The 134,328-nt window shown below is 45.9% G+C and overlaps 1 protein-coding gene and 1 long non-coding RNA gene across 11 annotated transcripts; one reads left to right on the forward strand and one right to left on the reverse strand.

The window, feature by feature from the left end:
- Window positions 1-46,039: 46,039 nt before the first annotated feature.
- Window positions 46,040-95,774, reverse strand: AQP9 (aquaporin 9). Of its 10 annotated transcripts, none has more exons than XM_084782751.1 (11): window positions 95,656-95,774; window positions 94,550-94,683; window positions 92,068-92,210; window positions 91,487-91,562; window positions 90,576-90,736; window positions 90,181-90,349; window positions 63,941-64,067; window positions 58,113-58,250; window positions 55,842-55,960; window positions 51,371-51,588; window positions 46,040-47,806 (listed from the first exon to the last, which is right to left on the reverse strand). In XM_084782751.1, exons 6-11 carry the CDS (start codon window positions 90,289-90,291, stop codon window positions 47,632-47,634), a joined length of 888 nt encoding a protein of 295 aa, XP_084638877.1. In that variant the 5' UTR covers window positions 90,292-90,349; window positions 90,576-90,736; window positions 91,487-91,562; window positions 92,068-92,210; window positions 94,550-94,683; window positions 95,656-95,774; the 3' UTR covers window positions 46,040-47,631. The 10 variants fall into 10 exon arrangements, with proteins under 10 accessions (XP_084638877.1, XP_084638876.1, XP_084638873.1 ...); XM_084782750.1 differs by having other exon boundaries at window positions 90,576-90,831; XM_084782747.1 differs by having other exon boundaries at window positions 91,487-91,567.
- LOC311598006 lies at window positions 47,750-117,661 on the forward strand. The gene is made up of 5 exons (XR_014779433.1): window positions 47,750-47,827; window positions 65,076-65,148; window positions 114,237-114,341; window positions 115,660-115,785; window positions 117,631-117,661. It is a non-coding gene; the product is annotated as an uncharacterized lncRNA (long non-coding RNA).
- Window positions 117,662-134,328: the final 16,667 nt, after the last annotated feature.

A 134,328-nucleotide genomic window follows, 5' to 3' on the forward strand; every position in this document is an offset into this window, starting at 1 on the left:
TAAATTATTTCTCATTCGATTTTTTTAAAAATTTATTTATTGTATTTATTGTATATGAGTGCTTTATCTGCAGAAGAGGGCATCACATCCCATTATAGATCATTGTGAGCCACCGTGTGGTTCCTGGGAATTGAACTCAGGACCTCTGGAAGAGCAGGCGGTGCCCTTAACCACTGAGCCATTTCTCCAGCCCGCTCAAGTTATATTTTTGGTCAGGGCATTTAAATCATAGCAACAGAAATGAAGCTAGGACACTAACCATTATGTCATTGATAAATAGTTAGTCGAGTCTTATCTCATTGATTTGTAAGGATTCTTTTATGTTTTGGATATAAGCCATTATCATATTAATGCTGAAACAGTTTGGCAGACTTTGGCTTGTATTTGCATTTCTTAATAGCATCTGTTGAGAAAGAGTCATCTCATTTTTGATAAAGTACTATTTTTTTTTTCCCCTTTGTGACTCAGGTTTTGATGTTATATTTTTTAAATCTTCGTCTAATTCAAGGTCACAATTTTTTTCCTTTGTGAGTTTCAGATTTAGCTCTTACATGTAGTTAAGCTTGAGTAGATCCATCTTCAAAAAAAAGATTTGTTCTTTATTTTTAATTAGGTGATCCTCCCCCCTCCCCCCCGTGTCTGTGTGTGTGTGTGTGTGTGTGTGTGTGTGTGTGTGTGTGTGTGTGTATGTCTGTGCGTCTGTGTATGTGAATGTGGGTGCCCTTGGAAGTCAGGAGAGGGTGTCAGATTCTGTGGAACTGGAATTTCAGGTGGCTGTGAGCTGCCCAACACGTGCCATAGGAACTGAATTCCAGTTCTCTGCAAGTCCTCTTAACCACAGCCCATCTCTCCAGCCCCTGGGTAGTTACACCGTTTTAACCTTTTTGCCGACCAATGAAGTGGGTCAAGTGAAAGCTCGGTCCTCAAATAGGGAGAAAGACTGAAGTAGATGGTGGCTGGAGTCTGCTGGGGAAAGCTGCTGGATCTTAATCCACTCTACTTTCCTCATTTCCAAGGCCGTGAAAGAATTGCCTCTCCCTCTCTTGTTAAAACAACAAAACAAAACACTCAAGCCTGAGTCCACTGGGTCTGTCCCTTGACCATGCAGGAGTGCAGTTGGCCTCATGGCCCGTCTTCCCATGCCAGCATCTAGACCAGCCCAGCACATCAACATTTCTTCAAGCTAAGCATCTTTGGCTCCTTTTCCTTCCAGGGGCTGCCTCTGCCCTCTCCATCCTTACCCTGCTTTTTGACACTAATGCTCTGGACATGGCATGTGTCACTTGGTGTTTGTACATTGAGGCTTTGAAAACAAGGGCAGACCAAGAACAGAGAGTTTGATGGATTTCCCAGAGGATGCTGGAGGGTAAACAGTTGCTGACTCCTGCTCCCATCTGTCACGTTAGACAGCGGACACTGTTAGGCCTTTGGTTCCCTGGGATCACTTGGGAGACAGGAGAAGACAGGGTGGAGAAAGACTTGTGAAGAAAGATGGGCCGGGAGCTACGAAGCATCCCTGTCATTCACTAATGCACTCCCGAGGGTGATGGATTACTCTCTAACTGTATTTGGACCCAGCTGTCTTATCTGTTTTCCCTTGATCCTAAAAGGATCACATTAGCACATTAGACATTATCTACTTCTTGGTGAAACAAAATTTTGAATTTGATTCAAATCTAGTGTTTTGGCAACAGGGAGTTGGGAGCAACCCACACGTTCATTTTTATGGGAATAAACAAGAGACATCTGACAGAAGCATAGTACAGAACGTTCCGTGGCAGATGGACATCAGACCGGGTTTGTGTCCATATGACAGCGTGGACACACCTAACATACCAAAATAGGCTAAGAGCTACAGCATAACACAAATAATATAGATTAAAAACCACAGCATGTTTTGCAAAACACCAGTATACATGCTGGTGTACAGATACCATATCAGCCATGTAACTGGCAGTGTCTTATATGGGATAAGAAGCTATTGGACCGGGCGTGGTGGCGCACACCTTTAATCCCAGCACTCAGGAGGCAGAGGCAGGTGGATCGCTGTGAGTTCAAGGCCAGCCTGGTCTACAGAGTGAGTCTAGGACAGCCAAGGCTACACAGAGAAACCCTGTCTCGAAAAACCAAAAAGAAAAAAACTAGCATGGGAAGATATGTGAATTAATTTCTTATGGCTACCTAACAAACTCCCACAGCCCAGGCAGATAAAGCCAGATTTGTCTTCTCATCATTCTGGAGACCAGGGTTTTGGAATAAATAACACTGAGGTAAAATTGAGGTGTTAGCAGAACTGTGCCTTCGCTGGGTTGCGGGGAGGTGTCCAGGGGAAAACTCTGTTCTCGCTTCATTCAGCTTTGGTTAGCTGCTCACATTCCTTGGCTTGTGGCTGTATGACCCTGTCTTCCGGGCTGGCATCTTCAGTTCTCACTGTTGCATTGGGATTGAGATCTTATTAAGTTAGAGTGGGTTATATTTAGAATCCACTTAGATAACTGATGTTTACCTCTCTGTCCTTACCGAGGGGCTGAGAGACAGTTAGTGGTTAAGAGCACTTGCTGCTCTTGCAAAGAGCCTGGCTTCAGTTCCCAGCACATACACCTCTCACCAGTGTCTTAGTAAATTATATTGGTTCAACCTTTAAAGCATCAAGAATTGAACAGCTGTCACCTCCTGCATGACCAACAGCCAAGAACCACCTCCTTGCAGGAAATGTTGCTGCTCTCTTTGTTTCTGCCTTAAACCATTGTTTCCCAGCATGCTTTGCCGACACAGCAACGGTAGGGTTTCCTTTGACACCTCAAATCATATCACTTTTATCTTCCCAATTCTCTCTTTAAAAACAAAAACAAAAACAAAAACAAAAACAAAACTTTGGGACTGGAGAGATGGCTCTATGCTGAAGAGCACAGACTGCTCTTGCAGTGGGCCTGAGTTTCTTGGCCTCCATCTTGGGCAGCTCTTAATTGCCTGTAATCTTAGCTGCAGGGGTTCCAGTGCCCTTTTATGGCATCTGCAGGTGTTGCGCGCACACACACACACACACACACACACACACACACACACACACACACCATTTATTTTAAACATTTAAGTGTCTTTATTTTTTCATTACTGCATTTATTTACCAGCTGGCACGCTAGTCTCTCCCTTGCTCATTGTCTTTCGTAATTCAGCATAAGTTCTGCAGAAGCACACAGATTCATTTCCAGAAGCACAGTGCCTGGGTGATACTCTAAATCACTGCGGGATGAATAAATCAAGGAGGAGAACAATGCAAGCAGATGGACTTTGCATAGACCTACCCCGAAGATGTGCCATAAACCAAGGTGTTTCATATATTCACTCAACGTTTCTCTATACTAAGAAAATACAAATAGATTGTAAGCCATGCATTTGCACAACAAAAAGGCTGCCTTTACCTTCGGGCTACATGAGTCCTGTTGGCAGTTAGTGGGGACCTGGCTGTCTAGGGCATTACGGCTGTCTTAGAGTTGAAGTCCAGTCAGATACTTCTTGAATATACTACCTTGGATAAATTATGTAAGATCTCTGGGCCCCTGAAGCTGGAGTTACTAGTTGGTTATAAGCTGCCTGACATGGCTGCTGGGAACTGAATTCAAGTCCTCTACAAGAGCAGCAATTGCTCACAACTACAGAGCCATCCCTCCAGTGCTCTTGAAAATTCTTCCTGTAGAGCCTCTCTCTCCAAGGCAGGATCTTATTTCTTTGAGGCTACTGTGGTACATTTTGTGGTTGACATTTCCCTTTTCACAATACTGCCTTTCCCTCCAAGCTGCTTTCACGCGAACAAGTATGCAGGCAGAACTTTAGTGCCGCAGCTGCCCCTGTGACACCTAAAATGTCACAGTGCTGTTTCTACAGAGGAGACATGGAAGTTTGAGGTAACTCTTTGGTTTCTATAGATCACAAAACAAACAGACAACAAACAAAAAGCCAACGTACTTCCAAGAGGCGCTGCAATAAATATTTTGTGCTCACTATTCTGTATAATACTTGCATCGCCCTTATAAGGAAGGTCCCACATAATCTCTATTTTATAAGCTTGGAGACTGCAGCAGAGAGTAGCTAGGAGGCAGAGCAAAGATTCTGCCTTAGAATCTTTGATATCTTACATTTTTATGCCCGAAGATCCAATTTGGAAGTTGAAATGGACCAAACCTTCTAATTATTAAAATTCTTTCTTTCTGTTGTCTATGTGGAAAGGCAACATACTCAGGAGTTTCAAAGCCAACTCTTAAAATTAAATGAAAAAAAAAAAAAAAGGAGCTGAATAAACCCAGAACATTCCTTCATATTCATAGCACACCCGGAGGCTTTCTCCTCTGAGAAACTACCGAAGAATCAAGCCATTAAAAATGTGTCAGAAGCTGCTGCATGGGGCTCACTGATGCTCATTTGATTAAGGAAATATTATCTCTCCCTGCAGCTATGCTTTTGTCAGAGACGGGTAAAGATAGCTGAACTGGCAGGCCAAGGGCTCGGAGAGTCGTCATGGAGATAAATAGGAAAGGGGGTGGGGCTCACAGCGGCTTTCTGGACTTTCCGGGCTGGCAGGGCAATTGTTCTTCCTCGGTGCCCAAGCTGATTCTGGCTCCTTTCTGGAAAAACGACCCGTGACTTAGTGGGCAGCCCAGTGAGCTGTTTCATGGATGCTACATGTCTTGCAGACCAACGTTCCCTGGGACCAAGTCGGTGATTGAAAGTAAGACTGAACTGGCAGAGAGTCAAAGGGCGGGGGGGGGGGGGTGGGGTGGGGGGGGCGGCTGACAGCTGGGACCTTCGGATGGTTGGAATTCAGCATCACCATGGAAACAAACCTGTGGGCAGCTAGGGAAACTCTAGGGAGTTTCCAGATTCAGTTAATCGAGGTGGCAGGACTACCATGAACTGTGAGCAGCACCAATCCACACATTGAGGACCCATTTAAAAAAAAAAAGAGTGAGCTGAGCCCCCCCTTTCACGTCTCTTTGCTTCCTGACTGCAGATGCAACGTGACCAGCTGCCTCAGGTTCCTGTTGCCTTGACTTTCCCGTCATGGTGGTCTGTGTCCCCAGAGTATGAGCCAAAATAAAGCCTTCTTTCCTTTTTTCCTTCCTTCCTTCCTTCCTTCTTTCCTCCCTCTGTCCCTCCATCCCTCCCTCCCTCCCTTCCTTCTATTCATCCTTACGTTGTTTTTGTCAGGTATTTTTATTACAGCAATACAAAAGGTAACCAATATAGTCTTCAATCTCAATGTTACGGATACATCACCTGATAGCATAGAAAACCCTCTCACGATTAAAATAAGGTATTTTTTTACTGACGCAGTCTCCCTTCCCAGTGATAACTCTTCAGGCTCATTACTATTCCATGATATAATCCTTCCACCTCGCTCTCTGCTGCCACATTTTTCTCTTGTCAAGTGCTGGCTAAAGGATGCTCCAGGTTCAGCCTTAATTTACCTACCTGGTCACTGGAGGACCACTGTAGAGGCTGGGATTGAACCATGTGTGCAGGGAGCGTGCTGATGGAGGGAGCTGGAGAAAGTGCAGGGGCCCAGAAGGACCCTACCTCATGCTGTGTCCACAGTGTGGTCACCTTCCCTCTTCAGCCTCAGAATTAATGCTGCTACAACACACTGCCCATCCTAAGCCATTGGCTGCTCAGATTCATCTCTTTAAGACAGATCCCAATGTGCCCTGTGGTCCAGTCAATGGTTGAACATGAAGCTGAATGGGCAGACCCCACCACAGCTGACGTGCATGCCTGGCCAAGAGCTCCAAGGAGGGTGTGGAGCTGGGAGCAAATCAACCACCTGCCCTGCAAATCCCAACTGGGGTCTCGAAGGCCTTAATTGTCTAGTGGCACCTCCCTGGGTCGCTTGCTGGGGTTTTCTCTCGAGCCTTTTCTCCCCATCCGCTATCTTTTCTTGTTCAATGCCTCCAGGTAAGATGAAGAAATGAGAACTATCAATTCTCCAGTTAATGTTTTAGACTCTCTCCCACCTGCTGGATCCGTTAATGAACAGACCTGCCCAATTCTCCTCCGTTCTTTCTGCAGCCAAGGCTGAGATGGGTTAAGGAAGACTGCAATGGAAGACTGCACCAACAGCCTCATTTCAGTGTGGCAGGACAGAAAGTCTGAACTGCCCTTTGCCTTCTGACCTTGCCACTTACCTTATAAGACTCCACTTTCAATGTCTGTCATATAAAGGAAGCCATCAAGATAACCCTAACGGCTACATGTCAACTCTAATATCATCGACTGCTTTACAACCCTCTGTTGCAAGCTCTCTGTTCCTATATTCCTGTTTTCTCTCTCACTCTGTGTGTGTGTGTGTGTGTGTGTGTGTGTGTGTGTGTGTCCATGCACATGTCATGGCACATGTGTGGAAGTCAAAGGGTAACCCTTGGGAGTTGGTTCTCTCTTGCCACTTCGAGGGATCTGGGGGCGGGGGGGGGGGGGGTCAAACTCAGAACCTCAGGCCATTGTGCAAGTGTCTCCATCGCTGAGCAGTCTTTCTCTAGTCCTAGAAGGTGTTTGTTTGCTAGGGTTTTCATCGTTATTGCTGTTATTGTTTTGAGGAGGGGGTCTCATAATGTAGCTGGTTTAGAACTCATTATATCAAAAAGGCCTCCCACTCACAGTGATGCTCCTGTCCCAGCCACCCTTCCTGGATCTAGTTTGGGAATGCAGCCTCGTGTGAGGGATGTGGTGTGTGGTCAGCTTACACAGTGCTTGATCTGTGTGAACTCTTAAAAGTCACTCTAGGGCTAGAGAGATGGCTCAGTGGTGAAGAGTGCTCCCTGCTCTCCCAGAGCACCCACACTGCCTGGCTCACAACTCCATGCAACTCCAGTTCCAGGGGATCCGACATCTTCTTCCAGCCTCTGTGGGAATCTGCTCACACGCGCGCACACACACACACACACACACACACACACACACACGTAAAAATAATAAATCTTCAAACAAACATCCTCAACACCAAAATCATTATATGATACCAGGAGGAGACAGGACCACCTCCTCCCTTCCTTTTCTACCCAAGAGCTGTTTCCCAAGAGTTAAGTGTAGCATCCAAGGCCACACAGTGTCCCTGACTATCAGCATTCTGTGCCATTCCCTCTTTGAACTGGGCATTCTCTCTGGGAAGGCTATGGACCTTCGCCCATGCCAGGACTGGCTTGACTTCTCAGCCTTCTTTCCGTGCGGTGGGCATGCTTCCTTGCCGCCTGGCAGATAGCCATCATCTCCCTTTATAAATGCTTTCATCCACCACCGCTTTTATCTTATCAGACTGGCAGTATGTCCTTGTCTTTCTGCTCCTAAAGATAATTCCCGCTTTGCTATGTGTCATAAGTGTCATCTCAGGCACTGCTCAAAATAACAAATAGATCTGTCTCCAGTGTGGAAGGCAAGCTGGCTGCACCGGCTTAGACAGTGAGAATGCTGGGTGCGGTCTGTCTGTTGGTATTTGGTGGAAGAGGAGGATGGGGCTCTGATTTTCCAGCACTGGGAACTGAGTAAGTAAGAATAAACTCGAAATGGGGGGCTGCAATCTGAATAGATTGGGAGCAATTTCTTGCGGGTACAGGTGTTCACACTTAGTGTTGAAAGGTAGGACTATGCCAAGTCAGAATGCGGTGACAGTGACCTGTTCGTAAACCAAGTAGTCAGAAAGTGAAAGGACCCTTTTTTGTTTGTTTGTTTGTTTTGTTTTTTGAGACAGGGTTTCTCTGTGTAGCCTTGGTCTTGGACTTGCTTTGTCGACTAGGCTGGCCTCGAACTCACAGAGATCCTCTTGCCTCTGCCTCCCAAGTGCTGGGGTTAAAGCCTCCACCACTATGCCCAGCAAAAGGGCTGTCTTTAAAAATGTGTTTCTGCCTCGTGCTCATTTCATTATTTTTGAATGCGTATATACAGTGGGTCTGTGCGCATGCGCACAATCATGCATGTGAATCCAGGCCTGAGGGTGAGGTCAGACGTGAACAGAGGTCAGGAAACAGCCTTGGGTGTCAGTTCTTGCCTTCCGGTGTGTTGGAGTCTGGGTCTCCTTGGTTGTATCCGCACTGTGTATACCAGAACAGGCGGGGGGGGGGGGGGGGTGCTGCGAGCTTCCAGAACGTCCGTTCCTGCCTCTCATCTCCCCCTAGGAGTGCTGGAATAACAGATGCTCACGCTATGTCTCCACCTTTTACACGATTTCTGGGAATTTGGTCTCCGACACTCACACTTGTGTGGTGAGCACTCTGAACCACCGAGCCATCTCCGCAGCCTCACGAGTGGACCGCAATGAAGAGAACTTTGCGTGTTGCTTTTGCCGTTGCAAGGCAGGTACCAGGCCACGGAGAGCTACTGTCAGGGTTTCAAGGCAGCCGCTAGAATCCTTCATCCTAACCAGCCCAAGGGCTGGCTCTGCCTTGCTTTTCCTCCAAGAACTCCAACACAAGTGATGGCCCAAGTAAACCCCTCTTCCTCCTTGGGATTTTTTTCATGCAACCCTGTATGGCATGTTGTGCCTTCTCTCTCTAGGACCCTTTTTGTTTGTTTTGTTTTGGAGACAGGGTTTCTCTGTGTAGCCTTGGCTATCCTGGACTTGCTTTGTAGACCAGGCTGGCCTTGAACTCACGGCGATCTGCCTGTTTCTGCCTCCCAAGTGCTGAGATTAAAGGTGTGTGCCACCATCACCTGGCTCATTAGTGCCCTTGAGGATGATGTACTTTAATTTTTTTTTCCTGAGACTCTCTTTTGTATGCTGTGGTGCCTATACCTGACAAGCCATGTCAGAATGGCTAGCTTCAGGAAAGAAGCAACAAATGCTGGTGAGGATGTAGGGTTGAGGGGTGTTGTCTAGACTTACTGTTGCCACAACGACAATCAGTATTTCCTTAACAAAAACAAACAAAATGCTAAGAACAGAGTTATCAGACAGCCCAGCTATCCTCTCCTGGGTATGTACCTGAAATAATCCAAGGCTGCACACCACAGAGTCCCCCACACACCTACAGCTGTTGTGACATTATTTGTGACAGCCAAGATAAGCAACTGATCTCAGTGCCTATCCACAGGCGGATGGGTAAAGAAAATGAGGTCTGTAGACATGATGGGGTATTGTTCAGCTATTTTAAAAAAAGCGAAATTATGTAAAATGGATGTAACAGGAGGTCATGTTAGGCCAAATAAGCCAGACTCACACTGACAAATTTTTGCATATCTGAAGTGAAAGGAAGCTTATTTGGGAAGATAAAAGGCATAAGTGGGAGAAGAAGATAAGAAAGGGAAGTGGAGGGGGTTATGATTTGCTTTTTGTTGCTGTGGTAAAACCATGACCAGAATCAACTTGGGAAGAAAAGGGCTCGTTTCATCTTTAGCTTTACAGTATACTGTCTGGAGAAGCCAAGATAGGATCTCCGAGCGAGCAGAGGAGGAGTGCTCCTTAGTGGCTTGCTCTCGGGCTTATGGTCAGTTCCCTTTCTTACATAGCACGGGTCCTCTTACTAAGAGGTGGCGCCTCCCACAGTGGCTGGGCCTTTTTACATCAATTAAGACTCAAGAAATTGCCCTGCAGACATGCCCACAGGCACCCTGATGGAGGCAGTTCTTCAGTTGGTAAGAAAAATGTCATTTGTGCAATTAATATATTCTAATTAATTTAAAAAAAAACAGTGATCCAGAAATGGGTCCATAAGCTTGGTGGTTTGCAAGAGAAATCAGAATTCCGTGTTGGGAGCCACGTAAAGAGAATCCAGGAGTCTTGCATTGGGGATGCAAAGATTCCTCCGTGCTGTGCAACTACAAAATGGTGCCCCAGCGACAGTAAGAGGTGCTGGATGGAGCAGCAGCAGGTGTGAGCACACTTCGCTATTATTAGCCTGTTACACAACGGGATGATGAGCACTGCTTTTCCTTTGCCTGGACTGGGTTAGGATGCAGCGTGCAGCTCCCAGGCCTGAGGTCCTCCAGGCTGTGATGGCTGCAATGTGTGTTGCTGTCTTTTGTCGCGTGCATCCTGGGCGTGTCTCACCAAGGACAGTGAGCAGGCTCGGTAATGACTTCAGTGTAGACTGAGCTTCTCCTCTGGGGCCCTAGTGACATTTGGGGGCTGGCTAGCTCATTGTAGTGGTGTGACGTTTAGTGGTTTCCTTGGCCTGTTGGGAGCTCATAGCACCCACCTACCTATTGCTTGTGGTGACAGCCAGACCATCTGCATATGTTGTCAACCACCCTTGGGGCCCAAAATTGACCCTGGTTGGGAACCACTTTCATATATGAGCAAAGGTAGTGTACATTGAGATTTAAATATTCCGGAAATTGAACTGTGCTGTACCCAGAGACCCCCCAAGTCACTATAGCTTCCCTTTTGTTCTTTGAGACCCTTGTCCCCAGGGCAATGAGTTGGACACTTTCTTCAGTAGCCTCATTGCCTGAACTTTGACTTCCTTGTGTCTCAGGCTACAGAGCACCCCTCTCTTGGGACTTCTCTTGGCCAGCTCATGCCAAGTACTGTTCATTGTGCAGACAAATGTCCTGCCTCATTTTCAATGTGTGTGTGTGCTTAAGCACACGTGAGAGATCTTTACCTCTGAGCCATCTCTCCACCCTGGCCCTGTCTTTTCTAGCTGTTTGTAGAAATGGATTATGTCCTGGGTCCCCTCGGCAGCCGTTACTTAGTGGTGTCTTCCACAGCCAGGAAGTTGCCCTTTCTAGTGGAAAGATATGAGTCACCACCCGGCCTGCGGGCTGCCTTATTACATCCCTTCAGCATGGCCTTCAGACAGTGGGAGCAACAAGGGCCAACATCTACCACATGTCAAACATTCTTGGCCCAATGAATATGGTCACTCTGTGGGCCCAAACTTATCCCGGCAACTAACTCACAAAGGCCCTGTTATAAACATTCAGAGTCTGGGTTGCATCCTAAGGTGACATGGGCACTGAAAATCCATTTTTGTTTGTTTGTTTGTTTTGTTGTTGTTGTTGTTGTTGTTGTTGTTTGTTTGTGGTTTTTTTCATAGACTTCCCTGGAGATCTGGCACTGCACAGGTCAGGAGAGGCTCATAGGTTGAGCTTGTCCCAAACAGTGAGACCTTCCCTGCCTCACAGGTCTTCCCTCTCCAGCCTCTGTTTACTGATGGTTTCGTTTTTCCTATCCTTCCATTGATTTTCCCCCCAAATCTGAAACGGACTAGTTCCTCAGAAATTTGATTAATGACACAAAGGTTCCCTAGATGGGAGGTCAAGGTTGCTATGGAGAAGACTTGAGGATCCCAGTTGGAACTGTGGCTCTAGCTTCTCCGCACTGCTGGACGCCTAGTCTCCTTTGTTCCTCAATTGAGTGGCTGAGGTTAGGCAGAAAGCGAGCTTCTAGATCTTTCAATGAAGCAGAAAGTGGCAGCTAAGCTGGGACTCTCATAGGAAAGCAGAGAACCTCTCACTGCACAAGGGTCAGCCCCCTGCCCCAGTCCCACACCTAGAGCTTTCTGTGACCCTCTTGTCCCTGAGGCTCCACAAGAGAATGAGGTCCACAGGGCCTGGACTCCTTGCTATGATGTTTGTATGTGACTGGCCTAGCCTGTGGGAAGGCCGGCCTGTGAGTTTATTCTCCTCCCCAACTTCAAGTATAATAGGTGGAAATGTGCTCCCCACCCCAGGTAAAAAAAACGCCAGCATCTCCATAAGGCACCAGCTGGCTGTTGGTTGCTGTGGCTGCTTTGACTCACAAACCACATTCTCGGTTCAATTTTGTCCACTTTAAGAAATTCGTGGCAGATCTATACCTCTTTTCTCACCCGGCATTCCCAGCCTAAGAAGGAATGGTAAAGGTGGCCAGGATTCAGAGGTGTCCTTGTGTTTTTCAGGTCAGTATATAATTGAAAGCTGTTTGCTTTGTGAGGCATTTTCTTGGCATCTCCATGATGTTCCCAGTTGGGAGCTTTCTCCCAGAGCACATGTCTTAATGGAAATGTCTGCCCCCTAGTGGTTGCTTGTGACCTCTCTCCCTGCACTCCCAGGAGGCTGGAGCTCAAGGTCAGCTTCCTCTTCGTGGGCTTGCGGTGTCCCAAAGATATCCTACCTATTGCTCAAGGCCTGTGGCAGTTCCTGTTGCGTTTTGGGGAGCGGGTATCTGTTCTTCACTATCTTCGAGTGCAGCCACCTAGCCTCTGCTTTCTGAGGCACGAGTCTCAGCTGAAGGAAGTGTATAAAGCTCGGGGAGGGGGGCGAGGTATGGTGGGTCCTTCATGGAACTTGAAAGAAAGGAAGAGTTACTGACACAAGGCACAGACATCTGACACACTTAAACACACCCCTCAGAAAAGCAAACAGCACAAGCCAGTGCCACACTGTTCTTAGAGCGCTCTTGAAGGAAGCAGCGACCCGCTGCTCACCAGCCTCGAGCTACTTCTGAAAATGTCTTTGTGCTATAGGAAGGCCAGCCACCGACTGCAGCTTCGGCTTTGGCTTCGGCTTCAGCTTCAGTCGTCAGCCTCAGACGCTAGAGAGGACGAACCACTAAAACTGCTCTTATTCGCACTGGCTATTGTTTTTATCTTCTAAGTCACAGAACTTACGGCTAAGCCTTAAGTTGGTCAGGAGCCCTCCATAGGGACGGGGAGCAGATGTTGGAGATGCCACAGCCAATTAATCTTTAAGCCTTCCCGACGCCGGGTGGAAGTCAGCAAAGGGGAAAAGTGCTAGAAATTGCTTTTAAAAATGAGCAGACCAGCAAAATGCATCCCTTTGGGCCTCCTCGGGCACTTCATGTGAGGGTGGCACACCTCATCACCAAGCCACTGGTGTGGCTTTTAGCCATGGCTCCGGGCACTCGGCGTTTAATGGATTTTTGACTCAGGGGAGAAAGGGCTATGGGAGGTGCTGAGCAACCTCTGTGGAGGCCTGTCAGAAGCAAGAATGGAAGGAAAAGAGAACAAGAGGCTCCGAAATCCAGAGTGTGGAGTGTACAAGCTGGTGTGGGCCAAGGCAGGAAAAATAACTAGCCCTCTCAGGGACGTCCTGCCTTTTGACGTTGCAACCCAACATTGGTATTTTCAAAGTTCATTGTCAAGAACCATGTAATTGGGTCTCTCTCTCTCTCTCTCCTCTCTCAACCTTATAATGTTTTACGTAAATTTTATGATTTTTGCTTGGACAGTATCCATAGCTATCTTTGGCTCCATCTGGCCTGTAGGCTGCAGGCTGAACCTGCCTGTTTCAAGTCATTTTAAATGAGAAAATTAGTTCTAGTAGCACTGGGCCCCCAAGAACACTCATACTCTCTAATGTGCCTATAAAAATACGCATTATCTATACCCCATTCAGCTAAAGAAGGTAATACTGGGACCAGTGAGGTAGAGCACCAGGTAGGGTGCTTGCTGCCGAGCCTGGAGACCCGAGCTTGACCTCTGAGCCCCACAGGGTGGAAGGGGAGGAACCCAGTTTCAAAGGTTACCCTTCGACTTCCAGATGAGTGGCGTGCTAAACCATTGTATGCACACACAATGAACAGACTAATGTCAAAAAGAGAAACCTATTAAAAAGATAATATTGTAAAAATGAAAACTAGCAGCAGCAACAACAACAATAATAGCCAGTATAGGGCCTGTAGAGATGGCTCCGTGGCTGTTCTACCAGGAGACCCAGGTTCAATTCCAAGCACCCACATGGTGGGTCATAACCATCTGAAACTCCAGTTCCAGGGGATCTGATGCCCTCTTATGTAATACAGTGTACATACTTGGTGGACTGATATACTTGCAGGTATGATACCTGTGCACACAAAATAAATACAGTAGCCAAAATAAAATAAACAGTAGCCAGCACATTCTGGAAACTTACCCTAAGTGCATTATGCACTAGCTCATGATCTTAATATTCACAGCTCTGTAAGCTTGGGTGCCACAATTAATCCATCTCTGTGACACCAAAGTGGAGTCATGAAGAAGTGAAGAAAAGTCTCAGGTGGCAGTGACAGGTGACCTGGTAGCCTCTCTAGGGGTTAAACACATTAACTTTTAAATCAGACCATGAATTGCTAGTGTTTGATCCTGGATAAGTGGGTTAACACACTAAGTTTAGTTATTCATCTCAAAGAGCTACTTATTTTTGGTTTACGTGTATGGCTCTTGCCTGCATGTCTGTGCACCATGTATGTGCCTGGAGGCCAGAAGACTGTGCAAACCCCCTGGAACTGGAGTTACAGATGTTTTTGAGACACCATGTTGGTGCTGTGAACCAAATCCTGGTCCTCTGCAAGATCAACGAATGCTTATAATCACCGAACCATCTCTCCAGCCCTCAGTTTTCAACTTAAAAGAGGAACTAGTAGTAGTTACTATTTTTCCAGCATCGTGGTAAGGATTGAACCTTATCATGACATTCATAGTCCTGGAGAGCAGTTAAGCTCAGTAAGTGGCTTACCTCTATGACTGTTCCCTAGACTCTGCAACGTCTCTTCACCCCACCTGCCTGCAACTCCTTCCCCCATAATTACCAGCAGCATTGACCTACGTATTAGTTATTTTTCTCATTCCTATGATCAAATGCCTGACAAGAAACAATGGTGGACAGGATTATTATGGCCTGTGGTTTGAGAGGATATAATCCGTCATGGTGGGGAAGGCATAATAGCAGGAGAGTGCTGGTCATGTTGCAAGTGACGTCAGGAAGCACAGGTAGAGAGATGGGCACTCAAGTTGGCAGTCATCATTAACCATTATGTGTGTGTGTGTGCATGTGTGTGTATTCACACGTGTGTGTCTGTGTGTGCATGTGTGTGTGTGTATTCACATGTGTGTTCATGTGTGTTCATGTGTGTGTAATCACACATGAGTGTGCATGTGTGTATTCACACGGGTGTTTGTGTGTTCACACATGTGTGTGCATGTGTGTTCACACGTGTGTGTATTCACATGTATGTGTGCATTTGTGCGTGTGTGTATTCATACATGTGTGTGTGTGTGTGTGTGTGTATGCAATGGCGCCTGGTCACCTGAGGAAAAAGAAAGAAGTGCAGTAACTCAAACTTAGTCTAGTGAGCTGGAACATAGCCCCACTAGTAAAGTGTTTATGTCTTACGTGTAAAGCCCTAGATTTGATCCCCTAGCTCTGCATGAACTGAGTGTAGTGGTGATTGCTTGCAGTCCAAGCATTTGAGGAGGCAAGAGTGTCAGAAATTCAGGATTTCCCTTGGCTATACAGCCACTTCAAAGCCAAGCTGGCCTACGTGAGACCCTGTCTCAAAACAGCAGCAACAACAAAAATTAAGTCAGTCTAGCACTGGCTGCAATATCCCTGAGGTAGCAGCTGCCTGCCACTTTTTGTTTGTTGATTTATTTTGATCTGACACACCAGGGCAGATGGCTGGGAGGAGGGGGTGATAATAGTCAATAACTGGTGACATGTGAAGATTGCACCTGTGGAATCACTCAGCCATGCGTGGCTGGTTGCCATGCCGTGGAGAGATGGATGTGTGGTATGCAGATCGAAGGGACCATAGCCTGCCTCTGCTCCTGGTTTTCCTCAGTCTCCTAAAGACATCCTGTCCTTCCTCCTCCAGCCATGGCCTCAGGCATTCTGGGTACTACAAGGGATGAGAGGGCTTGCCTGCAGCTCTTTTGTCTCCCTCAGAAACCACATGCATTTTAGCCAAGAGGCACAAAGATCAGAACTGGGTTTGGAGGCTGCTGTTAGTTCTTTCTCCTATGACCAAACACCCAACAGAAGCGATTCAAGGGAGGAGAGGCTTCTTTTGGCTCACAGTTCAGAGGGGACAGTCTGCCATGGTGGCGAAGGCATGGCAGCATGGATCTGTCTGTGATGGAAAAACTTGTACGCGGCTTGATCTTCACATAGATTAGGAGAGAGAGAAAGAGAGAGAGGGGGGAGGAGGGAGGGAGGGAGGGAGAGGTTTGGCCGGATATTGCCTCAGTAAATAAGGTGGAGAATGAAAAAGAAGAAAACTGATGTTAACTTCAGGCTTCCACATATACATACACACACACACACACACACACACACACACACACACACACATATAGATATAGATATAGATATAGATACAGATAGATAGATAGAGAGAGAGAGGGAGGGAGGGAGGGAGGGAGGGAGGAAGGGAGGGAGGGAGAGAGAAAGAGGTCTGCTTCTCTACAAAACCCTTCTTCAGGGAGAGAAGGGCTTTGTGCACAAGTCGCATGACTTTGGTCAGACCATGAGCCAGAAGCAGGCTATCCTATAACCCTTGTGCACCTGCCCTCAGTGAGCCGCCTCTGCCAGCCATGCCTCCTATTGCAAAGCGCCACAGCTTTCCTTCTATAGGCACCAAGCCGTTCCCTCCCTTCACACGGGTTTTGTAGGAAGCCCGCTGGCTATGGCTTGTTGGCCTCTAGGCCTGCTTTGACCAGGAGTCTCATCACATGCGGGAAGGTGCAATACCCTGTGTGCACTGACACTGAGGGCACTGAGTGTCCCAAGCAGGATCAAGTTGAAGCTCCAGGGGCCACTTTCCTCTGAGCAGCAATGGACACTATTGATGAGCCTCAAAGTCCATGATGAAAGTTGATATTAGAGACAAAGCAAATTCTATCAGCCTCTGCGCTGGCCTGGACTCATGATGCCTAGGGCCAAGGGCTTTACCCCTGCAAAACCGCCAAATACTAGACATCCATGTGATAAGGCTTTAAGCCACATTATTCCTCGGTGCTCTCAAATGCTGGGGAACCTGTCAGAAATTAGGTCTCAGGAGCTGAGGTGTCAGATAGGACACTTGGACATTTTCCCTTTCAAACGCTCCAAGTCTCGCAGCTCCAACCTGTCACTCCAGCTGCCACCCCAGCAGCTCACACTGTTCCCTGTTTCTGGGGGGAAAAAAATCCCAGATGCTGGATCTGGAAGGAGGTCAGATGCCTGATGCCCTGGTTCTGTAGTCTCCAACTCTTTTGCCAGCAAAAGCCTTATAATGTGTTACTCTTTGGCCCCATCTTAATCAATTGTCTGCCAAATGGCCAGTATTTACAAAGTAATAACAAATTAATTGCCAAAGTCTTCTCCAACTACCAAACCCAGACTCAACTTCCAGTTGGCAAATGACCTTGTTCCATGTTAGTTAATTCTGGTCCTAAGGTAGGAAACACCAGGCTTCCAGGAGGCTGGATCTGCAAAAACTGAGGCTTTGGGGTGGGGGTGCGGTGGGGTGGGGGTGGGGGAGCTTCTGAAGGAAATAGGAACCCAGGCAAATTCGTTCTAGGCCCTGTGGACCTCTGTGGCCTCTCTATTGGGAACCATTATCCTAAACTAAATTGACTCACTATTAAAATGTATTCGCTGGGTTATGCTGTGGCAAATGAGCAGAGAGCAAGCCAACAGTGACTTCATTTCTACCAAGTATGAGACACAGATGAAGCCGGACCCTCTTCCATGTGTCATCTCCCCAAGAAGACTCTGTAGGAGACATCTGAATGTTACAGATGAGGAAACTGAGGTAAGAGAAGGTTACTTGCCAGGAGTGGAGGTGTTTGCCTTTAATTCCAACACTTAGGAGGCAGGGACAAACAGATCTCTGTGAATTAGAGGCTAGCCTGGTCTACATATCAAGTTCTAGGCCAGCCAGAGTGTCTCTCTCTCTCTCTCTCTCTCTCTCTCTCTCTCTCTCTCTCTCTCTCTCTCTCTCTCTCTCTCTTCTCTCCTCTCTCTTTTCTTCTTCTTCTTCTTCTTCTTCTTTTTTTCTCTCTCTCTGTCTCTGACACACACACACACACACACACACACACACACACACACACACAGAACACTTTTTTGGGTGTATAGCTAGTGCATTTAGAGGTAAGACATGGACCCACACTTTCTGTTTGTGTTGACAGCTTTATTGAGACATCACTCACATACCATAGAATATAACCAGTTAACACTTGGAGGGTTTTATTGTAGTAGATTCATTTATGCAATCATCATCACCTCATCTGTCTTGGGTAATTTTCATCATCTGTTAGGGAAACTCTACCCCTATTCACAGCCACCTCCATTTCCGCCCCCTTCCTCTCGCCCTGGGGAAGCACACATGTGCTTTCCATCCCTGTCTGTGGCTCTGCCTCTATCCGGCCCAGACTGCTAGACTCTTTAGCAGCCATGTACACAGACTTGCTCCGGAATCACACATCTTTCTCATCATTTTATAGCTATTTCCTGTGTTATACTGACAGTACACAGAATGCATAAGTGCTGTGTTTGCTGTTTGAAACATTCTAAGGGGCAAGGATTGTGCCCACTGGTGTAAAAATGACACACACTAGCTGTCACATATGTGAAGTGGAATTCTCATGTTTCCCAGCTCCTCTACCATTTCCCCAGGTTATGTAACTAAGATCAGAAACTTCCCCTGCCCTCTCTGAAGCCTTTCTATTTACTGATGTTTTCTTTCTTTTGTGAGTGAGTGCTCTTTCTGCAGGCCAGCAGATGGCATCAGATTCCAGTAAAGATGATTGTGAGCCACCATGTAGTTGCTGGGAATTGAACTCAGGACCTCTGGAAGAGCAGACAGTGCTCATATCCACTGAGCCATCTCCCCAGCCCACCTCCACCCCCACCCCCACCCCCACACTTACTGTTTTGCTTTTAAACTGGTTCCTATGCTGCCTTTCGGGGGCACCTAGTGTAGTTCTTTCTCTATGTTCCCTGAGTCCTGAATGGCGTGAGGTCCCTTCCTACCTGAGCCTGCCTGGGTGTCCTGCTCGTCCTCCCTCGTCCTCCCTCGTCCTCCCTGGCCTTCCCTTGACTACAAATCACTGTCATCAACCCGATTCATTCTCTTGTCTCAGAGGGGAGGGATGTCTAACACCACACCAGATAGTTTACCATGCTCACTCCCATCTGGTCAGCTGCTCTGTGAGTCCTGCGTGAATACTCTCAGCATGTACCACTGGCTATCAGTGGGAATGGCCCACCCTCTTCAGCTGTGACAGGTGGGTCATGGTGGACATGGCTAACCTCCCATGTACTGTCCATTCTGGAGTCACCAACATCTTTGTTCTTTTTTTTTTCCTGCCTGCGTTCATATTCTCTACTGACACGTGCTGAGTGTCCCGTTTTCCAGCACTGTAGACACACAGGGCACAGGAGTGTTCTTCCCACCCAGGGGACAAGTGCACCTGTGGGACCCAATTTGGCCTTGAGCTGGGGTTTTCTAAGCTTTGAGCAATCAGAAGACCTCTCTGCAGAGTGTAACTTTTCCTGAGTGTTTTAGAACAGAAATTTTATATTAAAACAAGTATCAGTTGATTTCAGGGAAGACTCAACAATTAAACTTATCTTTTAGATAGAAAAATCAAGAACCCAAAGTCACTTGGGGTCTTTGATTTCTACTTTTGTGTCCACCCACACCCACATCCGGCTGCAATAGTCTTTTATCTGTGCCTGGAAAATGTGCAGACCTTCAGGTTTTCAATTCACTATTGCATCATTGAGCCTATCTTTTTAAAAAAAGCACATTTATTATATTTATTTATATAGTGTGTGTGGGTACACATGTCAGAGCATGCATGTGGAGGTCTGTTCTCTCTTTCCACCATGTGGACCCTGGTACCTTTACTTGCTGAGACATCTGCCAGCCTGGAACCTGTCTTTCCTAATGGAAACATTTGCCTCTGTTTGTTGGCAGCTACTTTGTATTTCTTCCAGAGAGTAGGAGATTTAAACCAAACTCCATCCTTTGAGTTATGACATCGCCTCCAAGATTGTTACCTAGCCTCCAACCTCTCACTCATAAAGCACATTTGATCAAGACTTATCACTGGGTGCAGTGGCACATGCCTTTAATCCCAGCACTTAGGAGGCAGAGGCAGAGGCAGAGGCAGAGGCAGGAGGATCACTGTGAGTTTGAGGCCAGCCTGGTCTACAAAGACTTCAGAGCCCTCAGCTACCCTCTAAACTCTTCTGTCACCTCAGTTCAGCTCTGACCCATTGATTTTTTTGGTTTCAGGTATGGGGTTTCAAATGTCTTCTTTCAATGAATGGAGCCCAGTACAAATCTTCCGTAAATTATTTTCTATGACCGTAGGGTAAGTGGCATTACTTCCTGTATGATTATCTCTATTCACCTCTGCCATTTCGGCCTTAGGATCAAAGTACAAACAGAAAATTAGCAGTGGGAGAAGATTAAAGGACATCTACTTCAATGTCTGGCTTTGCAAATCAGAAAACTATGAATGGTGAGGAAGTTTGGACTAGTGGTTGTGAATGATTCTATTTTCTTTAATTATTGGTTTAAAGCCACATATCTGGGTCCACTTGAATTATATATTGGAGAAAAGTTCAGAGGGAAAGAGAGCATTTGAGACATCAAGGTCAATGACATAAAGTAAACGGAGACATTGCACAGAAACCCATGTCAAATAAAGACAAAGAGGAAGCAGAAATGGAGGGTATAGATGTGGGGCCAAAGACTGGGGATACTTGGGGACCTGTGGAGTGCTGCCTTAGCCTCACAAGTTCCTCTCACAGTCTTACTCACAGTTCATATTTTTACAAAGTTCTAAGTATACAGTGAGGAAAGCAAACGTGCTAAGAAGCTCACAACAGCAGCAGGAGTTCATTGAACTGCCCTGCACCAGCTGCCTGATCCTGGTGGGAGAGCAGCAGGCTGAACTTGCAGCTGCTCTTCCTCACACTCATCTTCACGTGAGTGAGCAATGCGCACCGGTTTTAAATACACACGTCTTATTAGAGGTGAAGATTTGATATCTCTACCTCTTCTTCCTTACCCTGTCTTTGAAACTCTTACCACACTTCTGTTGTACCATATGTACATGCTGCGTGTGTGCACACATGTGTGCCTGCCACAGTGCCGGTGTGCTGGTCAGAGGACAAGTGGCAGGGACAGGTTCTCTCCGTCCACAACGTGGGCTCAGGTATTGACTTCGGGTCTCCAGGCTTGGTGGCAAGTGCCTTTATCTGCTGAGCCATCTCGCCTGCCCCATACTTTAAACCACAACATCAATAAGAATTTATATATCACTGTGAGAAAGTAACTGTTGTCTTCTTGGAATCTACTTGATGTGACTGATTATTCCCTATTGATCAGACATTCCTTGTCTATAATTGGCAGATTGCATCTTCTTTCTAGGTCTTTCTGGGTGGTCCACCATACCACTTACCTGCCATTATCAATCTTTCTGTTGGGCCCACTTTTCCCTGGATATCCCTTAAGGAAATCCCATCTCTTCCTGCATCGTTGTGGGCTGGCGGCTCTCCCGTCCTGTCACACAGTTATTAACCCGGGCTCTTCTCTAACAGCTTTCCTTATTCCTTCAGTTCTTCTGTTTTTGTTTACGTCATTGTCTCACAGATGCATACTATGCAGTCACTTTCTGAGGGGAGAAAAAAAGGCCACTTTTCAGGACCCAAACATATCCGTTAATATATTTACTCTGCTTCTCTCCTAGATTCACAGTTTGACCAAATTGTAAAAATATAAGTTGGAAACTTTTTCTTTAAAAATTTCAAAGCATTGCTCCACTCTCTCCTGGCCTTTAGCATGGCTCTTCAGAAGACTAACATTACAGGTGTTCAACAGCAGAGGGCTGGGTAAAGAAAACAGCATATATACAACAGAGTTGTGTTTTTTTTTTTCAGCTACAAAGAGAAACAAAATAATTTCATATGAAGGAAAATAGATGTGACTGGGCATGATCATACTAAGTAAATTAAGCCAGCCTCAGGAAGATAAATATCATTTTTGGTCCTAGATTCTTATATTGAGTCATAAGATTAGATATAAATAGATGACATGAGAATACACATAACAGTGTTTAGTAGGATGAGGAGGGCTGCTGAGGGGAGGGAGGGTTGGGACAGGAGAGTAGGCAAGTACGAGGGGGGCTGTGCTCCAGTTACAACACATGCATGTACAACGTACTTAAGACATTAAAAGAGAGAAAGAAAGAAAGAAAGAAAGAAAGAAAGAAAGAAAGAAAGAAAGAAAGGACCAGTGGCAGTGACAACAAGATGGCTCAGTGTGTAACGGTGCCTCCTGCCATGCCTGACAGCCTGAGTTCAATCCCATCAGGACCCACTTGATAGAAGGAGAGGACCAACTCCCTCACGTTGTCCTCTGACTCTGTCTCTCTGTCTCTGCCTTTGTCATCTTCTCTTCCTCCTCCTTCTTCCTTAGTCTCTCTTTTGATTTTCCCCTTACCTTGAAAGCTTTGACTGATCTAAGAGTCTGATCATCCGTCAGAACTTCCGTAGCTAAGTGTGCCAATACTAGGTTCAGGCGCCCATAACCCAAACCCAATTCTACTCTTAGCCAATGTTGACACTGGTTGAGTTTCCTAATCTTCTCTGTGCTTATACCTTTGTAAATTCATGAGGAACCTCATGACACTTCTGTGGAGTGTTAAAATAAATGCTCTAAATATAGAGTTTCGAAGTGTGCCTGACTGACGGGGGCAACTGGGGACAAGTTCTCGTGGCATTCGCACAGCCATCTCAGCTCTCGGTTCTGTGGACTTGGAGGACAGCGCTCCATTTCTCACTGTGTGTCCACCCTGATTAGCCTGTCCCCTTCTGTCAGAAGACCACTGTGCACCAAGCACATTCTCGAAGGCTGCAGGGGAAACTTTCCTCCTTGCTAGGTCCTGAGCTCTGCCAGGCTATCCCATCAGCCAGGTGCGCTGTGACAGTGGCTCTCATGACCTCAGCCATCTGTCCTTCACCTCCAGGGGTTTCCCAGATCCTACAGAGGCAAAAGACTCTGTGGGCAGACCCAGAATCCACACATGACTACTGACTCCTCCGAGGCGTGGCTGGAGACACTGTGAACTGTCGCCCACGAATACAGGGGTGTCGTATCCATCCCCACTTGCTTGAGCCCTGTTGGGAAGGGATCCAGTTTCCTACAAGTCTTGTGGAACAGCCAAGAAACACCAGTGGCAGTGGGAGGAAGTCTAATGCTGTAGAACTGCTAGAACAAACGGAAGTGAGGGGCCAGCAGATAAAGGCCTCCACTCCCTTCTGCTCACTAGGGATGCATAACCAGGCTGTGCGCATTCTCTCACATGGCCCTCTCCTCCTTCTCTGCCTCACTCTCTCTCCCCTCACTCCTGTTTGCACAGATTACATCTCCAGGTAGAGGTTAACCAGTAAACATTTGCCTTTGAGGCCACTGGTTCACCGCTGTGCTCTCCCGAGCCCCGAGTTTCTCCAGAGCAAAGCCCCACCTCTCTTTCTCCACAGAGGAACCACTCTAGTCTCCGCGCCATAGGTCACCAGCCGGGTGCTGGAGCTTCAAGACCCGGCCTTTGAGCCATTTCACGCAGGTGGTCTTTGCTTTATGGTCTGCCAACCGAGGTAGGTCTGAGCCAGACACTCTGTAAGTGGCACGGAATGGCCCTGGCTTCCTAAGGCTCCTGTTCCTAAGGAGACTCACAGCCATCCACTTAATGCATGCCTCCGCACACCATACAATTGTAAGTCAGAACCTGCTCGTGCCAGGTCAACCGTAAGTCTCAGCCGTCCTGACTTCCCCGCCTCTGCTGCAGTGAACACAGATGCCTTTTCTAGTCTGTGTTACCTGTGATAATTGTCTGTACTCTCCCCTGGCTTCAGTGCTGCCCTTCCCCTGCCCCAGTCTCCTTGAAGCACACAGAACAGCTCCACCAGGCAGGTGTCTCACGCCTCCCTGGCCAGCATCTGCTGTGCTCTGGGGAGTTTGGAGGTGACTTAAAACTGATCTTGGCTGTTGAGGACATCACACACCCACCGTCCTGTTCTCTCTGCCATAGGCAGGTGGCAGGCAGGTGTGCACCGACTGCACCGTTTGTGAGCATCGGTGTGCCTGACAGCAGAGACTTGAGAAAGAATACTTGTCCCGAAGAGAAACCTAATTATGACTGAGCCCAACTACAGGAAAGGACGCAGGAAATAGATATAATGAATATCGGCTGCTCAGGGGGAGCCGTTCTGAAAACTGCCAACGTTCTCATCTTCCCGCAGGGGCTGTCTCTTTTTAAAGCTGTCTTAATTCTCCGCATTGGGGGCCTGCGTGGCTGTTCTGCTCCAGGTTCGAAGTCACAGACTCTATCTGTGCCTTCCTGAGGAGAGGGGAGCTATTTCTTCAGCTGAGCTAATAGATCCTTCCAGAAGCTTCAGCTGCTGCCTTTGCTCACAGGTCAAACCTCTGTCACCTGGGTAGAGCTGATTCTCTCTCATTTCATTGTCACTGGGAAGCCTCACTTGGGAGGTGGCCAGGACCCAGCGGCCAGTTGCAGCTTCTAAGGTGTTGACAGGATGAACCAAAGACTTCTGAGTGGTCTTGTCTGTTTTCTGGTGTGATGAGCACCAGTCTGTGCTTCTGCTACCACCATGCTCCCTGCCTCCTGCTGAGCAACAAAAAATCACACTGGGGGGAGGGGTGGGAACGGGGTGGGGTGGAGTGGGAGGACTTCTGTGTGTGGAGGACTTCTTGGTGGAGTGGCCCTTGCATTTCTTCTCCTAATGGGAACAAATGAGGGTCTTGAGAGAGGGTCTAAAACAGTCACTGTTTTCTCTGCCCAGATGTGGAACAGCGTTGGGCATCCTGGGATAGACGACCCCCCCCCCCCCCGCATCCCATAACCTTCCTACCACCAGGGACGACCTTGACTTTCTGATCTGTATGTTTCGTTTACACGGAGCTGGCATGGACCCCAGAGCTTTGCGCTCGGGGCAAGCACCGCACCAGTAGTAACACGCCCTTAGCTTTCACCACAGGAAACGGGTATAATGACTATAGACTGCTCGGAGAAGCAATTCCGAAAATTACATTAACATTCTCTTCACCCCAGGGGATGCCCTTTCTGATGCTATGCGGGTGAAGAGAAGATCCGGAGAGGGTCCTAGCATGAAAGTGGGGTTCGGAACTCTTCATTAAACACAATTGAGAGATTTTGAGGGTTTCACACTTAAGCAGCCTACCAAGTGAGTGGCTTTTGGTTTGGGGGGAGAGTTGTTTTGTTTTTGTTTTTTGCCAAAGGTATTTGTGGGGAAAAGGAGCATCAGGAGACCAAAGGGAAAGATTCTTTAGCGCTCCTTATTTATAAAACCCTGCAAAAAATCTCTTTTTAATGTTTGCTCATAAAGCTTGTTTGCATCACGCTATTCCAGTAAACGCTCCTTCCACACAAGAAGCAAGAATCTGCGATTACAATTTTATGGTGTTTGTATCCAGATTCCTCACAGTCCACAGCACTGCATCTCCACCTGGTGGCAGCGTGGCTCCTCCTATAGAGTGTGCCCTTTGTGTGTGTGTTATGTACAGTTGGAGCTTGCGACTTCCAATCCGGAGCAGAATAACCACACAGGTTCATGACATGCGTGGGCATGAAAAGAATGGAATCTTAGAAACTAAATTATTAAGATATAATAAATTTGTCTCCTAGGAGACTATTGCCCACACTTGGAATATATGATCAGTCTTGGGAGGTGGGGCAAAACCCTCTATTTTATATTATATTACACCCCATCTTATGGAAAACTTCAAACCTATGAAGTGATTCTCAAAAAAATTATTGGCTATTTTACGAAGATATGAATGTTATAAGCAGAGACCAGAAAAAAAACACGATTTGTTAAAAAAAAAATCCATGTATAGATACTATCATATTGTACTAATCAAATACAACGTGTAAGAAACGTCTTCACTGGACACGATCCATTATATTTATTATAATATTGAGTTCCAGCTAGGACATGATGGTTAGCCCTCTCATGGGATTTTTTTTGAAGATTTATTTTTATGTGTGTGTATATGTGCTTGCATGCTTATATGTATACTTCTTGAAGATGTACAAGGAGGCCGGAGGACAGCATCAGGCTCTCCTGGAGCTGGAGTTACAGGTGGTTGCAAACCACCTGATGTGGATGCTGGGAACGGAACTCGGGGCCTCTTCCGGAGCAGCAAGTGCTCTTAATCACTGAGCCGAAGTTCAAGCTCTTCCCATGTTTTTTAGGCAGACTCCCTATGTAGCCCAGCCTGGTCTCAAACTTATGGTGACCTCCCTGCCCAGCTTCCTGGACACTGGGAATTTCATGAGTGCATCACCACACCCTGCTTTCTCATGTTTATTTTCTTACTTCTTAAGCAGATGAAGCAATTGACGTTCCTGGGTTGCTTTGAACGTCAGCGTGCTTTATGGGAGAAGAATGGTCCAGTCTGTTTGAGCAATTTGCTTTTCTCTCCCCCCCCCTCGTGTGTGTGTGTGTGTCTGTGTGTGTGTCTGTGTGTGTGTGTGTCTGTGTGTGTGTGTGTGTGTGTGTGTGTGTGTGTGTGTGTGTGTGTGTGTGTGATTTTACTTTTCCAAGTCTCAGCTTCCCGAGCTGGGTCTGTGAATATCAGTAGCTCTATGTTGCTGGGTTGTGGTGAACATCAGCTGAGGTGCTGGGAGTGCATGTGAATATGCTGTGTGCCTGAGGCAGCATTAATGCCTGGGAACCGAAAGCGAAGGTTCCAAGTCTGCCTTTCCAGCCCCAGCTACGCAGGGCCAGCACCTTCCTTTCGTGAGGAGCCCAAGTCAGAGTTTCTGGCAAATTCCTAGATACTTTAAATCTCTGATTCTTAACCTTTTCCAGAATGCCCCCCAAGCACCACAACCCTCCCCCCATTTCCTGCACCCCTAGCCTCAACTTTCTCTGTGCCTGGGCACCAGGCTAACCTGAGGATGGGTTTTCTACAACCGGGATGGGATGCAGATCCCCAGGAGCTCCTTGGAAAAACAGGTCCTTAAGGGATATCAGAGAAATAGGAGGAAGAAGAGATGTGGCCCCACCTCCATCTTAAGTCTTCTGAGCAAAACACTTATATCCTCAGGCCCAACTTAACAGGATCCAAGTCTTGCCTCTGTGGTGCTACACACACTTACCGTCTCTCCACCACACTGACTGGTGCTCCCTCAAGAAGAGCCAGGCCCTTCGGGCAGCTGAGCTAAAAGTGTGGTCAAGCTGCCTTGACCTTTGGGGAGGGTGGTAGTGGCAGAGCTGGGCAAGGAGCCTGTCCCAGAAGCTGAGTCCTGAGAAGATAGTTAGGTGAGCAGAGAAGGGAGTCTGGGAAGATATGGTCCTGCCTGAGAGAAAGGGTGAAGATGCCAGGGACGTGTCCGTTCCTTCACCTGCACTGAGCCAGGCCTCTCTGCATGGAGGCCAACAACTGGGCTCGCTCATTTGGAAAAAAAATGGAGCACATACATTCCTAGGATTCTTACTCTGATGCAACACTGCACCTTCCAAACTGGCTTTATTTTGGTCTTTATTAGGATTTCTTGCTGAATGAGAAACATATGCACAGTCTTTTACACACACACACACACACACACACACACACACACACACACACACAAATTCAAAACTTTTAGAAGGAAGTTGAGGGCTTTCAGATCGATGCTTTAATTACCTCTGTTAACTTTCTTCTGCTCTTTAGGAGGCCCTGTGCTGCTGGGAAATGGAGGCTCCATCTGAGTCGCTTTCTTCTGCACATACTCCAGCTGCTGCGGCTCCAGGCTACTGCCTACCAAAACCCACACTGGCTTTGAACCTTCCAGAACAAAATGGCAGTTCATGCCCCCCTATTCTGGAGTGGAACCCCTCAGTGCACTTGCCTTCAGGACTTATGGCACCACCGCAGGAACATGGCAGGAACCTCCATCCTTTATTTTCCAAGGTGTAGCCCTTGCCTAACCTGGCCTTTCACACAGTTGGCTTTGCAAAGTCGCCAGCGGCAAGCATCTTCCCGGGCAAAGCCCAAACTGCAGGGGAAGCTTTGACGCACGTGGCTCCAACTCCCAGAGCCCTAATAGGAGTCTTGTCCTGAAATACAGAAAATTAAGTCTGTGCAAGTGTTTTGGGCAAGGGCTTCCCTGCCCTCCCTCCCTGCCCCCCACCATCACACACACAGTAGGGCTAAGAAACCATCTCTGCTGATCCCACAGCCTCCTGCAGCACCTTGCGTGCAAACCTCGCTAAGCTTTCCCTGTGCAACCATTGCCAAGAAACATGTTGTCTCTATAGATAAAATTCTGGCATGAAGAGGAAACTTTAAACTACCCAATCTATCACATTTTCCTCCAGGCTTGGGTGCTAGACAGCTTAAGATTGACTCTTTGTTCAAATGCAGTCATCTTTAGCCTTATAGTCTCCCCTTCCTTCTCTGCCACTCCTTCCACTTTTCCCTCCCCCTCCCTCCCTCCCCCTCCCTCCCTCCCTCCCTCCCTCCCTCTCTCTTCTTCCTCTCTCTCTCCCCTCCCTTCCCCTCCTTCCTCCCTTCCATCCTCCTCTCCCTTCTTACCTTCTCTCCCGTTCTCCTCCTTTTTCTCCTTTCTCTGTTCTTTTTCAGTTGGGCTGTTTGTCCCCCCCCCCCCAATCCACCCATTTCTTCACCTCTTGGGGGATGTATATTAGGGTTCAAGTCCTTGGTAGACACAGTTACTGAGCTGAGAATTGATTGCTCGGGTTGTGGAGGAAGTGGCTGGTTCAGAGCCGCAAGCAGGTTCTTCACATTGCTGGGGGCATGAACTGCTCAAACCAGGAGTCGGGGGTGGGGGACAGGAAGGGGGCATGAAGAGCCCTGGAGAGCAGGTGTGTCTGGCAGAGTAGAGCCACTGTGTCATAACCCTCTCTTCCAGACCTTGATGTGTGCTGGGACTTTAGCCACCTGCCGGGACCTGCTCTCTGGCCTCCGGTCCATGCTCACAGCTCCTTGGCCGGCACTCTCTCTCTCCGCCCCCAGCTCAGCACATTATCTCCAAGTTTCCAGCACCTAGCAACTCTGACTCATCTACCCAGCAAATTAATTAACTCGATGATTCACTCACTCGACCAACGTTTCCTGAGCAAAACACCCTGCGAGGTAGGCGTTATTTTGTCTTTATTTTATGGATGCAGAGAAGGAAGCTTGGGGAACATAAGTCAGGGAAGTAAACATTAGAATCCGGCATCTGCTATTTAGGATGGCGCTCTCTGCTTCTCTGTGAGCCTGGTACCGGCAGCAGGGCCAAGGGTCCATCCCAAGTTCTAAAGAGTTTCAAGCGTTGGCCCAACATCCACATGTGTGCCTCAGCAGTCGGCTCGCCGGCCAGAAGCAGGACCCTTGCCCTGGTGCAAGCCTGGAGGAGATTCCCACAGACCCTTCAACGACAGGATGGCTGAAGCCCAAACACAAGGGAGCTATGTGTTAAGGGTTTATTGATTTATTTTCATGTGTATGGGTGTTTTGCTCGAGGTATGTCACTGCGCCACACTCGTGTCTGGTGCCCTCGGAGGTTAGAGCATGGGGTGCCCTGGGACTGGAGTTGTAATAGACGGCTGTGCACCACCATGTGGGTGCCGGGAACTGAGCAGGCGGCCTCTGCAAGAGAAGTAAGTGCTCTTAGCTACTGTGTCATCACTCCCGCCCTGTTTAATGTTTTTAAATAGTAAAGCCCAAGGGAATTTCGAAGGCTAATTTTTTTATTTTGCTTTTGAGAATATGATTTAATTACAAAGATTTTTCCCTTCCTTTCCTCCCTCTCAGCCTCCCATATACCCCTCTTTGCTTTCCTGCTATTCCCAGGCCTTTTTTCTTACTAATTGTTACTATATGCATATATGAACATGAATATACATATACATTCCTAAATATAACTTGCTCAGTCCATATAACGTTCCCCGTGTGGATGTTTTCAGGACTGGCCACTTGGCGTGCTCCTCCCTGGGGAGGGCCACCTCCTCCTTCCCCAGCTTCCCTCAGATAGCTATAGGCCAAAATTTTAAACAAGTGAAAAAACATGGCACAGCAGTAGAGATATGACTGCAGGAAGAACTTAGACCTTAGCCAGGCGTGGTGGCGCACGCCTTTAATCCCAGCATTCAGGAGGCAGAGGCAGACGGATTGCTGTGAGTTCGAGGCCAGCCTGGTCTACAAAGCAAGTCCAGAACAGCCAAGGCTACACAGAGAAGCCCTGTCTCAGAAAACAAAACAAACAAAGAACTTAGACCTTAAGTTGTGACTGTTGGGATGAGGCTATTGTGCTGTGGCAAGGGTAAAAGTGTGTTCATCTGACGAGGTATGTGGTGTGATCGTTAGGGATGAGATGTCATGAATGCCTGTGATCTAACGAAGTGTAAGTATATACACGTGTGTTTCCTCTTCTCTTTCATCCGCTGATGGCTAAAGAGTCAGAAAGACAAAGTGGACATGATGAAATGTTAGTCCCTGGTGAGTCAGGTGGGTCTGTTGTTAGCATCATGGCTCTGTCTTTTCTATAGACTTAACTCCTTTCCCCCTCCCCCTCCAAACAAAAGGTTGGGGGATAAACACCTGGCTACATAACATAAGATATGGAAGACTTTAGATTTTTGTCTTTGAAATTTCCACTCGGCAAGTTGGAGGAGAGCGAACTAAAACCCAGAGTTAAGGTGCTTGCTGAGGCCATGGAGCCTAACAAGCTACCCCTCCGGTCCTCACCGCCTCTGTGCTAAGCTGCTCTCATGAGAGCCAACCTCTCTTTTTTGACATGCAAAATTGTTTCTAATATTTTTCTAGCATTGCATTGGCTTTTCCATGTCAAGAAGGACTGGTCCTGGCTGTGCCATGTCTCCTCTCTTGCCTCAGGATCACCGGCTCCCTTTGGTGCTCATTAGGCCTCCGTGCCTGGGCTTCTGGAGCCACTGCGCTCCTCAGCTCCAGGCCTTTTACTCCATCCTTGCGTTGTTAGCACTGTCCCTCCTCACACACCTGTGGATCTTTCATATTCACGGGCTGCTTTTTCAAAAGGTCCTTGGCAGGATTGAAATAAAATGAAACCAAATAAGGTCACTATGATGGCATGTTGGCTACCCTAATTAGGGTCATTAGTTTTAACCAAACTGCTATCCTTGAGGAAGGGACAGCCCCAGTCTCCAAAAGGACAAGCTCTCCTGCAGATGCCTTAAAAACACAGATCTATAAATTAATCACCATGCTGAGTTTGCACAAGAATGTTCTACAAAGTAGGTAAACAATTAAAAAAAAGAATGTTTCCTCCTCTGTGTTTCTTCCCCTGGAGGAGAGGAGATGCTCAATGGAAACCAAGCAGGAAGAAAGAGGCTTTTGCCTCCCAGGCTAGAGAAATGGAGAGACTCAAGGTTTTTAACAGAGTTTGGGTGGGGGCTGGGGCGATGGCTTCCTTAGTAAAGCGCTGACCACACAAGCATGAAGATCTGAGTTAGATGCCCCAGACTCTGCATTTTAAGAAAGCCTGGACATGGTGGCACATGCTTGTAACCCCTTGTTGGGCAGGCTGAGACCCCTGGGTCCACTGGTCAGCCATCCTGGCCTGCTTGACCAGAGGATGGAGGCACTGGAGCAATGTACCAAGGTTGTCCTCCTGCCTTCACATGCTCCTGTACGTGTCCACACATGTCCACATACATATACGCACATGCACACATACACGCATGCGCACGCACATACACACACAGGTGCACACATAGTACACACATGCACATCGGCATATATGCACAATGCACAACTATACTTCCTACAAGAGCAGAACTCTCTGTTTCCCCCACCTCTCCCTACCCACCCCTTCCTAGTCATTAAACAGAAATATTTGTTTATGTATTTTATGTACGTGGGTGTAATGTCTGTGTGTACATCTGCACACCAAAAGAGGGCATCGGATCCACGAGACATCAGGTCCTGCTGTGTTTGTGCAACACTGTGTGGGTGCTGGGAATTGAACTCGAGATCTCTGGGAGAGCAGGCTGTCCTCTTAACCACTGAGCCATCTCTCCACCCCCTTCATTTTTCATTTTTTGTTTTTGTTTTTTCCAGTCAGGGTTTCTCTATGTAGCCTTGACTGTCCTGGACTCACTTTGTAGACCAGGCTGGCCTTGAACTCACACAGATCTGCCTGCCTCTGCCTCCCGAGTGCTGGGATTAAAGGTGTATGCCACCAAGCCCGGCTTCATTTTTAACTTACTGTTGTGTTTTTTTCTCTCTTAGTCTGACATGCTGAGAGTGTCTTTTCCCCCATTGTCTATAACAAAAAAAATTTTTCTTTTAATTCATCATATATATTGGGATTTGGGTGTAAAAAGTTTTCTATCCTATTGCTGTTGCCCTACCTGTTACAATGAACCTCTTTTCAATGGATATTTAATGGACATAGCTATTAAATAAAAATTAATGTCAGATATAAATTTGTGAAATCTTATTTTTCTCCTCTGTAAAGAAAAAAATATGTCAGTGGAATGTATAATTCATAGACTAGCCAGATGATCACAGTAACTCAAATGACATGTGAGGCATGGTGTGGGCAGAAAGTCTGGAGAAGAGCCGGAGGGTTTTCTACAGATTGACAATAGCTCCCCCAGGCTCACTGTGTGTCCTGAGTCAGACCCTTAGAACAACCTGCTGCAGCGCTATGTATTGTTGGCACAGTCCCTCCAAGTGAGAGGCATAATTTCTGCTCTTGAATTTATTATCAAGTTTCTATTTGTTCATTCATTCATTTGTTTATTCATTTATTTATCTTGGTGCAAGTATCTGTGAGTGTGTGTGTGTGTGTGTGTGTGTGTGTGTGTGTGTGTGTGTGAGTGCGCGTGCACCTGGGTGGATGGATGGGTGCATGTGTGTGTGTCCATTGCAAGCATCTTCCTGTGCACATGACTATAGAGGCCAGAGGTCAACTCCAAGTGTCATTCCTCAGGAACTGTCCATTTTACTTACGGAAACAGGGTCTTTCCTTGGCTTGGAATCCCCTCAGCAGGCTGGGCTGGCCTGGGGATCTGCCAGTCTCTGCCTCCTCGGCACTAGGGTTCAAAGTGCACACTACCATGCCCTAATTCTGGTGCATTGCTGTGGGTCCCTCGGATTGAACTCTGGTCCTTGTGCTTAGAAGGCAGGCACTTTACAGACTGAGACATCTCCCCAGCCCCAAACTGAGTCTCTTAATCCTGGTCTGGGTGTTTGTGTGCACATAAAATTCTAACCAGCCTTCCAGGCCAGACTCACAAGCTGCTGGCAGAGGTATCGTTTGCTCCTATAGTGCTTTTTTCAGGTAAGACTTTCCCCATAACAACCTTGAAAGACTTGATAGCTTGAGTTCTCCCCAGTGCGGGCTGACACTCTCCCTTGGCTGTGAACTGTGATTTCGCCACTGTCCCTCAAGGTTCATGATAGTGTGTGTCCAGCTTATTGAAATATCTGGCTTTGGGCACATCTCAGTGTGAGGCCTGTAACCCAACTTCAATTCTTTTAGGTGAAATGGTTTTTTCTTTCTTTCTTTCTTTCTTTCTTTCTTTCTTTCTTTCTTTCTTTCTGCTTGTTGTTGTTGTTGTTGTTATTTTCTGAAACAGGGTTTCTCTGTGTAGTCTTGACTGTCTTGGAGTCACTTTGTAGACTAGGCTGGCCTGGAACTCACAGTGATCCGCCTGCCTCTGCTGGGATTAAAGGCGTTTGCGCCACCATGCCCAGCTGGAAATGGTTTCTCTTTGTGTTAAGGACGACACCTCTGGCATCCCGGGTGCCATGCATCCTACTCTGTGACTGTGTTTATTCCACTGAAAACTCTTTAAGAGAAATCCTAAGATTTCGGGATCCACTTCCCAGTCTTGAGAGGTTGTCCGAGCTTACACAGTTTGCAAGCAGCGGAGGCAAGATTCAAACACAAGCTCCACACCACGCAATAACTAAAGCAAAGGGGTTGGGTGCCGTCGTGACAGCCATCCATCTACAGTTTGTTTTCTTCAAGAGCAGCCAAGTACATTAGGATTATTAGAAGGACCAAGGGTCAAAGATCCTGGCTCTGGGAATTATGAGAGCTCACTACGTGTTCGTAGGTAGCCTCGGGAACCCTCTTTCTCCTCTTATCCACGGTTTTGCTATCCATAGTGAAGCAAAAGAGGGCGGGAGTCAGGAAAGGCCTCTATTGGTCTTTCTGAACATAGGCATCTTCCTTTCCTTTTGTGCCCTCTGCTGGCCATGGAGGAGATAACACCTTTGCCACCATCCTGCTCAGTCTGTACATTACAACTTGTATGTATGTGATCTCAGGGCTTTACCGTTTGGTATTGGATAAGCAATTAGGGGGCTCATTCCTGGGGGAGACTATTTCTCCCGCTCTCGGCATTCCTTAGTTGCCTGTAGTTCTTTGTGTAGGACTGAGGCATCATTCGTTGTCCGCTTCCATGTTAGCGCATTTTTCCCCATCTTGTTTATATTGCCATGGTGATAATTAGCTTTTATAGTTTCAGAGAGCACCATGGAGGGAGGCGAGGCGGCAGGCAGGCACGGCACTGGAGCAGTAGCTGAGATCTTACTTCTGATCCACAAGTTGGAGCCAGGGAGCTGTGTGTCTTCTTTTGTTTGTTGTTGTTGTTTGTTTGGGTTTTGGTTTTCAGAGACAATGTCTCTTTGTATAGCCCTGGCTATCCTGGAACTTATTCTGTAGACCAGGCTGGCCTCCAAGTCACGGAGATCTCCCTGCCTCTGCCTCCCTGGGTGCTGGGATTTCGGGTGTTGCGCCTCCATCCCTGGTTGTGTCTTCTTTTGTATACAGTCCTCCTTCTAAGAATTTGAAAAGAAATAAATATTGCAAATAAATATTGTACTCAGACTAAAATCCAAAAGTTTTCTCATCTTTCATGTTTCACATGGTTTTGAACAAGATTCTTTAGGGTCCTGGCTGTCCCTGTGCATAGAGGCCCTCTGCTATTGGTGCCCTTCTGGGTCTGTCAGCTCTGAACTTATTAAGAAGGTCTTACAGCCGGGCGGTGGTGGCACACATCTTTAATCCCAGCATGCGGGAGGCAGAGGCAGGTGAATCGCTGTGAGTTTGAGGCCAGCCTGGTCTACAAAGAGAGTCCAGGACAGCTAAGGCTACACAGAGAAACCTTGTCTTGAAAATCCAAAGAAAAGGAGAAGAAGAAGAAGAAGAAGAAGAAGAAGAGGAGGAGGAGGAGGAGGAAAAAGAGGAAGAAGAAGAAGAAGAAGAAGAAGAAGAAGAAGAAGAAGAAGAAGAAGAAGAAGAAGAAGAAGATACACTGTGTATCTTTGTGCTGATAAAAGCTAACTGCCATGTAAGATGTCTGGCCATGCCCCAAGATATGAGAGTCACACAGAGAGGCATCGTGTGTGTGTGTGTGTGTGTGTGTGTGTGTGTGTGTGTGTGTGTGTAAGCCATCTTGGATGCTCGGGTCTAGCAGTTCTGATAGTCCTGCCTTACCCATCATCTCCTCGAACAGAAAGGGAAACTGAGAGCCAGGCAGACTGGAGCGCCACCAGATCAGCTCCTAGGATCATGAGTGCAGACATCGTATGGAGGATTTTAAAGCCACTGCATTTGGGGAAATTGGTTGTACAACAATAAATGACCAAAACAATCCTCTTAAAAATATCCCCAGAGCTAAAATTAGTGTGTGTGATGCTGAAGACGGGAGGGTGCTGCCTCTGTTTATCTCCGTCCTTCAGCCAGGCTTGGATCTTACTTACACTTGGCAGTCAGATCAGCTGTGTAGCCAGTGGCTAGTTCCTGGTGTCAATCACAGGAGGGCTGTTGGGCCAATTTTCTCCAGTCTTTTCCTAAATGGTGTCATGGACTGTCATTCTGCAGGCCTGTTTCCACTTCTTCCCTTCAGAGCATCCAGGCACTGATGCATACAGGTGCTGGACTCAAAGGAATGAAGCTTAGCCAGGCAAGTGGGTCGTCAGGGTCCCGGGTCAGCATTGAGTGCAGGAGGGAGGGGACCCTGAGATCACCACTACAGCTCTTTCTGTGATAACAACCCTTTTAGGGGTACAGCTCTTCCAGTGAGACAGCTCTCTTTGAGGGGGGTGCTGTATAAATTTTGGGGAAGTTGGTAGGGGTTTTCAGGTGAGTGTACATCATTGGCTGGGGCTGAGGTGCTGGGAATGTTTCATTTACATGGAGAGGAAATCCAGATGCTGTCTGGACATGTCCTGGTCACCAGGCCGTGTGACTACCTCAGAAATGGTGGAGGGGGGCAGTTGCAAGACTACACGCACTAGGACATGCAGGCACAGAACAGGGAGGGTGTAGTCCTTACTCTTGTCAGGCTCAAAGCTGAGATTTTTGGAGTTTGGACACATCTCAACCTCCCTCTTGCTCAGTGCCGGTTCCCCTGGTCCTACGGTTCTCATGACCCACAATGGACTTATGAAAGATTTTATAATTTTCCATTATTGTCTTTTGTGACATATTACCTAGTATAACAGAATAACGTATCATCTAATAATCATCCTCTGTGCCATCTACAATTTGATATGTATATTTTATGTTCTGTATAAAATTTGATAAAATTATGAGTAGGACCTGGCACATTTAGTCTCTTTTATAAAGATTTTGGGGCTGGAGAGATGGCTCAGAGGTTCAGAGCACTGGTTGCTCTTCCAGAGGTCCTGAGTTCAAATCTCAGAAACCACATGATGGCTCACAACCATCTTTAATGAGATCTGGTGCCCTCTTCTGGCAGGCAGGCACATATGCAAGCAGGATGTTGTATACGTAATAAATAAATTTTAAAAAAGATTTTATTTTTAAATATGTGTTTGTGTGTTTGTTTCTGGGGTGGGGATGAGGTTGTACATTTCCACAGGTCCAAAAAAGGCCAAGAGAGGGCATCCAATCTTCTGGATCTAGAGTTAATCCACTTGACGTGGGTGCTGGAAACCAAAGACTGGTCCTCTACAAGAGCAGTGCCCGCTCTCAACTGTGGAGGCATCTCTCCAGCTCCGTACAGCCAATCTTCTTTCTAGCTCGTGCTTTAAGCATCTTTTTTGTTTTGTTTTGTTTTTTTGTTTATCGAGACAAGGTTTCTCTCTGTAACAGCCCTGGCTATCCTGGACTTGCTTTATAGACCAGGCTGGCCCCGAACTCAGAGATCTGCCTGCCTCTGCCTCTCCAGTGCTGGGATTTAAGGTGTGCACTACCATGCCTGGCTGCTTTAAGCATCTTTCTGGGTAGGTTTTTGCTAAATTACTGGAACAACATTTAGTGAATGGTCATTCTAGCTAAGAAAAAAAAAAAGCAACTCCATCCAAATCTGCTATCCGTATAATAAGTGCTCTTTTATCCTCTGCAGTTTTACAACCATGTCAGACATGTTTTATTCCAGACATTGATTAAATTTTTGAATGGGACCTGGCAAATTCAGAGTCCCATGGGAGGACACTCAAGCCAACGGAGTAGGTTTTGCTCTATCCTTTGAGTGACACTTAAATGTTCTAGCTACAAATCTGGCTAAGCAGTAGCTTTTATTTTCCCTTTGGTTCATGGTGACATTGTGGGGAGTTTGGAGTTGAGATATATTTATCCTTTCCTTGTATTTTCAGGAAAGAACTCTCTAACGAAGTGATTTAAATTGAGTCTGGCATGGCTGGCTGTTATGTTATCAACTCGAGTAGTTTCCTAACGAGCACTAATTTGCTCTCTACATGATCATGAATAATTCATCCTGGGAGCTGGGGAAGCTCAGGTTTGGTAATCCAACACACCTGGGTTGAAATCCTGGGTCTTGTCAGTGTGAACGGAGGCTTCCCTGAGCCTCCGTTTCCTCGGTGGCACAACGAGAATGATCCTCCCTTTCCTTCCAAGTTTGACGAGATGTCCCGAGCAGGCAGATGTGTGGGACACGCTAAGGAGTAAGGGTGACGGGTAGAAAACACAGACCCCCTGGGTTTTGTCACTGTTACTGCAGCGACAGTGTATTGTGATGACAAGTTGTCCTTGTCAGCGTTAACTGCCAGCTTGATACAGCTTAGGACTGGCTTACAGAGAGTCCCAGTTCAGTAACTGCCTTTATCAGGTTAGACTATGGGCCTGACAGTGGGCATTGTTTTGAGTGTCCTAATTGATGTAGGGGGACCCCGCACACTGTGGGTGGAGCCATTTTCTGTTGGTCCTGGCCTATATAAGGAGTTAGGTGAGCAAAACCAGCAAACAGGCTCCTCCATGGGTCCTGGCTCCAGGTTCACACCTGCCCTGACTTACCTCAGTGTTAGATGTGACCAGGAGTATGAGCCAAATTAACCCTTCCTCCCCCAAGTTGCTTTTGGTCAGAGTGTTTTATCCCAGTAGCAGAATGAAACCAGGGCAGGTGTTAACCTGTCACCTCTAGGACTTGCTTTCTTACTTTCATGTCTTTGGACATTTGAATGGCATGTGGCTAGCCTCCAGCTAAGTGCACCATGCTGGTGACCACAAAAAGAAGGAAGGCCACCTGTGCACACTAACCTTCTGCCCGGAACTGTGCCTCTTCCTGTCTTTGTTCTTATTCTTCGAAATATTGATTAGGGGTTATAGATCTGAGCATTCATAGCGCCAAACTACCCTTAAGTATCAACCAAACTCATTTAAGAAGACTGAGGAGGTGGCTCACTGGTTAAGAGCACTGGCTGCTCTTGCAGAGTGTCCGGGTTCAGGTCCCAACATCTACCTGGAGGCTCACAACCATCTATAACTCCATTTCCAGGTAACCAGATGCCCCCTGCTGGCCTCCGTGGGCACTGCATGCATGTGATGCACAGACATACATGAATACCCATATACATAAGCTGAAAATAAATAAATCTTAAAAGCATGCACAAGATTTTGCCATTTCTGAGCTGGGTATGGTGGCTCACACCTGTAATCCCAGCACTTGGGAGGCAGAGGCAGGTGGATTGCTGTGAGTTTGAGGCCAGCCTAGTCTACAAAGTGAATCCAGGACAGCCAAGGCTACACAGAGAAACACTGTCTTGAAAAACAAAAAACAAAAATCAAAAAAGGAAAAAAAGAAAAAAGAAAGACTTTGCCATTTCTAAGCCCCATTAAACTAAAGAATGTATATGCATATGTATTCATATGTAAATTCTAAGAGACATAAAGCCAACCCCATCTCACTTCCTGGAGATGTCTCTCTGTATTTGTGGGAGGATTTTGAGCTACCATCTCTTACATCTTTCCTTCCTTCCTTTACCCTTCTCTTCCTTCTCATTCCCACTCTCGACCCTCTCAAGGGTAGAGAGAGGGTAATTTCTTCTTCCCAAGCTTGGCGTGGTATCGGCAAGTGCACACGCTTAGTTTGCTACCATCTTCACCATGAGCCTTTGCTTTCTGCCTCCTCTCCCACAACTAGCAGACACCCTCAGATGCTGCATTTGCGTGTGTCATTGGAGAATATGTTGTACCTAAGTATTTTTAGCTTAGATGAACAATATTTGCTATATGTTTTATTCTCTCTGCCCCCCCTTACACACACACACACACACACACCTCACACCTCACACTTCACCTGGAGAGTCTCGGTGGGGGGATTATTTTATGCGCATGTCTGTGGGGATTATCCTGATTGCCTTAGCATATATGGAAAGACTCATCCTGAAACCAGGTGGCACCATCTCTGAGTTTGAGTCCTGGATGGTAGAAAAGTAGAAAAAGCTGGGTGAGCACAGTGTATGCATGCATTTATTTTTATCATCCTTTGACCTTAGTTGTGACGTTATCGTGTGATCACTTGCTACAAGCTCAAACAGCTGTAACTTTCTTGTGATAGACTGTCCTCTGAAATTGTGATCCCAAATAAACCCATTCTCCCTGTTCATTTTTGTCAGAGTATTTTATCATACAATAGAAAAAAAAATATAGGGTGTATACATTCATATACATATGTACAGTCATATATATGAATATATATATACATGCATATGTACACACACATCCATTCATTTTTGTAGCTAGTTCATCTGACTGAGTTTGGCTAGTTGTCACACTGTCTTGGAGAATGTTCATTGCCCACAGCATAATTATCTGGACTCTAAGTGGCTTCTTGCCTCCCCCTGCCAAGAACAACACTGTAGCTCTCCCTGTGGACATGCCCATGTGGGTCTGATTTTCAGAAGTATACAGAGAGAAATGAGATTTCTGACTCACAAGAAAAAACAATCTTTAGTGTCACTAAGTGCTTCCAGATTGTTCTTCAGATTGACAGAATTCTTTTCCTTTTAATTCAGAGAAGATCCCAAACCATAACCCCCCCCCCTTAAAAAAGATGTAGTTTGTGTCTTTACAGAAGAGTCAAAGCAGCTGTCCCTGATGCCACAGCTTTCTGTCACTCTCAGCGTGGCTCCCCGTTTTTCCCCTGTCCCCGGCCTCTGCGACCACTCACCTGCTTTTCGTCTCTGTCAATGGCCTATTGTGGACATTTTGTGTCAGCTAATCATACTACATGTGACCTTGTGTGTCTGCCTCGTGGTCCCACTTAGCATAGAGCTGGGGCTAGCAAGATGGTTCAGTGGGTAGAGGCACTTGCTGCCAAACCTAGGGACCTGAGTTCAATTCCCAGAATTCATACAATAGAAGAAGAAAACTGACTTCCATGAGTTGTACTCTGACCTCTATACATGCCCTATGGCACACATGTACACACTCATACAAACAATAGATAAATGTCATAAAAATTTAAAATACACAGGTCACAGTGGCACACACCTTTAATCCCAGCACTCAGGGAGGCAGAGGCAGGCCGATCACTGTGAGTTCAAGGCCAGCCTGGTCTACAAAGCAAGTACAGGACAGCCAAGGCTACACAGGGAAACCTGTGTAGAAACCTGTCTCAGAAAAAAAAATTTTTTTTAAAAATACAACCATGTTTCCGAAGGTTATCCTCTTTGTGTGTGTGCCTGTGCTTCATTCATTTTAAAGTTGAGTAACATTCCATTGCGTGGAGACGTTAAATGTACGAGTCTATCAGTGGGTGGGTGTTAGAACTGCTCTTGGGTTTTTTGTGACTATGGCTGGTGTTGTTTTTCAACTGTCATACTATGATGACAGGCATTTGAATACAGCATGTGATTTGGGTTCCTTTGGTGTAAACATAGGAATAGAATTGGAAGGTGCTATGCTGTGTTGAATTGTTCAGCTGTGGTCAGTCTCACCACTCCAGGCTGATTTGCCTTGCTCTGTGCTGGTATGTGGTCTCTCCTACAGTTGTGTTCCTTTGAAGAGAATGTGTATCTTGCTGTTGTTGGCTTTGGAGTTCTATAAACGTGTGTTACTGTGGTCTATTCACCGAGTTCTCCAAGTCTTGTATTTCCTTGTTAATGTTTTGTGCAATTGTTCTAGCTTTACCATAAATGAAGCATCTTTTTTTTAGAGGCATGGTCCCTGGTAGGTCAGCCATGCCCCAGTGGATGGCCCCACATCCATGCACAAATGGGTAGAACAAATTTAACTCAGTAGGTTATAAAAAACAAAACAGAGGGTATGAAGTTGGGAATCCAGAGGAGTGTAGAGTGAAATGTGATCAAAATACTCTGTGCCTTGAAAACCCAACCACCCCCCAAAAAACCCAAACCAACCAACCAAACAAACAAAAAACAAAAAACCCAAACATTCTTGTCCAAAAAAACCCAGCAACAAACCAAAGTACACTGCATGTGTGGAATTCTTTTTTTTTTTTTTAAGATTTATTTTTTATTTATACAGTATTCTGCCCACATGTGCACCTGCCTGCCACAAGAAGGCACTGATCTCATTACAGATGGTCATGAGCCACCATGTGGTTGCTGGGAATTGAACTCAGGACCTTTGGAAGAGCAGACAGTACTTTTAACCTCTATGCCATCTCTCCAGCCCCATGTGTGGAATTCTTAAAGAAAAAAAATATGTTATAAATGAAATATTTAACTCTTCAACTACTATTACTGAGGATTTTGTTGGTTGGTTAGTTGGTTGGTTGGTTTTTCAAGGCAGGGTTTCTCTGTGTAGCCTTAGCCATTCTGGACTTGCTTTGGAGACCAGGCTGGCCTCAAACTCATAGAGATCCACCTGCCTCTGCCTCCCAAGTGCTGGGATTGCAGGCATGCGCCACCAAGCCCAGTTCTATTAATTAATTTTTAAAATCTGCCCTGCAATTCTGTCATGTTTTTCTTCATATATTTTGAGTCTCTCTCTCTCTCTCTCTCTCTCTCTCTCTCTCTCTCTCTCTCTCCCTCTCCTCTGTGTGTGTGTGTGTGTGTTCTTCCTCATCTCATTATAGTTTTTAAAGCCTGTTTTATCTGACAAAACACAAACATGTCAGTTTTCTTTTGACAGTGTTTGCATGCCACCCATCCTTATACCCTCAGCCTATCTGTGGCTTCCAATAGGCAACATGTACCCTATAGAAATCACAGTGTTGGCTGCATCTATCTATTGCTCTCTAGATAGGTCTATTTTTTGAGACAGGAGTCCAGGGAAGTCTAGAATTGTCTTGAACTTTGGATCGTCTTGTTTCTGCCTTCCAGTTGCTGAGATTGTAGGTGTGGGTCACTATACCCTGCAAGTGTGTATAGCAAGTGTGTATAGCAAGTCCTATAATGAGAACTCAGCCATAATTATTTTGAAGATATTTTATATAATCTACTTCAAGTCTACTTGGTCATCCATACAACCTCCAACCTAATCAAAATATATAACATCTCCATTTTTCCCAAACCCCAATGATAAACAATGTAAACAATTGCTATGATTTCTATTACTATGGGGCACGCTATTTTTCTTCAATCCTGTAAATGTTGAGTCATGATGCACTTCTTCTAGCCAACACATTTTTCTCAGCATGTCTTAATACTTTTCATGCTGAAAAGCCGGGCGTGGTGGCACACACCTTTAATCCCAGCACTCAGGAGGCAGAGGCAGGTGGATCACTGTGAGTTCGAGCCTAGCCTGGTCTACACAGTGAATCTAGGACAGCAAAGGGTACACAGAGAAACCCTGTCTTGAAAAACAAAAAACAAAAAAAATTATATTTTTCATGCTGTGCTATTAATAGCATGTTATTTCTATGGCTAAGTCTTCTCTTGTCATGATACACTAAAAATTGTGTGTCCTTGCCCTGTTCATGGACATTGGGACTCCAGGAGAACTGGCATGCACACATGCGTGCATGCATGTGCGTGTGTGTGTGTGTGTGTGTGTGTGTGTGTGTGTGTGTGTGCCTGCATGCGTGTGTGTGTGTGTGTGTGTGTGTGTGTGTGTGTGTGTGTGTGTGAACTGGATGGGGCCTAGAGTTGCCTAGGAGACAAATCTCTAGACACAGGTGTGAGGCAGTCTCTGTCTGAGGTTGAGGTAGGAAGAGCCGCCTTCAGGGTGAGTGGCATCATTACGTGAGCAGGAGGCTCAGACTGAAGAAAGCAAGTAAGCATGAACAGTCTTCGTTTTCAGCTTCCTAATTGTAGAGGCAGCGTGAGCAGCTACCTCATGCCCCACAGCTATGCCTTCTTTACCATGATGGACTGGACCCATCAAACTGTGAACAAAAATGCACCCTTGAGTTGCTTTTGTCAGGTGTTTCATCATAGCAACACAAAGTGACCAATGCAAATGCATCAGGCTCCCTGGAGGTGATGGCGTTAGGACTTCCCTGCTGTCCTTGCACGAGTGTTTCCTGCTGGGCCAGGAGTATATCACCATGGCTGAGGCTCTGGACTCAGACGTGTCCTTCTCAATCTCCAGAAATCCAAAGACGCAACCACCCACTCCCAGCAAGCACAATTTTGGGCCTTAAGAGGGTCTGCAGTATGAGTAGGTGAGGAACACCACGGGGTGGTGCGCTGGGGAGGAAGCAAGACGTCACACCACCAACTTAGTCTTCACCAGGCTCAATGCTTAGTCCTCATGACTCTTTAGAGGTGTGTGTATGTGTGTATGTGTGTTTGAGTGTATGTGTGTATGTGTGTGTGTATGTGTACGTGTGTACGTGTATATGTGTGTATGTTTGTGTGTGTGTATGTTTAAGTAGGTGTGTATATATGTGTATGTGTATGTTTGTGTGTGTATGTTTAGGTGTGTGTGTATATATGTGTATGTGTGTGTTTGTGTGTGTATGTGTATGTAGGTGTGTGTGTGTGTGTATATGTGTTTGTGTATATGTGTTTGTGTGTGTGTGTGTGTTTGCTTGCCCATGCAGATGCCCATGGACTCCAGAATAGAGCTTTGAGTTAAAGGCAGTTATGAGCTGCTTGCCATGACGGAGACAGAACTTCTGGCCTGCGCAAGAACAGGAGGCACTCCTAACCCTGAGCTGTCTCTCCAGCGCCTCCCTGCCTCACCCACAAGTTTTGTTTTGTTTTTTGTTTTTAAAAATACAACAAAATGCTTTAATCTTCCCTAAAACTGTATGTAAAGAATATGATCCATCGTGTCACCAACAATCTTACTTATTTTCATTCTGGTCTGTGTGTGTGTGTGTGTGTGTGTGTGTGTGTGTGTGTGTGTGTGTGTGACTAAGGCAAAAGGGCCTACTGTCTAGTCAAAACAACATGTGGCCCTTGAGGGAGCCAGACTGTGCATCCACTCCTAGCTCGGTGGCTTCTCCAGACACCTGCTCACTTGGCCTGAGCCTTTACTCTATCACACCAGAGAACATATGAACTACTCCACTCATGATACCAGCAGTCAGACCCTGGTTGCTTGGTTGTCTGTCTATCTGCCACAATCTGTCATTAGCTAATGCAGACACAGAGGGTCCACACAGTAATCCTGATTAGAGGTAACATGATTTATGTCTATTGGCTGTAATTAGTAAGCCCATTACCTCAGAGAATTTGAACTCCCAGTTTGAGAATTAATGTACATCTCATTATGATGTTTTGGGGGGCGTTGTCCTTCTGTTTATGCAAATTCATTTTTTAACAAGTCCATGGGAAGTGGTCTGAGACTGAACTAACACAGCGAGTTTTTGTTCTTGAAACCTTCATTATCAGTTACACAAACCATCTCCCCATAGAGCTTTCCTTGGGGGCAAAGCTCCCTCTCCCCTTTGTATTTATTGCAGCCCCATTTCACTTGTGTATACCACACAATATCTGAACATTTGTTTTTATGGCTAAACAAAACTTATACACGGTTCTCTGTAATCAGAAGTTACAATTCTTTTCCCGTGATGATATTGCTGAATGCTGGTACACCTTATATAACAAGAGGTGTGCGTGAGCAACTTATAATTTATGTCTTAAGGATTAAATTTTAAGATTTTTATCTCCACTTATCCTATTCAACAGCCAAATATTGGCTGAGGCATTTGCTGGATAGAGCCATGTTCTGAGACCTCAATTGGTAGGGGGGGAATCACATAAAATTCTATTTTTGACATTAAATTCCTTTGGGGACTTTTTCAACTGACAACAGGGAAAGGAAGGAATGTTGCAACTATAATTCCTAAAGGATTTATTTTCAAAGGAGGGTCTTGGCTCTGCTCCTGACTTCTGACATAGACAGAGCAGCTTTGCAGACATCTCTTGGTGGAAAACCCGACAAGCGCAAAGCTGCTCAGTGTAGACCAGGGACTGGAATAGACCTGAGTGTAGAACAAAGGGGCTTTTTTCCACCTCTCTCCTGGGGTGGACTTCCAACACTGCACACCTCCTCTTCATAATCCTGACCCTTAGTCATTCCGTGGTATTTAATGAGCACCCGTTTGGATCATACTGTGCCACGATCTACCCAGAAAGCTTTACTTTTGGATTGCCTCCTGCTCTGAGAATTAAAGCACCCATCTGGCTTGTTTGACATCTCTATTCCCTGCCCAGCTTCAATCCAGGGCCCAGGGCCTTGAAGTCCCCTGATTCTTTTCTCACCTTTCTGAAACTCTGGCGTCTCTCTTGTTGTGTCTGGCAGTGCCTCGAGACAGTAGCACCTTTCCCCATTCCTAGTTGTGACAACTATCAATGTCTCCAGATGTTTGAGTAGGAGGAGAAGAAAGCAAATCTGCCACTACTGAGAACCATGCTGCGATCCAGGAGGACCCTCAGGGGCTGAGAACACCAACAAGCCCATGGTGACATCTATGGCTTTCAAGGAGAACTCAGGTTCACCAGGTCCAATCCAGTCCATCTCTCCAGTCCTTGATGCATGTGTCAACCACCTGAGCTACTTACAAAGGACTAAGTGGGCAGTAATATTTCCTAATGTTCCCGTGGGATAATCAATTCCTAGACAGTGCCAACAAACTCTGAGCTAAGCATGTTTGGTAGCCATTAAATGGAAGGGGGAAAAAAAAACCAACCATAAACACAATGACATCTCCCTCGAATTTATTTAAACTAGAAAATATCCAGGTAATTTCAGACTCAGAAAATGAATCCATATGGCCACAGGTTACACAGCACAGGGTGTCAGAGACATTTCTCATTCATTTCCCCTTCTGCCTGTTCTCGCAAAGCACCTGGGAAACTTGCTGACTCTAGGAATGCTGGTCTTTAAACAGTTGGGGTGAAGGTATGTCCCCTGATGTGGAGTAAGTCTCACTCTGGTTGGAAGCAACATTAGTTAGAAACTATCTCCGGGAGGGGCTGAGGAGGGCTGGCAGGGAAGGAGGCAAGAATGGCTAAGGAAGAAAGGCCTCTGACAGCTGCCTTTTTCCTTCATTTGTGACTCAGTGGGAATAAAATCAGACAACATGGCATCTGGAGATCATACACCCTAAGACCCGAGAGTGGCCTTTCTACAAAGCTCATACGTTCTGTAAACTGCTGATGCCCCTGCTTTCACATAAGCCCGAGAGGGGTGTCATACAACACCATCAGTCAGCTAGCAAGCTCCAGGAAGGCAGACAGCAATGTTCAGTGCACCCTGCAGAATAAAGGACAACTTGCTTGATTCACATGATATTCTCCTTTGAAAAATGGCTGCTGTGGTTATTTACCTATGACAATTGCTGTTGGGATCAAACTTGATAATGTGTAAGTATTCTGTGAGTGATAAAGCCTGATCAGCCCATGCTGCTGTCCCAGGGACTATTTCTACCTTCTATTTCAGTCAGCGAGGCCAGGTTCCACTCGCTTTTAGTTTGGGCTTCTGGGAACATGGATGAGGGTGGGCACAGGCTACTCAAAAGGCCTGTCCTCGAGTGAGCGAGCTGTTAGGAAAGCACATCTGTGCTGAAAAGAAAGAGCCATGTGTTTTTCACGGCCAAGGTTACAATCATATTTTAGGTTATTATATACTTAAAGACCTGGAAATTAATTGATAGTATCTGAAATGCAGAAGAACAAGAGATTAATCTGACAATTGGTTTCCATTTTTTAAAAAAGCCATTAAGTTTCCCAGATTTATCTTTTGTCTCGAGGTTTCTAAATGCCACAGTAGCATTTGTTCTCTTTCCTGCTGGCCCTTAGGTTGGGAGAACGAGTATTTATGCAGAGACAGTGCTCAGCTTGGTAGAGTTAACCCCTTGCTCCCCATTGCATATGTGTTAAGCACAGCCACTGCTTGGCCTTTCTGTTTCAGAACGCTGTATTTATAGATTGTGAAAACAGGGCCTTTGATGACACTATTTCATATGGGGTAATGAAGGTCTCTGAGGCTTTCCAGCCAAGTCCATGGTCAAGTTTCCAAATTCTTAGAAATCACCTAGGAGTAAGGACTTCCGTCAAAGACAGGATAAATGGGTAAAAAGAAAAAGCTGGCTCAGGGGACAGTCGGTGCTGTCCTGGGGAGGGGTGACTGGTGGAGTTTTTCATGGGTGCCTTTGTGATGGTTTGTCTCAATTGGCTAGAGAAAACTGGGTAGATGCTCCCTGCCCCAGGTCTCACCAAAGCACAGGCACACGGCTGCCATCTTTTCTGAAGAGGGAACCAAATGAACAGTAAACTTAGACCCCGTCACATGCCTACATGATGACGCTGAGCTCATGTTTCTCAAACTTGTCCTCAGATGGCTTGGTCTTCACTTCAGAGTTGGGGTTCGAGTGATGCATTTCAATAAAAGCAACGTAAATGAGGCCGCCGAGCAAAGCACCAATCATAGGACCCACAACAGGAATCCACCAGAAGCTATTTCCAACTCTGAAAGCAAACAAGAAATCAGTGAGGAGTCTCTTGGCCACCCTTGTATCTCTGCCTTGCTATTCACTACTGAATCCTCCTTGTGTCCAGACCTCTCTTGAACATGACAAGTGTTGAGTATAAGCACACTTACTGCAGGACAGACATTGCCATGCTGGACTTTCCAGTGTCTGTAGCTGTCTGTACCTGATATAGGGACCATTAGCAGTGTCCCAATGACACCAGTGAATGAGTGTACCCTATTTGTTTCCTTTTTAGAAAGCATGGCTCTTGGGCGAGTGAGATCGTTCAGTGGGTAAGGGTGCTTGCTGCCAAGCCTCATGACCTGAGTTCGAGCCCCAAGACCCACATGTTGGACAGAGAGAACCAACTCTTGCAAGCTGTCTTCTGGCCTCCACATGTGCATAGTGGTGTGTGTGGGGGTGTGTGTGCATGTGCATCCACCATCCATCCTATACATTCCCCTCCAGTAAAATGTAATACATTAAAAGGTATATGGCTCCCTGAATCCATGGTCAAGATTGAGGGCCTTTAGAGAGGATATTCGGTAACTGTCTTTTCTACGTCATGAAATAATGAAGCTTGGGAGTTATGAATTGAGAGGGGGGAGGGAGAGGAGAGAGAGAGAGAGAGGGAGAGACAGAGAGAGAGGAGGGAGAGGGGGAGAGAGAGAGAAAGAGACAGAGAGAGAGAGAGAAACAGAGAGAGAGAGGAGAGAGAGAGAGAGGGAGAGAGAGAGACAGAGAGAGAGAGAGAGAGAGAGAGAGAGAGAGAGAGGGAGAGACAGAGAGAGAGGAGGGAGAGGGGGAGAGAGAGAGAAAGAGACACAGAGAGAGAGAGAAACAGAGAGAGAGAGGAGAGAGAGAGAGGGAGAGAGAGAGACAGAGAGAGGGAGAGGGAGGGAGAGAGAGAGAGAGAGAGAGAGGAGAGAGAGAGAGAGAGAGAGAGAGAGAGAGAGGAGGAGAGAGAGAAGAGGGAGAGAGAGAGGGAGAGAGAGAGAGAGAGAGAGAGAGAGAGAGAGAGAGAGAGAGGGAGAGAGAGAGAGGGAGAGAGAGGGGAGGGAGAGAGGGGGAAGAGAGAGAGAGGAGGGAGAGAGAGAGAGAGAGAGAGGGAGAGAGAGGGAGAGAGAGGGGAGGGGGAGAGAGAGAGAGGGAGAGAGAGAGAGAGGGAGAGAGAGGGAGAGAGAGAGAGGGAGAGAGAGGGGGAGGGAGAGGGAGAGAGGGAGAGAGAGAGGGAAAGAGAGAAGGGAGGGAGAGAGAGAGAGAGAGAGAGAGAGAGAGAGAGAGAGAGAGAGAGAGAAGGGAGGGAGAGAGAGAGAGGAGGGAGGGAGGGAGGGAGGGAGGGAGGAGAGAGAGAGAGAGAGAGAGAGAGAGAGAGAGAGATGCTCACTACAATGGGATCAGGTTCCCCGAGACTTACCAGTTAATACCAACAACCAAATAGTGAACAAAGAAAATCTACAGTGGTATGTGAACTGCCTACTTAATTATCCACTGATATTGCTAGAGCCAGTGCTTGTCTTTGGTGACGCAGCCCACAGGCTCACCCTGCAAGGATTGTGTGCCACGAGTCCCTTTCTTCCTGCAGAAACCCCTCAGGGTCTGTACACTCTAGTGAAGGTGTGGATATGAAAGACAGCCTGCTGCTTGTTTGTTGCAAAGAAAATCTATTTAAGCAACTCCTTAGGAATGACTTCTACAATCACTTAGGGAAAACAAAGCACAAAATACATTATTTAAGGGTGTATAGAGTCGGGGAAAACTACTAAAAATCAGTAGGGCAATAACCACCCAGAATGGCTCAGAGAAAGCAGGCAACCAGGAGTAGTACAGGGGTGCCTGTGAGAACTTCACAGGGCTCTGAGGAGACTCTGGCATCCTCCTGTGAACTAACGGGAAAAGCCTTGGAGAGCATCTCAGCGGGAAAGCCCTTGTTCAGCTTAAGGTTTGGTGCCTAGAGCCACAAGAAAGGAAAAACCTTCCTGCCTGCTGTGGTGGAGACCATGCTGATTCTAGAAGAACCTGTGCCTGTGCTTTGCAGGCTGTGTTTGATAGCCACAGACTGTTCCTTGAGGCCTGTTTGTTTAGAGCAGACTTTGTCCCCTTGAGGTAGGGTCTGATTCTGCAGTCCAGGGCGGCGTGGATTCCCTCAGGCTTCCCTGGACTCTCCAGCCTTCGCCTCCTACATGCTGGGATTTCAGCCTTCACACCTGGCCGACTTTGATCAGGGAGAAGGCTAAGAAGACATAAGCAGAAAGCAAGAGAGCTGCCCTGGTCTCCAGAAGACCTGGTGCCAACCCAGGGGCCATCTAGAAGGTCTCTGAGGAAGCAACCCTCCCTGAGCTTGTGCAGGGAGGGACAGTCCCATCGATGGTTACCAACATGGGTGGGGTGGCAGAACCCTGAGACTGCACAGCAACCACCAGATGTCACTCTTACTTTGTGCAAGATGTCCCTGGACCTGCTGTCTTAGTCCCTTCCCCACCCCAAATCCCAAATCCAGAGCACCCTGCTGTGAGAGGCAGGCTTGCTGGCAAAGGGTGGCTGCTTTCTCCTCAGGGTTTAAAGACCTTTCTGGAAGCCTTGTCTGGAGGTAAAAACACTGTCCCTGTAGCAGCCTTTTTAGTTGTTCATCAGTGGCTCCCTCTTTGGAACATCTCCTGCCTCCACTGAGTAAGTCTTCCTGTCACGGGCTGGACCCTGTCTGCATTATCTCAAGCTGGACACATGTGCCCGAAACTGAAGTTGTAAGTGGAGGTGCTCAGATGTCATAGCCAGCAGGGCCCTGTCTCAGCACACACACAGGGTGGCCATCATTTACATATGTTCCTAGGACTGCCAGGAGTGTGTGTGTGTGTGTGTGTGTGTGTGTGTGTGTGTGTGTGGCGCATGTGTGCACTTGCACGCATGCACAAATGTGAAGGTGTGAAGGCTTGTGCATGTATGTCTAGGGCCCATATTAGTTACTGCTGTGTAGACACTCTCCAACTACTACTCTCTGCTTTATTACTCTGAGGCAGGGTCTCTCACCGAAGTAGAAGCTCCCCTCTCAGCTGGGCTGGCCAGCCAGCGAGCTCGGGCTCGCAGCTCTGGCACACGCAGCCATGCCTTCCCGCATGGATTTTATCGTTCTATTCCGTCCTTGTTCAACTCATCCCGGGTGGTACGCCAGGTTAATTTTAGTCAGTTGGCCTTGTAAACACACCAAGCCTCCACCTCAAATTTTAGTGTGCAGGCTGACTCGGAAATGTCCTTCTCTATCATGGTGACCTCTGCATAGCTAGTGCCCAATAAGCTCTGCTGAGAGAATGAAGGGCCCAGGAGCCCCTTGGCAGTATCAGAAGATGTCAGTCCTAGCCTTGAGTTGGTCACAAAGTCAATCTGTAGACAAATATATAATAATAATAATAGTAGTAGTAGTAATAATAAGCTCATGTTTAACCAGAATCTCCACAGCCTCCGCTCTCTGGCCCCCATGCTCCTGTGTCTCCAGGTGAGGCCTCAGTCCCCTCTGCTGAAGCGCAGCGTCCATCCTAGTCTCTACTCCCCTACCATTGGTACTTACGTGAAGACCTCAGACCCCCATCCTGCCAGAGCAGTGAAGAGCCTGGGGCTCAGGTCTCGAGCCGGGTTCATGGCACAGCCACTGTTGAGTCCCAGAGAAGAAGCAAGGACAATGATCAAGAAGCCAATGACAACAGGCTCTAGGCCCCTGGGCACCCCCAGGTTTCTGGAGTCAAAAATGGCAAAGACAACTAGAAGGAGGAACATGGTAGACACCACCTGGAGAGGGAGAAAATAGTCCAGAGTTCAGGCTGTGCTCTCTTGCTTGCTCTCTCAGACTCACCCCTTCTGCTAAGAGATGAAAAAATAGGGCTGAAACCCGGAGCCTGCACAGCAGTTAAGAGCACCTGCTGCTCTCGCAGAGGACCAGGGTTCAGTTCTCAGGACCTACATGGCAGCTCACAACCATCTGTAACTTCAGTTTCAGGAGATCTGACACCCTCTTCTGACCTACACAGGCACTGCAAACATGTGGTGCACAGACATAGAGGCAGAACTCATCCACCTAAAATAAATAAATCTAAAAAAGGAAAAAAATAAAAGAAACTGGTGACAATCGACCTAATGGACAGGAGTGTGACTCTTCTTTCCATAGACATGCTAGAAGCAGGTGCTGATGGAGTCGTCTGTGGCAGGGTGGGTACCTGTCAAAGGTCACACGGTTGGTCTTCAACCACCGCACTGCATGCTCAGCTGCTAGTCAGCAGGGCTGAAGGGACGAGTGACAGGATGGGAGAGTGAAGGAGGGCTGGCTCGGACAGGCTGTAAGAACAGCAAGCAGGAAAGCAGCAGATGACTGTGCAGAGGGAATGGACAGGAATTCATTAGTGGGAAAATCAGACCCATGAAATGAGTGGGAAAATCTGCTTTGTAACAAAAGAAACGCAAGCCAGGCATGGTGGTGCATACCTTCAATCCCAGCACTTGGGAGGGAGAGGCAGGCTGATTTCTATGAGTTCGAGGCCAGCCTGGTCTACAAAGTGAGTCCAGGACAGCCAAGGCTACACAGAGAAACACTGTCTTTAAAAACAAAAACAAGGGGGCTAGAGATATGGCTCAGCGGCTAAGAACACTGACTGCTCTTCCAGAGGTCCTGAGTTCAAGTCCCAGCAACCACATGGTGGCTCATAACCATCTATAATGTGATCTGATGCCCTCTTCTGGCCTTCAGGTGCATCTACAGACAGAGCACTGTGTACATAATAATAAATAAATAAACCTTTAAAAAATAAATAAAAACAAAAACAAACAAATAAACAAAAAAACAAAAACAAAAGAAATGCAAACAGTAGCAAAGTTAGAGGAGAAAAACCATTCTCCTGGGAGTTTCTAGTGCAACTTAACACACACCATGCTCTTGGAGGAAATAACTTATCAGTATTGCATTTAAAAACCCAAGTTTGGGCTGGAGAGCTAGCTCAGAGGTTAAGAGCACTGCCTGCTCTTCCAAAGGTCCTGAGTTCAATTCCCAGCAACCACATGGTGGCTCACAACCATCTATAGTGAGATTTGGTGCCCTCTTTCTGTGTGCAGGTGTACATGCAGGCAGAATACTATATAAAGAATGATAAAATAAATAAATCTTTTTTTAAAAATTAAAACAATTAAAACCCAAGTTCATGCATACAAGTCAATAGGTCAGACTCATCATAGAAATAATCTAAGCCATGGAAAATTAGTTTAAAAGATATACATTCCCTTAAGCATGGTTTGCCATACTGGAAACTGGAAGCCATTTACGCAAACATCAATAACAGAAAAGGTAACTGCATTACAGGGTGTCTGTCCCACTTACTGTAGAGACACTAAGATCTGTAAACAGCACTAGTGGCATGGCTCAGTGGATAAAGGTGCTTGCTGCCAAGCCTGACCTCTAAATTCAGTATAGCCAGGATAGCTCTGTGTCTCAAAAAAAAAAAAATCCTGAACCCACATGGTTGCAGGAGAGAGCCAACTCCCAAAAGTTGTTCTCTGGCCTCTGGTGTGTGCTATAGCATGCACACATACACACTACATACATGTAAAACTTTTTTAAGTAGCACTGTCAACATAAAACTATGTGGTGACATTTTTAAAAGCTCATGATATTGGGTGAGAAATTAAGTGTTGCAAATGCACTTGTTTGGTTGGTTGGTTGGTTAGTTTTGGTTTTGGTTTTTCGAGACAGGGTTTCTCTGTCTAGCCTTAGCTGACCTTGACACTTGCTTTGTTAGACCAGGCTGGCCTACTCACAGATCCACCTGATTCTGCCTACCAAGTGCTGGGATTAAAAGTGTGAGCCACCACCACAAAGCAAGAATTTGTGTTTTGGCTGGGTTTGTTGGCACATGCCTTTAATCCCAGAATTCAGGAGGCAGAGGCAGAGGCAGGTGGTTCTCTGTGACTTTGAGGTCAGCTTGATCTACAAAGCCAGTCCATGTCAGCCATGACTATTACACAGAGAAACCCTCCCTGTTTAAAAAAAAAACACACAAAAAACCAGGAATTTGTGTTTTGAAAGACATCTTCTTCAGAGAGTTCCTACACCTGGGAATAAAATGAAAACATCCTTATGATATTTCTGTGGTTTTCTTTTAAGAACCCAAAATTCCAGTATCATCACTACCCAATATCCCCAAACCTTATCTAGACCCAGGCTCCCTGACTTTTTACACCTACTTCGTGGACCTTTGGCTTCCCTTCATAGAGACATGCCCCCAGATGTGTGACACCTGGAAACAAATCTAAAACTCAGTCACTTCATTTGCACGCCGTACATACGTTATGGCACTTGCCGACCAACAGCATTCCTTCTTCAGGCCGCTTCATCGCTCTGGGTCTTCCCCACTGTAACTCTTTCTATAGTCCTAGGACTTGTGGGTTTCCTGTTCCAAGTTACTACTGTGATACTATGGTCTCATTTGTTATTAATTGTGCACATTGTTGTTGTTGTTGTTTGAAAAAACAAGTCAGAAGAGGGAGTGCTGGGATTACAGGATGCCAGCTTGTTCTTTTGTGATCACTCTGTTCAACTACACTCTACATTTCACAGCTGTTGTTCACAGCACACTTTTTGGATTTTTTTTTTTTTTTGAGACACAGAGCTATCCTGGCTATACTGAACTCTCTTTGGAGACCATGCTGGCCTCGAACTCACAGAGATCCACCTGCCTCTGCCTCCTGAGTGCTGGGATTAAAGGTATGCGTCAGCACACCAGGCCACAATACATTTTTCTCATGTTATTTTTTAAAACTCTTACGATGAACCTGGCAAAGGCTGACATTTATCCACGTGATACAAGTGGAAAAGGTAAAGATATATTTATTATATGTGTATGAGTGCCTGCAGGTGTGTACCACATGCATGCAGTGCCTAGGAAGTCCAGAAGGGGGCATCAGATCACCTGAAACTGGAGTCAGATAGTTATAAGCAATCATGCAGGTGTTCTTTGTTAGAGCGATCAGTGCTCTAAATCTGTTGAGCCATCTCTCTAGTCCCAGAGTCAGAGATTTAAAACAAAATTCAGCTGGGCGTGGTGGCGCACGCCTTTAATCCCAGCACTTGGGAGGCAGAGGCAGGTGGATCACTGTGAGTTCGAGGCCAGCCTGGACTACAAAGTGAGTCCAGGACAGTCAAGGCTACACAGAGAAACCCTGTCTTGAAAAACCAAAAAAAAAAAAAAAAAAATCATAAATTTGCCGAAACCACGCAGAGTCAGGGACAGGAATGCTATTTCTGTTTGAGGGCTCAGACTCTGGGTGCTGGGACTTTGCAGCTCACATTCAGTTACAAGTGCTTCGAACTCCAGACAGAGATCAAGGAAGAGATCAACACACGTTTGTCTCCTGCTTTACTTTGTGATCAGAGTGGAAAAGACAACGGTAAGGATATGTGGCCAGTGCAGCTGTAGGTGTCTGTGATAGGGTCTCTCTGTGCAGCCCTGGTTGACCTGGAACTTCCTGTGTAGACCAGGCTGGCCTGGAACTTGTGGCAAGGTTCCTGCCTCTCCAAAAAGCTGGGATTAAAAGTGCGTGTCACCACATCCCACAGGCGAGACAGTTAGCTCCCGTAAGAGTCAGGCAAACGTAGGGCTTATGGGGAGACAGGGCAGGTTCATGAGCCCCCCGGATCACCACCGTATTTCACAGCCCTAAGATATGGAGGTGCCATGTCTTGTAGCTATCACTTTTAGCCACGAGCACAAAAGAGACACTAGAAATATCGTAGGTTTCACCTGCCTCTAGTCCAAGCAGCCACTCTCTTGCTCTGGACCTCAACTAATATGAAGCAACTGTGTGTGTTAAAAAGGAAGCTGAGAACCCTTCACAGGCAAGTCACTGCCAAGAGAGCTCAGTTTATATGAAGAGCCCTGGCTTGGAGACACAAGCTTCCCCTTTTGGCAAGCACTCGGTGCTCCAGCACATCCCGTCCCCTGCCCACTTTCCACCACGTCTTTCCACCTGAATCAGGTCCTTGTTGATGCTTCACTTACTTGGTCCATGAAGGCGTTTGGCAGGGAGAGGAAAGGAGCTGGGTATGTTGCGAAAATAAACGCAGTTGCGTTTTCTCCCACGGTGAGCAGTTGTCCATCAGCAAAGGCCATGAGTCCGTCTGTGGAACACAGAGCTTGGGGACATTAGTGTTTACAGGAAAGGGCTTTAACTGGCAATGTGGCATAGCCTGGGGTAACCCCAAAAGGGAGTCTCAGCTACCGGCCCGTGGGCATGTCTGTGAGGGACTGTCTTGCTAATTCGTTGATGAAGGAAGGTCTATCCCACGGTGAGTGGCACCACTCGTCAAGGAGGTGGTTCTGTGTAGGCTGCAAGACTGTGGGTACACCAGCAAGCACCCTCCTTCCATGATTTCTATTTCAAGTTCTTTCTTGAACTCCTGCTTTGGCTTCCCTCAGTGAGAGACTATGCCTGTAAGCTGACACAAACCCTCTCTTCTATCCCAGCAGCAAAAGTCAAAGGAGAAGAGAGGCCTATGCTCGGTCTTAAGCAAAGCAATAGCGCCAAGCAGTCTTTACGGTAAGATGGTCTTAGAGATGCCCAGGGAACTCCAGGACGGTGAGTCAAAAGTAGAAAGCCCTTAGCGGACCCGGTGATTCGCTCTACGCTTGGACCGAATCCTTAGTCAGCAGGGTCTTGGACACCTGTCTTCTTTGGGGGAGGGGGTGTGGCAAGGGCAAATTCTTGGAATTGTCAAGATTGATCTAAAACGAGAGTGTGACTTTAGTAAGCAGAAGCCAGAGCTGCTAGAGGGCTCTCTACTAACCGTAACCCTGACTTCAGGACATGAAGGTGTACTTGGATAATGACAGTGCTGTGGAAGGCCTGTAGGGACCTCAGAGTCAGGGAACTGGTAGCCACTGATCCAGACAGCATCTACCCCAGGCCTCTCTTTGCTGAGATGCTGGCTCCCTGGGTTTCTGGTCTGACCTCAAATCTCCCTTAGACATCTAATTCTCAGAGAGACACCGTGGGGAGAGGCCCCTTTGCACAGCTGGTTTCCCTAGGATTTGGATTGTCAGAGTCTTCAGGGTGCCACTCCCGATGCGCTGAAGCTTGAGGTGTATGTGAAGAACTATTTTAACAGCTGGTGCCACAGAACCCCAAGAGTGCTTAGCCTTAAGGACTTTGGGAGTCCTTTGTGCTCCAGAGAAGCACAAGTGGGTTCTACATGGTTTGACTTACATATTTACTAATTAGTTCTTTATTCTGAGACAAGACCCAGGCTGGCCTTGAATTTGCTTTGTAGCTGAGAGTGGCCTTGAATTCCTGATCATCCATCCTTCCTCAACCACTCAGGTTCTAGGGTCACAGGCGTGTGGCACCGTGCTTCATTCCTAAGTCACAGAGCTACTAACTGCCATGGCCAGAGCTCAGCCCTGGGTCTGGGATCGCCAAGACCACATTTTCCTGAGGGCTCCTGGGCAGAGGCTGCCACCTAGTGCTTCTTCCATCAAAGGCATGACATCAGATTCCCACTGTAAATATTTATTAGGTCACAGTTTTCATGACCCAGCAGGACCTCTTTTCTTGTCAAGTCAAAGAAAGCAGCAGAGAGGCCACTGGCATATTGCCTATGTTCATATTGTAGTGCAGGGTGAGCCCGAAATTAGCCTCTTAAAAGTTGTGCCCTCAAATTGGGCGCGGTGGTGCACGCCTTTCATCCCAGCACTCAGGAGGCAGAGGCAGGCGGATCACTGTGAGTTCGAGGCCAGCCTGGTCTACAAAGCAAGTCAAGGACAGCCAAGGCTGCACAGAGAGACCCTGTCTAGAAAACCCAAAAAACAAACCAAAATAACAACAACAAAAGTGACTCCTATTGTGGGGTCTAGAGAGGTGGCTCAGCAGTTAAGAACTGTAGCTGCTCTTCCAGAGAGGAGCTGAGTTTGAGTCCCAGCACCCACATAGTGCCTATCTCAAAATGGTCTGACTCTGGTTGCAGGGGAATCTGATGCTTTTTTTTCAGGTCTCTTTGAGCAGCAGACGCACAAGTGGTGCACAGACATGTAAGCAGGTTAAAAACTCTCTCTCCTCCCCCCCCCTTAACCCCCCTCTCTTAAAAAACAAACCCCCAGGTTTTACTTAAGGGCTTCCCAGTTGACAGCAGGGCCTCACTGTCATTGTCACAATGTACCCTGTTCTTTCTCTATCTCACTGATTCCTACCAACAGATTCAAGCTGTCACGGCACGCCCCACTAGCCCTCCAAATCTTTGGACTGGGGGTGTAGGGGGGCGGGGAGTCAGTACTCACCGTAGTAAACACCAAAGACAGTTGCAGCCCCCAAAAAGGCTCCCAAAAACTGGGCTCCCACATAAAATGGAAACTTGAACCACTCCATCCTTCCAAAGACACACATTGCAAAAGACACAGCTGGGTTGATGTGGCCTCCTGCAAGCAGAGGAGACAATGGGGGCGGGGAAGGGTGCAGATTTAGACTACTTACCTGAACTCAGACATTAAAAACTCGGTGTCAGTAAGCAGCTCATCTTTTTAAGGTGGAGTTTTAGCCATCAGTGAAGGAACACCACATGTAGACTCATGTAAACTACCACTGTGAGTATATATTTAAGGCAATGGAGGCTTAAGTCCATATATAACAATTCTTTAGCGCATGCCCAGAGGCTGTAAAGCCATTCTTTGTACTTGGAAGGGATGCTGTCCTGGTGGACCCCAGTTCCTGTCCCTGAGGCAGAGGGGTGTTGTTGCAGGTGACTGCCGTGTCTGAATGAATCCTTCTAGGTCCTTCTGCATAAACAATGTGTTTTCTCACACAGATATGCGGCAACAAATTCTTCAACACAACCAAGCCATACATAGTGAAATCAGCTTCCTGATTCTTAGCTACTCATAAGGTCAGAGAGATGGTTAGCTCTGCGGAATGCCGCAGATGTGCCCACGTGGCTTTGGACTCAGCAGCAGCATTTACTGAGTGATCTGCCAGATATTATGGCTGTGGCATTCTTTAGACTTAAGAACCTAATGAAATGGACTCTGCCCTAGTTAACTGGTGAGCAAACAGAGGAACAGGAGCTTTATCTGAACATAAGAGCCAAGTTCTGGGGCTGAAGAGATGGCTCAGAGGTTAAGAGCACCAACTGCTCTTCCAAAGGTCATGAGTTCAATTCCCAGCAACCACATGGTGGCTCACAACTGTTTATAATGAGATCTGGTGTCCTCTTCTGGCTTGCAGGCAGGATATTGTATACATAATAAAGAAATCTTAAAAAAAAAAAAGCCAAGTTCCATTAATTCACTTCTAGAACTCCTTCAGCACATTTATAAATATTTCTCTGCCTTGGGGCAGAGGCATCTCAGTGGTTAGGAACTCATACTGCTTCTGCAGAGGACTCAAGTTTGGTTCCTAGCACCTGCACTAGGTAGGTATCTCAAAGCCATCTGTAACTCCACTGCCCGCTTCTGGACTCTGCATGTACCTGCACTCACATGCATACACTCTCCTCCTCCCCATACTGTGGGGACCCGTGCCAAATTCTGCCATGTCAGAAATCCTGTGCTTAGGCTGTATGCTGTGACCTTCGAGTTGCTGCCCTTTACCTCACCATGAGGTCCTGTGTTCTAGGCTATCCTTGGACTATTTACCTTTGAAAGAAGTAGAGAAGTCTCAACTTGGAACTGCCCAGAGGATCTAGGAAGCTCTTACAAGGAACTACTCAGAGAACTAGGAAGTTCTACAGGGAGAGATTTAGGCTATTGCATTCTTGCCCAGAGGCTAGGGTGAGTGAGATAAGAATAGATCCTATTGACTTGCCCTATATGTGTTTCTGGTAGTTGGCAATAAAGTGAATCTTGACCAGAAATGTCCTGACGTTATTTCTTACGTCTCTGTATCCTACTTTCAATCCCTACTCCCTCTTTCAGGTGAACCCTGATTCGATTTTTCCTGCGGGTTGGAACCCGACACCATACACACAACAACAACAACAATAATATAATAATAATAACTCTCAAAGCATGATAAATCTGCCTTGAAAGTCAAGTATACGTATACATGGGCACAGCCGAGCTTGTATGGTGGCAAGGAGGGGGTGTGTAAGGTGACCCTGAAGAACATGGATCGCATTTCATATGGAAAGGGGGGATCAAATTCATTTTCAAAGAGAGAACACATTGAAATGTGGACATTCAGGTTGGACGTGAGCAACAGTGATGACAACAATCCTGACAGCCATGGTGATTATGAGGATGGTGGTAACCTGAGCCCTGGCCCTCACTGGTGCCATAGTAAAGCATGAGTCTGGAAGCCCAGCCCCCCTGGTGAGAGCCATGCTTTTCCCCAGTCTCCAGTCTGAGGTTGACAGTGGGTTTTGGCCACTAACCCATGAGCGTGGTCACCTCTGCCATCCAACTCCAGTGAATATGAGCAAGAAAAATCCAAATCATCAAAGCATCAGTGACTTCCCAGATTCTTACAGATGCTTCATCTGCGGGGCCTTGCGTTTATGGGCTCCACACGGCAGCTTAGTAAGAATGTTGGAAACATGAATTTGCACAAACACAGGGGCTGGTGGGAAATTCCTGGAGCCAGGCTGCCATCTGTTCATTTTCTTCCTGTGGGCCATTAGTTAACACAGGCCAGGCCAGGGAAGACGACACAGAGGATCCAACAGCAGCCGACAGAGCAAATGAAATGCCTTCCATTTTCAGACTTTAGAAAGGAGGAGGGTTTGAGCCTAGAGAAGAGGGGTCTCTGAGCTTAGAGAAGTTGAGTCTCTGAGCATAGCAGATGAGCAAAGGTACCAGGTAGGAGAAGCAGCATGGCTGCTCCCCTTTAAAGGGACAGAACCATATGATCTAAGGCAGCCAGCCTGGAGGCACTCACTGTGGAAGGACAAGAGGGCAATAAGTCACCTCTGATCAAAACCATCCCTCAGGAGTGCCTTGCTGAGTGAGGCTTCTAGAATAAGTTCCCTTCCAAGATAAAGTTTCCTGCAGGTAGGTTTACACTTTGCCATCTCTGGCAAGCACCCTTAAAGCCTAATTAGCCTTGGATGCCACATGACGTCAGCCACTTGGTAGGCGTCCTAGAGAAGAAAGCAGATGGGATAGCCGGGGGCTGTGCTTAGAAGCTGCCGGTGACAGAAGTCTGGAGACAGTCGCTCGGGAGTCAAGGAGGGTAGATCTGGAAGGTAGCTTTGCAAACTACTGAGGGGAAGGGACTAAGGAGAGACAGAGAGTTCAGAAGGGGAGGGGAAGCCATGGCTGGAGTCCAGAGGGCTGGAGAACTTCCTCCCTGCAGACCTGAATGGCTTTCTGCACAGCCAAGGCCAGAGCAGTGTGGTGGAAAGAACATGAGGACTAGGGTCAGCGAGTCCTGGCCCTGAGTATCGGCTCGCCAAGGTTGCTTTGATGACCGTGTTATACACATAAAGATTCCCCGAGGGGAAACAGCTAGAGTCTAACAGACCCAAGACGCGGGTCTTGGGCGAGCTAAGCGAACCCTTTTAAGATTCTGCTGTAGGCAAACTCCTTCTTACCACCTGTGCACACTTCTGTGTTGGGTACCTTACAGATAGGGGAGCTCCTTTACAAAATGCTACATCAAAAATGGCTACCAACATGAACCACGGAGAAGCCACAGAGGGAAAGGTAAAGGCACTTGTCACCAATGCTAGCAACCTGAGTTCAACCCCTGGACTCAGAACTCAGAACTTCTGGCATTCACATGCTTCCCATGGCATATGTTCACATGTACATGTACACACACACACACACACACACACACACACACACACACACGCACGCACAACTTTAAAAACTAGTTGCCACTGGGCAGTCTTCATGCTTTGAGTAGCATGTTACATAATTAGGTGTGGTAAGCTCTGATTGGTTGGTTTGCACAGTCACAGTGGAGCAGGATGATAAAACTCCTTTATAGCAAATATACTCCTTATACTGTGGCCAAAAAATGGGATCACATTCATATTCATGTCCTGCATGCACTGGCTGTTCTTGGAGTCCTCGTGGCTACAGACCATGCTAGGTTCAGCTGCCTTGGCAGACATGTCCCACATAATTGTCTTCTCTGGTTCCTGCAGCCACTGACGCCAACACTGCTGCTGCTGTGGTTCTGTGCTGCTGTCTTAGAGGGTGCATGCATTGCCCCTGCACATTCCCGAGTCATCAGTCCTCAGAGCCTGAACTTTGCTAGGTCTAAACAGAGGCATGACAGGTACTCCGGTGCCAACTCCACCAGCCGTCCATCAGCCAGGCCCATCCACCATTTCATTTGTGTTTTGAGGTTCTTACGGTCCTTGCCTGGAAGGACCTCTACATCTCTGCTTCTCACTCACAAGACCTTAGCCTCAGTACACAGGCCGGGCGGGGGTGGGGGTGAGGGGCATCTCTTTGCTCCTTGCTACCCCGTCTCATTCCTCTTTCTGCTCCTTTCAACCCTTTCCCCTACAGTGACTCCTCAGTCCCCACCACAGCAATGAATGCAAAGCTCCGTGACCTGCAGTGGAAGTGAGGAGAGTCAACCACACTGACAGAACCCAAGTCCCATACGGTTACTTGACAGTGTTCAGCTCAGGATATCATGCAAGCAAAACACTCCAAACCAGTGGTTCCAAACCTGTGGGGTGCGACCCTCTCAGAGGGGTTGCATGTCCTATATCCTGCACAGCAGATATTTATGATATGATTCACGACCATAGCAAAATTACTTATGAAGTAGCAACAAAATACCTTTACCATTGGGGTCACCACAACATGAGGAATTGTATTAAGGGGTCACAGCATTAGGAAGGTTGAGAACCACTGCTCTAAACCGGGTCTCCACCTTTAAAAAGTGGTTGAAAATGTTTCTATATTCATAATGGATGTGTTGAGATTATGTGTTGGGAATGTGCTGGGAGGCTTAGGGGACAGTGATGCAGTATCTTGACCACTTGTTTCAAGCCAAGAGTGTGCTTCACGTCTGCTGTCATGGTTCCCCCACGCTAACCTGCCTTCCGCAGGAACAGGGACATTTCCCATTAAGTCTTGGGCTTCCCTTAAGGTCAGTGGTATGATGCTGGATTCACAGCAAAAGCTCCACAACTTAAATGGAGACACTGCTCATGCCAAACAAATCACAAACATGGAACTCTGGCTGCCTGGCTACTGTGTTGTCACCCAGTAAAAGATCCCTTGCAGCATCACACCCCAGAAGGCTGCAGGGATTCTGGGCATCATTCCTCAGCATTCTGGTGACATATTCATCACAAGACCAGCCAGATCACTGCAAGGATCCTCTACCAGAGTAAATTTGCCCCTAATAGACCAATGAGGGTATTATAGCCCATGATGACCTGAGTAAACTTTGCTCTCCTTCCTTGTCAGATGCAGGACTCATAGCAACTTAAGGACCCTCTCTCAGGCCCAGTGCTCTCTGCAGCATAAAGACAAATAGTACGCCCCAGCAGAGTGTTGTTGTAAGGGAGAGAGATGATTAAGGATGCCCCAGAATAATGCCTGACATGTTGAGGTGTCTCAATGCCCAACTCTGACCAACTGTTTTGCCTTAGTGCCCGGTACCCACGTGGGATGCTCCATGACTCAGAACACTTGGTCCCACCGTAGGTTTCTTCCTGTGTTTCAGACTTCATTCAAGGAAGAACTAGGCTAACATTTTTTTTTAAGCTCAGATACACACTATCATGAAGGCCACGTTAACCTTGCACAAGACCTAGCTTCTCTGATTGTGGCTGATAAAGGCCAAGGGACTTGCCTCTGCTGGTGTGACTGACTTTTGCTGAGTTATTCTCAAGCTTAACTGGGAAATGGATTCTAAGACTGAGATTCAGAAAAAAATGCAAAAGATAGTGAGTGCTGGAGGGTACACTGGGATGTCTCAGGTGTGAGTGCTGACCCGACCTGACCCTGCTCAGTGTTGCCTTTGCATAAGCCACTTACCGTTTGATGGAACTTAAATTTTATAAATTTATAAAATTTATAAAAAGAGATCAATACATACTCTTGCAGGGTTTAGACACAATAAATAATGCACGTGAGGCTCCAACCCTGCTAGCACACTGGGATTGTTGTGAAGGGCCATGATAATGACTTCTACTGCTTACCAGAGACACCTCCAGTCACATAAATGGCCATCACGACTGCCATTGCAAATCCAACATTGATGGTGATGATCCCACCAGCGTGTCCTCGACTGAGGACTGCTTGGGCGATAGAGCCACATCCAAGGACCTAGAAGCGAAAAACAAAACAGCTTATTAAGGAAGTGGGGAGGGCACTGGCTAGTGCAGTATGCGTTCATGGTAATAATAAGTGGTGTGTGTGTGTGTGTGTGTGTGTGTGTGTGTGTGTGTGTGTTAAGCAAAGGCATGAGTTAAGCTTCTTTCAGATATCAAACAATTCAATCTATACTGTTCTGCCTATTTCCAAGGCTACATCTAGGTTGCAAATGAATCCTACTAGGTGTTTAGAATGTGAACAGTTGCCTACAACTTATAAGTCAGGCAAGTTGACATCATGGTCCAGATGCCTCAAAGGGATGAAGAATGAGGAGTCCAAATTGGGAGTGTAAAAGCCGTGTACAAGTACTTTCCTGAGAGTGGTGAACTGGCTCTGTCAGACCTCTGTGAGGCTGTCCTGGGAAGCCCGTTGGAGAAATGTAATTTATATATGAGACATTCAATACATACTTGGGTGGAGCAGAAAGGCCTGGTTTCTGGAGGGAAGCCCTTGATGTGCACATCACAGACAAACACTGCCTTTGTTTGCAGCATAGTCCACACTAAATGGCAGCGCAGGCCACAGCAGCAGCACTGCTCCCTTCCCCTTCCAGAGCGCCCTGGCTCCATCCAGAGCCTGCTGATTTTTTTCTTTCTTTCTAGAGTTCCTGTCACCACGACTGCCTAAATTAGGCCTATGTTTGTGTCTTTATTTTTCCTTTGTGATCTGAGGCCAATTAAATGCTGAGTATACTTCTGAGCTAAGTGAGTGGCATTGAGTGTGGTCCTCAGGGAGTAGGGTCGGGTATCGCTGTCATCCAAGATGAGCTAATCAGGGCAGCCAGGGCAGAATCTGTGGCTGCTCTCCAGACAAGAGTAGTTCCCCAGCCACGCTCTGCTGCACACGACCTAGTGTGGGTCCAGAGGGAACAGGAAAGCTTCAAGTGGCTTGACGGTCCCTGAAGAGACCTCTGACCTGTCTTGACTTCACTCTGCTAAGTAGTCGCCCTTTATATCCTAGATGCTGAAATCACCTTGGGAGCAGTGGCGAGAGAGGGGAGTTTGTGGACTGAAAAGGAGAGACAGAAGGAAAGGTAAGCCATTAGGGGCTCCTGTGACCCTTATCAGAATTGCCACCCAGAAGACTGCAGCACATATATGCAGCATTGCAATTTTTTGTTTGTGTGTGCATGTGTGCATGCATGTGCATGTTTGTGTGTCTGGTGTGTATATGTGTGTAATGTGCGTGTATGTGCAGAAGTGTGCAGGTGTACACACCTGTACATGTTTATGAGGACACCAGGAGGGCAGGTGTTGAACACCTTCTCTGTTGCTTTCTACCTGATTTTTTTTTTTTTTTTTGAGACAGTGTCTTCCACACGGAACACAAAGCTCATCATTTCAGACAAACTGGCTAGCAAGCTCCAAGGACCCCCAACAGTGAGGTTCCAGGTGCGTGTGGCCTGGTCTAGCACGTGCTCAATCTAGTTCTTCCTGCAGTAGATCGGGGCAAATTCCCTCAGCTGCTGCAGGAGACACAAGGCGTGACAAAGCTATGGATATGTTGTCCACTATGTCCTTCCTGTGGCCCCAAGTCCCCTTCCCTTCCATCTTTATCTATGTTGCATCTACCAGGCACCCTCTCATCAGCTCAGCCCACTCAATTGCCCTTCTGCAAAAAGCATTTCCGACAGGACTCAGTTCCTGTTAATAGACTGGAAGGTCAGAAGCTCATGTGAGCAGCGAGTTCCACTTCCACAGGACTACGTCAAACCCAAGGTTATATGTAGGTTGTGCATGAACCCTAGATTTGGCCAGGGTTTGGCAAGACATTTCATTTCTGTTTTTTCTTTTCTTTCTTTCTTTCTTTCTTTCTTTCTTTTTTTTTTTTTTTTTTTTTTTTGGTTTTTCCAGACAGGGTTTCTCTGTGTAGCCTTGGCTGTCCTGGACTCACTTTGTAGACCAGGCTGGCCTTGAACTCACATCGATCCGCCTGCCTCTGCCTCCCGAGTACTGGGATTAAAGGCGTGCGCCACCACACCCGGCCTGACATTTCATTTCTGATCCACTGGAATTATCTGAAGGTTGCTGCATTCATATGTCTGCCTTGTGGGTATATCAGCTGCTCACTGAGGCTGTATTGGAAAGCAGGTCAGAGGACCTACAAGTGGCTTCTGCGTGGTGGCTTGGTTTCTTCAGAGCATGCTGGTTGGGTTTTAAATGTGAGCATTAGCCAGGCGTGGTGGCCCACGCCTTTAATCCCAGCACTCGGGAGGCAGAGGCAGGCGGATCGCTGTGAGTTTGAGGCCAGCCTGGTCTACAAAGTGAGTCTAGGACAGCCAAGGCTACACAGAGAAACCCTGTCTCAAAACAAAACAAAACAAAACATGAGTCCTTAATTCCCATACTATGTCCCTTGCAGTCTGTACCATTTCAATTATTCTGAACGTGATAGCAGACAGGAAGGATCTGTTATAGGCAGCCTTCCTACACCACAGACACACACACACACACACACACACACACACACACAGAGAGAGAGAGAGAGAGAGAGAGAGAGAGAACACGTGTTAAATTTCTTGGTCTCTGTAATAGTTTCCAGTACATTCATGTCAAACAACCAGATTGTTGCCTTCTCTGTTGGGCGTGAAAACGCCCCTCATGGTTGTGTAAATGAACACACTGCTTCTCAGTCTCAGCTTGCTCCTCTACTAAATGACAAGAAGCCTCAGGCTTGCTTCCTGGGGCTTTTCAGTATAGGCCCAAATGAGACCACACTAACGCAAGCACCGTTTGAACAGCACAGGGCAGTCATACGAGCAAATGCAGGAACCCTTTTCAACATAAACCCAAAAGGACAGTGGAGAGCGGTGAATTCAGTAACTGAATCCATGAACTCACGTCCTGGCACTAACAAGCAGGGGAGACACACTTATGACAGGCAGTGGAAACAGTTGTTGTGTCACTGCTAATCATAGACTCAAATGTAGGCAATGGGGAAGCTGCAAAATGTCAAGTGGTTTTGCTTGTTTTTGATGACTCTCCAAAGAGAGGTCACTTCGTGCATACGTGCGTACCCACTATTGCTCTGGGTAGGAATGTGACAACAGCAGAATAGTTTCTGGTTTTGTTAGCAGATTTTATGCCTGTGAGGGCAAGAGAAAATTTCAGTAGAAAAGACAAGAAACATTCAAAAGGGCAGGCTGGTGGCTACTGGAATGTGAGGTTACGCCCCTCCATCACTTGCCACCAAGGCCAACATTCTGGACTCATCTCGCCTCCTGTCTTCCCTCCTTGAATGTACATAGCAATATTCCTACACCTTGTTTAACCATAGCTCTGGCCAGAGTCCCCACCTTCAGCCTCTTGCCATCTAGTGATGGAGCCAGATGCCAAGCCACAGGGGTCCCAAAAGTCTCTCTGCTGCCCAAGAAATATCACTGCACAACCAGGCTGCACACTGCCTTGTCCCATGAGGCCCCGACGCTTCTGCCTGACATGGCTCTCCAGCACTGCGAGGCAGCACTTTGAATTGGCACCTGCCACTCCCACCTCCGCATTCCCGCTCACAGTGTGCCTTTCTCCTCACTTGCTCCTCCAAACCCAATCTGGCCTTTATTCTGAACTAGAACTCTGCCTGCTACAATCTCTCCCTGCCCCTCACTGAGCCTCAGTGGCCTTTCAATCACTTCCAAATGCTGAAGCCCTACATGCCACATGTCACAGGGGCTGCCTAAGACCATTGGAAAGCACATATATTTACATTAGGATTTATAATAGTAGCAAAATTACAGTTATGAAGTAGCAATGAAAATAATGTTAGAGGTCATCACAGCATGAGGAACTGTCTTAAAGAGCTGCAGCATTAGCAAGGTTGAGAAACAGTGTTCAAGACTATTGTTCACTTGGATACAGAGCCTGGCTGGCAGAGTGGCTCCAGTCTTTAGCGCCACAGGAATGCATGGCGGTGCGCACCTGTGATCCCAGCGTGTGGGCGGGAGTAGGAAGATCAGAAGTTTGAAGAGGTTTTCTCATCTACCTATCAAGTTCAAGGCCCATCAGTCCTGTGTGAGACAACGTCTCGACACCTCCCCAAAAGGCTGTAATGCCTACCAGCACTGTTTACTCCTCTAATACTCATACTAAAATAATACTCTATGGAAGATTAAGATATTTAAGAAAAGCAAAAGAAAGAATAAAAACTTTTTTTCTTGCAATCGTAAATGCAGAAGTGGAGGGGAGGGGAATAAGCTTGAGGTAAGTTGATTTAAATAATAATAATAAAAAAGTGTGATTTCTAAGAAAGATTATTTGGGAGTTCCAAAAGTTACAAACTGAGTCACAGTCTTGTGACAAACCTTATACTGGACACAACGTGGAACCTAACATGATATAATTTTTAAAAAAGATTTATTTATTATGTATACAGTGTTCTGTCCATATGTACACCTGCACACCAGAAGAGGGCATTAGATCACATTATAGATGGTTGTGAACCACCATGTGGTTGCTGGGAATTGAACTCAGGACCTTTGGAAGAACAGGCGGCACTCTTAACCACCGAGCCATCTCTCCAGCCCCGATGATGTAATTTTTATGAATTGCTGAGGGCAGGAAGAAGGGAGACTTGATTTTCATGGTCTTGTTGTTTTTGACCCTTGTCAGGGGCCCCGTTTATTTATCACTTCCTTCAAAGTGTCAAACAAGCTGTCCCAGGGTTGGGGAGGTGGCTCAGTGTTTAAAGCACTTGCTGCTCAAGCGAAAGGACCTGAGTTCTGATCCTCACAACCCAAGGGAAGCTGGGCTTGGTACCCCGCACCTGTTTCTAGGGCTCCTGTCTCCAGGTGGGAGGTAGAGAGAGGAGACACTCCTGAAGGATCAGCTAGCCTGGCACACACCACAGAGAGTGACCGAGAGACCCTGCCTCAAGCAAAGCAGCGGTGAGGACCGACACCTCAGGTTGTCCTTTGATCTGTACTCGAGTGCTCCACACACCAACACACCACAGCACCAGCTGTGTCAGAGATATGGCACTGGCCAGCATTTGGGGGAGTTAGTCAAGATTAACATATGTATGAGTTATTGCTGTAATAAGATACCATGATCAAAAGCAAGTTGTAGACGGTTACAGAGAAGGACTCCATAGCAACAAGACTTTTTGGGAGTTAAGGACTTTTACATTAGGTCATGGTCCTCCCTGTGGCTGTGAGTTGACCCTTTCACTGTTATCATTTTATAATTGTGGAAACCAGAGCTGAGACAGGCTAGGAGAACTCCTGACGTCCACATGACAGGGAGCAACTGGAACAAGGCTTGACCTCTTACTACTTTGACTATAGGATGGGTGAAATACATTTAGAACAGCATGCTGTGGGCCGTGTACACATGTACCTGTACAAGGTCATGTACACGACTTCCTCCCCATACTTAATTCCCATTTAAAAGGGAACTCACGGTCCAGCTTCGGGAGATGTGGCACCATCTTCTGGCCTCCAAGGAAACCTGCACTAATGTGCACAGGTCTCTCCTCTCTCTCTCTCTCTCTCTCTCTCTCTCTCTCTCTCTCTCTCTCTCTCTCTCTCTCTCTCTCTCTCTCTCTCTCTCTCTCTCTCTCTCTCTCACACACACACACACACACACACACAGAGAGAGAGAGAGAGAGAGAGAGAGAGAGAGAGAGAGAGAGAGAGAGAGAGAGAAATAAAAACTGGTGTCTGAGCCAGAGCCAGAGTCAGGTCCTCTGGTCCCCTGCCTTAGGTGCTTTCTGGGTCAGCACCACTGCTTTTCTGAGGACATGATTACACTCAGCTTTCTAAACAGTAAGTTTTCCAGTTGCAAAAATAAACCTTTTCAGTTGTAACAAAAAACAGTCATAAAGAGCTGAGATTTTGACCTGGACATTCTGGCCAAGAAGGAAGTTTTCTGGTGTCTTGTACCCCGAGAGAGCGGGCCATATTTGAGAAGCACCCACGTAAAGGCAGGCTTGTAAAGGGAGAGGACTCTTCAACTTGGGAGTTTGTGGAGCTGGTAAATGGCCAAGCCCAGTGCTCTCAACGTGGAAAGGGCGTTCGCCAATGAACTCTGGCCCCAGAGACAAGAGGTGATTAAACTCTGTGATCTCTACTGGGCTGAGAAGAAAACTGTGACTCACAGCTGACATGCACATCCCTGTACTCACCCCAGATGCTCAGCTGGGTGAGAACCTGATCCTATTCCAGAGGCAAGAATAAGAAACTAAGTGGGCACAGCCTTGTAAGGGCACGCATATTAGGTTAGGATGAGCCCTGGTCCTTGTGCTGGGTAGGTAAGGACACTGGCTGCTAAGAACAGTTCTCCCTGTGTGTGTAGCATCTTACAACAGCAACAGCAACCTTCAGTCACTCAACCTGGAGGACCCACCCTGACGCCGGAGCCTGGGAACTGATGTGTCTCTTAGGTTCATTCCAGGGTCTGAAATTCTCTACAAGTCACCGGACCCATGAGGTGCTCCCCAAACAACGGACAGTCCGTGGTCCAGCCATCCTGGAAAATATATCCCGTTTTCCCCTGCATAGTCAACCTGAAGGCTCTGACAATTCCTGCTTGAGTTGGCTCAAGCCCCAGTCTCACAGGTGCATGTGGAAAGGCCAGCATGCTCTCCTCTGCACGTGAGCCACGGTTCTTCAGGGCACTTCATGAAAAGCGCATTGGGAAGAGACACATTTCAAGGGGGGCAGATAATGGCAAAGAGAGCACACAGAGAAGTACAAAGAGTTTCAGTGTAAATATAGGAAATTTGCCTCCTTCCTTCCCCACACTTCACATTTTATTCTCCGTGGTAACTAATAATGTTCTGTTTGGAACCAGTGAGATAGCTTAGCAGGTGGAGGTGCTCGATGCAAAACCTCATGATGGCCTGAGGTCAGTCCCAGGAACCCACGTGATAGAAGGAGGGAACCGAGTTACCGTCTCATGCCCCACGAGCTTGCCGTGGCACGCTTGCATGCTAGTGTGCCTGTGTGCGCATGCACGCGCGCGCACACACATACACAGGCACACACACACACCCTAAAATATAACTTTAAAAAATTACGACTCTGTCTTTACACAAGCTGCATCTTCATCACGGGATGCAGAGTGAGCAGGAGTCAGCATCTACGCTCACCCATTAGCAGGCAATGGGAACGTGGCACAGTGAACCATGTCACTAAAGAAAAACCAGCCAAACACACTTCTGGGAAGTAGAACAAAGCAGTAGCTCTCTTTTGGGAGTCAACAAGAATAAGAATTGTTCTGAGTCCAAGAGAGAACACAAGAATCAGAAGCCAGGCCTTGTTGGCTGACTCCCGGTGGCTTCGAAGTCTGTGGCACCCACAGACCTTTCTTTTTCTTTCTTTCTTTCTTTCTTTCTTTCTTTCTTTCTTTCTTTCTTTCTTTTTGTGACAAGGTTTCTCTGTGTAGACTTGGCTTTGTAGACAAGGCTGGCCTCCAATTCACATCTATCCACCTGCCTCTACCTCTGCTGGGATTAAAGGCGTGCACCACTATGCCTAGCCAGACCTTTCTTCCTAAACTTCTGGAAACAAACTTCTCAGGGAAGCTAGTGGCTGACAAGGGAAAACAGTCAAGAGCAGTTGTTGATTCGAGAACTAAGGACTTGCACAGGACCCATTTAGTGGAGCATGAGGTGGGTTCCTATCCATGGTCCCCCACCCCATCCTGAGAGAGCTGGCCCTTAAGGGGACAGTGTTCTGCAGCAAGCACCTTCTTCTGTCCACCTCCTATTTTTTTTTTCCACTTCACAATATTTTATAATGATTTTTTTCTTTTGGTTTTTAGAGACAGGGTTTCTCTATGTAGCCTTGACTGCCATGGACTCACTTTGTAGACCAGGCTGACCTTGATCTCACAGAGATCTGCCTGCCTTTGCCTCCTGAGTACTGGGATTAAAGGTGTGTGCCACCTGACTATGAATTATTTTTTGAGTCTCAGCCAGCCCACCCGGCCTTGAATTTACTGGCAGCCAAGGTTGACCTTGAACTTCTGATCCTCCTGCCTCTGCCTCCATGGCGCTCAAATCACAGGTGTGCACCATCACACCCAGTTTATGTGGGGCTAGGAATGGAATGGACCTGGGAATTCCTCTATGTTAGGCAAGCGCTCTCCTGACTGAGCCCTAGTCCCAGGCCATGATAATCTGTTAGAAGCAAAAGAAAGCCTGCTTCAGAGGGAGCATTCCTCAGGGTGAGCCTTATGGAATCCCTACCCCACCGCAAAAGAATCCCTACGGCATTTACAATGCACATTTATGACCTCCATTCCCCCAAATATGAATAAAATTCCTCTAAGAATAAAGTCAATAGATAAAATAATCAGGATACTATGTATGTACTAGGCTTTAGTAAGACAAAAACAAAGATAAAGATATACATATGGGCATGCACAAGGGAAGAGAAAGGCATTAAGAAAAAGTTAAGGAAAAAAATACAGTAACAAACTTCAGTGAGGGCATTGGCCAGATCCGACACAGTGGAAGAGGTAATTAGTGAATTGCAAGGTTTCTGTGAGATAACCACAGGAGGCTCACCATGGATGAAAGGAATGACAGTGAGAAATACAAAATAATGGCTGGGGAAAAACCATGCATGGTGGTGCCAACCTCTAATACAAGCACTTGGGAGGCAGAGGCAAGTGGATCTTTGGGAGTTTGAAGTCAGGCTGATCTAGAGAAGCCTTGTCTCAAAAGACAGACAAACAAAAAAGAGATGGAGAAAGTCACACAGTCAGTTTCCAAAAACAGACCACAAGAAAGGCAAGATAACAGAGGTACTAATGCTCCACAATTAGGGAAAAGAAAAAAAAAAGGAAATCCTTACATTGAAGACCAACAATGAATATTTCCCCTCAGTCATATAATAGAAAAGCTTAGAATTATTATTTTAAAAATTCTGATATTATCTACCAAAGAAATACAGATTTTTAAGGACCTAAAAGCGGACAACAGACCCGACACAGACATGAGGGAGACTTGGGATGACACTTGCAAATTGCCTATTTTAATTGCCAAATTACTAGCTGATCACGTAGCAAGGAGCGTATTCATACAAAGGTGGAGACACGGTTGTCTCACGTCTACCTTTTTGGAAGGAGCAAGGACGGGACAAAGATTTCACTTTGGTGGAGTTTTCTCATACCATCTAAAATGGAGGCGGGGTGGGGTGGGGGTGGACGTGGCACTTCAAGATGTGCTGTTAGGACAACCCTGAAGGATTGGGAAGCTCTGGTCTCTGCTCACTCTGCCTTGAACACACCTGGTCTTAGTAAGCTTCAAACAGGCACGACTGATTATTCGAGTGTGTCAGTCCTGAAAAGTAACATCAGATGGGATAAGGTGTATGTGGAGAGTGAGGGCAGAGCAGGGTGGGCTTAGCAGAAGGAAACGGTGGAGGTTGGAAACTGGGCAGGTTGGTAGTTAGTCTGTGAATTTATTATATATATATATTTTTTTTTAACAAAATAGAAACTAACAACTCATTTATTTATTTTAATTAGAAAATGAGTCAGGGGAATTGATAGTAAGTGTATGCAAGTCTGCAGTGGTAATAGTGCCAACCAAACAGAAGGAGAAGGCTTGAAGGGAGGGGCCTGTGGGAGGCGGGAAACTGGAGTGCATATGACAGAGATGCATTGTTCACATTATGAAATTGTCAAAGGATAAATAAAAGTTGATCTGTCTTTTTAAAATCAGTAATAATGGTGCTAAATGTGAAGTGAGCTATGAAACAAAGCTGATGAGATGAAATAGTTGTTCGGACTTAGGACTGTAAAAAGCTTTGTCGTTTGGACTTAGAAAACACAAGACAAGAAGACCAATGGAGACACCTGGGGGTGTGGGGGAGGGGCCTTTCCGAGACTGAAACACCAACCAAAGACCATGTATAGACTTGGGCCTAAGCCCCCTACACATATGTACCAACCAGATGGACATTTTGGTCTTCTTGTGGGCCCCCTAGTGAGGGGAGCAGTGGCCATCTCTGACAAGGACTTTCTTGCATGCTTTTCTATCACTTCCTTCTGGCGGGGGCTCCCTTGCCAGCCCAAGGTGGCAGAGGATGCGCTCGATCCTGATGTGACTTGATGTTCTGGGATCAGTGGGGGGGGGCAGGGGGGCAGCTTCCCTTTTCTCAGAGGTAGGGGAGGGGGGACAAGGGGAAGAGGGAGAGAGGGGGCTGCAACTGGAATGTAAGGTGAATAAAGAAATAAATAAAAGTTTAAAACGCACAAGTCAAAGTACTTACAACACACAAAGGGCACTCAGAGGAGTGAAGGCAGATGGGGGGTAAGGAAGGCTGGAGGAGGAAGCAGGAAGATAGAATCATCAAAGCAAAACTACTGGAGTAGAAAACAAAGAAATCTCTTTTTTAAAACTGTAAAGACAACAAGGCTACAAGATTCACTGGAGATGTTAAGAGCCAGAGAAGGCTATGTAAATGCATTTCAAAAGTATTGCTTTCAAAAATGCTAGTTTTGAGAGTATTAGCAACTTTGAAAAAAGTATATGTGAAACTGCAGATGAATACAATGTCTTCATCTTTCCCTTTCTTTTCTGGTTTATTGAGGCTGTTCTCGGGTTTGTAGAGGTCTCATGTAGCCCAGGCTGGCTTCAAGCAAATCTCGTAGCTAAGGATGCCCATGAGCCCTGGTCCTCTTGACTCCACCTTCCAAGAAGCAGAAGCCAGGTGTGTGCCACCACACTTGGCTGTATTTCCTAGATAAATATGTCAATTTCCAAAATGTTATCAAGAACAGAAAACTCTAAGCTAGACCTATGACTTCTTCTTTTAAGATTTATTTTATGTATATGAGTACACTGTCTTCTTGCACACCAGAAGAGGCTCTCAAATCACTTTATAGATGGTTGCTGGGAATTGAACTCAGGACCTCTGGCTTAATCAATGAGCCATCTCTCCAGCTCTGAAATTATAACTTTTAAATAGATTTCCCCTCTCCTTGCTTCTCTCTTCTTCCTTCAGTATCTACACACACTAAGCAGTCTTTAAGAGCTAGGTAATTCCCACTGCCTAGAAGGTATTCTTGGGCCAGTGAGATGACCACCTAAGTTCGATCCTCAGAACCCCTATGGTGGAAGGCAGGATCTGCCAAAATATACTGTGACCCCCACATGAGCACATGACCACACATGTACAAGATAAAGAAATAAATCATATTAAAAATTAAGCATACTACAAAATAAATAGGAAAGCAATAATCCCAATCCACTTCAGGAGCCCAATACAACCTTGGTAATAAAACTAGACAACAGCAATATATAAAATATGATGATGGGGGCCAGCGAGATGGCTCATCAGTGTAAAACAATGACAATTTTAAAAGTGAAACATAATCACAGATGTGATGGCACATGCCTTTAATCTCAGCTCGTGGGAGGCAGAGGCAGCCCAGCCTGGTCTACAGAGAGAGTGAGTTCCAGGATATCCAGGGCTATTACACAGAGAAACTGTTTCAAAAAAAGTAAGCAAGAAAGAAAATCAGAAAGTGATTGTAACAAAAATATGTGGCATTAGTACACGTCTGGACATTAGTCACAGACTTGAATCTGATGGGTCTGGGCACAGCAATGACACACACACATATGTGAACTGGGATGTAACAATGATGTAATAGAAACACATGAAAAACAGAAAATCTGCTCAGAAACAGGGCTGGGTCAGACTGCTGCCTTCCCCGACAGGGATGGCCTACACCTATTCTACAGCACCCATTAAAATCAAGTCGAATGACCCAGAAAACAAAGCAGGCAACCTTGACAAACCACAGAATATCTTTAGTGTCTGGTTCTAAACTAAATATCCATATCCTATGACTATGAAGAAGTTAGAACTCCTACGAGAACTGATGCAGAAGACAGGAGCAGGGAGGGTGTCCTGAGACGCACGTGCTGTCACAGGAGAGACACGCCTGATGGTTTGACACACGTGTGCAGACGTGATCATCATATCGGGCTTCGTGTTCTCCGTCCTGTCTTGCAAGTGGATGAGGGGGGAAAATAGGAAAACCGGATGCTAATGCACATACTTGGATATAAGGAAAATGGAAAAATCACACACCTGAAATCACTTTGGAGAGAGGTCTAAAAATACACAGAAAGTTGAAGAAGCCGATACTGAAGGGCCAACAGACCTAGACATGGTTAGAGTTAGGGTTAGGGTCGGGGTCGGGGTCAGGGTCAAGGTCAGGGTTAGGGTCAGGGGTCAGGGTCAGGGTCAGAGTCAGGGTTAGTGTTAGGGTCAGGGTTAGGGTTAAGGTTACAGTCAGGGGTCAGGGTCAGGGTCAGGGTCAGAGGTCAAGGTCAGGGTTAGTGTTAGGGTCAGGGTTAGGGTTAAGGTTACAGTCAGGGGTCAGGGTTAGGGTCAGGGGTCAGGGTCAGAGGTCAGGGTTAGTGCTAGGGTCAGGGTTAGGGTTAAGGTTACAGTCAGGGGTCAGGGTAAGGGTCAGGGGTCAGGGTCAGGGTCAGAGGTCAGGGTCAGGGTTAGTGTTAGGGTTAGAGACGCTTGCAAGCATGTACAGAAGACCTCTAGAAAGATGCCCTCTACAGGACCGTTGACTGTAGTGGCCCACAGCTGTGAGAACTGCAGTTCATGAAGACTTGGCACAGGGGAATTAACACTCTTGTATTTCACTACATAAATCCAAGTGGTATGAGGACTACAAAGCCGTGGATAAAGCGGCCTAAGTAGTAACATATGGTTGCATGAGGAAATGGCAGCACAAATTCAAAAGCACCTCCAGGAATGTTCACTTCAGTATAGCAGGGATTCTAACCCTGGCTCTGCAGTTAACAAGCCTGGGCAAGTCACTTAAGCCTTAATTAAGTCACTCACACTGTCTTAGCTTTCTTTTTCTTTTCTTTTCTTTTTTTCTTTTTTCCTTTTCTTTTTTGGTTTTTCGAGACAGGGTTTTTCTGTGTAGCCTTGGCTGTCTTGTATTCACTTTGTAGACCAGGCTGGCCTCGAACTCATAGCAGTCTGCCTGCCTCTGCCTCCCAAATGTCTTAATTTCCTTTCCTTTCCTTCTTTCCTTTCCTTTCCTTTCCTTTCCTTTTTTTTCTTTCTTTTCTTTTTCTTTTTTTCTTTTTCCCTGAGACAAGGTTTCTCTGTGTAGCCTTGGCTGTCCTGGACTTGCTTTGTAGACCAGGCTGGCCTCGAACTCACAGTGATCCGCCTGCCTCTGCCTCTGCCTCTGGAGTGCTGGGATTAATGGCATGTGCCACCACACCTGGCTAAGTCTTAATTTTCTTATTTGTAGCATAAAAACAATTTTCTCACCTCATGAGACTTTTTCAAAAAACAAATGTCTGGTTGTAAAAATTATGTTCAATAAGTGATAAGCCCTTCGCTCCTCCCTTTCTTGCCCTCATCACACTCGATGAAGGAAGGCCTGCTCTCTTTTGCATCTAGAGGCCCTGTGAATCCTCCTAACCCCTGGACAGGGGAGTTAGCTCTTCTGCTGGATCTGAGTTCAAACCTTAGACTTTCTTAAAGGTACAGAACGTCCAATTGCAGAAACACGAAGGGCTACCACACCACACACAAATCATAAATAATAAACTTGGCAAGAAGTTGGTAGGATTGATGTTGAGAGTTCTTACTGATGTCTGGAGACCAAGCACACTGAGGTCCCTGTGTGGGACGCTAAGGACAGAAGGCCCCGGCAGCTCTGACAAGCCATCCGTGTGGGTTGCCTTTGTATTGCTCTAACAACACAGCCAACAGAACGTAGGAAACAAGATGGAAGATTTTCTGGGCAAAGCGGTGCATTCCCATCATCCCAACATATGAGAGCTGGAAGTGCAAACATCTGTTCAAGGCCAACTCACCTACGTAGCAAGATGGAGGCCAGCTTGGACTACATGAAACTTTGTCTCAAAAACAAAATAAGAAAAGGAGTAGAGGAAGAGAAAGATGAAGATGAAGAAAAATTTATTTTGGGTCACAGCTCGGGGGGTTTAAGGTGATGGCTTGGCCCACTTGCTTTAGGGCTTTGGTGAGAAATACATTAGGAGGTAGATGGTGAAGGAAACAAAATGAGAGAGAAGAAGAGCAGAGCACCTCGTGACCTAACTTCCTCTATGAGGGAGGAAGGCCTCTCAATACCATCACAGGCTGTGGACCAAGCCTTTAACACACTAGCCAAAGACTCCTAGCAACAGGGGATACACAGAGCCAGACACGGCCACCTGCTATAACCAAGCAAGACTTCCAGTGAAGGGATGGGAACACCAATTCACCCACAAAACCTTCAACTCATGATTTTCACTGCCTATGCAGGGATAAATACAGAGCAGAAATTGGGGGAATGGCCAACCAAGCACTGGCTCAGTTTGCGACCCATACTATGAGAGCCTATCCCCGACACTGTTAATCGTGTTCTCCTACACTTGCAGACAGGAGCCTAGCATGACTGTCTTCTGAGAGCTTCACCTAGCAGCTGATGGAAACAAATGCAGAGACCCACAGACAAACATTAGGCAGAGCTCAGGGAATCTTGTGGAAGATGGAGAGGAAGGATTCAAGAGTCCAGAGAGGTCAAGGGCACCACAGAAAACATCTAGACCCACAGGGGCTCACAGACACTGAACCACCAACCAAGGAGCACGCATGGGATGGACCTAGGCCCCCTACACACATGTACCAAGTGTGCACCTTGGTCTCCATGAGGGTCTCTCAGAAACTGAAGCAGGCACTCTCTGTGACTGTGAAGCCTGCCGTTGGATACTGCTCCCCTAACTGGGCTGCTGGTCTAGCCTCAACAGGAGAAGATGCACCTAGTCCTACAGCAACTTGATAGGCCAAGGCAGGTTGACAGCCATGGTAGGTCTCCCTTTCGCTGAGGAGGAAAGGAGGGGAGTATGGGGCAGGATTAAAGTGAGAGGAGGGGACAGGAGGAGAGGAGAGAGGGGACCCTACGATTCGGGTGTAAATTAAGTAAATAACAATAAAAGCAAACAAGAGATCTAAACTGTAGCTACTGTCTCTGGGCTGGATGAGCCTGGTGCTGCAGACTGCAGAAGCTCCAACAGAAGTGCTAGCATCCTGTGACCCTCAGTCTTCCTCACTCAAGTCTTCAAGTGGGAAGTGGCAAAGCAATGGGCTGGGGGAGACTGTGGAGAGGAAACAGAAAAGCTCAGACTAACCCATAAAGAGAGAAAAGTCAAGTAAGGGGTCTCTTGAGACCCAGTTCTCAGTAGGCCTTTTGCTGTGAGACAAAAGAGAGGTCTCCTACAGGGAGTGATGATGCATAATTTTAATCTCAACACTTGGGAGGCAGAGACAGGCAGATCTCTGCCTCATAAATAATTATATTCTTTAAAATATCCATGACTGTGCTTATGGTCATAATTGATTGCCAAGATGGGCTTTATTTGGCTTCCTATATTTGTTTTCAAAATTAAACATTATATATTTTTACAAAATTACAAAATTTACAAAATTATTACATACTGTTAAAGATATCTAAAAGATACAAGTTAATGGTCACTTATTAGTTAAGAAAACAACAACAACAACAATAACAAAATGATGCCCTATTCCTAATGTGAGCTAGATAGTTTTTGGTTGTTAAAATTTTTATATATTAACACAAAATTAAGATTATATTTTGATTACAGCATACTATCAATTCTTTTTGAGATGTTATACTTATGTAATTCTTAGAAATGCTATGTACAGTTCTAGCACCTTTAAAAGCTACTATCACTGGCTAGGCGTGGTGGCACATACCTTTAATCCCAGCACTCGGGAGGCAGAGGCAGGTGGATCTCTGTGAGTTCGAGGCCAGCCTGGTCTACAAAGCGAGTCCAGGGCAGCCAAGGATACACAGAGAAACCCTGTCTTGAAAAAAAAAAACCCAAAAATTAAATTAAATTAAAATAAATAAATAAATAAATAAAAGCTACTATCACAAACTGTTTAAAATAAAATTTAAAAAAATACAGGCCAATGTTTAATCAAACTGATGGGTTTGTTAGGTAGTTTGTGGTATTCTAACCACTGGGCAAGACTGCCCCAGTGCATTCATTGCCCACTGCTAGGCCCAGCCTATAGTGTGGACAAACTAGACACATGAAGAGTTATTGTCTCATGTTGCTAAAAACGAGGCAAGGTCAGTCTCTCCCACGTTCTTCCACAGAATCAGCCTCTTGTCTATGCTTGATGGCCGCGCTGCCTCTGCATATGGTGCCACGAAAACCACGGGAGCCTGGGTCAGACCACTGTCTAGATGGTTCTATGCTTGATGGCCACACTGACTCTGCATATGGTGCACAGGAGCCTGGGTCAGACCACTGTCTGGATGGTAAACTAACTAGTCATCTCTGCCCATTTAATTGATACGTAAATTCAGCTAGGTTATCCTTCTCAGGTCTCTGATCACGTTGACAGCTAAGCTAATGGTAGCTTGACAGCTAGAGGACAATTAAATCCACTGTGAGTTTATTAATCAATTCATCAGCTAGTTAAAACCGCTGGGTACTAAGTCTCTTACTTAAAAAAAAACAAGTTTGCCTTGATCACAGGCTTCATATTAAAAGATAAACACCAAGAAGAGACCTGATACCCTATGAGCATATACAGGGAGAGGAAGTTTCCCTCAGGCACAGTCATAGGGGAGGGGAGTAAGGGGAAAGCAGGAGGGAGGGAAGAATGAGAGGGTACAAGGGATGGGATAATCACTGAGATGTAACAAGAATAAATTAATTTTTAAAAAGGCAAAAAATAAAATAAAATAAAATATAGTTCCTGGACCAGAAAAAATAAATAAATAAATAAATAAACTTGAAACCAAAGTGATTGTGTAAATATATGTGTAGATTTTTGAGGTAGTAGGTTTCTCATTTAAATATAGACATAATATATATATATGATCTAATAAAGTGTCTTAAGAATCTGAAAAAAAAAGATAAACAAATTTCAGCCATTCCTTCATTTAAATGACTGCTCCCAGTAATCAACTGCCTGTGTCTCCTGGTAAATAACTAGATTTTTTAAAAAACATAAAGTTTATATAAATCTAAAGATATAAAAGTTTTAAGTTTTGGAGCCGGGCGTGGTGGCGCACGCCTTTAATCCCAGTACTCGGGAGGCAGAGGTAGGTGGATCGCTGTGAGTTCGAGGCCAGCCTGGTCTACAAAGTGAGTCCAGGACAGCCAAGGCTACACAGAGAGACCCTGTCTCGAAAAACCAAAAAAAAAAAAAAAGTTTTAAGTTTTGAGGATCTTTAAAAAATGTCTAAGGATCTAAAAAGATGTTTTAAGGTTGATAAATACAAGTTTAAGAGTCTAAAAATATATTTAAAGGTTTGTAAATGTTAGATAAGTCTAAAGGGTCTAAAAAGTTATTTTAAAATATATAAAAATTTAACATTAATCAATAAAGTTCAGATAAGCTGGTAAAACACTGACCACTTATTATTCAGTCACAAACTCAAGATTTTAATTCCCTTAGGTTATCTTCTGAATATAGACTTGTGCTATTCAGTACTGGGTCTCAATGACATGAGTTGTTGTCTTTTAGACTCCTGTTAACTGGTTTTTCTAAAATATAGATCTCAATACAATAATAATATTAATAAATTCATATAGGCTTCCAAAAAATAAAAGTCATAAAAAGTGGATCTACCTGCCATAGATCAAATGAACTCCAAAAAATATACCTACCTGTTTCTAAAAATAAAAATGTTTCCTGGTCTTGGGATTCTTTGTTTTGTTTTGTTTTGGTTTGGTTTTGGTGTTTTGAGGCAGAGTTTCTCTGTGTAACAGCTCTAGCCGTCCTGGAATTCGCTCTGTAAACCAGGCTGGCCTCCAACTCACAGCGATCCGCCTGCCTCTGCCTCCCGAGTGCTGGGGTTAAAGGCATGCGCCACTGCCGCCAGAGCCCGGCCCCAGTCTTGGGATTCTTTACCTTCCACAAATTACTAAAAAAAATTTTAACTCTGTCCCAGTTTATATTTGTCCCATCAGATTTTCACTTGGCTGACAAACTCAATACAGGGATCACCTGCGGACTACAAGCTGCTAAGCTTTGGACTTTCTGAAAGCTGATGTTAACCAGTCCAGACGATGCGATTGTTCCCTGTCCTTCAACTAGATCATCAAATCAGATGCTTCTGATAAATGCCCCATTGCCCACCCTTTGGCTAGCATTTCAGCCTTACTTGACCCCTGATAACAACATCCTAATGCCAGCTTTAAAAAAAAAAAAAAACAAAACCTAAAACTACAAAAGAGACTATGCTACCCATTAGCCTATCTAACACAGGCTAAAATGCTATGTCAAAAAAAAAAAAAAAAAGACAAATGGGCCCTTAGTTCTGTTCCTCCTGCTGTACCCACCAGAGAAACTGAATTAAGGATTTGATTCTGATACTACTTCAGAGGGGGGAATGAAGGGACCCTCCCCCAGGAACCCCAAACTTCCTAAAGACCCCAGTTTGCTTGGTTAGTCCAACTCCATGACAGGCTTTAGGTTTTCACTTTGTCTAACTAGGCCAAGTTTCTAACAATTCTTGAAAAACCACAAATTGCCGGGTGTGGTAGCACACATCTTTAATCCCAGCACTCGGGAGGCAGAGGCAGGCAGTTCCCTGTGAGTTCGAGGCCAGCCTGGTCTACAGGACAGCCAGCCAGAGATATACAGAGAAACCTGTCTAGGAAAAAAAAGAAAGAAAGAAAGAAAAAGAAAAACCACAAGTTATGGATAACTCATGGGCAGCTAATCAGCTTTAGAACAAAATGACCAGTGACTTGGAAAGTCCCCAAACAAACAGCCAATCCTGAATCCCCTCATACACTTTGATTCAATTCTCACCACTCAGTTAAAGCTTGTCACACATCCCTCCAACTGTCTATAAATTGAGCCTTTGTGTTCATTTTGGGGTCACTCTCTGGAGGAGAGAGGCGATCCTAATATGCTAAAATAAAAAACGTTCTTTGTTTTTGCATAACTGCCTTGGGGTCTTTCTTCACGCCGACGTTGCTGGTAGACCTTCCTGTAAATGCCCCAGCCACAGTCACATGTGCTCTGAGCAGCCATTGTTTGACATCTCTGGTGTCTAATTATGTAAGATTAAGAAAAAATTAATCTAGTTTTCTTGGGATTTCACAGGAAAGGGTTTGGTTGGTTCTCATCAAATGTTGGTGTATTAGAAATGGTGCAGTCAGGCCATCAAGGCCTGCTTTTCTGTCCAGGGGCCATGGAGCTCGGGATGACGGCCTTAAGGGTGCTATTCCTGCTTCCTAATCTGCACAAACTCAACTGGTCACATTCCTTTCTCTGTCTTCCAGGAAAGGCAGAAACAAGGCAGAGTCCAGGTGAGAACGCTCTGTGCTCATAGGAGGAAAAATCACAGGGGAAGCCCACAGCCCGAGGCCGTGCTGCTGGCTCTAGGCTAACTCAAAGGACACAGAATTGCATCAGCCTGGGTCTCAGCTCCTCCTTTAACAAAAAAGGGTCAAATGACCATGCTTGCCCACCCTTATCTTAGCACCCAATGTTTCTGATTATGGTAGCAGGCCAGAATCACCCTGGGTTTTTGTGCCCTGTGATTTGGATGTCTCCTTTAATCAGGAGGCTGAGGAGTTTTTGTTTTAACTTGACTATTTCATTTGAAATGCCAACTACATATTCTCCTTTGAAAATCTCTTCAATAGGAAATGCGCTTTATGGTAGCAACCTCTCTGACTAGTATGTCTGACCAAGCATCTGCCCAAAATGGAATTAGGAACCTGGTGACACTCCCAGAAAGGGACCAGTCATGGAGGAGGGTGGGAGCAAGGAGAGGGGAACCCTGTGCTCTCCAGGGGTCTGTGATGCCTGCCTCTGCTCTGCCTGCTTCCTCTCTGCCAAGCCGCCCACATCCCTACCCCCATGTGCTCTGTATTCCACGACAATTACTTTTAATTTCCCTCCAGGGCACAGAGCAAGGGTATTACATCTATTTAAAGTAGTTATGTTTTCTTTTTACTCTTGAGAAGCCGAGATAGGTCTCTAATATGGGAGAAGCTTTGTCAGGAAGAAAAGAATCAAGGGTCCTCCTCACTGCCCAGAGCTCCTACCTCAGAACGGTGCCCTTCCTGAGAAGGAAGCTTTCTGGAACATTCCCCTCAGCATCAAGGGTAAAAAGGAGCTTTGTATCAAAGAATCCCAACAAGTAAGGAAAGAGGGTGAGTACACAGCACACGATGATGAAAGGCAAACACAGCCTCTAAGAGAAATAGCACAAAGTAATGGCAGGTCCTGGGAAGTTCAGTAAAGGAAGAGATTTTAATTTTATGTGGGTCCCACCCGTGTTTGTGAAGAGCCAGAGGGAGATAGAAATCTATAAATCCAGAAGCATTTCTGATGCCAGGGACTTTGTGTTGTGTGCATTCAGTTCTCACCTCTGTGGTACGTTAGCTCTTTTTGAGGGAACAGACTCGGTGAGAGTAAACTCAGGGTTTAAAACCATAGTACAGTTGAGAACTGCAGCCTGGGCAGCCAGACGGTGCTCACTCCCCTGGGAATCTTAGGGCCAATGCGACTTCTACAGTTCGCTATTCCTGTGCTGCAAGCCCAGGTACAGGTAATTCCAGTCTTTGGCTCCCTCCTCCCTGCATTTCGTGTGTGTCCACCCACACAAACAGTCTTTGGCACAGGAGAGGTGAAGACACTGGGCCCTGGGTACCCTGCCTAACATCACCAGCCTGGTCATCCATTCACCATTCGGGCTTTTTTTTGGGGGGATGGGGTGGGGGTGGGGTGGGAGGCTCGAGACAGGGTTTCTCTGTATATGTATCCTTGGCTGCCCCTTGCCTGTCCTGGACTTGTTTTGTAGACCAGATTGGCCTTGGACTCATAGCAATCCACCTGCCTCTGCCTCCCTGAGCACTGGGATTAAAGGCATGTGCCGCCATGCCCAGCACCATTCAGTTCTTATGGCCATGAGCACATACCAGCTCAAGGCTTCTAGCTATGGAAATGCTGACGCAGGTGTGTGTGGGGGTGGGGTGCAGGTGACACAGGTGTGTGTGGGGGTGGGGTGCAGGTGGCACAGGTGTGTGTGGGGGTGGGGTGCAGGTGGCACAGGTGTGTGTGGGGGTGGGGTGCAGGTGGCACAGGTGTGTGTGTGGGTGGAGTGCAGGTGACACACGTGTGTGGGGGTGGGGTGCAGGTGGCACAGGTATGTGTGTGGGTGGAGTGCAGGTGACACAGGTGTGTGGGGGGTGCAGGTGGCACAGGTGTGTGGGGGTGGGGTGCAGGTGGCAGTAGGGGAGTCGGATCTATCTTACAGTTTCCCCAAGGGACTCCAGCCTTGGATAAGACAGGAAATGGCAAACAAGATCTAGAATTAGAAGGAAATCCATTTTAATGCCTTCCAGGTATGGGCATTTATGGGTTCTAGGCCTCACCCTTCCCTTTCCCTCATCTGTTTATGAATGATAATTAAGAAGCAGTTAGTTGGGCTAGAGAGATGACTCAGTGGTTAATGATAATTAAGAAGCAGTTAGTTGGGCTAGAGAGATGACTGCCTGCTCTTCCGGAGGTCCTGAGTTCAATTCCTAGCAACCACATGGTGGCTCACAACCAACCATCTATAATGTGATCTGATACCCTCTTCTGCAGATAAAGCACACATATACAATAAATAAATAAATAAGAAGCAGTTAGTTGCAATCTGTTATTACTGATATAATTATTAACTCAACAATGACTATGGTCATCTTGGTATAGCTATCTAAAGAACTTACCACATGTCCCTTCTCTTCAGTTCAGAATGCTTAACCCTTCCCTCTGCAAGAGTGTGTGTGTGTGTAGGGGGCCAGATGCATTGCCAACCTTTCCCTAATGTCAGGAAGGATAAATGGCCTAACCCTAAAAGGTCCCAGTGCCTAACAGGCCAAATTCCAGAGCATTCTTTAGCTTACAACTTGCTTATTTTTGGCTGGATGTGGTGGTGCATGCCTGTAATCCCAGCACTCAAGAGGCAGAGGCAGGTGGATCGCTGTGAGTTCGAGGCCAGCCTGGTCTACACAGTGAGTCCAGGACAGCCAAGGCTAAACAGAGAAACCCTGTCTCGAAAACAAAACAAAACAAAAAAAGCAAACAACTTGCTTATTTTTGTTTTGAGCCACTGCTGGCAATTTTTTTCATGAACCTTTTCTTTTTTGAAGGCTACCAACAGGCCTCCTTGGCTATTTCAATCACGACATGAGCGAGTTTGAGGGAAACTCCTAAAAAAAAAAAAAAGCAGATCCTGGGATGGCTTCAGACTCCTGGGATCTGAGGAGGTGAGTGGTGCTGACCAGCCTCTGCCATCTTTCCATGTTCTCCTTTCAGGACTTGTAAATGGGCCAATTTTTCTATAAAAGGGCCAGGCAAGATTTACGGTTGTCAGTAGGTTAAGACTTAAGCTTTAAGCAGAAGAATGTATTTAAAATAACAAGGGCTCGCCGGGCGGTGGTGGCGCAAGCCTTTAATCCCAGCACTCAGGAGGCAGAGGCAGGCGGATCGCCGTGAGTTCGGGGCCAGCCTGGTCTACAAAGTGAGTCCAGGACAGTCAAGACTGCACAGAGAAACCCTCTCTTGGGGGAAAAAAAACACAAAAAACAAAAAAACAAAAACAAAAACAAAACAAAACACAAAAAAAACCAAAAAAAACCCAAATCAAGTAACAAGGGCTCTGTCCAGGGTCTGATAGAGAAATGGGCCGAGATGGATTTCAGTCCAATAGCTCCTGACAGCGCCACCTCCAAGCGAGGGAAGCTGGGACGGGAGATCCAGTAGCCACCCACAGCACTGCCCTACTTGCATAGACTTTAGAGGGGATAGCTATCTGGGCTGAGAGGCAGGGGTGCCTGAGGCTAGGAAATCAGTGAAGGCAATCGGCAGCTGTGAGTTGTAGTTTAGGAAGCTCATCCATTGTATTACCTACCACAGGGCTGCTACATGCTGGGAGCCTAGCAACTTGGACGGGTCCCAGACAGAGTATGGGCGAGGCTGATCCCAGCTCCTGGGGTGGCATCCATCATCCAAAAAAAATTATACCCCTTATTTGCACTGCTCTGTCAGACTTAAATAAAACAGAACATGACAACCCAAGTTCCAGATTATTCTCAAGCTTCACATTAGCAAATGACTATATGATGTAAATTAGAGTTCATCATTCCTGACTGAATTACTTTTGGCTAGAATAAAGTTCAGTTTTCTAGCATGAAGCATGCAGACATTCTATGTCTAGCTTCTGCCTGGAATAATTTGTCTGTGTGGGTGAAACTGTTCTCATACCACAGAAGTCAAAACAGAAGAACATGGTGAGCACAAAAGCCGTGGGATTGCTCCCCGTGGCCAATCAAACAGTCTAGTTTGTGGTAGACATCAGCGAAGTGCCCTCCAACTCAACATGGACACCTTCCATCACCAGGATCTTACTGGGGCTCAGGCCTCAAGAGTGACCTTCCCCCACTGCAGATACCATTGGTAAACTCCAGGTTGCTCGAACTGTTTTTCTGGTAGATTCTAATTTGAAGTTCTTACAACTCCGTCCTTGGGGTTCCCTTCTTTGGCTTGTGTGTCTCACAGAGCTCAGGGGAACCCTGCGTTTACAGGTTTATTATAAAGGCTTCTGTGAGGGCTACAGAGGAAGAGAAGATTGAGGCATAAGAGGAGCAATGCATCCTCCACACCGCCCCCTAACCTCCACCTGCTTGGTTGACTTTTCTCCTTTTTATGGAGACTTGACTACACACAGACAAGCCTGAAGCGTGAAGGCCCAAGTGAAAATGTGGTCAAAGCATCGTCTAAGGCTATATGACTAGGTTAGGGCTGGGAAGCATAGCTTGGTGGCAAAGTGTACAGATGTTACATAAAAGGCCTTGGGCTTGATTCCAAGCACCAAACACCAAATTAGGAAAAGCCACTGAGTGGGAAGCCACCAAGGCTCATCTGTTCAGATTTCTCTGTCCCTCTCAGTAATGGCATTTCTTCTCAAGACATGAGGCTGACTCATTCTGAAATGAAGGTCTTATGACCTGTTATCACATGGGATAGTTCCAGGGGATTCTTTTATCGCCAGCTTGGAAAGGGTAGGGGTGGAGGTTAAGAATTTCTGGCCTTGGGGACGGCAAGCCCTGGTATGTGAACCCAGCCTCGAGGAAGAAGGTGGGATGATATTAACATAGGAGAAAATGGCACGTGGCTTCATGATCTTAAGGGTGAGTGGCTGGAAGCAAGTTTCATCTTCTGGATGTGTAATGGAATTATGAAACTGATTCTTAAGAAACAACTTTTCAGTTTCAGAAAAAAGGAAGTTGAGCTCACTTCCTCTTTGTTTTCTGCACTAAGAGTTGATAGAGGCTTTGCTCCATGTTCTGGATAAGTCACGGTAAGCTCAAGTCAGCCTGTGGCGACAGCTCTTACATCATGACCAAAGATGAGCACGGGAACGCACACGTCCAATCCCAGCACTCTGGAAGCAGGAGCAGCCACCCTGGTCTGTATAGTGAGTTCCAGGCAAACTGGAGCTACATAATGAGACCCTTTCTAAAAGAAAAAAACTCAGGAGGCAGAGGCACACACCTTTAATGCCGCCACTCAGAGAGGCAGAGGCAGGCAGATCTCTGTGAGTTGGAGGGCAGCCTGGTCTACAAAGTGAGTCTAGGATGGCCAGGGCTACACAGAGAAACCCTGTCTTGAAAAACTAAAAAAGAAAAAAGAAAGAAAAGAAAAGCCGCTTATCTTCATATCTGGCTGAAGGCAATTTTCCAGGACGCTCTGACTGGAAAGAGACACACAGGGCTTGGGGTGGGGTCCTCTCTTTTCCCTCTGCCCCCTCTGACCCAAGTCCTGAGCTTGGCTGTGGTGGGAGTAAGTAGGAGCTTCCTGCCAGGGAAAGCTAAGTAGGCAGGGCCTGTCTGGTACCTCTCCCCAGTCTTGACTCAGCAGATATGCTCTGCTTCTATCCTTCTCAGGGTCCAAAGCCAAGAACATTCTACTATGTACAACTTAAGAACAATTTTCTAGAGTCTTTAGAGATTGAAGTTATGCCTGAGTTGTGTGTGTGTGTGTGTGTGTGTGTGTGTGTGTGTGTGTGTGTGTTTTCTAAAAACTTAAGTTGAAATCCACAGTTGTCTGATGACAATAGCTTTCTCTTTACAAATGGTCTGACACCAGCTAGGAATTCGGGGTCCAGGGAATGGTAGAACTCAGGGCACAGTAAGAGCCTGGAGCCAGGGCTTACCAGTAACTTCAGTAACCAGCAGGAGTTTCTGGTCTCTGTTTTTGATTTTTGGTTTTAACAGCTGAGCAAATCTCCTTCAGAGATTTAGACCTGGCCCTTGCTTCCATCCATGAAGTTCTTCCAGTTGTCTATTTAAAGATCTTGAGAGATATTGCTAAAGCCAAAGGGGGAAGTGATGAAACCAACACAGGACTACATATTCAGAACACCATGCCCACGTACGTTCTAAGTGGGGCTGCTGAGATGGCTCAGTAGATAAAAGTGGCAGCCACCAAGTCTGATGATCTGAGATCTAACCCTGGAGCCTACATGGTAGGAGAGCTGACCCCAGCAAGTTGTTTTCAGACACACATTCATAAATAAGTGAAAAGTGTGTGTGTGTGTGTGTGTGTGTGTGTGTGTGTGTGTGTGTGTGTGTGTGTGTCTAAGTTACCGTGACCTGACAACAACGTCATTGCCAGGCACCTTTCTTGGTACTCTCCATATTATTACTATGCTTATTTCAGGTGACTCAGTCACCAGTTGGGAAGCAAGCAGGGCACACAGATCAGTTCTTCAACTACAAGAAATTTCTAGCAATTTACTCTTTCCTCACATAAGCCATTTTAAACACTAAAACGGAGAACGTGCTCCGCTTTCCCCCACTCCCCACTCCCATCAATTGCCTTGGATGAACATAAAATTCCCCTGCTATGGTCACCAATTAGCCAAACAACTTAGAAAGTAACTTGTTGCTTCCTGGAAGGGACTGGATCTGGTAATCAAAGAAAACAAAACAAATGCCTGCTCCAGCGTCTTGGCAGCCAGGAAGGCGGTGTGGTAGGTCAGAACAGGGGAAAAGCGGGGGAAATACTCACAATCATTATGTAGGTGCCCAGGAACTCAGAGAGCGTCTCCTTGGCTATCCGGCTCTTCAGGGCCAGCCTCTGCGCCAGGCTCTTCTTGGAGCGTGCCTTCTCAGAAGGCATTTTGGGGTTTCTGCCAGAAGTGTACTTTCCGCCAAGGCTTGCTTTCTCTGCTCCTTGCCTTCAATACCACATAAAGTAAGATGAACACTTAGCTCCTCAGAGATTCCTGGAGGTGACTGAGATATATACTTGACTATACAGAGGCCCTCCCAATTAGGAGCTGTGACTTAATCAGTGTCTGCTTCGGCTGTCAGTCCCCGCCGGCTGCCACTTGTTTGGGTTGGTGAATTATAGATCCAAATTCTCCAGATAACCCTTTTTGTCCCTGATAGATTAATCATTACCTTTATTCTCTGTTCTCTGGCTACTTTTTCTTTGCTGGCTTTTTTTTTTCCAGGAGATGAGAAAAGAGATGCTGTGTTGGTTGAGTTGCCAAACCACAGAGATGGGCCTCCGTCCAGAAGAGATTTGCTTGTTACACAATTTCAGCCTCCTGATGATTTGTCTGACCCATTCGGAAGTGGGCGGTTAATTCAGAATAGTTAAGTCAGGTATGGGCACCTTGACGGTGAACACTCTCTACAAAGGTTTTCCTCCAAACTGCAGAGGGTAAGGGAAAAAGAGTCTTGCCCTCCTTAGCCTCTAGCAGTGCCTCGGGGGCTTCATGTGACTACTCTAAAGACAACTGAATTAACACATGGAGGGGCAGTTGAAAGGCTGAAATGCACTCACACCTTTAATCCTGTCACTAGGAGGCAGAGGCTGGTAGATCTCTATGATTTCAAGGCCTGCCTGGTCTACAGGAGTTTCAGGACACCGGGGGCTACACAGAGAAACCCTGTCTTTGAGAGGGGAAAAAAAAAAGGCTTATGGGAGGAGATGGGAACTCCCTCTTGCTCACTGAACTGGATTCCAGAATCACAAGGACAGAGAAAGCAGCACAAGACAGGAGAGGGCTGGGATTCTAGGCTGCTGGCCAGTCAGTGCCATCTCAAGTCAAGAAGAAAGGGGATAGCTATGCCCTCCTAAGGCATCTAGTTTAGACCTGACAAATTAACATCCTTGCTGGTGGCATTTGATACTAGCTTCTTGTCCTGCCCAGTAAGCAAGCCCTGGCTTCCAGGGCTGGTTTGTCTGAAAAGACGGAGCACATCAATGGTCCCTAAACACCCCAGGCAGTCCACTGAATTCGAACCCACACCACACACACAGAGCAGCCAGCCCAGTTTCAATCCTCTCCGGGGCCCTCCCCTACCTGAGCCGTCATATCCAGCTGGAAGGAGGGAGGACAGGAAACCAGCTGGGAAGAGCCCAGTGGCAAAGTGAGACACCTAAGCTGCGGGTAAAATTTACAGATCAGACCAAAGAGTTCACATTATGACAAAACCTAGCACTTTGGCTTTAATTCCTCACTAGATGATCGTGGAAATGATGGATTAAAAACCCGGAATTTTGCTTAAACTCCCGGTTAGGCGGCCATAGATAGCATTGCCTTGGAGTTTCCTATGGCCACACTATGCCCAAGTCCTGGTGGCTAGACCAGAGGAACAGGACTTTATTGCCCTGACTTCAGCTAATAAGACACAAAGGGTGTTCTTCAGAGTCTTCACTCACTCATCCTACAAATATTTATGGCATACTTGCTGTGTGCCAAAGCACTGCCTTAGCAAAAGCACAGGGCAGACTTGCTGATCGCGGGGCCGGGTATGATGGAGACCAACATACGGGGAACAACCACGCAGGCACAAGTAGATACACATGCTCAACAGGTGGGGTGGGGGTGGGGGTGGGGGTGGGCTGTATTTGTAGGCACAAGTATGACAAAAGGAGGTTCACCTTGTTGGAGAGATCTCTGTAGCTTCTCCCAGGAAGTCATGTCTGAGCTGAGATCAGGAGGCGCAGCGGCTACTCACATGAAATGGGGAAGGAAGTGGATGTGAAAGGCTTTGAGCAGCGGTGGAGTTGGGGCAGCATGACACCTGCCAAAGAGTCAGAGGAACATCCACTGCGGTTAGCCTCCACAGAGGATGAGGGAACAGTGTGCAGATGTGTCAGGGTCGGGGAAGCAGACTACGCTGAGCCTGGTGAGTTGTGCGTCAGGATGAAAGTGTCATCAATCATTGGAGTAGACTAGGTGGGCAGGTGAGAGCGTTTGGTCTTTGGGTTCTTTTTTTTTTTTTGGTTTCTCGAGACAGGGTTTCTCTGTGTATCCTTAGCTGTCCTGGGACTTGCTCTATAGACAAGGCTGGCCTCTTATAGAGATCCACCTGCCTCTGTCTCTCCAAATGCTAAGATTACAGGCATTGTGAACCCTGTCTCAAAAAAAAAAACACAAAACCACAAAAACAAACAAACAAAAAGACACAGATGTGAGATGGGGTCCTTGGGGAGAGGGAGGAAGGATGACAGATGTGGGAACGTGCCCCAGCCCGCCAGGGTTCGACTTATGCCCGGGAGGAGAATTTTCCTGTATAGAGACAGAACAGTAGACACGAAGAAGGGGGCAAGTCTGCATTCTGATCAAACCCCATTTATTGAAAATTTTCACAGAGTTTATATAGGCACAGAGGCATAGGTATTTGCATAAGCAAGGGCTGCTATGGGTACCTAACTCTGGAATGCTCCAGCAAGTAGGTATCTACCTTTACAGCTGCTAATTGCAGGAGAGAAATTCCAGGAAAGTCCTGAAGGATCTGGTTAGTCAGGAAAAAGCTCCTGGAACTGCTGCTCACAGGCGGCTGGCCTTTAATCTTATCTTATCAGTAGTCCCACCGGAAAAGGTGTAACTCGGGGGTCTAGAATGACCAGCCCCCACAATAAACCACAATAGGTGTCTAATTGCCGACCCATGACAAGGTCAGTTGGTTTCTGGTGAATGGCAGACTTCTGGAGAAATAGGAACCTAGGTTCTGACAAGATGGCTGAACATTGGCCATGTAGCCCGTCCCCAACAGGAACGAGATTTTTTTTTTAAGGGCAGGGAGGGTAAGGTGTCAGAGTAAACAGAACACCCAAAGTACATACATTAAATTGCCAATGATCAGATTTAATCAATTAAAAAGGACAATCCAAGCTGTAAGGTAAGCCTAAAACGGCCACAAATAGATCCATGTAGAGATGTTATATTACTCTAAATCTGGGCGGCAGCTTTCATCACGAAGTGGAAAGGGTTGGTGTGTTAGACACGGGCAATAAAAAGACCCAGGAATGAATGTGTTTTGCTCGGCAGGGGAAGGTGGCACTTAGCCCTAGGAGAGGGACCCTGGAAAAGACCAGAAGCACAGTGGAGACTGTGTGTGAAGAGGAACCGCAGGAGCGTTGGGGACATACGAAGCAGGAAGCAGCACGTTGGGCCCACACACAAAGGGTGCCTGTGTTCGGAGAAGTGGCAAGTCTTTCCGTTCTATTCATCCATCCCCCCAGCCACCCATCCACCCATCCAGGCTACCCATCCTTTCATGCATCCGTCTCATCCATCCAGGAAAACTTTCCACTAACTACTGGCCGTGCATCAGGCACAGCACTAGGCACTGCGGATTAAAACAACAACAACAACAACAACAACAGTTCTCTACTGCTGAGTTTTAATGGTCTAAGTGGCAGAGACCTGCAAATGACTGCAATGCCCAGTGAAGTAGAGGTACACGCTGAACTAAAATCCCACAGGCAGACACGCAGTCGGCTGTTCCACACTTGTCAGCACCTTGGCGAAGTCTGCTGTCGCTGTGCTCCTTGGCCTCAGTGTCATACTGAACGTCCAAGACCAGCCTCCGAAACACATTAGATTCCATCTGAACGTGACCCCACCTGGCTCCTGCATCCTCTTCCGACATGCCTAACTTTGCCCACCCAGGATATCATCAGTTGCTCACAAACCTGACCACCTCATACCCTGACCTCACTTTTTGACCTCCCCTACATTGTCCACCGTCTGCCTGTCCACACTTGGAAACCATGCCACATGCCAGGACTGCTCTTCTTCCACAAACTTTAACTCTAAGGTTCATTTCACTGATTGAAATGTCTATCCCTCGTTTTTTTGTCATCCATGCTCTTTCTTAAATCTGCCTGGCATCGTTCTCACAATGGGCCTCCCTCCCCACCTAGTTCTTTTTTTTTTTTTTTTTTTTTTGAGACAGGGTCTCTCTGTGTAGCCTTGGCCGTCCTGGACCCACTTTGTAGACCAGGCTGGCCTCGAACTCACAGCTATCCGCCTACCTCTGCCTCCCGAGTGCTGGGATTAAAGGCGTGCGCCACCACGCCCAGCTCCCCACCTAGTTCTTACCGTGTGCTTGCCTGCATCCCGGGTTCCACTGACCTGTTGACTCTTGTCTACACCTTCGCTGCTCAAGCTCGACCCTGGGTACGCTTGGCCATGGACTTGTCTCAAGTGTTCTCTCCTCAGACAGCTGGACGGCACTAGGGAAACTCATGCGATTGTGATGACCTCCCCTGTGGCCGGTAATTGTGACACAGGGTTAGCCCTGCTGCTGTATCAGGGTGAGCACTGCTGCTGTATCTTCGGCTAACCTTTGCTGTCCATGGCTCCAGATTTCCCCTGAGATATAATCGCCCGTCTCTGTGGGGCTGGACCCCAGGAACTCCTGAGGACACCGGTCCACCTTGCTTCTTTCTCCACAGCAGCCACAGGCCTCTCCTAGGCCCCTCCAGCTGCCATGGCCAACCCTCCCAGCTCAGCTCATTTCTCCCCACCTGGGATCCCATAGGAAAAGCAGATAGGGTTCACTGGCTATAATTCTTTTCATATTCTGCCTTCTCAAAAATCCGCCCCGGTTTTGTTTCTGTGTCCTGTCCGTTGTCTTCTTTTGCCCTGAGCCCCACTTCTGGCACCCTAATCCAGCCTCCTTGGGACTCCGGCCAGTTAACATTCCCCTCACCCCTTTTCTTTCCTAAACTGGCTCCTATCCCAGGCCCTAAAACAAGCGAAGTTTCTTCTGTGCTGAAACATTCTTTCAAAGCTGTTATACTTGAAATTACCATTTCATCCTGCTCATTTCCCCTCTTTTTTTTTTTTTTAAAGAAGGATGGGTAACCTCTCTCTTCTGAATATAAAATCATATTAATTTTAAAAGACACAGACATTTAAAGCATCAAAAATCTCAGAACCTCTGACCTCAGAGATAGCCAAAGTGGGAATTCACTCCTATAGGGTTCTCGTAAGTTAATGTGTATATATTTTTTTTCCTAAAAGTGAGATATTTACTAGGTCAAACTAGTTTTGCTCTTTTAGAATCGACTCTGTTCCTTTCTATGCCAATGTAAGATTCATCTTTCTAATGACTGTGCAATATTCCCTTGTACAAATGTGCCATAATTCAAGCAAGCTCCCATTAAAACGGAGCCCGGGACCTCCCAGCGCCATTTGGGGCATCTCACCGTAAAATGTCAATAGCAGGCCCTTACCAAGCAACTGAGGACCTTCCCTGAGCGCCCACAATGCCCTGTACTAGGAAGAGCTGGAGGCTGTTAACAGTTACTACATGACGTCATCTCCTCCCACTCCCCACCCCCCTCACCTCCCACCTATGCGGGCTGTGGGTGGGGCTCATGACCAGCCCGGATGGGAAGGGCACAATTCCAGACATCCTCATACCCCAAGGAAAGCAAATTTGGGTGCGGGCCCTCCGCATGCAGCAGCCTGTCGGGCTCCTTTTCCACCGACCTCTCCAGGTGTCCTGTCCTCCCTACAATAGCTGGCTTGGAGCCAGATAAATCTCGTCTGGGAGATAACAGACCGCCCTGCTCCAGCTGCAGAGCCCTCCCCAGCACCTACACGTGGCTGTAGAACGTGGACAGATGTGGTGTGCTGCAGGAAGTCACCTGTCACTCAGAGGCTCTGCTTTGGTGGACTCCGTTTTGCTTTCCCCTTTGTGGGGACATTCGCCCCGAATCCCCAGATTCCGCTGCCTAAATCTGTGCACCGGACACACAAAGGTGTTGACTTGCAGTGTCGGTTCTAGATCGCTGCATCTTAAAATCCCCCTTTAGTCTTGCCAGTTCCCCCTTTTTTGGTCCTACCTCAGTGCGCCTCTCTGGTGGTGGGCTCTACCTAAGAAGCCATATTTTGCCCGCTTTCTGAGACTTTTCTTTCTACTTTTGCCCTCTTGTGAAGACCAAACCTTCCCTTTATAGAGTTGGGGCTCAGCGCTCAAGATCTGTAGCTGCAGACTTCAGCACTCAGGTTCACTTTATTTTTTTAAGAGCTAGGAGCTGGGCGTAGTGGCGCACGCCTTTAATCCCAGCCCTCAGGAGACAGAGGCAGGCAGATCTCTGTGAGTTTGAGGCCAGCCTGGTCTACAAAGCTAGTCCAGGACAGCCAAGGCTACACAGAGAAACTCTGTCTCGGAAAAAAAAATTTTTTTTTGTCAATTTCTTTCTTTCTTTCCTTCTTTCTTTCTTTCTTTCTTTTTTTTTTTTGGTTTTTCGAGACAGGGTTTCTGTGTGTAGCCTTGGCCATCCTGGACTCACTTTGTAGACCAGGCTGGCCTCAAACTCACAGCGATCCGCCTGCCTCTGCCTCCCGAGTGCTGGGATTAAAGGCGTGCGCCACCACGCCCGGCTTTTTGTTAATTTCTAAGACATACACTCATTTATGTATTTATTCAGACAAACCTCACTATTAACTCTAGCTAGTCTGGATCTCCCATATACAGGCTCTCTGGGAATTCACAGAAGTCTGCCTGCCTCTGCCACCTGAGTGTTAGGATTAAGGGTATGCTGTACACCAGCATGTCTGAAATCTAAGATATTTAAATTGATATATATTTGTGTATATTTATTTTTACTTGTGTGTGTGTGTGTGAGAAAGAGAGAGAGAGAGAGAGAGAGAGAGAGAGAGAGAGAGAGAGAGAGAGAGAGAGAGAGAGGGAGGGAGGGAGAGAGAGGGAACGTCACATGTGCCACATGTGTGAGGATGGCCTGGGAGGCCAGAAGAAAGTGTCAGGTAGTTACAGACAGTTGTGAGATGCCTGATATGGCAAAAATCAAGCCCTTTGCAAAAACAGAATGAATTCTTTAAAAAAAAATTTTATGTACTTTATTTTTATTATTTATTTATTTTGGTTTTTTCGAGACAGGGTTTCTCTGTGTAACAGTCCTGGCTGTCCTGGACTCACTTTTGTAGACCAGGCTGACCTCAAACTCACAGCGATCCGCCTGCCTCTGCCTCCCGAGTGCTGGGATTAAGTGTGCCACCACGCCTGGCTTTGTACGGTTTTTTTTTTTTTTTTGGTTTTTTGAGACAGGGTCTCTCTGTGTAGCCTTGGCTGTCCTGGACCAGGCTGGCCTCGAACTCACAGTGATCCGCCTGCCTCTGCCTCTGCCTCCCGAGTGCTGGGATTAAAGGCGTGCGCCACCACGCCCAGTTTTGTACATTATTTTTTTAAAAACACAATTTGCAAGTTAGCAGTAAAATATTGGCCTCAACATTTTACTAATTCGTACCATGTACCTTTTAAATCTAGCTGGAACATTGTTTTACTTTAAATGACTGTGAAATAAAAAGATCATTTCAAATGTCAAATTAGTCTCAACATGTGGTTGTTAATAAAAGTAAATCACTATTTCTGGCTCTAGGAACTAATGTGTATTTTAAAAATGAATTTAAAGCCAGGTGTGGTGGCACATGCCTTTAGTCTCAGCACTCGGGAGGTAGAAGCAGGTGGATTGCTGTGAGTTCGAGGTCAGCCTGGTCTACAAAGTGAGTCCAGGACAGCCAAGGCTACACAGAGAGACCCTGTCTCAAAAAAACAAAAAACAAACAAAAAAGAATTTAACTACATTAACATATTTGTCAATCTAACAAAATTAAAGTATCATAGTTTTAAAAAATATTTATTTATTATGTATACAGTGTTTTGTCTGCATGTACAGCCACGCACCTGAAGAGGGCATAAGATTTCATTATAGATGGTTGTGAGCCACCATGTGGTTGCTGGGAGTTAAACTCGGGACCATTGGAAGACCAGCCAGTGCTTTTAACCTCTGAGCTATCCATCCAGCCCCCTAAAGTACTATATTTTAAAGCAACATTTAATCTCTGAAATTATTCTAAAAACAAGGCACATAAAGAAGTTGAGAAATCAGCTATAAAACAAATGATAGCCCAATTATATTTTAGAAACTTCTTATTTTGTTATTCTTCCAGAATGAACTCTTAACCTCCAAGCCATGGCTCCAGCCCCTCTGTGATGTGTTTTTGTTTTGTTTTGTTTTTTGAGACAGGGTTTCTCTATGTAGCCCAGGCTGTCCTGGACTTGCTGTGTAGACCAGACTGGCCCTGAACTCACAGCAATCCACCTGCTTCTGCCTCCCAAGTCCTGGGATTAAAGGTGTGTGCCACCACACCCCACACCCAGCTTCTACAATGAAATTTTAAGCATGGATTGTCAGTGAATTTCATCAGGTGGCTTTGGGGTACTGAATGAGTTTATGTTAAATAAGTTCTTCTGTTTTTATGTTATTAACCAATCACATTGTTAAATGGTTCACTACTGAGTAGCTTTGCGTACCATACAATGGATAAGGCCAAATAATTGTCCATAGTCCGATTTCATGAGCATTTATTCAGGAAAGTTTTATTTTTCCTATCTAGCTTTATTTCTAAATATTTAGAGAATGTATTGTCTAAGATTTCAGCTTTTTGGAATATCTTTTAAAAGTCATTGAGGGTTAATATATGATCAAAGCTTTTAATGTTCTGGAAACTTCCAATGCCTGTTTTTGCATTGCACAAAGTTATATATTCATAAATTCAAAGCTATGATTATTTAGATTTGTACTACTTTGTTATAATTACTGCATAGTTTCTTTTTTTTTTTTCTTTTCTTTTTTTTGGTTTTTCAAGACAGGGTTTCTCTGTGGAGCCCTGGCTGTCCTGGACTCACTCTGTAGACCAGGCTGGCCTCGAACTTACAGAGATCCATCTGCCTCTGCCTCCCAAGCATTGGGATTAAAGGCGTGTGCCACCACGCCCAGCTGGGTTAGTATCTTATGTTGCACAACAAATTGCCAGTAATCAAGCATCATCTCAAACTTAATTCAATTTACAGTCATGTATTATGGCACAGATTCAAGGGGCCAGTAATCCAGCTTGGCGTAGATGCTTCTTTGCTCAGGACCTCGTGAGACTGAGATCAAGGTGTTGGCCGGCTATATCTTTTATCTGGAGGCTTGAACTGAGAAAGATCAGTGTGTGAGCATCTTCAGGGCGTTGGCCCTACTTCCTTTCTTTGTTGTTGAAAGACTAAGGTTTTCATTGTGTGGCCAGCAATTGGCTGTGGGTTGCTAGCAGCTGTCCTTTGGTTTTTACGATGTGACACCCCCCACCCCCCCATCCACACCCCAGCCCCAACCCCAACCCCCACCTCCAGCCATCTTTTCGGACTGCAATCACTTACTTTTAGAAGATTTCAGTTCACTTCAAGGGCTCACCTACTTAGCTAGATTCAACTCAAAGTCAACAGATTTGGGAACCTCTCCTCTGGGGTGCTCTGTGCCTTCTCAGATAACTTAGTCACAGGCAAGTTCTCATTCTGCTCACAAAGTCAGGCTCATGCCTAGTCGGGCTATAGTGTGTACACTAAGTTGGGAAGCCCAGGGGCCATCTTAGAGTTCTGCTTGCCCTCTTTACCTGTCCAGTTCTGGGGAAAGAATGCTTGAAGCTTCCAAGATGGTGGCTGTGCTTCCAGCTACCGTGAAAAGTGTTTCTGTCCATGTCAATGCTGTCCGTGACTCTGGTGAGCCAAGTGTATTTCCCCAATTCTCTTTCTCTATATCTCTTGTAAGGGTGCTTCCTAAGAGAGAATCTTGCGAGAGCTTCTGAGGACAGGGCTGAGACAGCATCTGTTTGCAGTTCCCGAGTTGTCACTCATTTGATGGCTCACACCTGGTTGGTAGGAGGCCACACCCACACCTGCAGCCTCTCCACCTTGCCTGGATCTTCCTTCATTCTCTTCAACTCCCACACGAGGTGTGGGCATGTTGAACTCCACAATGAAGCTTTCTAGCTTCTGTGGGCCATGTCATCAAGGTGAGAGGCAGTTGGAACTGATGAATTCTGGTTGGTGTCATCTGTTTCTCATAAACCCCAGGTGATGATGGCAGGTTCCAGAGTACTCTTGATGTCCCCCACCACTACCCGTCTTCTCTTCCTGGTCCTTTTATTAACTCCAAGCTTCAGGAATGAAGCAATAAATCTGTCAGAGGTTGCCAAGAGAGCTCTTAGAACTATAGGCCAATTTCTGAAATATATTTCTTCATATACATGTATAGATGTGCACACATGTACATCTGTGTACATATACACATGTATATCTATATTTATGAGAAACTGCTGTATGTAGGTTGCTTCTCTGCCCTCTCAGCTGTTTCTGTATGAGTTTTCATCATCACTACTGCTTCCTCATAAGCTATGTTTTTTCTTTTTTTTTTTGCTAAAGTTAATTTCCCCCTTTGAACAATAAATGTTTTATGTCTTCTGCTTTACATAATAGTTACCACTCCCATGTTTGGGTTGGTTTGCTATATTTTTGCTTGCCCCTCAGTTTTCAGCCTGTTAAATAAAAATTAGATCTACATTGTATGTTTATGTTCAGTCTTGTAGAGTTCTTTATTTATTTTTCCAGTACAAGGTCGTTTTACAAGCACAGATGCTGGCTAACCAGCAGATAGTAAGCAAGACTCTCTCGTTGCTAGTATAGTTTACAGCTTTAATGTGTAAATACAGCTTTGCACACAAGAACATCTTAGTAAATTCTTGCCCTTCCACAACGATTCATGTGTCAATGTTCCAAGCCGTCAGATCTTGAAGCTTAAGTGGCTTCTCAACATTACTGGAAAGATTTTAGTCTTCTTAGTAAACAAGGTCAAAACTTTAAATGTCAAGATTTAGAGAAATAATTAAAAGAAACACAGGATTTATTTTTGTAGTTTTAAATTTATGTACACATGTGTATTTCTGTGTGCAGGTGTGTGCATATTCACACGGGTGCCCGTGGAGGTTGGCAGAGAGCATCAGGGTCCCCTGTGGCTAGAGTTGACTGTGAGATGGGCACAGTGGGTGCTGGGAGATGAACTCTGACCCTGTGGAAGGGCAGCAAGGGCTCTTAGAAACCACCGAGTCTGCTCTCGAGCCTCTTAGTTTTGAATTGAAAAGAAAAAATGATATTTGAGATGCACTAAATGAGCTCTCCCCACCCCCCCGTTGGAGTCATCTTGTAGGTGAAATGTGTTAAAACGTTGTTCTTTGTACTTTCTCCTCTTGTAAAACTCAGAAGTTCCCCCATTATATATAAGGCAATAACCAGACTAAGATACTCCACTGTGGTGCTCCATAAGAAGTTCATTCACTGGGAATTTGGTACCCAGTGCATTAGTGCCGAGAGCTGAGACTGGCATCTGGTTCATGGAAGATTGTCCCTGATGAGCGAATGAATTTATCTATGGGCTAATGGGCTACAGTGTAAGTGGCATACTTGCTTTCTTTTATCATGCAAAATGTGTCACGTAGGAAGAAGGCCCATACCAGGACCCTGAGCTAAATACGCCTCTTTTTTCTCTATAGTTCTCAGATATTTTGTTATAGCAGCAGAAATTGGGCCAAGACACCCAACAAATAGGAATCCTCTGTAACTGCCCAAATATACACCTTAATATTCTCAACATGGCATGGTGGCACACGCCTTTAATCCCAGCACTTGGGAGGCAGAGGCAGGTGGATCGCTGTGAGTTCAAGGCCAGCCTGGTCTACAAAGTGAGTCCAGGACAGCCAAGGCTACACAGAGAGACCCTGTCTGGAAAAACAAACAAATAAAGCAAAACAAACAAAAAAATATATTTCTATTTGTATATATGTGTGTGTTTATATATACATATATACATACATATGTATATTCTCAACGTGAAATTTTATCTCACCTGACTCATCGATTTCACAATACGCCTTGCTCACTCGCCTACAAGCTCCTGCCTGTGATATATCTTTTCATCTAGAATCTTATTCCTGTTAGTCTTCCTGTACAAACCCTAGTCACCTCACTTTTTGAGAACTAAAGCCATTTCCTTTTTTTTAAAACTATGACTTTATTTGTAATTATGTTGGGATGTGTAAGCATGTGAGTGCAGTGCCCATGGAGGACAAGAGGGAAGGCCAGATGCCCTGCAGCTGGAGTTACAGTGGGCTGTGAGCTGGTTGATATGGGCGCTGAGACCCCAATCTGGGTCCTCTGTAAGGGCAGCAGTGCTCTTTGCCACTAAGCCATCCACCTCTCCAGCCTTCCAAACCAATGTGTGAGTCCTAGCCTCACCAGTGCATCACCCACACCTCAATTTATATAACTTGGATTATTCATGTGGCCCTTACAGCCAGGCCCTTATCACCCCAGTGTGTATAATGCACTTAGATCATGGTTTCCTCAAACAGAAGTGTTCTTTCATATTTCTTAGTGTGGCCTAAGGGGCTCAAGTGGACCTGCACTGTGTGAGTTAATGAACTTTACCACAACAACAGGATAAGATGCTTTGACAATAAATGGGACCCGAATCAGACATGGGAATGCTTCTGTTGTCTGTTAGCCATAGAGTTGGTTTTGAAAACCATTCTCAGCTGGGCGTGGTGGCACATGCCTTTAATCCCAGCACTCGGGAGGCGGAGGCAGGTGGATCTCTGTGAGTTTGAGGCCAGCTAAGAGTTTGGAGTGGATGCAGCCTATAACAGGTGCTGTGATGATCCCATTTTACAGGAGCTGTCCCTCTCCAAGATCCCCATGGTTGTAGCTTGTTTTACCCAGGAGCCCTAGCACAGGGGCATTTACATGACCCCAGAATACCTTGGTTTGTCACTGTGACTGTTGGAGGAAGGCAGACATTACTCACACCCAGGAAGGGCTTTTATCAACAGTGCTGCATCCCGTCCTTTCCTTGTCCTGAGATCCTCCTCTCTGTAACTGCTGGATCAGGAGTTCAGGTACAAGATAAAGAACAGTGGGCTGCTATCCTCCCTCTGAGTGCCACCAGGCCTCCCCATCAAGGGGACATGGTCAAAAATGGGGCACCAGAGTTCGTGTGAAAGTCAGTCCCCACTCTCTACTCAACGGTGGAGAATGTCCTGTCCATCGGCTAGATCTGGGTAGGGGTTCGAAGTTTACTTCCCGTATTGTCCTTGGCTGGCATCATAGCCAAGAAGAGACTTGATACCCTATGAGCATAAACAGAGGGAGGAGGTCCCCCTCAGTCACAGACATAGGGGAAGGGAGTAGGGGGAAAGAGGGAGGGAGGGAGGAATGGGAGGATACAAGGGACGGGCTAACAATTTAGATGTAATATGAATAAATTAATAAAATATTAAAATAAACAACCAGGGCTGGAGAGATGGCTCAGAGGTTAGGAGCACTGACTGCTCTTCCAAAGGTCATGAGTTCAGATCCCAGCAGCCACATGTTGGCTCACAACCATCTATAATGAGATCTGTATACATAATAAATAAATCTTTAAAAAATAAAATAAAATAAAATAAAATAAACAACCAAAAAAAGAACAGTGTTCCCTTGAGGCTCATGTGAGATGGATGTGCTTTTGAGAAGGGGCAACAGACAGAACCCTGAGCATTTCTACAGAGCCATGCCAGGTGTTCTGCATCAGAAACACCACCCCACTTTACTGTAAGTCCATAAACCATAAACAAAACAAAACAACAAAAATCCTACAGAATGTTTTCTTTACAGGAAAGACACAGAACATCTCACAGTGAAATTATCCCATAGAAGGCCAACTTGTAGGTATCGTTCTAAGATTAGCTCTTCACCGATGGGGGCAATAGCTCTGTGGAAAAAGTACTTGACATACAAGCATAATAATAACCCAGAGCTACTTTAAAAAAAAAAAAAGGTCAAGCATGGTGGTATAGGCTTTTAATCAGCCTTGGGGAAGGAGACATGGCTGAATTCCCAGGGTTCACTGGCCAGGCAGCCTAGCCTAATTGGTGAGTACCACGCCAGTGAGAGTTCCTATCACTTTTTCTTTTGGTTTTTCGAGACAGGGTTTCTCTGTGTAGCCTTGGCTGTCCTGGACTCATTTGTAGACCAGGCTGGCCTTGAACTCACAGCAATCTGCTTGCCTCTGCCTCCCAAGTGCTGGGATTAAAGGCGTGCGCCACCACAGCCCTAGGAGAGTTCCTATCTCAAACAAACAAAGAATGAGCACCAGAGGTTGCCCTCTGGCTTCCACATGCATGTCATATTCATGTAGTCACATGACTGCACACACAGGTGCACATATTTATGCACGTACACACAAATATTTCATCACAGCTGATCATACATTTGCAGAAAGTATCTAGCTAAGGCCTCTACCCTCTAAATAGGTACAAAGGGGGTGTATAAGTGACAGTGTCATAACTGTCCATGTCTCTTGCTATACTGCAGTGCCTGAAGGTTAGAATCTGCATTCACTGTCCACTCAGGACCTAGCATGCCCATGGCACACAGTGTCCCGCCCAGCAGGACCAGTAATTACGGGGTCGCGAGGGGAGCCATACCTGAAAAGATGGGACGAGAAAGAAGGAGACGAGACCAAGTAGAACTCCTATCAAGGTCTGTTTATTGAATCAAAAGCAAAAGCTTATATGGGGTGAAAGCAGGAGCCAAGCAGTAGGGGAGGGGTCTGAGAATGCCTCCAGGTGATCTCAGCAGGGGAACATCCTGTGGTTCATCTTGAAACAATTCCTATCTTATTTTAGCTAACTATCTCTTGGAAAGTCCCGAGCCAACCCGGCTAAACAACATCTGCAGAGGTCGAAAGGAGGAGGTTATGCAGAGGTCGAAAGGAGGAGGTTATGCAGAGGTCGAAAGGAGGAGGTTATGCAGAGGCTGAAATGAGGAAGTTATGCAGAGGCTGAAATGAGGAAGTTTAGCTTTGGAATGGGGCATCAGAATTTTGCCTCAGCCAGTAGATTCTTTTAGCCTTGAATGACCCTGGGCTGGCTCCGGACATCTGCCCCTTCTTTATTAAATAGAAGCAGAGAGAGAGGGGGGGGGGGAGTAGAGGCCTGACCCTCCTGAAGATGGGCGTTGCGTTAAGAGGTCACTGCATGGCCATTTTTTCAGGTCACACATGTCCCCAACCTCCCAGACATGTTTGCGGAGGACAGGAAAAGGATAGTAACATCCTTTATGCGCGTCAGCCTGTATGCAGTCAGGCGTGCTCCTCAGGAACCTACCGAGGTGTCTGGCATGGTTCCCTGCAGTGCTTAGCCTCGCACCCTCTCAAGCGAACAATCGACTCAAGCCCTTAGGTCTCAGCTTGTTGAAGTCGAGGCCACTTTTAGCCGCATTATCAAGGACGGCACAGTCTTCTGCCTCGGGGTCAGGTGGTTCGAGCCTGTGGTAATGAACTTCCACATGGGTGGGTCCCTGTATGGCAGAGTCTATTTGGCGTTTGACAAAGTCAGTAATCTTTCTGAAAGCCCACGGTCCAAAAGATATTAGTAACAAGAACCCTATAAGAGGTCCCAGCAACGAAGGGAGGAGGGTAGTCAGAAGAGGGGAAGCAGAAAACCAGTTTTTATACCAGGATTCAGCTCTATCTCGCTCCCGCTTGCGATTTTCTAGACTTTCTCTGACCTTCCTCATGCTATCTTCTACGATCCCAGTTTTATCGGTATAGAAACAGCATTCTTCTTTGAGGGCTGCGCATAATCCCCCTTGTTGTAAAAACAGCAAATCTAGCCCTCTCCTATTCTGCAGTACCACTTCTGCAAGGGAGGAAAGCGAATCCTTTAAAGCTGCCATAGCAACCTGTATTTCAGCAATATCCTTATCTATGGCTGCACTAAGCTGGTGATAGTTTTGATTGGAGATCACTAAAGATGAAATGCCCGTCCCGGCTCCGACAGCCCCGAGCCCCAGTAGAACCGCGATGGTTGCGGCTGTAATGGGCTCGCGTTTGACTCTGGATGGTGTACCCGGAGGAGTCCAGAAGTTGATAAATTCATCTGTAGGATAAACTGTTAATCGAGGAAGTAGCTGAACAAGCACACAGTAATCATATTGTTGTAGGAAAGGCTGTACCACGATAAATGGGGTTAGGCCAGTGGAACATGCCAAATATGTATCATTTGGGGCTACCAGGTAGGTGGAGCCACCACTGACCTCAAGGGTCTGATTACACAGAGGAGAAATAACGGAGGGTAAACGCATCCTGGGTCCCCTGATGCAGAGCCCCAGGCCTGAGACTTGGGCCAGGGTCATGCCTTCCCTGGCCTCTGGGTTCCAGCGAACCAGGGAGGAGTCGTTAGTAGCAGTAAGATTGTTAAGGATAGCAACACCCTCATAAAAGGGTGGGGAAGCATGATAACATAACCAACAATCATCTGCAAGGTTGGGACGAACAGCGTGCAGGGCAGACCAGGATTCATTAACCATGGTCAGGATAATATTAACAGAAGGTGAGGGACCGGGAGGTACGGTGGGTTGAAACAGGGTGGTATGGGGTGTACCAGTGGCTGTTGGGTGGCGTGAATCAGACCACAGGTTCTGTAAGACCTGATTTGGGCCAATGGCCACCGGTTTTGAATTGGGAATGGTCTTGAGTAGTTTAATTTTAAAAGTGAGGCCAGGATCATATCCAATTGTATATAACCTAAGTCCCCACTCTAGGCTCGATTCTCCCATGTGGCTTTCTTTCCTTTGTCAGTGAAGGTAATCACAAGGGGGTTGCACCAATTACTACAGTCACGTGTGCCAGAGGGGTCAACTGTCTCTGGGAGATCCTTTCTTTTAACAGTTATATAATCCCAAGAAGATGAAGGTTTCCAATAGGTATCTCCCGTAGTCTCACATCCCCAAGCGGCACAGTAAAAGTCACTAGAGAAGCTGCATTTGTGACCAAGGGAGCGATCTCTGTGTCCCCCGGGACACACATAAATGGGTATTTCTCCCAAAAAGTACCTGGGCACTTGTCCATCACATCCTGCTTGGACACCCTCAGGCCGGATATCCAGTGGCTTATCTTGGGGCATATAATAGGAGGGGGTTCCCCAGGCCTTGCTGGCTCCCAAGGCCAGCATACATAAGTCCACTTCCTAAGTAAGCCACGGTGTTTGATGAATGAAAGAGGAAGAGGAGTTAACGATGTCCCTTTCCTCAAATAAGAATAGGGTCAGGACCCTGTCACCGGGAGGTGAATGGATCTTTCCATAAGGCTTGAGCATAAGTCTGAGAGGTTGTAGCGTGCCATAAGCGATCCGCTGCTGATCTGTGATTTTTGTCTAGGGTAAGGAAATTTAAGACAAAAAGTGCATGGCACAGAAGGGTTTTGTTATTGCCCAATGTGGGGAAGAGTGTTCCCCCTGTACCTTGTAATTTCAGCAGCATATTTTTAAGCGTTTGGTGAGCTCGCTCAACAGTTCCCTGTCCCTGTGGGTTGTAGGAAATGTCAGTAATATGTTTGATGTTTAATTGGGCACAATTGTTTAAAATTGGCGCTGGTATATCTAGGTCCATTGTCTGTTTTGATAGTTCTGGGCTGTCCCATGACGGAGAGGCAAATCAGTACATGGTTGATGACATTTTTAGTGGCCTCTCCTGTTTGAAGGGAGGCGTAAAGAAAGCCACTATACGTATCAACGGTAACATGGACATATTTTTGTTTTCCAAAAGAGGCAACATGGGTAACGTCCATTTGCCACAATTTGCCTGGGACCAGTCCTCGAGGGTTGACCTCGAAGTGGGCTTCGGGGAGAAAAGTCAAACAACTCTTACAATTACGAACTATCTGTCTAGCCTGTTTTCTGGTAATTTTGAACCGCAACCTAAGGGTGTGGGCATTAAGATGGTGGAGCTCGTGGGCCTGTTGGGCTTGGGAAATTAGATCAGAGGGATAATCTTGAACCTGAATAGACCCGACCATCTGGGTGGCGGCATCGACTAACCGGTTTCCCTTGGCAAGAGGTCCAGGGAGTCCAGAATGAGCCCTAATATGTCCAACAAAAAAGGGTTTGGTGCGCCGATGGATAAGGCTTTGTAATGCCGCAAATAATGGGGCAGCATTAGTGGTAGGTTTTATGTGAGGCACTGTTTCTAGCAAGGGGACCGAACAGGCAATGTAGGCGCTGTCGATATATAGGTTAAAGGAATGGTCTGGGAGGGCTGTAAATACCTGTATTATAGCATATAACTCAACTAGCTGTGCCGAAAGAAAAGGGGAAGACACACGAGTGGTTACTCCATCAATGGAATCAGCTGCTATACCATTAGAAGATCCATCCGTAAAAACTAAACTAGCCTGGGAGATAGGGGACAGTTTCGTCCTTTTAGGGAAAATAATAGGCATTTTGTAAAGGAATTGAAGCAACCTATCGGGGGGATAATGGTTATCGATTTTGCCTTGAAAATCTATGCAATTAATGGCCCAGATATCAGAATTGATAAATAGCCAATTAATCTGAGCTGGGGTATAGGGGAGGATCAAAATGTCAGGGTCTTTTCCAAAGATTTTTCTCGATTGTAAGCGGCCATCCTTTATGAGTTGGGCCACCAGAGATGGGTAGGTGGCAAGAACCTTAGACGATTCCGAAGGGAGGTGTACCCAGTAAAGGGGGGCGCCCTGCCAAAACACCCCCGTGGGCGTAAAAGGGGTGGGAAGGACAATGAATTGTAAGGGTTTAGTCGGGTCAAAAAAGGAGATAGTTTGGTTGTTAATGGCAGACTCAACACAAGCTAGGGCAGCCTGTAATTTAGGGGGTGTCAGAGGCCACTGGTCTACCCAGACAGGGGCATCACTTCTCCAGGAGATCTTATCTGCCTGGGGTGCAGGGGATACAGTGAAAAAACAATCCTTAAGTCTAATATAAGTTTAAAAACTTACATCTTTGTAAGAAAATTAGCTTATCAGTAGATCACGCTCTGTGGAGATCAGGTTGAAATTTAAGAGTTCTGTCTCTGTTAATCTCCAAGTGTTAGGATTAAAGGTGTGCACCACCATGCCCTGTCACAGAGATCTGCTTGTCTCTGTCTCCCGAGTGCTGGGATTAAAGGCATGTGCCACCATGACTTGTTTAATTGTTTTATTCTAATTTTAGTAAAAAAAATTTTTAAACATCTCAAACAAAAATTAATCAGGGAAACAAGAAAATTCTAAGTCCTAGGTAGTTAACTACATTCCCTAGCCTAGTTTAGAAATCTATCAGCCTCCTAGTTCCGCCTCTCCAACTAGCCACGTGTCTGTAGCCATCTCTGCTCTGTAGGAGTCAAGCCCACAGATAACTAGGAGCAGTGTCTGTAAAATTATCTGGCTCAAGGAAATATTAGCCCTGGACTTATTTAGTTAGTTGGATCTAAGCTGGAAACTCTCAGCTATAAATGTTTGTTTCCAAGGACAAAACTAGTTCATATCTCTTATTTGAGCACCTAAAATTTTTTAGAAATATTTCAAGTAAACATTAAGCAAATAAACAAGAAAATTATAAACACCTTGTAGCTAAGGAATTTGGAATTAACTCTATTTGCTAGACCAATTTGAAAAACTGTTAGTCACTTACAAGCAAAAAAATTAAGCAAGAAAATTCTAAATTTTAGGCAATAAACTCTATTTCTTAGACTGTGCTTTTTCAACTTGTCACATGTTTGCAGCCATGCCTGTTCTGTAAGAGGCAAGCCCCACAGGCAGCCACTGTGTCTGGGTCCAGGCCCTGGAAAGGGCAGGCCTGCTCCTGCCTCAGAGGCAATACTCTTACTGTCTCATAGGCTGTGTGTGCCATGTTGTGCTGCACTGTTTTAGAAAATTGGCCAGCGAGTAAAGCTTAGCCCTCTATCAAGACATAGAAAAATGAAACAGTAAAAAGTAAACAAATTTACAGACATAGACATAAAATTTGACATGACGATTATAAAGCAATACCCGAGTTCCCTGTGTCCTGAAGGACTGTTTGAATCTCTGTAAGAAAAGCTAATGCTTACAAGGGCTTTTTTAACTCTAACTCCTCTTTCCCTGAGAAAAATTTTAAGGTGGCGAATAAATTACGCCTCCTTTGAGAGACTTTAACCCATCTTATTGACAGAGATGAACACTTACCTAAGTGCGGAGAGGTCCTGTGAGCAGCAGGCCCGCACCCGAGACGATCGGAGGTACTTTTGACCTCGGCGAGAGACTTGACCGCGGCGTTTCTGAATTATTTCCCATGAAGGGTCTCTGTCGTGGTAGAGGGCTCGTACCTCGTGGCCACGTTGGGCGCCACTTGTCCCGCCCAGCAGGACCAGTAATTACGGGGTCGCGAGGGGAGCCATACCTGAAAAGATGGGACGAGAAAGAAGGAGACGAGACCAAGTAGAACTCCTATCAAGGTCTGTTTATTGAATCAAAAGCAAAAGCTTATATGGGGTGAAAGCAGGAGCCAAGCAGTAGGGGAGGGGTCTGAGAATGCCTCCAGGTGATCTCAGCAGGGGAACATCCTGTGGTTCATCTTGAAACAATTCCTATCTTATTTTAGCTAACTATCTCTTGGAAAGTCCCGAGCCAACCCGGCTAAACAACATCTGCAGAGGTCGAAAGGAGGAGGTTATGCAGAGGTCGAAAGGAGGAGGTTATGCAGAGGTCGAAAGGAGGAGGTTATGCAGAGGCTGAAATGAGGAAGTTATGCAGAGGCTGAAATGAGGAAGTTTAGCTTTGGAATGGGGCATCAGAATTTTGCCTCAGCCAGTAGATTCTTTTAGCCTTGAATGACCCTGGGCTGGCTCTGGACAACACAGAACTTGCTGAGTTGGAGAAGAGAGCCCTTCCTTCAAGCATGAGGAAACTGGAGACCAGGCAAGAACAGTGGTCTGCCCAAAGTCATGCTGCAGGCAAATGAGAAAGTGGGAATTCCAGTTTCAACCTCTGGACCCCTAGTCACAATAAACTACCACTATTGCTTAAGCACGTGAGGAAATTGTGCTTAGCCAAACTAGGAAAGGGAGTTTGGGATTATAGAGGGGGGAGGGGGCTTAATCCATCCTTTCAGAGTTTCTTTATGACTATGTTATTTGTAGAATAAACACCTAAAATTAGGGAAAGAGTTCTTGAATATAATTGCAGCTTACTATGAGAGTAAGGCTGGGGTCATACACTTGTCCTGTACCCTGTCGCTGGGCCTGGATAGAGTCCACTGTCCCAGTCATGTGCTTCTCCCAATGGCACACAGCAGGTCACACAGGCCAGGAGTTATCCAGTGCATTCCCATTTCCAGTGCTGCAAAACAACAAAGGCACGTGGCTGGACCATGGCGCACTGCCGGCAGCAGTCAGCGGCAGGCCAGTCAGTGCTACAGCTGCAAGGCTGCTATGGTGGGAGCCCTAGCTGTTCTCTAGGTTGGGGATAAAGATAGAGTTCATCTAGGAAGGATCCGAGTGTTTTATTTCCCAGTATTTCCATGTACTCTCCCACCCCAGCGCCACTCACTAGCAAAGAAGCTGAACACAGCATCTCTGATTGTTGGGCAAATGGAACATGAGCCCTTGCTTGCATTCTGAGCTCTGCCAATGCGGAGATACCACAGCGCCCTCCCCTGCCATTTTGTGCTAGTTTGTATGTTCGCTCTTCATCCAGTTCTAAGAGCCTGGGAATTCCTTGTTCTAGCAAGTAACTGTAACCTGGACAATAATTTATTATTATTTTTACCTTTATGTGTGTATTTGAGTGTGGATGTGTTCATATGTGCACAGTGCTCTCAGAGGCCAGAAAAGGGCATCAGATTTCTTTCTTTCTTTCTTTCTTTTTTAAAGATTTATTTATTTATTATTATGTATACAGATTTCTTAACTTGGAGTTACAGGCAGTTGTGAGCAACCTGTGCCGGGAACAGAACCCAGGTCTTCTGCAAGAGCAGGAAGTGGTCTTAACTCCTGGGCTATCTCTCCAGTCATGCCATCAAACATATATATGTATCAGGCCAATAAAAGTGCCACGGCAGAATACATTTCCTCTAGAAGTTTCTAACATGAAATTATAATTCTTGTGGGGGCCATTATACACAGAGGACCAGTGTTTAGAGCTCTCCTAACAGCTTATCTGTTGCAAAATGGTAGAGAGAAAGGAACAGAAGAGGCCATCCATCTGCTTCTCAGGCAGGTGACCCCTGACCTTGTTCTCAGAGAAGGCTTGGCATCCTTTCCTGAGGATCATTTCTATGGCTCTCCATTGCCTTCTAGAAGACAATGAGATACAAATGCAGGGAAAGTGTTACATACCTTCTGAAATTACAGGGGGTGATCTTACAAATCAAAACATTTACTTACTAGTGAGTGGAAAAATACATTTCAGTGGCCTCCAGAAACCTGAAAACAAAATGTAGGGTTTAAAAGAAAAAAGATTTATTTATTACTTACACAGTATTCTGCCCACACGTGTGCCTGCCCACCACAAGAAGGCACCAGATCTCATTACAGGTGGTTGTGAGCCACCATGTTGTTGCTGGGAATTGAACTCGGGACCTTCAGAAGAGCAGACGGTGCTCTTAAACCTCTGAGCCATCTCTCCAGCCCCAAAATGTAGTTTTGAATGGATCTGGTCACCAGAACTCACTGTAGAGCTCATCCTTGCTGCAACATCTTCACCCTTGAGAGAGAGCAAAAGTGTGTCTTCAAATGTCGTGTTTCTGATGGACAGATGCTGTGTGAAGCAACTCTGCATCTTCCTGTGTAACCCACAGACCAGGAGACTCCATCCCTGCCTGTCTGGATAGTTTTTTCTTTCATCTTTTTTTCTTTAAACATTTTTTAAATTTGGTGTGTGTGTGTGTGTGTGTGTGTGTGCGCGCGCGCGCGCGCGCGTGCTCTCGCGCATGCGTGCGTGCGTGCGTGCGTGAGTGTGCCAAGATGCTCATGTGGAGGTCAGAGGACAACTTGCTCTGTCAGTTCTTTCCTTTCCCTCATGGTAGCACACAGATCCTGGGGATTTGAACTTGGGTCTCAGGTTTGACGCTTTTAGCTGCTAGAGTTTTTAATCTGCTGACATGAGACAGATTTATTTCTAAATAATTCATCAAATCTCCCCACTTAGCTGAGTAGCTTTCCCAGCTGAAAAGAAAGGTCATTGACTAATGATCACATAAGCTATTTAAAGTCAGCTCATTTTGCCTGAGGCATCTGAGTGGGCACAGTCAAAGATGCGCTGTGTACAAATAGGGCATCCTCAGATCCTGACCTTTCATGGCCTCCCCAAGCTTCAGTCATTGATCTTTTGGGTCCAAAGATGATGAACATTGGCTCAGAGAACATTTGTTTAAGGAAAGAGTGTTGACTAAGTGAAGCAAGGCTCTCCAGTGCATGTTTGCTTCTATATCAAAGCCTTTTGACGGTTGACATTTGGTGTTTTTTGAAAGACAAGAAGGAAAACACTATAATCTATTGCTTCAAAATGGTTACCAGAATACCCTCACATAAGCACTTTGTCTGTAACTTTAAATGTGTTTTATATTTGGTACTTGGAAAACTGTAAATACCTTGGAACTGGTTTGACTTGCTATCTGCAAACATATTGACTGGACACATTGCCTATGTTGTTTATATAGTGTGATTTATTATTTTTGTTTTCTCCATTGATTTTGTTCAGTTCAGCAAACACTTGATACACATTTTAAAGTAGGGTTCAATGACATGGTCCAAGCTTACCTTGAATGCAAAACTCCTCCTGCCTCAGCCTCCCTAATGCTAAGGTTACAGATGTGTGCCACCACACTGCACTACTCAATGTTTTTTGAATGACTATGTACTTGGCACATAGTCTCTTGCACAGGAAGATTGAGGAAAGAGAGCCCTGGAGCCCAAGATGCTCTTTTTCCAATTAAACAGCCAATGAACAGCATTCGGGAGGCAGAGGCAGGCAGATCCCCATGAGCTCGAGGCCAGCCTGGTCTACAGAGCAAGTTCCAGGACAGGCAGGGCTACATAGAGAAACCCTGTTTCAAAGAAGCAGCAGCCAATGGAGATGACATATATTTCTCTTCCACCATTTAGCATCTTCCTGAACATGGTTTTGGCAAGTTTGACCAGTGTACACAACTTCTGTCTTATCAAGTAACCCAGGGTGAAATTGAAGCAAAAACGAGGCCCAGTTGGTTGGTAAGTACCAATCACTTCATTTGGCAAATTGTTTTCAAAGAAATTAACTTAGCAACACTCCCACTTTCTTTTCTTTCTTCTTCTTCTTTTTTTTCACTCCTACTTTCTTGTAGATAAATTAATAGTCACGGAGTTGGCAGAGGTGGGGGATGGGGGATGGGGGATGGGGGGTGGGGGATGGGGGTGGGGGATGGGGGTGGGGGATGGGGGTGGGGGATGGGGGATGGGGGATGGGGGAGTTGGTTCTGTGGGTATGTAACAAAATTGCTTTGCCATACTAAGGCATGAAGGGCCCAGCGACTCTCTATAGTCACCTTTGCCGAATACAAACCCTTGCTCTATCTCTTCACACTAGAATGTGCTGCCCATTGATTTCATTTGAGCACAAGGCAGGTCAGGGCCAAAAGTCTGGCCCAAAGAAGAACTGGGAGGTTTGCTTTGGGTTTGTATGCATGATATAGAAAAATAGAGTCAAGTGTTTTGTCAGGATACTTTACATCAAAAATAGGGTTCACCTGTAGGGAAACTTGAAGAAAGTGAAGAATAGAAGATTCCTAGAATGTGATAGAATGTTGTTAAGTGTGAATGAGTGAGATAAGTCTTATTATACACAAGTCCTGTAACTGTTGGCCCATATAAAGATGGCAATGAAAGTCTGAAAAACGCTCTTAGAGAATAAGTGCCAATCAGCCCTCAGCCCTGAGTAGGGCCTGTATAATTCTATATGCACAAGGCTAAGGTACCATCAGGAAAGAGGGAACAGAAGGCATGTCAGATGTGAGGATGGAGAGGCGTGTTGTGGGAAATGTGGACTTCTGGACGTGGCATGGCTGCCACACCCATTAACTCACAGCGGCTGTGGTCACCTGCGCAAGGTCAAGGCAGTCACTACCATGGCTGGAAGAGGGGGTCACGAGGCTCCAACCCAGCTGACGGCTGCTGGAAAAGGGAGAGTTGGTTTTCTTTGGGGGCGTGGCCACTGGTAGGTTGCCCAAGCTCTAATGGGTGGCCTCTGGGTCCCTCACATGCAAGCAGCACTAATTACACTCAGCGGGTGAAGAAGAATGAGGTGTAGGGTGAAGTTGGGAAAGCGTTCGTAGGGGAGGTTGTTTGGGGAAGGATGGGGAAAGGGCGGATGTGATCAAAATACATTGATAGGTGAATGAAATTTATAGTTACATCAAACAAAATTAAACTTGCCTCAAAGAATAGATAGAAATATTGTTTGTTAAATATGACTCTCCTCTGAAAGAAGATTTTTTTTTTAAACTGCCTGGAATGGATTGAAACTCAATATGGTGTCTTCATTCTTGACAAGATGGCACTTCAGTCATCCCTACTCTCAAGAGTCTGAGACAGGAAGGCCGAACGTTCAAGGTCAACCTGGCCTACAGAAGTGTCAAGACACCTTGGGGTCCATAGTGAGACCCTGACTCAAGTAAAAGTAAGAAAATGGGGGAAAGAAGGGAAAATAAAGGATGGGTGGAGATAGGAGTGAAGAGAAAAAGGAGAGGAGGGGGAGGAAAAGAAACAAAGATTCTGGATGATGACTCACATTCCAGGCTCACTCTGGCTCATAACCAAGACGCCTGCTTTTCAGTTTACAGTGTGAAAGGCACTGTTTTACTCCCGTTTGGCACCTGTGCATGCCTCCTTGGCAGGAAGTTCTACAAGTGCGGAATCTTGGGATCTTAGAAAACATGGACTGGAACACGGAACTGGCTGCCTTTATCAACTCCTCAAGTCTTATAACCAAACTTCTTCTACCTAAAAGCTACTCCCTCCGAAAAGGAGTTACTTCACGTTCCGTACCTGTGGGTTCTCCTTCCTGGTCCTAGGTACATCTTCCTGAAGTTGATGCCTTCCAACTAGGGATTCTATTTCATACTCCTCTTTCCTCAACCAAGAGTTTTTTTTGTTTTGTTTTGTTTTTCAAGACAGGGTTTCTCTGTGTACCCTTGCCTGTCCTGGACTTGCTTATTAGACCAGGCTGGCCTTGAACTCACAGCAATCTGCCTGCCTCTGCCTCAATCCGGAGTGCTGGGATTAAAGGCGTGCGCCACCTCGCCCAGCCTCGACCAGGTTTTGAAGCCATTCATCTTCTCTTATTTTAGATCAGTGGTTCTCACCTTTCCTGATACTTTGACCCTTAAAAAAAAAAAAGATTTATTTATTTATTTATTATGTATACAGTGTTTTGTCTGCATGTACACCTGCAGGCCAGAAGAGGGCACCAGATCTCATTATAGATGTTTGGGAGCCACTATGTGGTCGCTGGGAGTTGGACTCATGACCTTTGGAAGAGCAGCCAGTGCTCTTCCCCTGAGCCATCTCTCCAGCCCACCTTGATGCTTTAACATAGTTCCTCATGTTGCTTGTGGTGACCCCAGCCAAAAATTATTTAATTGCTACTTCATAACTGTAATTTTTGCTGCTTTTATGAGTCATAATGTATCTGATATGCAACCCCTGTTAAAGGGTCATCCCATCTGCCCGAAGGTGTTGCGACCCATAGTTCGAGAATGGTTGCTTTAGATGGTCCTGGTCCTCACATTTGACTATCTTCCAGATAAGTCTTGGCAGCTCCTATTTCTTCCTATATGTAACCCAGAAACCTTTTCTATCTCAAAGTCTAACATCCTCATCCTCATCCTCATCACTTTGTTGTGAAGGGGATTCAGACATTGGCTTGACTGAGGTACCTGTGTTAGTCTGGGAGATCCACCCAAGGAAGGAGCTGGCTCCCTGACTTGGCACTCAGGGCAAGCAGTAATGAAGGTCTTTTCCTTACTCTTGAGAGAGATTTGAGGTCAGGGTTGAGTTAAAGACCCCGGAGTTAGAGGCCTTTAAGTTTCTATTTCTCTTCTATCACTTAGCAGCCGTGGAACTTTCAGTAGGGAATTACCAGCTTTGTCCCTCAGTTTCCCCATTTTCACAAAAGTCATGATCATAATGTAAACCTCACAGACCAGCTCTGAGGAGCAAACTGTCTCTTTCTCCCCATTCGCAGGACACTTAGTAACTACCACATGGCAGTGTGCCTCTATGTCAATACCTTTTCCAAATTCCAAACAGCCCTTTCTTTCATGCCAACATTGTGACCTCAGATGTTTCAACACACAAGTGAGTGCTTATAGTTTCAGAACTACGCCCTCTTGGTGCACAGTGCAGGGCAGATGAGATTAGATAGGCTAACCTTGCTTTACATTATTTGCCCCAACCACTCGGTGTGACGAGGCACCGCAGAAATAAGTTCATAAATATTATTCTGTGTTCTTTTATATGATAGGTAAATGATGCCCTGAAAGGAGGCATCAAAGAGACTCAGAAAAAGTACTGAATGTGTTACAGACACAGCTCCTGGACGTGGCGTGTCATGTTACGACAAAGATCTGCATCCAAACTCAGGTCCTCTGGGAGAGCAGCAAGGGCTCTTAGCAGCTGACCCCTCTCTCTCCATCCAGGTCATCGGCTTTAAAGACTTGAAAATGAGCTTTCTGGTGCCGGCTTGGCACGGGAGGAATCCTTCCCTTCTGCACCATGGTGTTGCCTTCAGAATGCTTGCTACGCCCTCTTCTGGTGGATCGGTGAAATGCAACTTCAGGTTCTTCCTCTGGCTCCAGTTTCTTCCTCGCTAGCTAAACAGCTCCCTACAAACAGTGACTTTGGCCACACTCTTAACCATATTCTTGTTTCTCTTTGAGCATCATCTCTGGTCTCTGGGTTTCCTAATATTCTAGTCATTCCCCCTCCTGCCTCACTCCCACCCTCTGAAATCTTGAGGCCTGGGAGGTCCTGGAATTTGATTCTGATCTCACAAGCAGTTGCCATATCATAGATTCTAATGCAAGCTTTTTCCTGCAAGCTTGCCTGTCTGTCTTTCTGTGTTCTCCATTTGTGTGCACGTGTGTGTGTGTGTTCCTTGTGGCTGTGAGTACATGTATATGGAGGTGTGCATGTGTGTAAAAGTACATATCTGCATGTGTGTGCATGTATGTGGAAGGAAGAGTGTTGTCCCCAAGAAGCTATCTATCATCGTCTATTTATTTATTTATTTATTATTGACAGGGTCTCTCACTATCATAGAACTTGTCAAGTAGCTAAGCTGGCTGGCCAGCGAACTCCAGGGGTCTGTCTGTCTCTGCCTTCCTAGGATTATAAAGCACACCCTACTGTGTTTAGCTCTTTCTGTCTTTTGTGTGGATCCTGGGGATCGAACTCAGGCCCTTGGGCTTATCTTTTCTGACACTCTCGCCTTCTCCATTCCTGGCTGGCAATCCTGTTCTCTTCTTCTGCTGGGTTTAAAATCTTGGAGCTACTACTTAGAACTTTGTGCTCATTGCTATAATAACTCAGATTCATACCGTTTTCCCTGCCTCACCAACACAGTCTAGACTGTTCTGTTATGTGCATTAAGCGTACACTAAGATAACCCATCAGCCCTGAGGGCTTCTCTGTGTTATCTTGGCTGTCCTAGAGCTTGCTCTCTAGACCAGGCTGGCCTCGAACTCACAGCAATCCATCTGCCTCTGCCCCTGCTGGGATTAAAGGCGTGTACCACCACTGCTGGGCTCTAATCAGCGCTCTTACTGGACCAATGTCTGGCTGAATTTATGAAGACTTCCTCTTGCTTATCAGCGCATCAACTGCACCCAGCATCCAAAGTTCTCAGCCAAGGCACCTGGGTTTATCTCTCTGTTCTCATCTCCTCCGAGCTCTCCAAGCATGGGCGTTAGAATTCGTTACCAATACAGCGCATCTCCTAACTCTGTGCCCTTCACACTGCTGCCTGGCAAAGACCATCCTATGTCACCTCCCCCTCCCCATTGCTGCGGTCCCCTCCCTAGCACTGAAGACTGGCTTCACCCACAGGGTTTTCCTTAGAGAAGACTTGAGTCACCTTGGTCCAGAGTGTCATCATGCATTATTTCCATCCCTCTTTTGGAAGAAGAGGGATAAACATTGCTGAGACAAGGGTTCTTAGGCACAGCCCCGAGTGTTTGGAGGAGCTCCTGAATGACACATTCTGTCCTGCGTCTTTACCCAGACGTCGGTTCTGGACCCTTTAAAGGCCTTGAGCCCTGCATCTCATGCATCGCCTGCCGTCCAGTGCACCGACTCTGGAGTGTGTTCTACTGTGTCACAAAAGAAAAGTGACTGGAGGACAACAAGATTTTCTTTCTTTTCTCTTCTTTTTTGTTTTTGTTTTTTTCTGACATGGGGTTTCTCTGTGTAGCCTTGGCTGTCCTGGAACTCCCTCTGTAGACCAGGATGGCCTTGAACTCACAGCGATCCGCCAGCGTCTGCCTCCCAAGTACTGGGATTAAAGGTGTGCACCACCACCGCCCGGCTGAGAGTAATTCTTTTTTCTCAAATGAAAAGGATTTTTTCTTTCAATTACCTTACATCAACAGAGATATTTTCCCTTATAGGAGACTACAAAGAGGAGCAATATATAAAATCTTAATATTTGTCAGTGTTCTTAGTTGTGCGAGTTGATCAAAGAAAGAAGGTCACTTAAGGATGAGTCAAGGGCTTGTTGGCAGCAGGGAGATCCAGCCTCTGTGGACAGAAACACTGCACAAAAAGCATATTTATTGACTGTCACACAAAAGTTTGCTTTTTTGGGTAAAACAGGTCCCTCATACCAAAGCCCTTAATATAATCTATCTGTTTTGTGAAAGAAAACATACCCCCGTAACTTTAATCCTTACTGTGCACTGTTTGCAGCATTCAATAATGCAAGTCATTCCAGATTAACAAGTAAACTGTGTTCTCTCTCCCTCCTTTCCCCTTCCCGCTCTCTCTCTCTCCCTCTCTCTGTGGTTTTTGTGTTTGGTTTTTTTGGTTTTGTTTTGTTTTTGTTTTTTTGTTTTTGTTTTTTTTGAGACAGGGTTTTTATGTGTCTCTTCTATGTGTTCCTTTGTGGCTGTCTCCTGGACTCAATTTGTAGACCAGGCTGGCCTCAAACATAAAGAGACCTGCCTGCCTCTGCCTTTCAGAGTGCTGAGATTACAAGCCTGTGTCACCATGCCCAGCTGTTTTGTCTCTTTTGTTTGTCTAGAATCTGTTCTGTTCTCTCTAGCTACATTGTGAAGGATTAAACCCAGGCTTTTCCACTTGCCTACTTGGACAATTAAAGAGTCTTCTGATGGAGCGGGGCTGGAGAGGTTAAGGGCACTCTCTGTTCTTCCAAAGGTCCTAAGTTCTAGTCCCAGGACTCCCAATCATCTAGATTGCGATCTGGTGCCCTCTTCTGGCCTGCAGGCACACATGCGGGCAGAATACCGTACAAATAGTTAATAATTTTTTTGTTGTTGTTTTAGAAGAGTCTTCTGATGGGTCTAGCTTTCTTCTAGTCTTGTTCTATTGCAATCCCACTCTCCACACTGTTGCTAGAATTGACTGTCCAGAAATTACTCTGTCTCCTATTGCTGATCTCTCCTCCCAGAGACCCACTACTGGTTGGGTTGGCTCATGTTTCAGTTTAGAGTAGGGTTACAGAATCAAAGCCATGCAGTTAGCAGAGCCTAGTGTGAACAGTTGGGTCAGGCTTGCATATAGACACACATACACATTCTCTCTCTCTCTCTCCCTTCCTCTCTCTCTCTCTCCCTTTCCCTCTCTCTCTCTCTCTCCCCCACAGGGATTATTTAAAATAATAAAAATAAATATTTTTAATTAAAATAAAAGAGTGTGAGGAAATGTTAGCCTCTCTAAGAAAAAGTACAATAAAAATAAAACGAAACCAAAATAGCATTATGAACATATTTTGCTAATTTAAAAAGAACAATAACTGTGTAATTAGAGTAAATGCCATAAAACATTGACTCACTTGGGGAGTCTGGGAAGATGGCTTAATGATTAAAGTACTTTTCATGACGTGTGAGGATCAGAGTGTGGAGCATATTCCCCAGAACCTTTATAAATGTCAGGTGGGTGTGTGAACCCACCTATGTATGCACTTTCAACCTCAGAAGGCAGAGAAGGGGGTTTCTAACATAGCTTCATAGCGATGAGCTCTGAATTCAATTGAAAACCCTTGCCTCCTTGAATAAGATAGCAGAGTAAATAAGGATGATTCCCAACATCAAGTGTGGGCCTCCACAAACATATGCACCCATGTATGTACCTCCTTATACACACGTATGCAAGCAAACACACACATGCATAACATACAATACATGTAAAAGTAGAACAAGAAAATGTGGACATATTCAAACAATTTTGTATAATTCCTAATTCATGATTTCAAGAAGAGTCAAGAACAAAAGAAAAAATCTGAGTTCAAGAAAAAACCAAAACTGACAATAAGAACCCTGGCTGGGGTCCTGGGAGCCTGGCGAGATGGCTCAGTAGTTAAGAGCACTTGCTGCTTTTCCAGAGGTCCTGAGTTCAATTCCCAGCAACCACACAGTGGCTCACAACCATCTATAATGAGATCTGGTGCCCTCTTTTGGCATGTATACATAATAATAAATAATAAAGAAGGAAAGAAAGAAAAAGAAATCTGGCTGGGTGCTGTGGCGCATGCCTTTAATCCCAGCACTCAGGAGGCAGAGGCAGGCAGATCTCTGTAAATTTGAGGCCAATTGGTCTACAAAGTGAGTCCAGGACAGCCAAGGCTACACAGAGAAACCCTGTCTCGAAAAACCAAATAAATAAATAAATAATGATAATAAAATAATTCTGGATATAGTATATATACTACTTGAGAAACTATGTCACTAAATCCCCCAATCTTTATCCCCAAATAAATGCAAATTAGATGCAAAGGGTAAAATAGTCAACAGTCAAGGAAAAAGCACAACCTTAAGCTTTTAACTTAAAATTTTTTGTTTTGTTTTGTTTTTCGAGACAGGGTTTCTCTGTGTAACCTTGGCTGTCCTGGACTCACTTTGTATACAGGCTGGCCTCGAACTCACAGCGATCCTCCTGCCTCTGCCTCCCAAGTGCTGGGAGGCATGCCCCTCTCTAGTTCCTCCGTGATGAGGACCTTCTAAGAGCCCTGCTGGGTACTTCAAGGCACCCTCTCCACCTCAGGGTCTTTGTTTTAATCACATCAGCAAAAATCCCCTTTGCCATGCATGGTAACATATTTGCAAATTAGAGGATTACATAGGGAGATCTCTGCAACAAAGTGCAGTGAGATTTCTGGGGAGAGAGCAAGCTGGCCTCTGCTAAGCTGTGTGCGATCTCAGCCAAGCTCTCTCGTGCCCCCGTGTGGACTGCTTTGCAAAACTTAAAGTGGGTTAAATGCAACTTCTTTGCATAAGGCTGGGAGAAAAAAGTACACATCAAAACAAACAAACAAACAAACAAACAAACAAAACAAGCAAAAGAATTTCCACGGTAGCTCTAAGGTCACTTTTACACCCTAGAGGTCAAGTATCTACGGATTTTTCTTCGAGAAGAATATACAGTCAGTCAGAGAAGCCAGCCTTTGACTGCTTCAAGCAGAGCTAATAAAAGGGGTAGGTGTGATCAACACATAGATGTGTGAAATTGTCAACAAATAAAAATTAAAAAACAGTTTTAAAACTTGGTAAAAGTATGAGTTCAATAAAACAAGCATTCATAGAAGAAACGACTTTTGAAAATGATAGGGATTCAAAAAAGATGTTCAAGAATTAAAGAACAGAGGTTGGAGAGATGGCTCAGTGGTTAAGGATGCTTATTGCAGTCTGGTGAGGTGGCTCACGCCTTTAATCCCAGCACTCGGGAGGCAGAGGCAGGCAGATCTCTGAGTTCGAGGCCAGCCTGATCTACAAAGCGAGTCCACGACAGCCAGGGCTATTACATAGAAACCCTGTCTCGAAAAGACAAAAACAAAACAAAACAAAAACAAAAACAAAATGCTTATTGCTCTTACAGAGGACCAGGGCTCCATGTCCAGGATGCACACAGTATCTTACAGTCAGCTGTAACTCCATTTTCTGGCAATCCGATGCTCTCTTCTGGCCTTGGAGGGTTCCTGCACATGCATGGTGCACACAAATTCACACACACACACACACACACACACACACACACACACACACACACGTGTATAAAATAATAAGTTAATTAAAAAAAATTTTTTTTGATTTTTCGAGACAGGGTTTCTCTGTGTAGCCTTGGCTGTCCTGGACTCACTTTGTAGACCAGGCTGACCTCGAACTCATAGCGATCCGCCCGCCTCTGCCTCCCGAGTGCTGGGATTAAAGACGTGCGCCACCACCGCCCGGCTAAGTTAATTAATTTTTAAAAATTCACAAATGGAGAGCAGAACAATGTCACTATAGTCATTACAAGTAAATTAGAAATTGCAAGAAACAAGTAGATCTGACTGAAACGCTAACTGGTTGCATGGGTAAAAGTCATGATGGACATATATGACAGAGAAAGGCATGAAAGAACCTAGTAGGTAATAGAAAGGACAACCCCCAATAAACCGATTGCTTTCTGGACCGTAGAAAGCCTAAGAAATGAAACCAAAAGGAAAATTCAGAGGAAAAATTTTAAAAATCCCAAAATAAGTGGAAAGCTGAAGCTTCATATTGAAATGATAAACAATACCCCAGTAAAACAAGTAAACAGGAGAACAGCTCTGGTTAGTGAAAGAATCATTCAAGTAAACCGGGCATGACGGTGCATGCCTTTAATCCCAGCACTCAGGAGGCAGAGGCAGGCAGATCTCTGTGAGTTCAAGGCCAGCCTGGTCTACAAAGTGAGTCCAGGACAGCCAGGACTACAAGAGAAGCCCTGTCTGGAAAAACCAAAAACCAAACCAACCAAACAAACAAACAAAAATATCACTCAAACAAACCAAAAAAAACCGTTGAGATTTGCATCTATAGTATACATGAATAGTTAGCTATATGTATTTGGCATTATTTTATGTTATAAATTATGTAAACATGCTTAAATAGTATATATAAATGCCTATAAATTTATATAAATTAACGTTACATTTCTCTATATATTCAAATACACATACTTTGTTGGGGGTTGGTTGGATGTATTTTGATGCTAATTAATAAAAAGCCATCACACCTGGGCAGGGCAAATGGGATAGGCATGGCTAAGGTTCCAGGTCTTGAGGGAGAGAGAATCTTGGGAGAAGAAACCGAAGGAAAAGAGAGGAAGAAGAAGGCTGCACCATCATGGGTTAGGTGGAGAAACACATGGCCGGCGTGGATGGAGAGTGGCCCAGATGATGATAATTAGCAAGTATTTGGGATTATGGATGGGAGGTAGCTTGATGGAAATTACTAGAAGCAGATGGCATTGGATTGTGGCAGGTATGGGATTACTGCCCCACTATGGGAAGTAATCTAGGGTATTGATATCTGTCCTGCCCCACGTTAACTAAGGCTATTATCAATTATAACAGGTGTCTGTGTCTTGATTGATTGCTAGTGGCTTAGAAAACACTGCCATAATAATAATTATAGGCCTAATAACAACATTATTAGTCCATACTGGGAAATTAAAAACACACTTTGCTTGTTTATTTGTTTTCTTGTCTATTTATTCATTTGAGACAAGGTCTCACTACGAGCCCTGGAAGTCCTGGAACTTGCTATGCAGACCAGGGTGGCCTTGAACTCACGGAGCTCCCTCCTCCTTTGCCTCCTGAGTGCTGGGCTTACAAGTATGAGCCTTCATGCTTGGCTTTTTCATACATATTTATTATTGCTCTATTATTTATGCATTCATATCTGAACAAACATATCAATATATAAAAATGACTATAGATTCGTAAATGTGTTGTTAAGCTTTAACTTTATATGTATAAAGTATTATAGATTGTGATATACACCATTTTGGGAAATTGTCATGTGCTGGTTGAAGTCATTGAGAAGCAGGCTCTTAAAGTAAGGTTGGTTCTTCTCCTCCATATTTCAAGAGTGTCTCAAGCACCCTTCAAGGCCCCTTGTCTAGGGATGGGCTGACTCCCCCTAACTCAATGATAGAGAGGCAAAGAATAGCAAAACAGCCCAAGAGTGAAAGCATCCTGTCCTGGAAAGCAACTGGAAGGTAAATCATTTCCAGTAGAGGTAACGATTTCTTGCCCATGGAATAAAAGGTGATATAGTAAGGGGAAAATTGGACATTCAGCCACGAGGAGTGGAAAGGGCCCTGTCAATCAAGAACTTCAGCCCACTGCCTCAACTTCCCCAGTCAGTTTCTACTAGATATTTTTAAGCCTTTGCCTGATTTTAGTGATGTTTATCTGTCCATTATTTGTTCTTTTTCTTGGGAGCCTCACCAGAGGGGACACTCTGGCTGCCTCGACAGGGCTTTCTCAGTCAGTTTCTGTGGATGTGGGGAATCCAATTTAATGCTGTTTTGCTATCTGCCACCTCTGTCTCTCTGTCTGCCTACTTCCTGGCGTTTGCTATTTTACTTTGGATTTGCTATATATTTAATAAACGTACTTATCCAAAATCAAAAGTATGATGATCATTCTCTGGACCATACATAGCACAGGCTTGCCATAAATGTCATGATTACTCTACGTACTTTTGAAGAGAAAGACAACCATTTATGATGAAGGGATGCCCCGTTTCTTATGTATTTGCTATTTTTTTCCTTGATGGTGAATGGGTGCTGACATTTGTAAAATACGTCATGTGAACTTCCTGAGATGTTCATATGCTTTTTTATTTGATCTGCTCATATTGTACCTCTCACAATCTGATTTCCTAATTTTAAGTGGGCCCGCTTTCCTGAAAAAGCTCACCTTACTCATGAGAATATTTGCTGACTTGGGCTTGTCAATATTGCATGTGTGATTTTTTTTTTAAAGCTATATTCACTAGCTAGATTGACCTATAACTTTCCTCTTTTGCAGTGTGGTTTTGGTATCAAGATTAGGACAAGCTCAGAACATGAGTTATCTGTTTTCCAGGAAGAGTATCTGCCTTGAATGTTTGATGGAACTACTCAAAGGCCAGGAATTTTCCCTGATACAAATTGGAACTTTATAATTCTGATCTTTTCTCTTTAACAGTAAAGCAAATTTTTATGTCTATTTCTTCTTAACGTCAGTTTTGGTAAAGTTGTATTTTCCGTGTAATTATTGCTATTTTTCAAAGGGTCATGCTAACCTACAACCCCATTAATAGTGTTTCAGGGTTCCCATTACTCTCCATGGTTGCCGACACTTGGCAGACTTGTCCCCTCTCATTTTAGCCGTTCTGTGAGTACACGGTAGAGTCTAAGCACGTAGTTGCCATTTCTCTGACTCCAAACGAAGTTTCTTTTAATTTTATATGTTTATTCATTTGCCACTTAGATTTGCTCTTTTGAATCTCTAATTCAAATTTGCCAAATAGTCTGTCTTTTAAATTGTATTTGTAAAAGTTCTTTATAATCTGGATATGAGTCCTTACCAGTTTGACATAAATAGTGTCCCTCCTTCCTGTGGCTCGCCAACTCATTTTCTTCCTGATGCTACTATAGTTGCAACTGGCAATCATACAAAGAAGGCCCTTTGACCCCCTTTTCTTTTTCTTCTCTCTCTCTCTCTCTCTCTCTCTCTCTCTCTCTCTCTCTCTCTCTCTCTTTCTCTCAAATTTACATCTTGTATTCTCTGATGTGTCTAATATCTAAAGACTATGATTCTATTGTGGACTTTTTTCCTGCTGTCTCCTTTTCATGGTAACTTATTTTCCTAAGTGGTGAGATTTTAGCTGTGAACTCACAAGTGGCCATTCTCTGAGACCCAGGCTAAAGTCCCTCAGACAAGACTTCTGCCTACACTTTGCAGATTGCTGAGAGAGAGCATTGCCAATGTAAGGTCATTTTCTTTTTTATCACACCAATATTTTTAAAAAACAATCCCAAAGTTACAGAGAAGTTGCAAAGATTGATCAAAGGACATTTTCCCTCAACTATCTAAGAGAAGATAGCATCAAAGTGATGCTCCGTCACATGCTTTCTTCAGCACTGCCTAAGCCCAGAACATCCTTTTACACACACAATACAGCCAGCCTTTAAGTGGGAACATGGAGTTGGATTTATTTTTCTGTGGCACATTTAAAGACTGGGCTGGATGTTTTCTAGAACACCCTCAACATGTGTGTGTGTTTCCTGTCTCCTTGTGCTGTAATTCAGAAGAGAGCATGATAAATGGTGTGAGCTTGGGGTCGATGGTGGAAGGTGAGCTCGGAGAGCTGAACGTTAGCGCACAGGGATAGCTTCCTTCAGAAGTAAGAGCTGTGAAGGAGACTGTTGCAGGGCAGCGGGAGAAGCTGTGTCCCTTGACCTCACTCTTCATAGCCAAACTTCCTCCTCACCCACCCACTCACTTGGGCTCCTTCCACACGTTAGAAAGTCCCCTTTTAAAGGTTAGCAGCAACCTTTTAAACACAAAATCCTATATCTGTTTCTTGGTATCCACCCTCAGTCTTCCTGTAAATAAGTCCATCCTATTTTTATAGACCCCCCCCCTATTTGAAACCAAACCACATCTCATATGGGGCATGCAGTGAGCACGCACAGTTCAGAGCCTGTCAGCATGTGCTGAGATTTGTGCTCACCACCTCAGCTGACTTAAAACACACCATTAACCCCTAAATAGGCCTGTGCCCCTTAGCTGTTGCCCTGAGTTGTCCCCCATCCCAGCCCACTCCCTTTAGTCCTAGCCTAGTCTCTTTTCTGACTTTATACACGTGTCTAACTTGGACCTTTTAAAGAAATGGAGTCATCTAATGCATGGTCTTTTGTCACCGTTTCCCTCTCTCTCTCTCTCTCTCTCTCTCTCTCTGGTCCTAAAACTGGTTTTCAAGCTTCCTAATGCTGAGACTCCTTCATACAGTTCCCCCAACTATAAAATTATTTTGTTGCTACTTCATAACGACAATTTTGCTATAGTTATAAATTATAATGTAAATATATGATATGCAGGATACTTGATATATTACCCCTGTGAATGGGTCATGTGCCTCTCAAAAAGGTTATGGCCCACAAGTTGAGAACCACTGTTTTAGGATGACTTCAAAGTTCATCTGTATTAGAGCTTGCAGTTTTTGGAGTGGTTGAGTGATAGTCCATTGCACAGATGCACCTTGTTGGCGTATCCATTTGCCAGTCAACAGGCACTTGCCAGTCAACATTTTTACCTTTCGGCTGTTGTTAATCATGCATTTCACTTCATCTTAAGTATCTTCCTTGTTTTGACTTTGAAATCCACTGTGTGTTGTCTTATTATAATGACTACACAGTATGTTGTGAGCGAAAAGAAAGAGGTGAAAGTATTTCACAGCTCTTTTCATCACCCTGCCTCCTCCCTAAACTCAGGTCAGCACGCTTGCACGGTGAGCTCCTTTGTCTTCTTAGCCATTTCACCTGCCCACACATGGGTTGAGCTAGCAGGGCTAAGCATATAGGAGGCCTTCGGGCATATGTTGAAGTAATCAATTTTCGATATTTGGTGAACACACACTTAATATTCTAGCAAGGACTTTGGGACTTGGCACTTGAGAAATGAGTTTACAGGTCAGCATAGCTCTTTCCCTTCATCAGCGACTCCTCTCGTTGCAGGAGGCAATGACCATTAAAGGAAACCAAAACTGGTCAAAATGCAGAATAAGCAACCAATTGTAAGGTGCCCAGACCCAACAGATACATTTACAAAACAACTCCTAGACCTGAGGCTCAGAGAACATTTTGGGCCGGGGGAGTAGAATGGATGCTAAGCATCAGAGGACTAGGAAGTCTACCTGGAGATTGACGGTGTCTCTGAGGAATTCCAGGGAAGCCACATCCATAAAGTCTCAACAACATGGCCGCCTAAGCAGAGCCTAAACAGTGGCAACACTAACAGACATGCTATTGTGGAAGGGGGAAACTTCACGGAGCCTCTTTCCTACACACAGAACCGCAGGCAGTACAGACCTCTGAGAGGCGGAGCGTTAGTGGTCCCTGGGGATGAACCCTCTAATAGTTACCTAACCCCAAGGGCTGAAATCATAAACATAAAAGCAACACTAAATGGACTCGGCAAGTTGTATTTATGTATGTACGTGTTGCTACATATATTTAACAGTAGCAAAGAGAAAGAGGCCGTGATTTAAGAGGAGACGGCGCATTACATGGAAGAAGTATTTTTTAAAAGAAACGTGATGTTTTAATAATACAAGTATTTGTATAAACATAAGAACTAGAAAGTGTATTTTGTCCCTCAGTAGAGTACTACCCAGCTGTTCTGACATATTTTAAGAGGAGTTTTATCTTTTTGTCTTATACATGTGTATTCGTCTGTATGCGTCTATGTGTGTACATGTGTCCGTGTGTGTGTCCGTGTGTGTGTCCGTGTGTGTGTGTGTGTGTGTGTGTGTGTGTGTGTGTGTGTGTGAAGGACAGAGGTTAACATGAGCCTGGAGCTTTTCTAGTGGCCTAGTCTGGCTAGCTAGGGAGCCCCAGGGAGCATCTTCTCCACACTCCCAGCATTGGGATTATAGTTGCACGCCACTACACCCCATCTTTTTATGGACCGAACTATCTCCTGGGTCCCTGAAATATTCCTATTGAGTCACTGTAGACATCAGACCTGGTTTGACATGGAAGACAGCACAGATCTTGCCAGTGGCTTTCCCTGGAAGTCTTAGAAAAGACAGTTTTTCAAGTGAATTACAGCCCTCACCCACTTTTCCTGAAATCGGTGACTTTTTTCACAGCTACTACAAGTGATGGATGACCTCTTCAGAGACAGAGAACTAAGAGACCAGAGGTGTAAGAACTGACTGTGTGCGGAAGTTCATTTCTGTCCTCCGAATTTTCTGCACTCCAAATACAACTGTCTAGTTTCCTAGAGGAGGTCCCCCTCAGTCACAGTCATAGGGGAGGGGAGTGGGGGGAAAGTGGGAGGGAGGGAGGAATGGGAGGATCAAGGGGTGGGATAACAATTGAGATGTGATATGAATAAGTTAATAAAATATATATTATTAAAAAAAGAATGCCAAGACATGTGATTCAAGCTGCAAAATCATATGATTTGGGAACGAGCCTAATACATACTACAGTTAAAGATATTTAATTTGGGGTCTGGAGAGATGGTTCAGTGAGTAAGAGCACCTAACTGCGGGGCTGGAGAGATGGCTCAGAGGTTAAGAACACTGCCTGTTCTTCCAAAGGTCCTGAGTTCAATTCCCAGCAACCACATGGTGGCTCACAACCATCTATAATGAGATCTGGTGCTGTCTTCTGGAGTGCAGGTGTGCATGCAGGCAAAACACTGTATACATTAAAAAAAAAAAAAAAGCACCTAACTGCCCTTCCAGAGGACCAGGGTTCAATTCCCAGCAGCATTAACATGGCAGCCCACAACAGCCTGAGAAGCCAATTCCAGGAAACTCGACACCCTTTTCTGAATTCCACAGGCTCCCACAACAGGAGGCATATTTGCACACATTCCCAGTGACAGACAGACAGACAGACGGACAGACAGACAGACACACACACACATACACTAAAGTATTTACAATATTTAATTTGTAATACTAATTGTGCTCTTATGTATATTTTCCTAAGCAGATATTTTTAGAAATTGCAATAGAAAAATGTGATTATTTAAAATGACATTCTGGACCTCTACATTTTGGGGGGAGGGGTGAGAAGTGTTTTCAGATATGTTTCTCTTTCAGTCCTGACTCCCATATTCTTCCAAAAAGGGAGCTATCTCAGAGCAGAGCCTCTCAGATGGAAAGTTCATGATGTTTAAATTACATAATAGATCGCTTCCCTTTTTTTTTTGCAGCTGAAAAGTTTGAGTTTCACATGGCAAGCAGATGTTGTCCCTGTGCTGCCTCCATAGTCATTAGCCTATAATGAATCTATTAATTGAATATGTAAGTTTGACTAATTAGATGGAAGACATTTCTCCAGGTTTAAAGGGTAATAATAAAAAATTTAAATTGCAACACCAAACCAAGCATTTAAGAGTTGATAAATGTGAACTGGAAAGTGCACAATTCCAATATAAATTACTTAATCATCTCTGTTAATTTAGGTGAAATACATTAGTGGAAAGGTCAGTCCATTTGAGTCTCGATCTGTTTTTCGGATACTAAATTTAAAACAGCAAGGCGAGGGCAGTAAGAAAGGAGAGGGCGCAGAACCCGCGCTCTCACCCAGAGGCTGCAGAGTGGGCTTCCTCTGACAAACATCAACACCCAGCCCCCATCTGAGTGTCAGTCCCTACCCTGTGCCTCTTGTCAAAGTGTTCGAGTTTCCTTCCTGTTGTTGTAACAAAACACTCGGACCAAAAATAACTTAAGAGGGAAAAGAGTTTATTTGGCTTAGACTTCCAGCCTGCAGCCTTTCACTGAAGGAAGTCAGGGCAGGCACTCAAGCAGAAACCATGGAGGAACACCACTTACAGCCTGACTCTCCGGCTCATGCTTAAACTAGCTGTCTTACACACTTCAGACTCCCCTGAGTAGGAACAGGGCCGCCCAGAGTGGGCTGGGCCCTCCCACATCAATTAACAAGACACTTCCCCATAGGCATACCTATGGGCCCATCTGATTTGAGTAATCCCTCAGCTGAGACTCTCTCCTTAGGTGACTGGAGGATACATCAAGTTGGCAGTCAAAGCTGACTGGACAGAGAATAACTGAAGTCTCTGGAGAGGAACCAGGCATCCATACTTAAGAAACAAAACAAAACAAACAACTCCCTAAATAATTATAATTATAATTGGAATCAAGATTAAGCCCGTTGGACTGTTCCATGAATGTCTGCCCCCACACCCCCCAGCTAAGAAGGAGTAAGATGGCCAAACATATAAGCATAGGAAAACTGACAATATTACAAGTAATGGCTGCTTTTCAGCTGTGGGGAAAATGCGCTGGCTTCTCTTCCGTTTCCTCTTTCTTCCTGCAGCGAAGGGTCACACACTTGAGATTATATCACTTGGATTTGGGAAGCTGAAAGTGGTGTCAGCTACCACCATTTACTTTTGGAGATCCTAGTTTATAAATTTAATGTGATGGATCGCATCTGTCTTACTTTTACACTACAAAATGTCACAAGAGGGGGCTGTGGAGAAGGTTTAGTCGGTACAGGGTGTGTGGCCCTGAGTTCAGTTCCCAGGACGCATGTGAAAAGCTAGGTGTGGTGGGACATGCTTGTTACCCATGTGGCAGGGGCAAGAGGAGAGCAGGGACTCACTCACTGGCCGGTTGGCCCAGCCTGAGCAGCAAGTTTCCAATGAGTGACTCTATCTTCCCCACACCCCCAAGATGGGGTTTCCTTGTATAGCCTTGGATGTCCTGGACTTTGTAGACCAGACTGGCCTATAACTCACGGAGATCTGCCTGCTTCTGCCTTCCTAAATGCTGCTGGGATTAAAGGTGTGCACCACCACACCTGGATGTGACCCTACCTTTAAAAAAAATGTTAAAGTAGATAGCTTCTTGAGGTTCATGGACGTACACACAAGCACACATAGGAATGGAAAAATGTCACATTTTCTGTGGGACCTCATGTTGGAAAATCCTGTCTTTATCTTTTGGGGTTTGTATCTGTTCCTGTAGCAATCAAAAATACAAAGAGACCCATGGAAGTCCCTACAGAAATAATTGAGGGGCTTTTGTCTTTTCTGATATTGTCTTTCACAATCGTTCTGCATTTCTCCTGCTGCTGCTCTCCAATGGTTTTGCATATTTAGTTACTGACATTCAAACTCACTACAGATACGAGAGTAGAGGACATGACACACAGGTGTGTGTGTGTGTTCTGTTTTTTTTAAGTTTTTTTTTTTTTCTGAGACAGGGTCTCTCTATGTAGTCTTGGCTGTCCTGGACTTGCTTTGTACATCAGGCTGGCCTCGAACTCACAATGATCCTCCTGCCTCTGCTTCCCGAGTGCTGGGATTAAAGGTGTGCGCCACCACCGCCCGGCTCGTGTGTGTTCTTTATAGTCTAGTATTTCCAGGTTTATCAATGCAGTGAGGGAGTCACAGTCCCCTGTACGGGGACATATACATGCCCGAAGCAAGACTCCTTGTTATCTGGTTCTGGGTGTCCAAAACGGATGCCCAGAATGCCTCCTGGTTTTGCCCTGTGCCTTCCACATGAAATTTATAGGTGAGAAGTGGTTAACTTTCCTCCACGGTTACAAAGACACCCAGGGCCTCTCATTTCCTTCTCAGTGGCCCATCCCAGGATGCAACAGTGGACAGCCAGATTGTCATTTGTATTTGTTTTCTTGTGACGATGAGTATAGGTCTCTATCACAAGCATAACTAATGTTCACATGAGAATCCCTTATAGCCCCGGAGATCCTCAGAGTTGAATGTCTGCATAAGCCCAACACATGGGAAGAAGAAACTGTGTGCTGAGTAGTAAAAGAGTTCTGTGGAAAGTGACAAGAGCAAAGATGTTTGTATAAAGTTGAGGGATTTTAAAAGTCAAAAGAAAACTGTAAACTCAGGAACATGAAATGAGAAAAAAAATCTGAATTATACACCAAGCACTTAAACGGTTGAAAAACAACCTATTAAAATCTCTTGATCTGGGCTGGTAAGATGTCTCAGCACATAAAGATGCCTGGCACAAAGCCTGACCACCTGACTTTGGTTCTGGAGATGGTGAGAGGAGGGAACCAAACCAACGTTTGAAAGTTGCTTTCTGACCCCCATGTGTACACATGGAACGTGTACCCACACTCCACACATGCACACATGGAACATGCACCCACACTCCACACATGCACACATGAAACATGCACCCACACTCCACACGTGCACACATGGAACGTGCACCCACACTTCACACGTGCACACATGGAACGTGCACCCACACTCCACACGTGCACACATGAAACGTGCACCCACACTCCACACGTGCACACATGGAATGTGTACTCACACTCCACACGTGCACACATGGAACGTGCACCCACACTCCACACGTGCACACATGAAACGTGCACCCACACTCCACACGTGCACACATGGAACGTGCACCCACACTCCACACGTGCACACATGGAA

This window comes from Acomys minous (genome assembly GCF_964271855.1).
Source record: "Acomys minous genome assembly, chromosome: 5".
NCBI lineage: Eukaryota > Metazoa > Chordata > Mammalia > Rodentia > Muridae > Acomys > Acomys minous.

What these genes read in the sequence shown, in the direction of transcription:
- AQP9 (XM_084782744.1), bottom strand. Translation starts at nt 90,291, where the DNA reads ATGCCTTCTGAGAAGGCACGCTCCAAGAAGAGCCTGGCGCAGAGGCTG. An exon ending in TGGGCACCTACATAATGATT is followed by an intron (nt 64,068 to 90,180) that starts GTGAGTATTTCC and finishes TTTCGCTTCTAG; the next exon opens with GTCCTTGGATGTGGCTCTAT. An exon ending in TGGGGGTCTGAGGTCTTCAC is followed by an intron (nt 47,807 to 51,370) that starts GTAAGTACCAAT and finishes GTTTGCTTTCAG; the next exon opens with AGTTGGAAATAGCTTCTGGT.